This window comes from Rana temporaria, chromosome 12, assembly GCF_905171775.1.
Source record: "Rana temporaria chromosome 12, aRanTem1.1, whole genome shotgun sequence".
Taxonomy (NCBI): Eukaryota; Metazoa; Chordata; class Amphibia; order Anura; family Ranidae; genus Rana; species Rana temporaria.
Window position 1 is genome coordinate 18941716 of NC_053500.1, and position 144179 is coordinate 19085894.

Below are 144179 nucleotides of genomic sequence, written 5' to 3' on the forward strand. Positions count from 1 at the left end.
CGGTAGAGACAATTAGGAGAGAGAGACACTGTAGAGACAATTAGAAGAGAGAGACACGGTAGAGCCAATAAGAAGAGAGAGACACGGTAGAGACAATTAGAAGAGAGAGACACGGTAGAGCCAATTAGGAGAGAGAGACACGGTAGAGCCAATTAGGAGAGAGAGACACAGTAGAGCCAATTAGGAGAGAGAGACACGGTAGAGACAATTAGGAGAGAGAGAGATACGGTAGAGACAATTAGGAGAGAGAGAGACACGGTAGAGACAATTAGGAGAGAGAGAGACACGGTAGAGCCAATTAGGAGAGAGAGACACAGTGGAGCCAATTAGGAGAGAGAGACACGGTAGAGACAATTAGGAGAGAGAGAGACACGGTAGAGCCAATTAGGAGAGAGAGACACGGGAGAACCAATTAGGAGAGAGACACGGTAGAGCCAATTAGGAGAGAGAGACACGGTAGAGCCAATTAGGAGAGAGAGACACGGTAGAGCCAATTAGGAGAGAGAGACACGGTAGAACCAATTAGGAGAGAGAGACACAGTAGAGCAGGGGTGGGCAATTATTTTTTCGATGGGGCCACATGAGAAACTAAAAATATTTTGGAGGGCCGGGCCAAAAGGCTAAACTCAATACTGCATAAAATCAATTGTATTTCTTTATAAAAAGCAGTAAATATCATTGTTGGAAAACTGGTACGAGTACTTGTTATAGACATGGCACAGGAGGGGGACAGAGGCTGGGGACATGGCACAGGAGGGGGACAGAGGCTGGGGAAATGGCACAGGAGGGGGACAGAGGCTGGGGACATGACACAGGAGGGGGACAGAGGCTGGGGACATGACACAGGAGGGGGACAGAGGCTGGGGAAATGGCACAGGAGGGGGACAGAGGCTGGGGACATGACACAGGAGGGGGACAGAGGCTGGGGACATGACACAGGAGGGGGACAGAGGCTGGGGACATGACACAGGAGGGGGACAGAGGCTGGGGACATGACACAGGAGGGGGACAGAGGCTGGGGAAATGGCACAGGAGGGGGACAGAGGCTGGGGACATGACTCAGGAGGGGGACAGAGGCTGGGGCCATGACACAGGAGGGGGACAGACGCTGGGGACATGACACAGGAGGGGGACAGATGCTGGGGACATGACACAGGAGGGGGACCGAGGCTGGGGACATGACACAGGAGGGGGACAGAGGCTGGGGACATGACACAGGAGGGGGACAGAGGCTGGGGACATGACACAGGAGGGGGACAGAGGCTGGGGACAGGCAGCCACTGTTTAATCAATAACAATTGATTAAACAGTGGCTGCATGTGATGGCACAGTGGCTGCGTGTGATGGCACAGTGGTTGCGTTTGATGGGCACAGTGGCGAAAATTGATGGCACAGTGGCTGCGTGTGATGCGCACAGTGGCAACAATTGATGGCACAGTGACTGTGTGTGTTGGCACAGTGGCTGCATGTGATGGCACAGTGGCTGCGTTTGATGGGCACAGTGGCTGCGTGTGATTGGCATAGTGGCTGCGTTTGATGGGCAGAGTGGCTGCGTTTGATGGGCAGAGTGGCTGCGTGTTATTGGCACAGTGGCTGCGTGTGATTGGCACAGTGGCTGCGTTTGATGGGCACAGTGGCTGCATGTGATTGGCACAGTGGCTGCGTGTGATTGGCACAGTGGCTGCGTGTGATTGGCACAGTGGCTGTGTTTGGGAACAGTGGCAACAATTGATTGCACAGTGGCTGCGTGTGATTGGCAGAGTGGCTGCGTTTGAAGGGAACAGTGGCTGCGTGTGATTGGCACAGTGGCTACGTGTGATTGGCACAGTGGCTGCGTGTGATTGGCACAGTGGCGACAATTTATGGTGGCACAGTGGCTGCGTGAGTTGGCACAAGTTGCTGCATGTGTTGGCACAAGTGGCTGCATGTGTTGGCACAAGTGGCTGCGTGTGATGGGCACAGTGACCCCTCCCGGCCCTGCCTACTGTTATCACCGCGGCGGGGAACATTACAGACAGCGTTCGTTTGAACAGCTGTTTTCCCCGCTGCGCATAGACACTCCCCCTTGGACAGATCTGTCCAATCGCGAGCAAGGGGGAGTGTCTATGTGACTCCCCCTTGCTCGCGATTGGACAGATCCGTCCAAGGGGGAGTGTCTATGCCATAGACACTCCCCCTTGGACGGATCTGTCCAATCGCGAGCAAGGGGGAGTGTCTATGTGACTCCCCCTTGCTCGCGATTGGACAGATCCGTCCAAGGGGGAGTGTCTATGCGCGGCGGGGAAAACAGCTGTTCAGACGAACGCTGTCTAATGTTCCCCGCCGCGGTGATTAACGTGGCAGCGGCGGGGGTGGGCCGGATTAAAAGGTCCGCCGGGCCGTATACGGCCCGCGGGCCGTAGTTTGCCCAGGTCTGCAGTAGAGCCACTGCTCTCATGCACATCAAGCTCAAGTAAGTATAAGGGTGGGCTGGGGGTGGCGGGGGATGTTGAGCTGCATCCAGAAGTTTTTTAAACTTAAAGTGTTACCAAACCCACAACAGTAAAATCAGTCTGTATAGGCAGTAAAGCATGCTTGTTATACCCACTGTAGAACCTAAAAGGGTTAATCATTTGCATTGTGTATAAAGGCTGTGTTATCCTGTCTCGCTGATCCTCCTCTTCTTCCACTGTCTCCAAAAAAATATCCTGATATTTACAGAGACATGGGACAGGCTGCACATGCTCAGTTTGATGAGTATTGCTAGAGAGTTTTTATTTTCTTGGGAGGTTGCATGTGATCAGCATAGGGCCAATCAACACTGTCCAGACATGTTGAGACAGAGAATCGCGGAGACTGACAATTCCTCTTACAAGCTTTACTGGGAACTGATAGAAGTCACAAGGCTTCCATACACTGCTGATGAGGAAAGGTATTTATCAGTTTATATTTACTAAAATGATTGCATTTCCATGTTCTGTGTACTGTGGGAGGCCAGATATAGTGAATGCAGATTTCTGTAGCATATTTGGCAAGTACAGAATCACAGTATATATAAAATAATATGCAAAGTGGTTGGAGGGAAGCTTCAGCGTGGCTAAGATGTTTTTATTACAATATAGGTGAGCAGACTGCAGTTCCTTTTTAAGAAAACAAAATATAATTTACACCTAAAAAGTACAGTTAGAAGTTTGTGGGATTTGTAAGGTGCATTCTAGTAAGTGAATCCAGGGAATTAAAAAAAAATGTATACATTTTATTTTAGTAACAATTAAAAAGAGTATCAAATCATCAAAACAATACAATACAGCACAATAGACACACACACACATATATATATATATATACCGTATTTATCGGCGTATACCGCGCACTTTTTTGCCCTGAAAAACAGGGAAAAATCGTGGGTGCGCGATATACGCGATACCCGCTTCCCACGCTTTGTTCGAACCACTGCGCCGACATATACCGAGCGCAGTACACTCGGGTATAGTCGGGCAGGCTCAGCTCCTCTCGCGGTCACGTCATGTGTGTCCTGTACGTCCTTTACGCGAGAGGAGCCGAGCCCACCCGACTATACCCGAGTGTACTCCGCTCGGTATATGCCGGCGTAGTGGTTCGAACACAGCCCGGGAAGTGAAAATCGAGTGGGGATGGCCGCAGAAGGAAGCCGGACCGGTTGAGGCCGCCGATGGACGCGATAGACGACGGGCAAGACACCGACGAGGGGCATCCAAACTGTAAGTATTTTTTTTTTTGCGCAGGAATCTTCCTTCAAGTTCGGGGGTGCTCGCTATATACGCCGGGGCGCGTTATAGCCGATAAATACGGTATATATATATATATATATATATATATATATATATATATATATATATATATATATATAAAAAAATACAGTCCTTATGGGTACAGCAAGATTAGCGTGGTTCCCAACGTGTTTCGTCCTAAAATTCTGGGCTTCCTCGGGGGATGCTGTCCACTTCAAATCAGAGCCTTCTGACTAGAGAAATATGAGAAATGTATATGTTGTCAAAGAGCATTTCACAATTAAGTTTTTTTTGTAAGATCAACAATAATAATACATATGTGCGTGTTGACCTCAAAAATATAATTTACACCTACTTTAGCACTGTAACATGCTGGGTTTTACAGGTTTAGGTTTCCTGCTTGTAATCTGGCTCTTTGTCTGTCTGGATAGATCACCTTGAACCAGGGGTGGACTGACAACTCATGGGGCCCCCGGGCGATAGAAGATTATGGGGCCCCCGGGCTTACAGATGGCCACCACGCCAGGAGGCATTGCATAGGCAGGGCAGCTAAAATCTCAGGATTTTCACATCAAAAGCATGTTGGTTTTGGACATATCAGGGACAGATGTAAAAAAAAACACAGATTTTGACATACTGTCCCTGGTTTTATTGAGCCTGGCAACCCTGATGGGGCCCCCTAGTGGCATGGGGCCCTCGGGCAGTGCCCGAGAGTGCCAATGGTCAGTCCGCCCCTGCCTTGAACCTGCTCAACTGGTGTAAGGAAATGCATTGCAGGATCATTACAACTCATAAAGTTATGGAGTGACGTTCTCAGTCTGTCACCACCATACTGTGTAATGTGGCATCCTTCATTGGCATGGCATCTGTCACATGCTGGCATAGATATACAGTATAATGATAAACTGGAAATATATCATTTCTAACTAGTAAATGATTAAAAAAAAAAAAAAAAGACATGTAGCGCTGACATTCTTGTATATTGATGTGTGTTTGCATACTTTAATACAACGTCTATGGACATTGCTATGTTTTGTTTAGTATTTTGGTTGCCTTGGAGACGAGGAGAGACCCAAATACTGGTAATGCAGAGAGATGTTTGGTTGAGGATTTTGGTTGCCTTGGAGACGAGGGGAGACAGGAGTGTAAAAAAAAAAGCCTTCTGGATGCGGATGCCGAGCTGCTGGGGAGGAAAGGCTGAGCTCAGAGAGCTAGAGGACAGTGGCCGGATTGCAGAGACCGAGAGACACTCATCCGAGCATCGGAGAACCGGATCCATCCAGCGGAGCTGAACAGAGCTGACGGAGAAGCAAGTTGCAGTCACAGGACCCTGAACAAAAGTTACTACCCGGAGCTCCGATCCAGTGGGTGAGCGGGTCACGACCCACAGTTTGCTAAGTTTACACGCAGTTAGACTCATATACAGGCCTCACTGGGATTTATAGTTCCACAGAGGAGCAGAGGAACTGAAACTGAGAAGGCTTGAGGCCTATCTAATTTGACATTTCAAGCGATTTTAAAATAGTTGTTGCAGTTACACCAGGAGCATTTTCACTTTCAATTTGACTCATCAAAACTGTGGATTACAAAATCACTTTAGCTAGCGAAGAAAAGAAGATCCAAGACCAAGTACTTTAAGTGAGATCTCACGCATAGCTAATAAAGTAGGGGGAGCTCCCAGGTATAAAATGTTTATGTATACTGTTTTCAAATAGCTTATGTTTAAATCAATTGTGCTGTCGTCTTACGTTGGGAGGACAGCACAATTACTGTAATCACTTCTTTGCATATTTCACAGTAAAATATATCTCTGGTTAAGTATCCAGTTGTTGTGGCGTACTGTTTTTCTCACTCCAAGTGCAGTCAGTGGATCCTGGGGTTATAATACAGGTACAGTATTTTGTATTGTCTTACATTGTATTGTATTGCATTGCATCACAGCTGTGCCAAGGGGATTGAGCCAAGTTAGTGGGGTTTATTGTTAGAGTGCAGGCCCAAATTAAACCAGCAGCTCCTTCGGGGGTCAGTGCTACAAACATATTTGTAGTTAGCGGCTTCTCTGCATTTCCTTATTCTCCTCTGTTTAGATTGTACGCCGTTGTTCAGATTGTCCGACGGTAGGATCTATGCGCCTGATTCATAGAATCAGGTTACGCATAGATCTCCCTAAGATCCGCCAGGTGTAAGTGACTTACACCGGCGGATCTTAGGCTGCAATCTCACGCTGGCCGCTAGGTGGCGCTTCCGTTTGTATACGCGAGGAATATGCAAATGAGGAGTTACGCCGATTCAGAAACAAAGGACCGCCCAGCGATTTTTTTTTTACGTTGTTTGCGTTCTGCTTTTTCCGGCGTATAGTTACCCCTGCTATATGCGGCGTATCCTATGTTAAGTATGGCCGTTGTTCCCGGGTCGAATTTTGCATTTTTTACGTTGTTTGCGCAAGTCGTTCGCGAATACGGATGGACGTAATTTACGTTCACGTTGAAACCAATGACGTCCTAGCGACGTCATTTAGAACAATGCAAGCTGGGAAATTTTAGCGGACGGCGTATGCGCAGTTCGTTCTGCGTGGGGAGGCGCCTGATTTAAATGTTACACACCCTCTAGCCGCGGAATTTGAATTCCGCCGGGGGATTTACGATACGCCGCCGCAACTTTTGAGGCAACTGCTTTCTAAATAAAGCACTTGGCTCAAACGTGCGCCGGCGTAACGTAAATCAGATAGGTTACGCGGATCTAAAGATCCGATGACCTATCTGAATCTGGCCCCAGATCTCTTCTGACAAGTCTTCAGGAATGTTCTAATACCACCAATAATCAGAGAATTGTATAAAAAAGACAGAAAGCTCATACATAAGCCCTCATAAGCCTAATTCTTTGATCCTTCTGGAGTTCCTAAAAGCAGAAGCACGAGGTTTGATCTGAAAATACATAATAGAATCAGGACGTTCTGAGCAGTTTAAACACTTTTGGCAGCTGGCATTTATATATAAAGGAGTCGTGGAGGAAAAAGGATAACTTATAATTACTCACATGGTAAAATCGGGGGTCAGCGACCTGTAGATCTGGGACAGGTGACTGGTAGGTCTCAGTCTGGGGTGCTGACCCGCCAATCCAGAGCATCAAACAGAGTGCAAAGCAGAGGGACTACTTGTAAGGTTGGAGGTGTAGTAGGGAGCGAGAGTCGTATTAGCCGATGCCTCCTCCTCTGTAGTGCCGGCTCCTGTCCCAACTGCACTCCACCTCTTATCCCGGCTAGTAGTCTCCAGAGTGGTGCCAGCAGCAGGGAAGAGCAGATCTTCAGGTCAGTGTGAAGCAATACACCGGGCATAATAGTGTAGGGCTGCTTTCACACTGATGTGGTGCGGTTTACCTATGCCATGGGTGCGGGTTTGCTGCGCTTAGCCATAGACTTCTATTCTATCCTGCTGTTTTACCTCCCCCTAACTTTACAAGTGAACGGGCAGAAGTGCTGCTCCTCTGAAAAGCGATCTGAGTGTATGTTGATAGGTGTTGAGGACTCTGAATGATTGAAAAAACTTATATAGCACGGCACATGCGAACTGAATCGCCTCTGGGCGCTAGTTGTTCGTGTCTCAAGACATCAGAAGAGCAGAGTTTTGATCTGTCTTCTGAAAATCAGGTGGTTTTCCTCCAACCGAATGCTGGTTGGTAAAGCGTTCCATAGTCTCGGACCCTGAAAAGCAAACCTTCTTTCTCCTTTGGACTTGTATTTGGTTTTTGGAACCCTGACCAGATTTTGGTCGGTGGATCGCAGAACGCGATTCGAATTGTGAGGTTCTATCTTGTCGCAAAGATATTGCGGAGCCTTCCCATGGATGCACTTATGTGTCAGGCAGAGTGCTTTGAATGCAATTCTGTCTTTTACTGGCAGCCAGTGAAGGGTTCTCAACGAAGGTGAGATTGATTCCCATGATTTTTTCCCAGTCACAAGTCTAGCGGCCGTATTCTGTACGACTTGAAGACGAGCGATTTGGTACTTAGGGAGTCCGAGGTAAAGGGCATTTGCATAGTCCAGTCTGGAATTCACGATTGTTCCCACCACGACTGCTACGTCTTCTGGGGATAAATGGAATAAGTCTGCGTAGTAGGCGCAACAGATGGTGCGCCCCGCTGACTACTGACCCTATTTGTGCGTCCATTGTCATGAAGGTGTCGAAGATGACCCCGAGACTTTTGACTTTGGAGCTAGGGGTGATGATTTGGCCCAGAATGGGCGGCGGTGTCCAGGTTGTTGCCAGTTGACTCTTTCGGCTGGCGTGAAACATAAGGAGTTCTGTTTTTGAACTGTTGAGTTTAAGATAACTCTTAGTCATCCAGTTTTCTATCAAAGAGAGACATTTCTCTAAACTGGGATGATGATCCTTTTTGTTGCAGATGCGAAAATACAGTTGCGTGTCGTCTGCATAAGAGTGATAGAGTAGTTCTTGGCTACTGATAATATCAAAAAGAGGGCGAAGATAGATGTTGAAAAGCACCGGTGACAGGGGGGATCCTTGGGGGACTCCACATGACACCGTGCGCTTTTCCGACGTGAAACAACCCAGTTTCACTGTTTGTGATCGGTTTCCAAGAAAAGAGGAAAACCATGGTAAATCACCTTCTGCGACTTCTGCTACCTTGGCTAGTCGCATCAGTAACAGTTTGTGGTCTACCGTGTCAAAGGCTGCGCTTAGGTCCAGCAGAACCAGGAGGCAAGATTCTCCTTCGTCTGCGGCCTCAAGAGCATCGTCCCATATTTTAAGTAATATGAGGACACTGATGTAAAGGGGGACTCTAATTAGCACACTGATATAAGTGAGGACTCTAATTAGCACACTGATGTAAGGGGGGACTCTGATGAGGACACTCTGATGTAAAGGGGGACTCTGATGAGGACACTCTGATGTAAAGGGGGACTCTGATGAGGACACATTATGTTAAGTGGTTTTATTATACTTTTCTTGAAATGTGGATGTGATTGGTGTAATGTGATGGTCAGAGTGAGGCTGCATATGAGGCTGCATACAATGGGCACAGTGAGGCTGCATATGATGGGCACCGCAAGGCTACATGTGATGGGCACAGTGAGGCTGCATATGATGGGCACAGTGAGGCTGCATGTGATGGGCACAGTGAGGCTGCATGTGATGGGCACAGTGAGGCTGCATATGATGGGCACAGCGAGGCTGCATATGATGGGCACCTGATAAATGACTATTTATAGTCCGGCATTATTAAAAGTTTATTTTTTCAGTTTGTTTGCGCCCCCCACTTCCTATGTGTGTGTATAACACCCCCCCTCCCCCCATAGTATAGGATGATTGTTGGGAAGGGGGGGGGGGGTGGTCATGTGATTGGTGTCCCCAGCAATCCTATGTGATGATCAGTAAGTTGCTCCTAGTAGTATGAAGCTCCTCAGTCATCTCATTATAGGAGACGCTGATTGGTTGCCATGACTACCAGGAAGCGCTCTTCCTTTTCATGACGAATGATAGAGATGGATACATTGTATACAATGGGAGGCTGCCAGTGACGTCATCACTTCCATGGACGTGTGTCCTCGGGTGACATGTGACCTTCCTGCTCTCTCGCCCCGCCCTGTTTGGTCTCCCATGTGAAAGGCGGCGGCTTCAACCAACCGCAGCGAAGCTTGCCTGTCGGTACCCTAGCACCAGCCAATGGGGAACGCGGGTGGGCGGAGCATTCGGCGGGCGGGCCGTTCCCCGGTCCGGGGCCTCAGTCAGAGAATGGCCGCGGCGACCTGCGGCTCTCCCGGAGTTCCGGGTCCCGGGGAGCTGAGCCAGCGGAGGAAGAAGGGGACTGACTCCCGGAGGAGGCAGGCGGCGCTCTTCTTCCTCAATAATATCTCCCTGGACGGGAGGCCGATGTGTCCGCCTCAGATATGGGAGAATCCCGAGCCGTCCCCCCGGATAGCGCCCACCAACGGGCCCCGCACCGTCCTACCGGAGACCCCCGCCCTCTCCACCGCCAGGATAGTCCCCTCCCTCAGCCTGACCGCCAGCGGGGCCGGGGGGGAGAGGAGCAGGTGAGACACCCCCCTCCTACCGTACACTGTATATATACCCTCCTCATATACTATATACACCCCCCTCCCATCTACCATATACTCTATATACACACCCCTCCCCCATATACTGTATGTATATTATATATGTACACACCCCCTCCTACCATATACTGTATGTTATATATACACCCCCCTCCCCCATATACTTTATATTATATATACACCCCTCCCCCATATACTGTATATTATATATACACCCCTCCCTCATATACTGTATATTATATATACACCCCCTCCCCCATATACTGTATATATACACCCCCTCCCCCATATACTGTATATTATATATACACCCCTCCCTCATATACTGTATATTATATATACACCCCCTCCCCCATATACTTTATATTATATATACACCCCTCCCCCATATACTGTATATTATATATACACCCCTCCCCCATATACTGTATATTATATATATACACCCCCTCCCCCATATACTTTATATTATATATACACCCCTCCCCCATATACTTTATATTATATATACACCCCTCCCCCATATACTGTATATTATATATACACCCCCCCTCCCCCATATACTGTATATTATATACACCCCCCTCCCATCTACCATATACTCTATATACACCCCTCCCCCATATACTGTATGTATATTATATATGTACACACCCCCTCCTACCATATACTGTATGTTATATATACACCCCCCTCCCCCATATACTTTATATTATATATACACCCCTCCCCCATATACTGTATATTATATATACACCCCTCCCCCATATACTGTATATTATATATACACCCCCTCCCCCATATACTTTATATTATATATACACCCCTCCCCCATATACTGTATATTATATATACACCCCTCCCCCATATACTGTATATTATATATACACCCCTCCCCCATATACTGTATATTATATATACACCCCCTCCCCCATATACTTTATATTATATATACACCCCCCCTCCCCCATATACTTTATATTATATATACACCCCCTCCCCCATATACTGTATATTATATATACACCCCCTCCCCCATATACTGTATATTATATATACACCCCCTCCCCCATATACTTTATATTATATATACACCCCCTCCCCCATATACTTTATATTATATATACACCCCCTCCCCCATATACTGTATATTATATATACACCCCTCCCCCATATACTGTATATTATATATGTATGTATATATGTACACCCCCCCTCCTACCGTATACTGTATATACACCCCCCTCCCCCATATACTTTATATCACCCCCTCCTACCATATAAACCTTCCTCTCCCTTCATATACTGTGTGTGTGTGTATATATATCCCCCTCATAATGAATATTACCCCCCATATATACACTGTATACACCCACCCTCCTACCATATATACTGTATATACCCCCTACCCATATATATATATACACCCCCTCCTACCATATACTGTTTACACCATTTTCCCATATATATATATATATTATATCCCTCTCCCCTCATATACTGTATATTATATACTTATTTTTTGGGGGGGGGTTTATTTATTCATAACAGGAAATGGGTCCACATGAGCCACAGTAACAATACAGTTAGAGCCGGTTCACACTGGGGCGGCACAACTTCAGGGGCGACTCGGCAAGGCATCCTGAAGACGACTTCAGAGACGACTTGCAAAACGACTTCTGTATAGAAGTCAATGCAAGTCGCCCCCGAAGTCATACAAGAACCTTTTTCTAAGTCGGAGCTCCTATTAGAACGGTTCTGGTGAATAGAATGGGACGTGACTTGTCAGACGGCTGAGTTGCCTGATGAGTCGCCCTAGTGTGAACCGGCTCTTAGGTTGACATCCACAGAAACATATATACAGGGGTAAACCTATATACAGGGGTAAACCTATATATACAGGGGTAAACCTATATATATATATATATATACAGGGGTAAACCTATATATATATATACAGGGGTAAACCTATATATACATATATACAGGGGTAAACCTATATATACATATATACAGGGGTAAACCTATATATACATATATACAGGGGTAAACCTATATATACATATATACAGGGGTAAACCTATATATACATATATACAGGGGTAAATATATATATATATATATATATATATATATATATATATATAGGTTTACCCCCGTGTATATAGGTTTACCCCCGTGTGTGTGTATATATATATATATATATATGTGTGTGTGTGTGTGTGTGTGTGTGTGTGTGTGTGTGTGTGTCTGTGTGTGTAAACCTATGCAGAATCCAATCTTATGCTAGTAAGCAGCAACTCTATAACAAACCCTGTATAAACTAGGCATGTGGGTATCGGATGATATACGTATAATCTATATCGCAATCAGGTCTTTGACACAGCCACCTTTCTGTCTTTGCGTGTCCAGCGTATTCCGGTGAAATGCGTCAGATCACTATGGCCCCGGCCTCCCTCCTTTTTTTTAATTTAAAATGGTAGAAGTAAAAGCTGAGAAGGAAAGGAAAAGCAAGACTGCGGGCACTGCCCGAGAGCAGCAGGGGTGAAAAGAAAGGGGGGTGGGGAAATATTATATACTTTACCTCCCTCCCCCCCCATATACTGTATATCCCCTATATATACACACTCGCTCCGCCTATATACGCTGTGCATATACAGCGGGGAATATGAGTATTGAACACGTCACCATTTTCTAGGTCAATATATCTCTAAGGTGCTATTGACATGAAATAATAACCGCATGTCGGTAACAATCCACACATAAAAGAACCAATAAATAAAACAAATGCATTCAGAAATTAACCACTTCAGCCCCGGACCATTTTGTAGCTCAAGGACCAGGCCAGTTTTTGCGATTTGGCACTGCGTCGCTTTAACTGATATTTTTTTTTTTTACTAGTAATGGTCAGCTTTTTTTTTTTTTTTATCGTGACTGCGACATTATGGTGGACACATTGGGCACTTTTGGGAACAATTGTCATTTTTACAGCGACCAGTGCTATAAAAATGCACTGATTACTGTGAAAATGACACTGGCAGTGAAGGGGGTTAACCTGTAGGGGGCGCTGAAGGGGTTAAGTGTTTCCTAGTGAGTGATTCTAACTGTTAGGGGGCGTGGCTTGGCATGTGACATCACTGATCGTCATTCCCTGTGACAGTCTGACTAGGAAGCCTCTCCCCGTTCTTCAGCTCCTGTGACCCGATCATGGCGGCGTGCACACGACCCACGGCTGCGCTCTTAACCACTTGAACACCGTGCCTATTCTGGCACTTCTCTCCTTCATGTGAAAATCACAATTTTTTTGCTAGAAAATTTATCAGAACATTATATATTTTTTTTTTAGCAGACATCCTAGGGAATAAAATGGCAGTCATTGCAATACTTTTTGTCACACCATATTTGCGCAGTGGTCTTACAAGCGCACTTTTTTGGGGAAAAAATCACTTTTTTGAATTAAAAAATAAGACAACAATAATTTTTTCCCAATTTTTTTATATATTGTGAAAGATAATTTTACGCCGAGTAAAATGATACCCAACATGACACGCTTAAAAATTGAGCCCGCTCGTGGCATGGCGTCAAACTTTTACCCTTAAAAATCTCCATAGGCGACGTTTAAAAAATTCTACAGGTTGCATTTTTTAAACTACAGAGTAGATCTAGGGCTAGAATTATTGCTCTCGCTCTAACGATCGCGGCGATACCTCACATGTGTGGTTTGAACACCGTTTACATATGCGGGCGCTACTCGCGTATGCGTTCGCTTCTGCGCGCGAGCTCGTCGGGACGGGGCGTTTTTAAAAAAAATGTTTTTGTTTTCTTATTTATTTTTATTTATTTTTATAATTTTTTACACTGAAATAAAAAAAAAATATATCACTTTTATTCCTATTACAAGGAATGTAAACATCCCTTGTAATAGAAAAAAGCATGACAGGTCTTCTTAAATATGAGATCTGGGGTCAAAAAGACCTCACATCTCATATTTAGGCTTAAATGCAAAAAAAATAAATTAAACTGTCATATTTTTAAATGACAGAAAAAAAAATGTTGCTTTAAGAGGCTGGGCGGGACTGACGTTTTGACGTCACTTCCGCCCAGCGGAGCTATGGGGACGGGCGAAGGAGATTTTTCCTTCAGTCTCGTCCCCAGTCACCAGCCGAACGGTCCCGATCTCCTCCACCGCTACCGACGGCTCCGGTAAGCGGCGGAGGGCGCGGGAGGGGGGGCCCCTCTCCCGCCACCGATAACGGCGATCTCGCGGCGAATCCGCCGCGGAGACCGCCGTTATCGTTTACAGGACCGTTGGCACTAAAGATGCATACCTCGGTTGTGGCAGCAGCTGCTGCCGTTACCGAGATATACATCTTTAAAAACAGGCATGGGGCGGTGGGCAAGTGGTTAAAGACAGCGTACCTGTACGTGCTTATGCCCAGCCGTGCCGCTCTGCCGACGTATATCGTCGTGCGGCGGTCCTTAGGCGGTTAACTTGTGTAATACAATGGAATGACAGGGTAAAAGTCACTGGCATTGAGTCCGATTAAACTTTATACACTGTATCTGTATACACTGTAATACCCCCTACATTCCCTTCATATTATACCACCCTCAGATTGTTCCTTCATGTTATACCCCCTCCCCCCATTGAGATTGTTGCTTCATATTATATCAAACCCCCCACCCTGTAGATTGTTCCTTCAGCTATATATATTGATGTACATTGTTTTGTTTATTTTTTATCTGTTTTTAGTAGATATAAGATGTATCCCCAGATTGTGTAATAGTAGAACACTTTTATTTGCTACAACCAATATAAAAGTGTATGTAAGGATATAAAGGGGGGGGTCATTGATTTCAGACGTGTTGTAACTTCTCTGTGATTGCAGATAGACCCGGCAGGAGTCAGAGAGATTTGCTTAGAAGGGATTCTTCAGAGAGAGATCTCTTTCACCAATCCTTCCTGTTTACCTTCAGCCTATTGGACAGAATTAGGAATTCACCTGAATGGAGTCACTGCATGTAACTGCAGCTGGATGAGCCCCGATCTCCTTACAGGAAGTGCTTAGTATAGAAGCCGTGGTGCCCGTAGGCGGCTGCTTTCCTGCTGGGAGATCTCGTCTCCTATGCCTAGGAGTGCGTGACTTATTTTATTTTTTTGCATTTTAGTTTGAGTATTGGCCTGTACACACGATCAGAAAATCGTATGAAAAATCTGGTCATTAGTACACAGTTCATCTGATATTATCTAATGGGACAAGCACAAACATTTTTCATCTAACATACCAGATCCTACAACTTCTTTTTTTTTTTTTCTGCATCAGAAACACATGGACAATGGATCCTATGGTTTCTAATGGCATAGTTCACACCAGAGCATTCCAGTTCCAGAAAAAAAGTAGAACATGCTGTATTTTTTCTTCACTGAACTGTACTAGAATGCAGTAAAGTGCATTAAATTTACCCCAAATGCACATGCCCCCATTGTATAGTGAGGGAAATTATTATTATTATTATTATTATTATTATTATTATTTATTATTATTATACAGGATTTATATTGCGCCAACAGTTTGCACAGCACTTTAAAACATGAGGGCAGGCAGTACAATTGCAATACAATTCAATACAGGAGGTATAGGAGGGCACTGATCCTTGGAGCTTACAATCTAAGCACTGGAAAGTATCAAAAACGCGCATGCAGAAATGCATCCGGACTGTTTTTCTAAGGTATGGACTGGCCTTTAATCGGCACAGTTGTTGTTCGAAAAACGGAAAATTGTATACTCACCTTTCCGTAATTTTCCTTTCCTGACGCATCTTCATGGCAGCACACACTGGGTTGTGACTCCGCCCCCACAACCTGACAGGATTGGTTAGCTATAAATTCGAAGAGGAGACACCCGGCATCATTCTCCGTAAATATCATCATCATTGAACAATAGGGTGGGCAGTTGTGTGCTGCCATGAAGATGCGTCAGGAAAGGAAAATTGCGGAAAGGTGAGTATACAATTTTCCGTTTTCCTGACGCATTCATGGCAGCACACACTGGGAAATAACTCGCTAGTCGGGCGGGTTCAATGCAAAAGTATTTTATTTCCTATAGAGCCGAAGAATTGGCCCTGAAGACAGATCTGCCAAACTCGGAAGTTGCCAACAGAGCGGCGTCCACTCTGTAGTGGGTGATAAAGGTATGCCTGGAAGACCAGGTTGCTGCTCTGCAGATGGTCTCTGAAGAGACTCCACAATATGCTGCCCAAGAGGTAGCCACTGCCCTAGTTGAATGCGCTGTTCATGCCTTCTGGGATCTCCAGCTGTTGAGTGGAATATGCTTTTTCGATGGCCTTAACTAGCCAAGAGGCGATGGTTCGAGAGGAGGCTGCCTGACCTCGTCTGGCTCCGTGAGGTATAATCAGGAGGGCGTCTGTTGACCGAAGGTGGATAGTGGCTGATAGGTAGTTAGAAATTGCAGACTTAATGTCCAAGGCATGCGGTTCACCATCTTCGTTAGAAAGGCATGGCAAAACGATGTCCTGGCCGTAATGGAAGGCTGAAGTAACCTTGGGAAGGAAGCGATCCGAAGGCCTTAGTACCACCCTGTCGGACAGGAAAACTAAGTATGGTTCCTTTGACATAAGAGCTTGCAGCTCCGACACTCTCCTAGCCGAAGCAATGGCAATGAGGAAGGACAATTTTAGGGTCAGGTCCCACAAGGAGATTGAGTTGAGCGGGAAGAAGGGAGGATTGGACAACGCCTCCAGAACTACTGAAAGATCCCAAGCCGGAAAGGATGGTCTCCTGGGCGGCCTAATTTTAATACATGCCTTCATGAACTGAATTATCAAGGGGTGCAGGGCCCATCTAGTGCCTGTTTTGGCAGACAGAGCGGAGATCTGTACCTTCAGGGTGCTTGAGCTCAGACCTTTGTCAATTCCTATTTGCAGAAATTCTAGGACTTGGTAAGGATCCGGAGAGACGTGATTCCAACCTTTGAGTTGCGCCAAATGGGCGAATCTCTCCCAGACTCTGGTGTAGACAGTGTTCGTGGTGACCTTCCTGGCCTGCATTAAGGTTGCTATAACTGCCTGGGAACATCCTTGTTCTCTAAGCCTAGCCCTCTCAACCTCCAGGCTGTCAAGTGGAGTCTGTCCGGAGCCGGATGGAGGAGCTGACCTTGGTGAAGGAGGTCTGCTGAGACCGGAAGGTGGATAGGAGGTCGGGTATTGAGTTGCAGGAGAGTCGTGAACCACGGCCTCCTCGGCCAGAATGGTATTACCGCGATCACTGTGACTGATGACCTTCGGAGCCGAGATAGAAACCTTGCTATCAAGGGAGTTGGGGGGAAGATGTACCCCAGATTGAAGTCCCATGGATGAAGAAGGCAATCTGTCCCTTCTGCTGTCGGAAAGGGAACTCTGGAAAGAAACTTCACGCATTTGGCATTCGCTGGTGTTGCAGCCAGGTCGATCTCTGGAGTCCCCCATGCCTCCGTCAAAATGGAGAACTCCCGGAGGTTCAGAGACCACTCGTTGTTTGAACGAAGTTCCCTGCTCAGGAAGTCGGCTAGCGTGTTCTGTGCCGCTGGGACGTAAACTGCTCTCAGGTCTAATAGATGAGCCTGTGCCCATTCCATTATGGGGTGAACCTCCTCTAATAGAGTGTGGCTTCGGGTACCGCCCTGTCTCTGGACATAAGCTACCGCCACCTTGTTGTCCATCCGGATTAAAGCGGTCTTCCCTTGTAGCAGAGGCGCGAAGGCTAAGAGTGCCTGGAACGCAGCTCGGAGCTCTAAAATGTTCGAAACTGTGCCCCGGGCAGGGAAGTGCCACGGTCCCTGGGCTGTCTGGTCCCGGTAATGAGCTCCCCAGCCCTTCTCGCTGGCATCTGAGGTCACGATCTCTGGACTCGGAGGAGCTATAGGTCTGGATCTCCTGAGGTTGGCAGGATATGTCCACCACACAAGAGCGTGCTTCACTTGAGTGGAGATTCTGATGCGTTGGTGCATTGAAACTCCGTCCCACTGTCTTAGAAAGGAGTTCTGGAAGGCTCTCATGTTCCACTGGGACCACTGCATCATGGGAATGGTTGAGGACATTGAGCCCAGTACGCTGAGGCAGGTTCTGGCTGACGCGAGTTTGGAGGACAGTAGATTCCGTACCTTCTGAACTAGAGGTTCCACCTTCTCCAGGGGCAGCTGTACCCTGTTCTGTTTGGTGTCCAACTCTGCCCCAAGGAATATCATCACCTGTGAGGGTTGAAGGCTGCTCTTCCGCCAATTGATCAGCCAGCCGAAATTCTGAAGGGTAGCGATCAGGATCTCCCGCTGGAGGAGCAGAGTCTCCTGGCTTGCTGCTAAGAGCAAGATGTCGTCCAGATAGTGATGCACGCGAAGTCCCCTTTCCCTGAGGAGAGCTACGAGAGGTAGGAGGACCTTTGTGAACGTTCTGGGTGCCGAAGAGATGCCGAACGGTAGGCATCGGAATTGGAAGTGCTGTTGGCTGATGGAAAAGCGTAGAAACTTCTGGAACGCCGGATGGATTGGCACATGGAGGTAGGCGTCGGAAAGATCCACCGACAGCATCCAATCCCCTAGATTTACTGCCAGAAGGATAGACTGGAGACTTTCCATTTTGAAAGCTTCTATCTGAATTCTCCTGTTGAGACGTTTGAGGTCCAGAACGGGCCGAAGGTCCCCTGACTTCTTTCGGACCAAAAATAGAGGGGAATAGAATCCCCTGCCCCTTTGGTGCGAAGGAACTTCTATGACTGCCCCCTTTAGAATCAGCTCTGAAATATACTGAACGAGAAGCTTCCTTTTGTCCGGAGAAGATGGAATCTTGGTGGGTTGGAAGACAGTGTGAGGCAATGCCCCCATAAAGTTCCACTTGTGACCCTGGCTGATCGTAGAGAGGGTCCATGGGTCCTTTATGTGCTCTGACCACACTTGTGCAAAAGCCCTGAGCCTGGCGCCCACCTGAGCTGGGTGGGCAGGCAAAGCTTCAAAAGGACTTTGGTTGGTCCCCCGCGGTGACGGGCTTGGTCTTCTGAGCCCTTGTAAAGGGAGGGCGAGTGGATCTCCAATCTCTCCTAAACTCCCTGCCGGGGCGATAGGTTCTGGCCTCCCTGTATCTCTCAGGCAGATTGCGCCTGAAGGTAGGATTCCTCTGAGGCTTGGGTCTCCTATCCGATGGAATAAGCCCTGATTTTCCTCCAGTGACCTTGGAGATCGCCGAGTCCAATTTAGCGCCGAACAGGTTTGCGCCATCGTATGGTATCTTGCACCAATTTGACTTCGATGTTGTGTCAGCGACCCAGGGTTTCAACCATAAGGCTCTGCGGGCCATCACTGAGGCTAACATGGATCTAGCCGAGGAGCGAATCGCATCTACTGAAGCCCCTGCCACAAAGTCGCCAGCCAGTCTGATTTCCTGTAAAGTGGAAATCACCTCCCCCTGATCGGTACCTTCCAGGAGGGCCTTTTCAGCATTGGCTGCCCATGTGGAAATGGCTCTGGCGACAGCTGCCGTGGTAATGGCTGGTCTGCATGCTCCCCCTGCCGTAGAATATGCCTTTTTTAGCTCCAAATCAATTTTGCGGTCAAGGACATCTCGGAACGAGACCGCGTCTTCTATGGGCAGCGTAACATGCCTGGCGAGCCGCATTAGGGATGAATCAACGATGGGGGCGTTGATGAGGGGGGAGACTTTAGACTCCTTCAGCGGGTATAACTTAGCTAGTTTATTGGACAGACCAGGCCGCTTGTCTGGTTTTTCCCACTCGTCTTTGATGAGGTCCTCTAATTCCTCAATGAAGGGGAACAGTTCAGGGTCCCTTCTTAATTCTGGGAAGTATTTCCCCACCTTCGGGGGATCTGCCACTGGTTCTTCCCAGCCAATGGCCTCCTTAACCGAGCGTGCAAAGGGTTCGACCAAGCTGAAATCAAACCCTGATATCATCTCCTGTTCCTCAGGATCGGGAAGGGTTCCTGGTAGCTGGGCATACGGACTAAAGGCCGAAGAGGTTCCCGGAGTGGGGTCATCGCAGGCTAGAGGGGCCACGGCCCAGGCTGCTTCTTGTGCCGGCTCTCTTGGACGGTCAGAAGAGGCTCTAACATCCATCTCCCTTTCCTTCGTTGCTTCATTAAAGCAAGAGTGACAGGCTAGCTTCCCTGGCATGGCAGTAGCACCGCATACCCAGCAGGCGTTTGCTGCAGGACGGGCATGATAATGTTCACGGTGCGATGAGGGAGACCGTCTGCGGTGGGACCGGCTGCGACGGGAACGGCTGTGGCGTGATCGGCTATGCCTTGATCGGTGGTAACGGGAGGATGATCTTGACCGACTCTTGTGAGACCTTCTGCTTGATACATGCCTGGATCTCTCCCTGCGCCGTGGGCTTGCGTCTCTAGGCCTGGTGGGACTGCAAAACAAAGGCAGTGTTCAGTGGCCGGCTCTCTTTTTTCTCTTCAGTACTTACCCGTCAAATGATGGCCTCCATACCTCGTTTGTTGGTAGTGGTCTGCTAGGGCAGTGGGCTCCATGGAGAAGACAGCAGCAGAAATGGGAGCTGGAGAAGCAAAGAAATGGTTAAAAGAGGTGGAAAAAGATAAATGAGATGAGCCTGGCAGAGGAGAAGAGCTGGGTACCTTGCAGGAAAAAATTCCAGGAAAAACGGCAGAGCAGCAGCTGGGAAAAGGAAAAAATAAAAAAATGACATTTTTTAAATTTGGCGCCGCCGTCGCGGCGCTGATGACGTCATCGCGCATGCGCAGTAGCGCCGCGCGTGTCCGGACGCCATTTTGGATGAGGGTGAGGGAGGCTGCCGCATCATCAGAGTGCGGCGCGCATGCGCAGAGCGGACGGGGAGCGCGGTGGTGGAGGGGAAGCATGGGACAACACAGCCCAGCAAGCCTGAGGAGAAAGAAAGAGGTAGGAACTTCCCAAAGTTAACAGGCACAATTAACAGGCACCTACATATGTATACTAACAGGCACAGCAGATTGACATGCCTTTATACATATATATATATGTGCCTAATAGTGGAAAAAAAGGCATACAGAAGGCAGCTAGCCAAATACCTGGAAAAAGAGGGAGACCCACTGCCAGAGTTCTAAGCTCATTTAGAGCTTGTGTGATGCCAGGAATTTTGCCGGGATTTAGCCCCTGAGACCACCAGAGCGGGGATCCCCCCATATAGCTCTATTAGAGACTGTACAGGGGGGACTTCCAAACAGGAGAGGCTGAACCTGCTGGGGCGATAGCGGTAGGAGGCAAGCTGTACGTCCATGTCCTGTCAGGTGAGGATAAAAAAAGAGAATGATGCCGGGTGTCTCCTCTTCGAATTTATAGCTAACCAATCCTGTCAGGTTGTGGGGGCGGAGTCACAACCCAGTGTGTGCTGCCATGAATGCGTCAGGAAATACAAATACACTACAACACATTACGATTTATTTATTTTATTCTGTTGTATGAGAGTTTTTGTAACTTTAGTAAACTCGTCTTCATTTAAATATGAGACTAGCATGCAAAAAAAAAAAAAGTGGGCAATCATTCGTCTGATCTCATTGTGTATACCAGGCATAAGGGAGGCTTATAACTAGGGTTGTCCCAATACCGATACCATGCATTTCCCTGAGTCCTTGTACTCAGGGGGGGGGGGGATGCTCCGATGCTTCACCCAATACCTGGGCAGTCAGGGATGATCGGTGAGGTGGGGGGAGTTGCAAGCATGGATCTCCCTTTTTATAGATTTCGATAAAGCCTGACAGCTTCCCCCCCGGACCAGCTGCTTTAGTGAAATCTATACAGCGGTGATCAGTGCTTGTAAGTCCCCCAAATGTCACACCGATGACTGTTCCTGTATCCTCCAGTACCCCCATCCGTGCTGCTGTCCCCCTCCATGTCCCCCTCTGTGCTGCTGCTGCTGTCCCCCTCTGTGCTGCTGCTGCTGTCCCCCTCTGTGCTGCTGCTGCTGTCCCCCTCTGTGCTGCTGCTGTCCCCCTCTGTGCTGCTGCTGTCCCCCTCTGTGCTGCTGCTGTCCCCCTCTGTGCTGCTGCTGTCCCCCTCTGTGCTGCTGCTGTCCCCCTCTGTGCTGCTTTTTTTAAAAAAAATTGAAATTTAAATAAAAAACATACTGACACCATCCACTCCCCCTCTAAAGAAAAGAAAGCATTGTAAAAAAACATAACAAAAAATAGTAAAACATTTTAATTGTAAAAATAAAAAATACTGACACATGTGCCACTGTCACATGACATAAAAACAAAGGTTTCGGTAATCAGTATCGGCGAGTCCCTGAAAGAAGTATCGGTACTTGTACTCGGTCTTAAAGTGGTATCGGGACAACCCTACTTATAACCCTTGTCCAGTTTTATTTGTCATATCTGCCTAACAGGGACACAGCAATAAAATAAAGGGGGTTCTTACCCTGTGACTCAACCAGTCCAGACTCTGGAGGGATCCTGACAATAATGTTGTGATCCACCCAGATGCCTTGCAGGCAGGCAGCACCGCCTCTCAGAGCATCGCTGGGAGCCTGAGCCAGCCGCTCCAGTGACTGACATACACCACTTAGTCAATATTCCAATCGCACACCTTCCTGGAGAAACGGCCAATAAATGCAAAAATGGGTGCTGAAGCGATCACCAGCTGGGAACTGGAACAACAATCATACGTACATACTCGCCAGCACACCGTGGATCGTACAGAACGTCCAAAAATTTATTGCAGTGAAAACATCACAAGGATTGCAACGTTTCGAAGTCGCACAGGACCTCTTCGTCAGGCAAGTGATACCATGCAGGGGCGGACTGACAACCCATGGGGGCCCCCGGGCAATATAAGATTATGGGGCCCCTCTGGCTTACAGATGGCCACCACGCCAGGAGGTAGTGCAGAGGCAGGGCAGCTAAAATCTTGGGATATTTACATTAAAAGCATGTCAGTTTTGGACATATCAGGGACAGATCTAAAAAACACACAGATTTTTACATACTGTCCCTGGTTTTACTGAGCCTGGCAACCCTGATGGGGCCCCCTAGTGGCATGGGGCCCTCGGGCTCAATGGTCAGTCCACCCCTGATACCACGCCTGACGATGCCACTTGCCTGACGAAGAGGTCCTGTGCGACTTTGAAACGTTGCAATCCTTGTGATGTTTTCACTGCAATACATTTTTGGACGTTCTGGCCGATCCACGGTGTGCTGGCGAATATGTACGTATGACATACACCACTGTCTACTCAGTGAAGAAGGAGACCTGAGCAATCGCCAGTCACATGATTGCTCAATTCTTGGGCTTAGAGCCAGCAGGGCACTGCTTGCAGCATTGATCTTAGGTAATTATGTATGTCTATTTAAATCTGTGTATTGCTGAATATCCATGCTTACTGAATTCATATACAGGCTTTGTTGATTGGTGACTGGACCTACTGCTCCTCTCTGTGGTCTCATACATGCAGTCTCTATCTGAAGCTCTTCTCTGCAGATAAATGGGCTTTTAAGCAACCCTGAATTGCTATTTACATAGCCATGCCTGAAGGACAGTATTATTGTATCGGTGTGCACAGGGCATATTAATCTGTAGAGGTGAACGCAGGATGTTACGGCCACTTAGACCTTGTTTATCTGCGGAGAAGGCAGAGTTGATGGCCGCCGTAAAGCGGAAATAAATCCTGATTCTCCATAACGACCCGCTTACCTTGGAGTGTGATCTCCTCCAGTGATGGGAGCTCTGAGCTCCGTACATCCACTCTGATCCTGGTGCTGCCATCTTATTTTACTCTTTCCAGGTCCAGTGTCTTCTTGCTTTGCCCATTGGACAAGCCCTGATGAAGTAACTTCTGTACATACACCTTGGCACCCGACTTCCTTCCTGGCACCGTGCAAAGTCAGTGTAAAGAAAAAAAAAATGCTAGCCACGATTAGGAGTTTTTCTGGCAGATTATTTCTGCTTTAACCACTTCAATACCAGTTACTTACACCCCCTTCCTGCCCAGGCCAATTTTCAGCTTTTAAATGACAATTGCAAGGTCATGCTACGCTGTACCCAAACATATACATATAATTTATTCCCCACAAATAGAGCTTTATTTTGGTGGTATTTGATCACCTCTGCGGTTTGTATTTTTTGCTAAACAAATAAGAAAATGCCCAAAATGTTGGATTTTTTTTTGGTAAATAAGTAAGTTTTCTCCTCCACTGATGGGCACTGGTAGGTGGCACTGATGGGCATCCCTTGTGGCACTGGCAGGCATTGAGGCTGGGCATTGATTGGCAGCTGCCCCAGCACAGATTGGCATTTCCCTGTTGGTCTAGTGGGGGCATACCTGGTGGTCCAGTGTGGATGGCCATCCCTGGTGGTCCCAGCAGCATCCTGGTGGCCCTGGGCGGGCATCCGAAGGGGGCTTCACTGCTAAACTATCAGCCCAAACCCCCCCCCTGTCAGGAGAGCCACCGATCGGCTCTCCTCTACTTGCATCTGTCAGACACGAGTGAGATAAAGCCAATCAATGGCTCTTCCTGTTTACATCGTGATCAGCCGTGATTGGACACAGCCAGAGGCCAGTGTATCGGTGTGTCAGACTGAGACACCGCACCACCAATCGCCGCGATGTGTGCCCACCACAGGCACGCGGCGGCTGTTATCCTGCTGGACGTCACATAACTGATGCGGGGGAGGAGCCGCGAGCTCCGCCGGACCCCAGAAGACGAGGTTCGGGGCTACACAGTGCAAAACAAACTACACAGTGGATATGTTTGATATTTAAAAAAAGAAAACAAAGGTACACAATCACTTTAAGGGCTCATGTACACTGCAAATTTTTTATATATATATATATATATATATATATATATATATATATATATATATATATATATATATATATATATATAATATGCTTTTACAAGCGTTTGAGTTATTATTTCAGCTTGAAGATTCTTGTACTTTTTTGGGCTCTGTTGAATGTTTTTATTGAGCTTCTTTGAGCATAAGCGTTTTTTTTCACAAACCCTCAGCTAATTTTTCCTTAAATTATTATTTATTTTTATTAATTTTTTGAGCTTTTTCGTGTGTTTTTGCACATTTTTGGGCACTTTTGTCTTTTTTTGCTTGAAAGCTTCTCTCAAAAACTTGAGTTTGGTGGGGTTTTTTTCTACCTGTAAACTCCTGGAAAAAGCCATTGTGTGCTGGACATATTGGCTAACATTGAGGGGAGTTTCTAGGCAAAAAACTCAAAAGCCTGTAGGAGTCGCTTTATTGAGCTGCAGTATGCATGAGGCCTTAAAGCGGCGGAGGTTCAGCCAAAAATCAACTTTCTGTCACTAGATCCAGCATACTGCTGACATCTGCAGTATGCTGGATTCTTTTTTTTTTTTTGTACTTATCGTTTTAGCCGTATTTCTTCTCCGGCTCCGAGCGGGGAATCCTTCGGGGAGTAGGCGTTCCTAAATCAAGCGCAGTTGATTGACGGGCTTGGATAGTGCGTCACGCCATCCGGAAATAGCCGACGTGACTCTCGGCTGCTTACGGCGCTATACGGCGCCTGCGCCTGCCGTGTAGAGCTGACTGCGCAGGTGCCGTAAATTGCCGAGAGTCACGTCGGCTATTTTCGGAAGGTGTGACGCGCTATCCAAGCCCGTCAATCAACTGCGCTTTATTTAGGAACGCCTACTCCCCGAAGGATTCCCCGCTCGGTGCAGGAGAAGAAATACGGCTAAAACGATAAGTACAAAAAATGAAATAAAAATACCAGCATACTGCAGATGTCAGCAGTATGCTGGATCTAATGACAGAAAGTTGATTTTTGGGTAAACCCCAGCTTTAATGTCATGGTTGCGTGCCCTGTCTATCGAACTGTCAGGCCATTAAATGGCTGGTGTCATAGCTGATCACGTGTGCAGCACCATGACAACTGCACATAAAACAAGGATGGGCAAGGAAATAAAGGAAGTGCTGTGGTGCAATAATAAAATGCTTGGAAACCTTCTAAAAAATAAATAGGAAGTGTTCTCCAGTTGTGGGAGAGGGGGGAGGAAAAGGGTATTTTTAATGGGTGAAGGTCTGCTTTAATGCCAACTCCAGCTTTGCTATCACTTTGAAATAGTTTGTTTAGGCAAAGCTGAGCCAGACGGTGGAACCTCGGATTGCGAGTAACGCATTTAATGAGCGTTTCGCAATACAAGCAATTTATTTTTAGTTTTTTTAAATCCTGACTCATTTGCAAGTGTTGCAGGATTCAAGCCTCTGCGTTGTGCAGTACACATTTGGCCTGAGGTTCGCAAGCTATTTAGAAATACTCAGAAACACTCCGTTCCTGAGTGTTTCTGAGCCTTTGCTGGGCTTTCTAAAGGCAGCCAAACAATCGCAGAGTCTCTCCGGCGCCCCCCCCACCTCTGGCCACATGCAGTATTGCATGCTATAGAAGTCAATGCGGAACAAATTATTTATATATATATATATATATATATATATATATATATATATATATATATATATATATATATGCTCTCCCCTGTGATATGACATTTATATGACAAGCTGGCCCTGTGGGTGAATGGGGCTCTGTCGTTGGGGCTCCCCTCCCCCCTCTGTCGTTGGGGCTCCCCTCCCCCCTCTGTCGTTGGGGCTCCCCCCTCTGTCGTTGGGGCTCCCCTCCCCCCTCTGGCGTTGGGGCTCCCCTCCCCTCTCTGGCGTTGGAGCTCCCCCCTCCCCTCTCTGGCGTTGGAGCTCCCCCCTCCCCTCTCTGGCGTTGGAGCTCCCCCCTCCCCTCTCTGGCGTTGGAGCTCCCCCCTCCCCTCTCTGGCGTTGGAGCTCCCCCCTCCCCTCTCTGGCGTTGGAGCTCCCCCTCCCCTCTCTGGCGTTGGAGCTCCCCCTCCCCTCTCTGGCGTTGGAGCTCCCCCTCCCCTCTCTGGCGTTGGAGCTCCCCCCTCCCCTCTCTGGCGTTGGAGCTCCCCCCTCCCCTCTCTGGCGTTGGAGCTCCCCCCTCCCCTCTCTGGCGTTGGAGCTCCCCCTCCCCTCTCTGGCGTTGGAGCTCCCCCCTCCCCTCTCTGGCGTTGGAGCTCCCCCTCCCCTCTCTGGCGTTGGAGCTCCCCCCTCCCCTCTCTGGCGTTGGAGCTCCCCCCTCCCCTCTCTGGCGTTGGAGCTCCCCCCTCCCCTCTCTGGCGTTGGAGCTCCTCCCCTCCCCGGCGTTGGAGCTCCGCTCTCCTCCCCTCCCCGGCGTTGGAGCTCCGCTCTCCTCCCCTCCCCGGCGTTGGAGCTCCGCTCTCCTCCCCTCCCCGGCGTTGGAGCTCCGCTCTCCTCCCCTCCCCGGCGTTGGAGCTCCGCTCTCCTCCCCTCCCCGGCGTTGGAGCTCCGCTCTCCTCCCCTCCCCGGCGTTGGAGCTCCGCTCTCCTCCCCTCCCCGGCGTTGGAGCTCCGCTCTCCTCCCCTCCCCGGCGTTGGAGCTCCGCTCTCCTCCCCTCCCCGGCGTTGGAGCTCCGCTCTCCTCCCCTCCCCGGCGTTGGAGCTCTCCTCCCCTCCCCTCTCTGGCGTTGGAGCTCCGCTCTCCTCCCCTCTCTGGCGTTGGAGCTCCGCTCTCCTCCCCTCCCCTCTCTGGCGTTGGAGCTCCGCTCTCCTCCCCTCCCCTCTCTGGCGTTGGAGCTCCGCTCTCCTCCCCTCCCCGGCATTGGAGCTCCGCTCTCCTCCCCTCCCCGGCGTTGGAGCTCCGCTCTCCTCCCCTCCCCGGCGTTGGAGCTCCGCTCTCCTCCCCTCCCCGGCGTTGGAGCTCCGCTCTCCTCCCCTCTCTGGCGTTGGAGCTCCGCTCCCCTCCCCTCTCTGGCGTTGGAGCTCCGCTCTCCTCCCCTCTCTGGCGTTGGAGCTCCGCTCTCCTCCCCTCTCTGGCGTTGGAGCTCCGCTCTCCTCCCCTCTCTGGCGTTGGAGCTCCGCTCTCCTCCCCTCTCTGGCGTTGGAGCTCCGCTCTCCTCCCCTCTCTGGCGTTGGAGCTCCGCTCTCCTCCCCTCTCTGGCGTTGGAGCTCCGCTCTCCTCCCCTCTCTGGCGTTGGAGCTCCGCTCTCCTCCCCTCCCCTCTCTGGCGTTGAGCTCCCCCCTCCCCTCTCTGGTGTTGAGCTCCGCTCTCCTCCCCTCCCCTCTCTGGCGTTGAGCTCTCCTCTCCTCCCCTCCCAGGCGTTGAGCTCCGCTCTCCTCCCCTCCCCTCTCTGGCGTTGAGCTCCCCTCCCCTCTCCTCGTCATTATGCTCCTGTCATAGTGACTTGAGTAAAGTTTTTCCGGAGTCCCGGAATGACCTGAGCTGTAATAAGTGTTTATAACCGGATAGACGGGACCTGGGGGTTGGGCTCATTGAAGTCAGATATTTGTGTTATGCAGTCAGGGAGTATGACTTTAGTTTATACCAAAAACATTAAGATAAGGCATTCCTGTTTTCATGAGGCACAACCCTGAACTCTGCCAGTCACCTGTGGCCAGGAGAATTGGCTCTATACACAGCCTGGTCCGGGGTCACCCGGCACTGGAAGGGTTACATACCATGTGTATTGGTGAGATAATCTGCCATGTCTATCATGTCCTCTGTATGCTGAGCACACCTTCCCCTTCTTTGTACACATCGCTGTCCTCGTAGTCTCGGTCTTGGCTTTCTTGTCTATGGCAGCTCCATGTAAAGCCAGTGATTTATTTTGGGTGGAATGTAGAGGGGGGGGGGGGGGGGGGTTGCTTTTCCAGCTCATCTTGTACAGAGAGAACTGGAAGAACCTAAATTAAGAGACACGAGGCTTCCATTACTGACATCACCTTCTGAAAATGCTGTTGGTCTGGCTGCTGTGTGACCTTCTTTCTGTGTTGTGAAGGTCGCTGGGCTAGAAGAAGTGTGCAAATCGCAATAATGACCATTCAGCAGCTCGCTGCCAAAGACAGCCAAGCAAACTGGTATTTTCAGAAGGAGATCAGTGCTCTCAGTACAGTACACACTCCCGTGCCTCATTGAGGTGGATTCGATAGACCTGAAACCGGTCTACAGTGGGTATAAATAATCAAATTTTGTTGCTTTGTAGCCTAAAATGAAGACAGACAGATTTTGTTTTACCTGGCTGTACATCCAAGTGAAAGATAGAACACCAACATGTAAGAAAAAAAAAATCCAACTAAGTTGGGGAAAGAATCCCCCTCCTCCTAAAAATGACTTGTAAACTCAATCAGATGTAGCTAATCATCCTCTCAAAGGCACACAAAGCCATTTGACTTTCAACTGATCGGCTGTGGTCATTTTGATTAGCTCAGGATTAAAAGAGCTTTCCTGGAGCATTTCAGTCCCTGACAGTGCAGCAATCAACTATGGGTGCCGATATACATTTTTCAATTTGGATGAAGTGGAGAAAGATTCGAACACCTGTGAGTTTTTATTGCTGTCCGTGTCCCCATTAAGGAGATTCACTGTCTTTATTTGTCCTGTTTACTGCTCTCGCCCTAAAGAAAAGCCCACATTTTGGGTGGTCACCAGAGCAGGAATTGGGGGGTAAACTCTCCCAATGGGTAACAACCGGGGATTTCCTCTCTCTTCCTGTTTTGGCTATAAACAGAAATTGATCAGCAGATTCTCAATGTTGTAGTCCCTGGAATGAATACGGATAGGAAAACTGGGATTGGGACGCCTGTTCTGGTCACAGCTGCCCTTACTTTCTGGAAACGTTCTCTCACTTTGTGTTGTGTTTCTGGCACAGTAATTGAAGTGAAATTTCCCCTAGGGGGCACTATATATATGTATGTATGTGTGTGTGTGTGTGTATATATGTATATATATATATATATATATATATATATATATATATATATATATATATATATATATATATATATATATATACCGTGTTTCCCCATAAATAAGACCTAGCATTAATTTCCAGGAGGGCTGCAATATAAGCCCTACCCCGAAAATAAGCCCTAGTTTTAAAATGCTTTTAAAATCCTATAATTCACTCTATTATAGTAGTATATAATGTACAATGTGTGTGTTTCTGTAATATAATTGCGGGGAAGAGAGCTCCGGCGGGTCACAGAAGCGCAGAGCGGCGCTATAACGAAAGTATTTGGCACAATTATATTACAGAAACACACACATTATATAATACTCTAATAGAGTGGATTATAGGATTTTACAGGCATTTTATCTCAGTTTACACTGGGGATTCCTGTCAGGTAGGGAGAGAAGACAGCACATTACATGGTAAGACCTACCCCGAAAATAAGCCCTACTGTGTCTTTTGTTGCCAAAATTAATATAAGATCCAGGCTTATTTTCAGGTAAACACTGTGTGTGTGTGTATATGTGTGTGTGTGTATATGTGTGTGTATGTATGTGTGTGTATGTATGTGTGTGTGTATATATATATATATGTGTGTGTGTGTGTGTGTGTGTGTGTGTGTGTGTATATATATATATATATATATATATATATATATATATATATATATATATATATATATATATATATATATATATATATATATATATTTTCTTTCCTGGAACTTGTATCTGCTGTATAGTTCAGCTCTGTTGATAAATGAGAAAACTTCTCTTCCAGTTAAACTTCCCCTCATCATTCTGAACATAATAAGAATGTCGCTTGCAATCTCTTGATGAAATAAAGCCATAATGGATTTCTACCCGGCGTACTTCTGTTTGCCAGGAATTGCTAATAAAGGTCGTGCTTTATGAAGCTGGAGTGAATGTGCAATTATACGGAATTTATATGTTGGATACATTTTAGTCATCTGGCTCATTATGTTGCCATCACTCTGGCTGTTGAGTAAACAAGCAAGAGAAACGCTGAATAGACTTCTATTCGCATTATAAAGTGATCTTGTTGGCTTTACTTAAGGCATGATGTCATTTTTGATGAGGAATCACAAGTTTGTGACATCACCAGGGGCACCGCTGGCTAACCTTAGGTATTCGGGAATAGACCGGTGTCTGTGATGACCATTGCCGGAGACACAGATCAGTTTCCACAAACCTAAGTGATTGCCTCTTAAAAGCCCTGATGATACATGTTTACTTACCGTCTGTGGTTTGCTATGTCTACATCTACTCATAACTCATTTTGCTTGTGGGTAAGGAGTGACGGGTGCAGCACCTGTTCAAAATTGGATTTACCTTTTGCAGCTCTATTTATAAGATCTTCCTGATTGGCTCCTCGTTCTGCCAGAGAACCTCCAATTCTCAAGGCCCCCCGGTGACCAACCTGCACCCCAAAGGCCACATGCCTCCCTCTGGTACTTGTGTGCGGCCTTTGGACCTGAGCAGTGAATAGTGGAAGCAGTGATGTCCGTCTCTTGTAACTTACTCGGTGTCCTGCACTGTTTTCGAGCCTCCAACCACACCTGTAGCATGTCCACAGAATCTGACCGTCGCCTGTGCTATGTCCAAAGACAGCCTTCTGTAGTACAGTGGAACCTTGGATTACAAGCGTAATCTATTCCAGGAGAATACTCGTAATCCAAAGTACTCTCATATCAAAGCAAGTTTTTCCATAAAAGTCAATGGAAATGGAAATAATTTGTTCCGCATTGACTTCTATGGCATCCAATACCGCTTGCGGCCAGAGGTGGTGGGGGTGCCGGAGAGCCTCGGAAACGGCCTAAAAGGCCCCAGGACAGCTCGGCTGTCACCGGCAAGGCTCGGGAATGGAGTATCCCCGTGTCTTTCCAAGCATTACCAAACGACGCTGTTCAGCTCCGGCGTCCCCCACCTCAGGCCAAACGCGGTACTGCACACTGCTTTGGCCTGAATCCTGCTAGTTTTGCAAGACAACACTCAAGCCGAGTTAGGATTTTTTTTAAATACAGCGCTCGTATTGCGAAGCGCTCGTTAACCGCTTTACTCGTAATCCAAGGTTCCATTGTATTACCTTGTGTGGCTCTTTGGTGATGTCAAGTGTCCAGCTGAGGCCCTCTATACCACTTAAGTTGAGGCCGGGTTCACACTCGTACAACACGACAGTCGTAACAACTGTGGATCCAACTGCGACTTAAAGTGGAGCTCCACCCTAAAGTGGAACTCACGCTGATCGGAACCCTCCCCCCTCTGGTGACACATTTGACATCTTTCAGGGGGAGGGGGGTGCAGATACCTGTCTAAAGACAGGTATTTGCACCCACTTCCGGCCACACAGTCTCGAGCAGACTGCGGGCATGACGTCACCTCTCGTCCCCCTCGTCGCTCTGCTGCGGACGGCGCTGGACTCCAGGACAGGTAAGTGTCCTAATGTTAAAAGTCAGCAGCTGCAGTATTTGTCTAGTATGGATTTTAAGGGGAACTCTCACGCCCCCCCCCCCCCCCCCCCAAGATCCATACCAGACCCTTATCCGAGCATGCAGCTTACGGTTTAGTTCCGATTGCTGAGCCATATGAATGTGCAAGCGAAGCCTTTCCAACTCGCTGTATGTTCCCTTGAAATGGACGTTCTGGAGTGACTCTGTAATGTAGATGTAAACTTAATCGCTATCATTTTTTTATACGTTTTTTTTAACATGTTGATGTTATTTCAAAAGTATTTTTGTTATTAAATGTACAGCTTTCTATATATAGTTCCTGGCGATCCTGCCATGAAGGTCATTGTTCAGGCACTTCCTGTTATGGCGTGACAGCACTCTGTGTCGCTTTCTCCCATTTGTTTTGCTGTGTTGTCACCCCCATCACGTGTTTGAGATAAAAACTACAAGCGCCTGACTTAGATGTGCGGTTGGGGAAGTTAAATATGCGCTGTTGAGCCACATTATTGTGCCCCCCCCCCCACACCTTTTTAAAGTAGAACTCCAGGGAAGCATTTTTTATTGTCCTTGCAGTGGGTCTGTGCCTCCTGCTCATTTTGTCTAGGGGTGAACATAGAGCTTATATATATTCACCCGATCCTCCAGAAAACGTCTCCCCCCCCCACATCCAGCGGTGGACTGTTCCTGCTGTCCTCACGTCCAGAGCCAGTTTATGGGTGCAATGACGTCAGGAACAGTCCACCACACAAGACCGCTGGACCGTGGAGGGAGTGGCAGGGACCCGTCTTGCGCTAAAAGATCAGCGAATTGAAGGCACCACTACATGGGGAATTCCCGAGCCCCCCCCCCCAACCCAGACTTCTGCTGTAAGCTGCAATAGGCAGTGGAAAAATGTGCTTTGGTTGCTATGCTTCACTTTGCACCCGCAGCAAAATCCACCCGACATGTAGCAATTGGTGGGCAGCACATTCAGGCAACTGCATGCAGTACACACCGTTGCAGCACATTTGGCAAAAAAGGGGTTTAAGGGGTTTAAATTGGGCAGCGAGGAGGCATCACCTCCTCACCACGTGCCAATCTCTTCTGAAGCGCAGTCTGAATGTGGATAGTTCTTAAGAGAAAAGGTAGATTTTAGACGCACATCTAAATCTAGGCTAACACACACACTGCATGTTCATGGTCTACCATTGTCACCATCAGCCTTAGGCCTCGTACACACGATAGGTTAAACAGAGGACAACCGTCTGATGGACCGTTTTCATCGGTCAAAACCGATCGTGTGTGGGCCCTATAGGTTATTTAACCATCGGTTAAAAAAAAGCCAACTTGCTTTAAATTTAACCTATGGATTGGTAACCGATAGGTCAAAACCGATCGTTAGTAGGCACAACCATCGGTTAAAAATCCACGCATGCTCAGAATCAAGTCGACGCATGCTCGGAAGCATTGAACTTAGTTTTTTTTCAGCACGTCGTTGTGTTTCACGTCACCGCGTTCTGACACAATCGTTTTTTTAACCGATGGTGTGTAGGCGCGACGGACCATCAGTCAGCTTCATCGGTTAACCGATGAAAACGGTCCATCGGTCCATTCTCATCGGATGGACTGATCGTGTGTACGAGGCTTCAGAATTACCACACAACCATCACTGTGCATGTAGATAGGAAGGCTGGAGGAGACCAGCAAAGGATAAAATATGAAGAAAATGTGTTTTATTTACCAGGAAAGACAACCTTTTTAATGCAGTTCTTTCATATATGAAACGTCAATCCTCTCTGATCCTTTCCATGTACATTTTAAGGGGAAGAAAATAGACTGTATATTGTAGACAAGCTCCGGCAGGCTCTGATCTAGTAGTGAGAAATGTAGAATGTTGTTGGTCGATCTGCAGTGTCATCCCAATGATTGCTCCCTCTTGCAGGCGACGTCATCCGTCTCAGCGCTGCTCCCTAGAGGGCCTAGATGATATGGCAGAATTTACACCGGTGTCAAGGTATTAGTCTGGACAGAGGACCGCTCTCCACTAACCACACTAACCTTTTATCTATATTCTCTCCAGAGGATACTAACCTATTACTGTCTCTGCTGGTCACCTTCTTGTCAGATCTCACGCTGCCTTTCTTTTTAAGCCTTGGATTTGTGTTCTCTTCACTTACATCTTCTCTTTCTATAGCTTTTTCTTGGGGTAAAACAGCTATGATGGAAAATGTAAGTTCAATTTTATAGCTGCAAGAGATGCATAATGCCTTCACAGCAATTTCATTGAAATGCATGCTTAAAGCGGAACACTGTGTTTGCTAACATATTTTACTTTTAATTGGCTACTTATTTCTAAGCGCTTTGATGAAGTTTTGCTTTTAACTAAGGCAAAAGTTTATTTTTATTTTGGATGGCGTAAAAGAGGGTTATGACCCCTCCGTTTTTTTATTTTATTTGTATCTGTGTCCTAAGAGGGAGATTTCCCTTCACTTCCTGCCCTGTAGCTAAAACAGGAAGTGAGCGAAAATCCCTCCAAGGTGAGGGACTCCCTGGTTGTCTTTAGACCTAGTGTCATCATTGGAAGAATCCCCCTCTATTCTTCTGGTGACAATCCAAAGTTTGGGGATTTTGTTTCATTAAAGTTATAATTAAATTCTCCTGCATGGTGCATGACCGGGATTTATGATCCGCGCATCCATTGGCCTGTTTTCTTGTAGAAAGATCACTCATGGCAACCAGCAGGATTTAAAAATGTTGGTGGAGCCAGAAGGACACACAATAGAATCACTAGAAGTTATGGGTAAGGTTTGGTAAGTTGAATCACCCAATGGCTTATTTTATTTGTCAGCAAGGTGTCTCCTCCACCCACCGTAGTGTGGAGCCCATATGGAACATGAAAGAAGTGGCTGGGGTCTGGCAGGGATTTGCCCAAAATGAAGATTTGGGCTTAAAAGTGAGTCTGTAAAGTGAATCTGTCAGACTAAACCTTGGTACCGGGCATGGCTGCAATGAAAGCAGTGTTATTCTATTATGCATTGAAGTCTCAGCAGGACAATCCACCTTCTCCTTTACTTGGTCCTCCTCACTGCTGTTTTCCCACCTTCCCTGGACACTTTCTTCTTCTTTATTTTGGAAGGTGTTCTCATATTTTGTGTTTTCTCTACAGGCCCAAACATATTCCAGAATCTCCACGAAACTTGAGGAAAATACATTTCATTAAAAGCATGCGGCAGTACGACACCCGGAGCAGCAGGTATGAATTTTGCGTCTAGACTCTGTCCTCCTAAGATAGGAGGGTAGTACATGGTACATCACTGGTCTTCTACCACAAGGATAATAGGAGGGTAGTACATGGTACATCACTGGTCTTCTACTACAAGGATAATAGGAGGGTAGTACATGGTACATCACTGGTCTTCTACCACAAGAATAATAGGAGGGTAGTACATGGTACATCACTGGTCTTCTACGACAAGAATAATAGGAGGGGTAGTACATGGTACATCACTGGTCTTCTACTACAAGAATAATAGGAGGGGTAGTACATGGTACATCACTGGTCTTCTACTACAAGAATAATAGGAGGGTAGTACACGGTACATCACTGGTCTTCTACGACAAGAATAATAGGAGGGTAGTACACGGTACATCACTGGTCTTCTACGACAAGAATAATAGGAGGGGTAGTACATGGTACATCACTGGTCTTCTACGACAAGAATAATAGGAGGGGTAGTACATGGTACATCACTGGTCTTCTACCACAAGAATAATAGGAGGGGTAGTACATGGTACATCACTGGTCTTCTACGACAAGGATAATAGGAGGGTAGTACATCACTGGTCTTCTACTACAAGAATAATAGGAGGGTAGTACATCACTGGTCTTCTACGACAAGGATAATAGGAGGGTAGTACATCACTGGTCTTCTAATACAAGAATAATAGGAGGGGTAGTACATGGTACATCACTGGTCTTCTACTACAAGAATAATAGGAGGTTAGTACATCACTGGTCTTCTACGACAAGGATAATAGGAGGGTAGTACATCACTGGTCTTCTAATACAAGAATAATAGGAGGGTAGTACATGGTACATCACTGGTCTTCTACTACAAGAATAATAGGAGGGGTAGTACATGGTACATCACTGGTCTTCTACCACAAGAATAATAGGAGGGTAGTACATGGTACATCACTGGTCTTCTACTACAAGAATAATAGGAGGGGTAGTACATGGTACGTCACTGGTCTTCTACTACAAGAATAATAGGAGGGGTAGTACATGGTACATCACTGGTCTTCTACCACAAGAATAATAGGAGGGTAGTACATGGTACATCACTGGTCTTCTACTACAAGAATAATAGGAGGGGTAGTACATGGTACATCACTGGTCTTCTACTACAAGAATAATAGGAGGGTAGTACACGGTACATCACTGGTCTTCTACTACAAGGATAATAGGAGGGTAGTACATGGTACATCACTGGTCTTCTACTACAAGGATAATAGGAGGGTAGTACATGTATAAACTATGGCCTTGTGAGCTGCTATGGTACACTACAAACAGTGCACAGTGATAATTCCAACCAGAAATGTACCGAAATTGCTAATGGATAATGGAAGCAGCTTGCACTCTACCCACTCTCATATACTGTATGTGCGTTATTATCCAAAGGTAACTAATATAGTGCTGCACTTCCTAGATCTCAACCAATATCACAATCATATGTGCATAATCAACATATAAGTAATCAACAAATTAATGTCCTTAAAAGTCTTTATTAGGTACACCTTGCTAGTACCGGGTTGGACCCCCTTTTGCCTTCATTCTTCGTGGCATAGATTTACCAAGGTGTTGGAAACATTCCTCAGAGATTTTGCTCCATAGTGACATGATGGCATCACGTAGTTGCTGCAGATTTGTTGGCTGCACATCCATGATGCGAATCGCCCATTTCACCACATCCCAAAGGTGCTGTATTGGATTGAGATTCGGTGACTGTGGAGGCCATTGGAGTACAGTGAAGTCTCGTCATGTTCAAAATAAACAGTGGTGAGATGATTGGAGCTTTGTGACATGGTGCCTTATCCTGCTGGAAGGAGTCACCAGAAGGTCGGGACACTGTAGTCATAAAGGGATGGACATGATCACCAACAATACTCAGGTAGGCCGTGAAGTTTAAACGGTGCTCAATTGGTACTAAGGGGCCCACCATGTGCCAAAAAATATCCCCCTCGCCATTGCACCACCACCACCACCAGCCTGAACCGTTGATGCAAGACAGGTTGGATCTATGCTTTCACGTTTACACCAAATTCTGACCCTACCATCTGAATGTCACAACTAAAATCGAGACTCATCAGACCAGGCAATGTTTTTCCAATCTTCTATTGTCCAGTTTTGGTGATTCTGTGCGAATTGTAGCCTCAGTTCTTGGCTCCTTGCCTTGTCTGAGGGAGCCTGTGCTGACTGTTCTCTCGGCAGGTTGAAGGATGGGGCCCTAAAAGCAAAATGTAAGTATTGCTGAAGCACTGGAACCATGAAGACAGGTAGGTTAGCATATATGATGTACACAAAAGCCAGAAAGTCTTCCTGGTGAAGAATGACCATGACAGATATTTGGTAGATTCCATGCAGAATTTCTGGACTTTAATACAGACAAATACGTTTTGATATCTGGAATGTCGAACGCCCCATTTGGGCTTTGAATAGTGAACAGATTGGAGTATACCCCTGGAACAAATTTGGCCACAGGAACTGGGGCAGTGACACTTTGACCCAGAAGATCTGAGGAACCTCAGTGGAGATCTGTTGCGCCCATGTCCGAGCAACCAATTGCGTGCTTGCCCCTCCCACAGGCCCTGGCATTCAAAGGAGTGGGAAGAGAGGTTTTGAGGAGAAACTTCATCTGGTCCCAGTTCTCAGCCTTCCAGCTTCCACCTGTCCTGTAGCTGACTGCTGCAATGAGAAGGAATGGATCCTGATGTAAGCTGGGATCTTCACAATACTCCCCTTCCACTACCCCAACTATTCTCTTAAACCCCTTCACTGTCCATACCCCACGCTGCTTATCTCTTCTAACTTTGGGGACCCTTTTGAAAGGGAATGGGCTCTAGGGGCCATGACGTAAGGGGGTTTTAAGGACCCTGATGTAAGTTTGCTCTAGGGACCTATGATGTAAGAAGGATGAATTCGGGGATCCTAATGAAGGGAGGATGCTGATTTAAGGGGGAACTCTGGGGTCTATGATTTGAGGGGGACTTTTGGGACCCTAATAAAAGTGGGGTCTCTGATGTAAGCGGGAACTCTAGGGATCCTGGCGTAAGGGGTAAATTCTGATGTATAGGGGTTCAGGCCCGAGGAGCCCAGGCCTAAAAGCTGTGGAAGGTGCCCCAATTTTCTGATGGCTGCTCTGTTGCCCACACACTGCAGGATTAAATGATGATAGTTGGAGATGAAGCCTTCTCTTGCAAGCTTCAGCCAATCCGTGAAGTAGAGGTATCCAGCCAATGAGGTGCTGCGAAAGCCATGCTGTGCGCAACATCACTTTTTCTCTCAGCTCAGCCTCCACACAGAGCTAACTTTGGAAAGAGGGTGAAAATGCATCTTGCATTTGCAGCCTTTTATAGAATTTTTTTTTGGGAGGAGGGGTATAAGTATAGTTGGTCTTGCCTAGGGTGCAAAATAGTCTAGCACCCCCCTTGACTTTAGGCGCTAGTCAAAACGCCACAATGACATCATTTTGCATGTGCAATGCGCTCTGCATTCAGGGCGTGCTGAGTGCGTCATGAATGCAAAGAGTGCCCTGCTACGATGATGACATCATTGCAGGCCGCCCATTCAAACAGCTGGAGAGCTTGAACCACGCAAGGAAGAACGAAGGAGGCGGCGCCGGCAGGGCAGCACCTGGAGGGTTTCATTTTAAAGGTAAGTCTGTCAAAATATGCTGTTATGCAGTGCATACTAGCACATTGGGGCAGATAAAAATAAAAAGGTTTACTACCACTATAGTCAAATGCATACAAGGCTAAATGAGTGCTTAGAGGAGAAAACAGCTTATTGGAATGCTTCTCCATAAAATAAAATATTGTTGGAAAAGCTGGTGCAGAGAGAAAGCCTTTGCGGCCTTAGTAGCTGTAAATTAAAGTAAGACTGGAAACGGCACTGATGGAAGCAACTGGTTGATCTAGTTTCAGAATGGTGTGTAGTGCATTAGTTAGAATTGGAATGGTCTCGCTTGGGAATAATGGCAGTGGAGTACAACTCCTCAGGGGTGACTCCATCAGTCTAGGACTGGAGCAACTCCAAATCGGGTAGAGCCTCTGCAGCCGATGGCTCAGAAGCAGTTGAGACCACAGGAGCATGCTTGCGGCCTCTGTGAGCGGAGATGACAGATAAATCCGTGATTTGGGTCACAAAGTCTTGCATGACATTGAAATCATCCGCTGCAAGGGGATTGGGTCCAGCTACACCCAACAGAGACAAAGAGAATCTGAGGATGGGACAGACTTTAAGAGCAGAAGAAGATGACATGATTGCATGCCGCAGAGGTCCGCAGTGTCAGTAGGTGTGGCAGCCTCTTAGTAGAGGGTGAGCTGGGGCATCTGGTTCAATGGGACTGTCCCCCCATGTCTAGAGTCATATACATGTTGCGGTAACAATGTATAGGCCAGTGATGGCGAACCTTGGCACCCCAGATGTTTTGGAACTATATTTCCCATAATGCTCCTGCACTCTGCAGTGTAGGTGAGCATCATGGGAAATGTAGTTCCAAAACATCTGGGGTGCCAAGGTTCGCCATCACTGGTATAGGCTCATGGAGAGAAGCAAGGCCTTGCGTACTCAAGAAATCGGGACAGTTGTTTGCAGGTGAGGAACAGGTGGCTGAAGGTGGCCAAAGTGACTGTGGGCAGCAGCAGGAAGGAATCAAAAGTATCACGTGGCTCTTTATGGGCAGCAGCTAGGAGATGCTTCCTTGATGCTGTAGGGTGGGAAAGAGCGTGCCGTGCAACACTCCCCGCGGTGGATGACGTCAGTCCCAGCCAGCTTACTCATGGAGTGAGTTTTCAGGGAAAGGGAAACTTTTGAGGCAATGATGGCAGCTTTTGATCTGGAAAGCGCTCCACAGCTACAGTGAGGGGGGAAAAGTATTTGATCCTCTGCTGATTTTGTATGTTTGCCCACTGACAAAGAAATTAAATGATCAGTCTCATTTTAACGGTAGGTTTATTTTCACAATGAGAGACAAAATAACAAAAATATCCAGAAAAACGCATTAAAAAAAAGTTATAAATTGATTTGCATTTTAATGAGTGAAATAAGTATTTGATCCCCTATTAATCGGCAAGATTTCTTGTCTTCTATACAGGTAATGAGCTGAGATTAGGAACATTCTCTTAAAGGGAGTGCTCCTAATCTCAGCTTGTTACCTGTATAAAAGACACCTATCCCCATAATCAATCCATCCGATTCCAATCTCTCCACCATGGCCAAGACCAAAGAGCTGTCCAAGGATGTCAGGGACAAGATTGTAGACCTACACAAGGCTGGAATAGGTTAAAAGACCATCGCTGAGGAGCTTGGTGAGAGGGTGACAACATTTGGTGCGATTATTCACAAATGGAAGAAACACAAAATAACTGTCAGTCTCCCTCGGTCTGGGGCCCCATGAAAGATCTCACCTCGTGGAGTTTCAATGATCATGGGAACAGTGAGGAATCAGCCCAGAACTACACGGGAGAATCTTGTCAATGATCTCAAGGCAGCTGGGACCATAGTCACCAAGAAAACAATTGGTAACACACTATACGCCGTGAAGGACTGAAATCCTGCAGCACCCGCAAGGTCCCCCTGCTCAGGAAAGCACATGTACAGGACTATCTGAAGTTTGCTAATGAACATCTGAATGATTCAGAGGAGAACTGGGTGAAGTGTTGTGGTCAGATGAGACAAATGCTTTTGGGGGTGTTTTTCTGCTAAGAGGACAACTTCACTTCATTAAAGGGACGATGGAGGGAGCCATGTCAAATTTTGGGTGAGAACATCCTTCCCTCAGCCAGAGCATTGACGATGGGTCGTGGATGGGTATTCCAGCATGACAATAACCCAAAACAAAGGAGTGGCTCAAGAAGCACATTAAGGTTGTGGAGTGGCCTAGCCAGTCTCCAGACCTTAATCCTATAGAAAATATGTGGAGGGAGCTGAATGTCAGCCTCAAAACCTTAAAGCGGAGTTCCACCCATTTAAAAGTCAGCATCTACAAAAAGTGTAGCTGCTGACTTTTAATAATCAGCCTGTCCCATGGTCCAGCGATGTGGGCCTACGAAGCCTCGCTCCTCTCCGCGGTGCCGGCCCAATAACTGGACGCCCAGGCAATCTTCCTAGTCCGTGACGTGTCCCAGAAGATTGCAGGGAGGGAGTAGGAGAGGCGATCTTCCTTCCTTTGCGGCGACAGGGGAGGAATTGGAAGCTGGGTACCTCCTAAAAACAGAGTACCCACTTGCCCCCCCCCCCCCCCCCCAAAATGACATGCCAAACATGGCATGTCAGGGAGTCGCCAGCACTTTAAGTGGAAGTTACATTTTTGGGTGGAACTCTGCGTTAATGACTTGGACAAAATCCCTCCTGAGATGTGTGCAAACCTGGTGGCCACCTACAAGAAACGTCTGACCTCTGTGATTGCCCACAAGGGTTTTGCCACAGAGTACCAAGTCATGTTTTGCAAAGCGGTCAAACAATTATTTCATCCATTAAACTTTATTAGGAATGTGTTTTTCTGTATTTTTTTGTTTGTCATTCTGTCTCACTGTTAAAATAAACCTACCATTTTAAAATTATAGACTGATCATTTCTTTGGGCAAACGTACAAAATCGGCAGAGGTTCAAATACTTTTTCCCCCTCACTGTAACTCTTATGAGGACTGAGTGTGGAAATTGCTACACGCGAAACCCAGCGCCTGACGCAGTCCTCCAAAAGCTAAACTCAGGATGAATGTGCTGCATTTGAGCGAAGTAGAGAAAAGCCTTAATTGAAGAAAAAAAAAGGTGCTAGCGAAAAATGAGTTCATCTCTAACAGAAGATCTGTATATATATAAAAAAAAAAGTGTCCACCTTCCTAGGCTTACAGATTGTTTCCAGTATGTAGGCTGCAATCTAACCTGAGAGTTAAAGAGGTAGTAAAGGTTTGTTTTTTATTTTCTAAATAGGTTTCTTTAATCTAGTGCATTGTTGGTTCACTTACCTTTTCCTTCCATTTCCCTTCTAAATGTTTTTTTTTCTTTGTCTGAATTTCTCACTTCCTGTTCCTCCTCAGTAAGCTTGCCCCCATCATCCGAGCCGTTCTGGCTGGGGGTTAGTTAGCCAGAACAGCTTACTGAGGAGTAACGGGAAGTAACGGAAAGTGAGAAATTAAGACAAAGAAAAACATTTATACCTAGATTCAGGTACATGGGCCGCCGTAAGTTAGCTAGGCAAGTACATGATTCACAATGTACTTGCCTGCTAAGTTACGGCGGCGTAGCCTAAAGCGGCGGGCGTAAGGGTGCCTAATTCAAAAAAAATTTGCGCCGGGCGCCTACATTTCCCAGTGTGCCTATTGATTTTGACGTTGACGCAAACAATGTAAAAAATTCGAATTTCGACGCGGGAACGGCGGCCATACTTGACATTACTATTCCAATAGGGCAGGGATATGCAATTAGCGGACCTCCAGCTGTTGCCAAACTACAAGTCCCATGAGGCATAGCGAGACTCTGACAGCATCAAGCATGACACCCAGAGGCAGAGGCATGATGGGACTTGTAGTTTGGCAACAGCTGGAGGTCCGCTAATTGCATATCCCTGCAATAGGGCCTAGCTCTAACTTTACGCGGCCTATCTCTTACGTAAATGGCGTAAAAGTACTGCGTCGGCCTGGCGTACGTTCGTGAATCGGAGTATCTACTAATTTACATATTCTACGCCAACCGCAATGGAAGTGCCACCTAGCGGCCATCCAAAATATTGCAACCTAAGATAGGACGGCGCAAGCCGTCTTATCTTAGATATGTTTAAGCGTATCTCTGTTTGAGCATACACTTAAACATAAGTTGGCGTAGATTCTGAATTAGGTCGGCTTATCTACTGATAAGCCGGCCTAACTCTTACTGAATCTACCTATTAGAAGGAAAAGGTAAGTGAACCAACAATGCACTAGATTAAAGGAACCTATTTAGAAAATAAAAAATGAACCTTTACAGCCCCTTTAAAGACTTCCTCTGCCCCTCAATGTAGGGGGGGGGGGGGAGAAAAAACGCCATTGCTGAGTTGTATTTTTCCCATCATTGTTGGCTTCCAGTGAAGACCATTAGATAGATCCAAGACAGATGAACAGCAGAGTAACCAGTCGGTTGTTTATATCTTCTAACCTACACCAACTAACTGGAATGTGTCTATCTTGTCTTCTCTTCTCCTGTTGTGTGTTTGTGTTTTGAACAGACATTATCCAGAGACTAAGTTTATTTATTTTTGTTTCCCCCCCCCCAGGATAGTTATGATGTGTGCAAAGCGATCCTTTTGTGCTGCCTTCTCTATTCTTCCATATGGAGAGAGCCTGCGGGTCAGGTGAGTCTTCTGTCAGTTCTGGATCTCATTAGCTGATAACCCCTGTCAGATTTGTTTTGTCCCATTGCTAAGATTTCACTTTTTTACTTCCTGTCCCATAGCCAAACAGGAAGTGAGAGGAAATCCTTGGAAATTAAGGGAATTCCCTGGGGTCCACCAGAATTGGTGTCCCCATTGGAAGGTTTCCTCTTTATTGCTTTTTCTGGGGACAACCCAAAATTGGGGATTTTTATTTTATGTTCACTTTCAATAATGGTAAACGGGACAAAAGGAGAGGGAGAATCTTCTTAACAGGAGCAAAGACCGCAATAAAAACCGATAGGGGTTCCAATCCCTCTCCACTTCAATGCTGGGCTTTTTTCACCCCCTTCCTGCACTGATTACTGTGTAAATGTCACTGGTAGGGAAGGGGTTAACACTAGGGAGCGATCAAGGTGTTAAATGTGTTCCCTAGATGTGTTTCTAACTGTATGGGGAGGAGACTTATCGCTCTGCCACCATCCCGGACCCTCTGAAGAACTGCATTAAAGTTATTAAAGTGGTTGTAAACCCACTGTTACAACTTACCTGTAGGTGCAAGAAATATCTCCTTAACTTACAAGGCTAAGGAGATATTTTCACAAAAATGGGCACTGCTGTCTATGGCGCATGCGCGCCATACACAACGACGCAGGCGCACTGAGCGGTGCCGTTTTTGTGAATGGCATTAAAGGGGTTAATTCCGTGTTTTTGCGCATGCGCGGGGATCTGCCGGTTCCCGCGCGCATACGTGACGGACTGGACCAAGGCGGCGGACTTCGTTCTTAGATAAGTGACACATAATGAGCTAGTATGCTGTGCATGGCGGTGGACGGGACCGAGGCGGCCCTGGGGGGCTTCGTTCTCAGGTAAGTGACATAATGAGCTAGTATGCTGTGCATGGCGATGGACGGGACCGAGGCGGCCCTGGGGGGCTTCGTTCTCAGGTAAGTGACATAATGAGCTAGTATGCTGTGATACTAGCTCATTATGCCTTTCTCTTGCAGGTGTATTTGTAAAAAAATATATATTATTACTGAGGGTTTACTTCCTCTTTAATTAGCTCTTCCCCTGTGCCAGGTTAGCTGTGTCCTGGGCATGAACCGGCTCCATGGAGCAGAATGCTGCTTAACATTCACTTTACAACCTTGACATTTTGGTGAGGATTGTGAACTGACCAATAATGAAGCCGCAGTCATTGTGTATTATGCAGAGCGCATCATTTGTGGAAGAGCAGGAAGGGAAGGAACGTTTGTGGCAGGGAGACGGCATTGTCCACTATAACAGAGTCATTGTCCATTAGGAACATAAGACGTGTTTTATCATCACGTGAAAGAGACAGACGGGATTAGTTTGGTGTTTCTGTGAATTTGGGTTGATGTATAAAAGGCTGGCTAGGTGAAGGATTTCTGCAGTTCTGGTCAGGATGAGAACGTCTTCTTTTGATCTGGTGAAGTTCATGTGTGGTGAAAGGGCCGCTCTGAAGCTTGTATTGGGCTGCCCCCCCAGGGTGTGACTTCTAACCTGAGACTTGGACTTATTTTACACAGTGAGCTACGAGTGGAGGGGACAAAGCAGCGGCACCCGTCCGGGGGAGCCTCGTCTTATACAGACCCCACATTTGGGATGGAAGGTGTGGAGCTCGTGGCTGAGGGAGAGGTAAGAGATGAAATTTGCCTTGTTCTCAGTGAGTGTGGAATGAAGAAAATATTCACTCCTAATTATTGTAATCCCAAAATTTAGAGCAAGAAGCTTACATGAAGCTATTAGATTAGTCTGCAGTATGGCAAAGGACCTTCTTCTTATCCTCCATGTGGACGATTTATAGACAGACCTCATATGACAGGGATATGCAATTAGCGGACCTCCAGCTGTTGCAGAACTACAATTCCCATGAGGCATAGCAAGACTCTGACAGCCACAAGCATGACACCTAGAGGCAGAGGCAGCATGGTGGGACTTGTAGTTTTGTAACAGCTGGAGGTCCGCTAATTGCATATCCCTGTCATATGTATTCAGACCTGAGCAATCAATGGCCAAACTGATTTTAGAAGTCTTGTAGCCCATGCACCTTAGAGAAAAGGAAAACATATGGCGGACACCTCATTTTCTGGAGATGTTCTGTTTGTCACTGATTGGCTCGGTAAGGGCCCATTTATACTTGCTTCGGCTTCAACAAAGGCTTTGTTTAAGCTCTCTTAATGATAGTCAAAGCTCCTGTCACTAAATAAAATGGTTGGCTTATAGTCCTGTTTACACCTGCTTTTGCTTCGGCTTCAAAAATTATACTCCATGGTGCTTTCAAAGCATCTTCAAAGCCTCCATAGAAGTCTATTGGCAAAGCTCGCTTGAAGCCCTGCCGAAGCCTCGGCCTCTCCTCCTTCACAGAGACTCGCATTTCCTGGGGACGCCCATGCGCGCGCTCACGAGTCCCGCTGCTGCGCCCATTGACACAGACAGCAGGACTTGGCCCGCCCCTCCCGTGCCACTGGATTTGATTGAAAGCAGCAGGAGCCAATAAAATTGAAGCACCAAGCAAAAGCAGGTGTAAACAGGACTAAGCTAACCAGCTTACTGGTTTTCAGAGAGCGTTACCAAAGCCTGTCCGAAGCCGTGTTTTGAAGCAAGTGTAAACTAGCCCTAAAGGATATCTTTCCTGCCAGTAGCTGAATTTTTTTTTTTTTATGCTGCAGTGCACTCGTAATCACTGAAGATAACAAACTGCTACAAGCTGACAACACCAGCCGTGTAGAGAGCGGCATGTCTTCAGACCTGGCGTTCCTTTAGATGTAAAAAACAAAGGATTGCCGTGCTAATAACTTGTTAACAATATAATAACTAAATAATGACGATTGGTCCATAACGTGTTGAAATCGGGTCTCTTGGGGTGATAGATGACAGAAGTACCCAAAGTGCACCTTCCACCGTGGAAATAAAAGATGTGCCCTCACCGGAGAGCTAGACTCCACGTTATAGGAGCCTAGTAAGACATAGATTCACACATCATTGAAGATCCATCCATTGGAAACAAACAAAAATGACATTGAAGTCAGCATTTCCTGTAAGAGGACCAACGCTTAAAGCGGATGTGCCATGGGAAAATAATATTAAAAGCCAGCAGCTACAAATACTGCAGCTGCTGACTTTTAATATTAGGACACCTACCTGTCCTGGAGTCCAGCGCTGATCGCAGCAGAGCACGAGCGATCGCTCGTCTCTCTGCTGCTCCCCCCGCCATCCACGCTGAGGGAACCAGGAAGTGAAGCGCTGCGGCTTCACTGCCCGGTTCCCTACGGCGCATGCGCAAGTCGCGCCGCACCCGTCGATTGGCTCCCGCTGTGTGCTGGGAGCCGAGTGTTCCCAGCATACAACGGGAGGGCGACGGGATGTGACGCAATGCCCGTCTTTTGCCCGTGAATGCCGGGCCGGAAGTGGGTGCAAATACCTGTCTTTAGACAGGTATCTGCACCCCCCTCCCCCCTGAAAGGTGTCAAATGTGACACCGGAGGGGGGAGGGTTCCGATCAGCGGGACTCCACTTTAGGGTGGAGAACCGCTTTAAGCCTTGATCTTGTTGCACATTCGTCCAACTCGTACAGAGATCTCATGGTTTACCATTTTGCACATTTTATACAAGGAGTTGGTAAAGCATTCCAATCTGACACAAGCGATCAAGCTACAAGCACCATAAATTGCAAATGCAAACAAGATCACAACAGTAATGAGTTGTGCACTGATTCCTCACAGCTGCCTTCCAAAACCTCATGTAATGGGGCGGAGACTAAGGCCTACTACACACCATGAGAAAATCTGATGGAAAAATACAGATTTAGTAGCGATCGTCTGATAATCTGATCCTTGGTACCCAGTTTTCAAGAGCCGATCACAACAGTTCATGCAAAAATTACCAAAGGGACAGGTTTTAATCATTACAGTATTCGTTTGTAAAAAAAAAAATCGAGCGATCTAGATTGAGCATACTCCGAAATGAAAGACTACATGACATGATCGCAGGAAGTTGTATTCTGTTGTAGGAGAATTTGTGTAACTCTAGTAGCCTATATGTTTATATTCATATTTTCGATCATTTATTCAATATTCTCATTGTGTGTACTAGGCATTGGCTAAACTCCAGATTGTAGAAATGTGTGATCTCCAGTTCATTGTGTCACACATAGGCGTGCACACAGGGTGTGCCGGATGTGCCTGGGCACACCCTAATCACTCCATGTGCATTATTCAGGAGCAGCACCAGGTGGGTGGTTGGGGGTGCCAGTGTAAATGCCCCCATTATATTAAAGTCTAGGTTCAACTTTAGGAACACTTTACACCTGTATTTGGGGTGTATTGTAACATGCTCCCAATCAACTGTCTCCCACCACCAGAGCCCCCTTCCTGTGACAGCAGGTGACATTCATGTGTGTTTTGACTTTGGGGTGCACACCCTAATGCAATAGGCTGCGCACACCTATGGTGTCACATGATATGTCATTGAATCAAACCGATATGGGAAGATGATCCTTTGTTCTCACTGCTCCTCTGTAGTCCCAGACAGGCAGAATGTAAACAGAGCAGTGTGTCTATAAGGAGAGGTAAAGTGATTTGTAAAGGTTTTGTTTAAAAAAAAAAAAATCACAAACATGTTATACTTACCTGCTCTGTGCAAGGGTGTCCCGTCTGTGCTCCTGGCTCCTCCTCTTCATTGGGTGCCCTCACGGAGACTCGCACTTCCTGGGGGCACCCTCACGAGTCCCGCTGCTGCGTCCATTGACACAGACAGCAGGACTCGGCCCCGCCCCTCCCTTGCCACTGGATTTGATTGACCGCAGCTATCAATCTATCCAATGAGGATGGAGACAGCGGCTCATGCTTGTTGCTGGAACGATCAAGTTCAGGTAAGAAAAAGGGGGAGCTCTTGGGGCAGCCGCAGCACTTTAATGCATAAAGGTGAAAACCATTGAGACTTTATAACTCCTATAATGAGTTTGGAGTATGAATCCAGTTACCGGAGTGTCGGCTGTATCTTATAATGGGAAGATGTCAACATGAGTTTTTATGGTTGTAGCAGTGTACTATGCTTGTCTCTCTTGTTTTTCCAGGTTGTGTCGTATGCAAAGTACTTATACCCAACAAATGCCCTTGTTAGCCAAAAAGATGAGAGTCAGGGCAAGCCGGGACTCCAAGAGGCTTCCAAACGAAACGTCTCCAACAACCGCTTCATACCCGTATCCTCAGGAGCCGATTTAGGTACCGATTGTCCAGACTGCAGCCCTTACTTTGCCTCTGCTCAGTTATTTACCATTATATTCCATAGCCATGTAAATGTTAGTAATGTTATGGCGCAAGGCTGGCTGATGGCCAGAGGGAGTGATCTAGAGTCCTATATCTGATGGCTGTTCCCCCTTTTTATGAAGACCACCTTTTCTGTAATCCTTTATATTGGTGCTGATGGCAGTCTGTCCCAGCATCCCATAATATTGTTTAACCCCTTGCTTACTGGGCACATATACCCCCTCCCTGCCCAGGCGAAATTTCAGCTTCCGGCACTGCGTCGCTTTAACAGACAAGTGCGACGTGGCTCCCAAACAAAATTGACATCCCTTTTTTTTTTTTTTTTTTTTTTCACAAGTAGAGCTTTCTTTTGGTGGTATTTGATCACCTCCTGCGGTTTTTATTTTTTGTGCTATAAACAAAAAAAGAGCGACAATTTTGAAAAAAAAACACTATCTTTTTACTTTTTGCTACAATAAATATCCCAATTTTTTTTTTTTCTCAGTTTAGGCCGATACGTATACTACATATTTTTGGTGAAAAAAAAAAAAATTTGCAATAAGCGTATAGTGACTGGTTTGCGCAAAAGTTATAGTGCCTACAAAATTGGGGACATAATTATTATAATTTTTTTTTTTACTAGTAATGGCGGCAATCTTTTTTTGGGACTGCGACATTATGGCGGACACATCGGACACATTTTTGGGACCATTCACATTTATACAGCGATTAGTGCTATAAATATGCACTGATTACTGTATAAATGTGACTGGCAGGGAAGGGGGTTAACACTAGGGGGCGAGGAAGGGGTTAAATGTGTACCCTCGGAGGGATTCTTACTGTGGGGGGAGGGGACTGACTGGAGGAGGTGACCGATCTGTCTCCCTATGTACAAGGGACACAGCATCGGTCTCCTCTCCGTGACAGGACGTGGATCTCTGTGTTTACACACACAGATCCATGGTCCTAACTCAGTTACTGGGCAATCGCGGGTGCCCGTCGGCCATCGGGCACGCGCATTGTGTTCCCAGTAACGCTGCGGGAGCGCGCGCACGCCCCCTAGTGGCTCTAAAAGACAAGGACGTCATATGATGTCCTGTCAGAACAATGGAGCTATCGTGCCGCCGTCAATTGACGGTGGGCGGTAGTTAAGTGGTTAAAGTATATCTAAAGCCAAAATGTTGTATTTGTAGATGGGTTGGCAACCATGTCCAGTTGGTTTTGCTATCTTGGGGCTTATTGGAAGACTCACCATTTCTATTTGTCCTGGTGACCATCGCCAATTAAGCCGGCCATACATGGATTGAAATTTGGCCAGTTCAGCAGGGACCAGATAAACTTTGACCCATGTATGGGCACCCTGGTTGTGCACAGGTCAATCTATTGATCACATTGGGTACAACGATCGTCTCTGTTTTTTCCTGAACGATTTGTGCCACCAGCTATTGCCGGCAACACACACCACTGTTCTGCCAGCAGGGAAGGGTCCACAATAGACTTCTGGAGGGATTCCTCCATCAACTTCTGGATTGATGAGGGAATTAAGTAATTTTCTCTTCCTCTATCTATGGCGGAGGGAAAGAAAATGGCTTAATCTATGGCCTGCCTTAGAATATGATGGGAAATACAGAATTTTACAGTTGCCATCAGAACAGGAACAGACGAGGTGGGGGCAATTGTTCTGTGACAACTAAGAGGAGGGATGCCCTCTACTGGTTGCATCTAAAGGACAGGAAGTTGGGTGAAATCTCCCCAGTGGAACTCCAATGACAAAAAACACGACTAGTTTTATCTTTCCCATACAAAGCAAACAGAAAATGGCTTTAAGGTGTTACTAAACCCACAACAGTAAAATTTGTTCTGTATATCCAGTAAAGCATGCTTGTTATACTCACTGTGGAACCTAAGGGGTTAATCCTCTGTATTGTGAAAAAAGACTGATCCTGTTTTCTCTGATCCTCCCTTTCTTCCACAGTCCCCAATCAACCTCCTGATAGTACAGAGCCTTGGAGGCATTCTGCACAGGCTCAGTTTGGTGTGTATTGCTAGAAAGTTTTTTTTTATTTTCTTAAGAGGGGTGCATGTGATCAGCACAGGGCCAATCAGCACTGTCCAGACAGTGAGTCAGGGGTCTTGCAGCTGCATAGAGGAGAATGAAAACTCCTCCTACAAGCTTTAACCAGACACTGACAGAAGTCACAAGACTGCTTTAACTTCTGATGAGAGGGGGTATTTAGCAGTTTATATTTACTATAATGATTGCATTTCCATGTTGTGTGTACTGTGGGGGACCAGATATAGTGAATGTAGGCTCATTGGTAACATATTTACCCCTTAGAGCTGGCACTTGCTGGCCCTTTAAGGGGTTTTGAATAGCAGGGGTGGGGGCAGGTCATGTGATCACTGTCATTGTCGGTCACATGATCAGAAAGCTCCTGATCACGAGCAGCAAACGGGAGCTTTCTGTAAGCTGCCGGTAATTGTGCCAGGAGAATGCAGGGCACACACTCCCGGGCACAGCTCTATTGCACACAAATATTTGGCTGCTCGGTGCCAAAGCCCGTCTCTGAGAGGCCACATATTTACATTCTCTCTGCGTGTAGAGGTTAAAGCGGTGTTGCGCCCAAAAAAAAAGACTGCAGCTGCTGGCCGGGAACCCTACTGTGCATGAGCGAGGCCCCGCTCCTCTAATGTTGGCCCGGCGGCCGTGGGAGGAGGGAGCCCCGCGGCGACGTCACAGCTCCGTGGCAGGGACTCCTGGAAGTGGGAAAGGATACCTGTCAAAGAGGTATACTGTCCCCCCGAAAGGTGCCAATTGTGGCATCGGAGGGGGGAGGAATAAGATGAGCGGGAGTTCCACTTTTGGACGAACTCCGCTTTAAGTACACGGAGTGGGGGTGCCAGTCACATCAGGACAGGGAATTGTAGGTCTGGAATTGTTGAGTCTTGTAGTCATTTTGTGTGGGACACCCAACATATGGGAATCTGTTATCGGGAAGTGATGTCTGGGAGGAGATGTGTCTACATACTATGTCTGTTTATCTATAAAATGTCTCTTGCTTAGAATGTAAACGGCAAAAATAAGTGTAGAATGTGTGCAGACTTGTCTTTGCTGGATTGTTGTTGTGAATACAAAGCTTTTGTCTATGTGCCGGCAATCAGGATGGTGGGAGAGCCCAGAGAGGGTGGCCTCGGAATATTGCTGACATGCCTCGTATGATAAATGTTTGTTCATTTAGGTTCAGAAGCAGACAGCTTTGAATATAATCCTGACCTGTTGGATGATCCTCAGTGGCCCTGCGGAAAACACAAGCGGGTTCTCATCTTTGCTTCTTATATGGTAATTTATTCTTTTGCTTTAATAATTGGCTCAATAATTCCCCAAGATTATGACGACTCCGATATCCTTGTATTGAACGTCATCCACACTTCTTCTTCTTTCCTATTCCAGACAACGGTCATAGAATATGTGAAGCCCTCTGATTTGAAGAAAGACATGAATGAGATGTTCAAGGAGAAGTTCCCCAATGTGAAGCTTACTCTGAGCAAGATCAGGAGGTGAGGAGAACAGGGCTGTGCTGGAGGAAGACGTCTCATTTCTAAAGTGGAACTAAACTGTATCTGATCACCACAAACCCAAAACACCCCCCCCCCCCCCCCCCCCAATTCATCCATGTCTCCATACTTTTATTTTGTTGAGAAATCACTTTAACCACTTAAGACCCGGACCAAAATGCAGGTAAAAGACCAGGCCCCTTTTTGCGATTCGGCACTGCGTCGCTTTAGCTGACAATTGCGCAGTCGTGCGACGTGGCTCCCAAACAAAATTGGCGTCCTTTTTTTCCCACAAATAGAGCTTTCTTTTGGTGGTATTTAATCACCTCTGCGGTTTTTATTTTTTGCGCTATAAACAAAAATAGAGCGACAATTTTGAAAAAAATTCTATATTTTTTGCTTTAATAAATGTCCCCCAAAAATATATAAAAACATATTTTTTCCCCTCAGTTTAGGCCGATACATATTCTTCTACCTATTTTTGGTAAAAAAAATCGCAATAAGCAATCACACAGCTCTCCCCGTTCTTAAGCTCCGGGGACCGATCGCAGGACTCCAGCAGCGATCGGGTCCGCGAGTCCCGCAGCTTCGACGCGCCCGCGACCCACGGCTGGGTACTAGTACAGGAAGTACCTGTACATGCTTGTGCCCAGCTGTGCTTTTCTGCTGACGTATATGTGCAGGAGGCGGTCCTTAAATGGTTAAATAACACCCCCTAGCATTTTGAGCCGTAGCCATCTTGAGTAAGGGCAGATGATTCATGTAGCATTGACTTCTAGGAATCTATCTGCCCTTAGCTCAGGCATGCAGGCGGGAGGGTGTGCTTACCTGGGAAAGTTTCTACTCCCAGATGAAAGGGAAAACAATGCCATAAAGACGCCTGGGATGTACAGAAATGTTTTGGGCTAGGCTAGAAATCAGGAAGCAGCTGAAGAAATGTGTGGGGGAAAAAAAAAGTTAATCGTTAAAACAAGTAAATCTGATATACCTGCCTATCTATTCACTAATACTAGCAGCATAAGGATTACAAATGGTTACTGTTGATTGTGAGAGTTTTTAGTTCAGTTTTAACCCTTTAATTACAAAGCAAAATTGCAGTGCATCTGGAAAGTATTCACAGCGCTTCACTTTTTCCACATTGTGTTGTTACAGCCTTATTCCAAAATACATAAATTTTGTTATTTTCCTCAAAATTCTACAAACAATTCCCCATAATGTCAACGTGAAAGAAGATTGCGTCGCAAATTTATACAAATGTATTTACAGCCTTTATCATGAGACTCAAAACTGAGCTCAGGTGCCTCCCGTTTCCACTGATCACCCTTGAGATGTTTCTACAACTTGATTGGAGTCCACCTGTGGATTGGACATCATATGGAAAGTCACACACCTGTCTATATATAAGGTCCCACAGTTATCAGTGCATGTCAGAGCACAAACCAAGCCATGAAGTCCAAGGAATTGTCTGTAGACCTCGGAGGCAGGATTGTATGGAGACACAGATCTGGGGAAGGGTACAAAAAAATGTCTTCAGCATTGAAGGTCTCAATGAGCACAGTGCCCTCCATCATTCATAAATGGAAGAAGTTTGTAACCACCAGGACTCTTCCTAGAGCGGATCGCCCGGTCAAACCGAGCGATCGGGGGAGAAGGGCCTTAGTCAGGGAGGTGACCAAGAACCTGATGGTCACTCTGAGGCCCCGTACACACGACCGAGTTTCTCGGCAGAATTCAGCCAGAAACTCGGTCGGAGCTGAATTCTGCCGAGAAACCCGGCCGTGTGTACACTTTCGGCCGAGGAAGCCGACGAGGACCTCGGCGAGGAAATAGAGAACATGTTCTCTATTTCCTCGTTGTTCAATGGGAAATTTCGGCTCGCCGAGGTCCTCGGCGGCTTCACAAGGAACTCGACGGACAAAACGATGTGTTTTGCCCGTCGAGTTCCTCGGACGTGTGTACGGGGCCTGACAGAACTCCAGTGTTTCATTGTGGATAGAGAAGAACCTTCCAGAAGAACAAATATCTCTGCAGCACTCCACCAATCAGGCCTGTATGGGGGAGTGGCCAGACAGAAGCCACTCCTCAGTAAAAGGCCCATGACGGCCCACCTGGAGTTTGCTAAAAGGCACCTGAAGGACTCTCAGACCATGAGAAACAAAATTCTCTGGTCTGATGAAGCAAAGATTGAACTCTTTGGCCTGAATGGCAAACAACATGTCTGGAGGAAACCAGGCACCGCTCATCACCTGACCAATACCATCCCTACAGTGAAGCATGGTGGTGGCAGCATCATGCTGTGGGGATGTTTTTCAGCGGCAGGAACTCAGAGACTGGTCAGGATCGAGGGAAAGATGAATGCAGCAATTTACAGAGACATCCTTGATGAAAATCTGCTCCAGAACGCTCTGGACCTCAGACTGGGGTGAAGGTTAGTCTTCCAACAGGACAACGACCCTAAGGACACAGCCAAGATAACAAAGGAGTGGCTATAGGACAACGCTGTGAATGTCCTTGAGTGGCCCAGACAGAGCCCAGACTTGAAGCCAAATGAACATCTCTGGAGAGATCTGATAATGGCTGAGCACCGACCCTCCCCATCCAACCTGATGGAGCTTAGGAGGTCCTGCAAACAAGAATGGGAGAAAAATAGGTGTGCCAAACTTGTAGCATCATACTCAGAAAGACTTGAGGATGTAATTGGTGACAAAGGGGCTTCACCAAAGTATTGAGCAAAGGCTGTGAATACTTACATTATGTACATGGGATTTATTTTTTTTATAAATTTGCAAAGATTTCAAACAAACTTCACGTTGTCATTATGGGGTATTGTTTGTAGACTTTTGAGGAAAATAATGAATTGAATCCATTTTGGCATAAGGCTGTAACATAAAATGTGGTAATAATGAAGAGTTGTGAATACTTTCCGGATGCTCTGTACCTGCTGTTCCCTTACAGACTACACACAACTACCCTAGCATTTTGGCTGTCTGGCCTTGTGACAGGTTATCTTTAACCCCTTTGTTGCTCTTTAACTGGCTCTTGTCAGGAGGTGGAGCAGAGTTCCCAATCATGTGATTGGCTGTCACACAATTGGGAGCCTATTCCATCAGAGACCAGGAGCTGTGTGTAACCGCACAGCCACTATGCTTGGCGCATGCGGTGAGAACGCTCTCAGCGCAGAAACCTTGGCTGCCATAGACGTGTCTGTGTGGGTCCACTATCCTGCCTCTTCACGTGGTTGGCAAGATTTAAGATGTTTTTGGGCACCGTTTTATAATATTGCACAGTCAGTTCCACTATTCTAGATGTCTCACTTGATGTTTTTGTGCTTTCAGCTTAAAGCGTGAAATGAGGAATGTGGCACAGGAGTCTAGCATGGAGCCGGTGACAGTCGCCATGTCTTATGTCTACTTTGAGAAGCTGGTCCTACAGGGAAAGGTGAACAAGCAGAACCGCAAGCTGTGTGCTGGGGCCTGCGTCCTCCTGGCCGCCAAAATCAGCAGTGACTTCAAGAAGCCAGAGCTGAAACACCTGTTAGATGTAAGTCTGGGGCGATCTCGCCTTCATGAGGACGCAATACGTTCTTTTACACTTGTGTCCATTTATAATTTAAAGCTAAACTCCCAAGAAAACCGATAAATGCACACATACAATACGGGATCTGTTTTACCTGCCCATGTAGGGTTACCTGATTGTTTAGGTCTAAAAGAGACAGAAGGATTTGCTGGATCCTCCATGCTGCTAGACTGGTCCTGGCGGGGACTTCTCATCCATGCTCCAGAGGTCCAAGATCCTGACGTCAAGACCAATGCAGGGTCCTGATGACAGAGGGACAGTCCACTACCAGAGCATGGGGGAGTTTTGTCTGCCGGCGGAGCGTAGAGAATGATTTTATTCTCTCCTAGTATACAGAAGCAGTTACCCCCTTGCATTGTGGATACGGCCTCACTGCAAGGGAGAATTTTCAAATTTCCAGAGTTGGGCTTGTTCACCCCCATGTCTGTTAAGCTGCATTTTTCTTCACACCACCACACCTATATGGTATGAACAGGATGCATAGAAAACTATGGTTTTCTATGTGCCCCATTCACACCAAACGAGTGTGGTGGCGTGCAGAATAGTGCAGCTCAGCGGACATGATGTGAACAAGTTCTTACAGGTCTTGTCCTTCCCCCGACGTGTGAAAGCAGAAGCTGCGGACTGATAAGCTAATGTCTCTGTTACTCTGCTTTCTCCTTCAGTCTGTTTCTTGTTGGCACACTAGTACTGCAGAACAGCTGAGTGGCTCCTTGTGCTGTTTCTCCTCTCCCAATCTGAGCTCTGTTGTAAGGGGGCAGATCCACAGAGCGAGTACGCCGGCGTATCTACTGATACGCTGGCGTACTTTCAAATTATCCGCGTCGTATCTTTAGTTTGAATCCTCAAACCAAGATACGACGGCATCTGGGTAAGATCCGACAGGTGTACGCCTTTGGATCTAAGATGCAATTCTTCGGCGTCCGCTGGGTGGCGTTCACGTCGTTTTCCGCGTCGGGTATGCAAATTAGCTATTTCCGACGATCCACGAACATACGAGCAGCTGGCGCATTTTTTTACGACGTCTCTAGTCGGCTTTTTCCGCCGGATAGTTAAAGCTGGTATTTCATCGCGTATAGTTAGATCTGCCATGTTAAGTATGGCCGTCGTTCCCGCGTTTATTTTGAACTTTTTTTTTTTTTGCGTAAGTCGTCTGTGAATCAGGATGGACGTAATTCACATCTAAGTTAAAAAAAATGACGTCCTTGCAACGTCATTTAGCGCAATGCACGGCGGGAAATTTAGGGACGGCGCATGCGCAGTTCATTCGGCGAGGGGACACGCTTCATTTAAATGAATCACGCCCCCCTAATCGCCGATTTGAATTCCGCCGCCAGAGATGCACTACGCCGCCGTAACTTATGGCGCGAATTCTTCCAGGATTCGATTTAAAGCCAGGTAAGGTACGGCGGCGTAGCGTATCTCTGATACGCTGCGCGGGTGCAGATCTCTGTGGATCTGCCCCAAGGTATTTAGACTGCTTGCCATTAAAAAAAAAAAAAACACGTTTAAGGTTTGGTTAATACAGAGCTGCATTAATGTCTGTCTGGAGTTCATGTTGATAAAATACTGACTGTATTCTGTGATGACCACACAGCAGAGACATTCACCATTAGAGGCTCCTTTTGACCCCTTTCACACTGGGGTGTTTTTCAGGTGCTTTAGCGTTAAAAAAAAGTGCCTTAAAAAAGCCTCATCTGCAATCCCAATGTGACAATCCGAGTGCTTTCACACTGAGGCGCTGCGCTGGCAGGGCATCAAAAAAAGTCCTACAAGCAGCTTCTTTGCAGCGCTTTAGGAGCGTTGAATACACGGCTTTTAAAGCCCCCTTCCCATTGAGGCACCTTTTTTAAACGCCAAAGTGCCTGAAACGCCCCAGTGTGAAAGGGGTCTTAGCGGAGCTTTACCAGCGTTTTCTTGGGCGCTGGCAGTGTGAAAGGGCTCTGAAAGCACTCGACTTTCACATTGGGGTTGAAGATCAGGCTTCTTTTAGGCGCTTTTTTTAACGCCAAAGCGCCTCAAAAATGCCCCTGTGTGAAAGAGGTCTTACTGATTTCACCTCCAGATCTCTCCCCCGGTCATAATGCTCCATTGTGTGTGTAATCCAACTTGTAACTGGCTGACAGTCCTGCCAAGTAACTTTTACATGTAATCCTTGACACTGGGAGACCAATATGGCACTCGCATGATCTGCTTACATGTATTCCTATTACATTGTGATGTTTGTTGGTTTCTTTACATGAGTTGTAAAATACATTTTGTTTTTAAGTAATTTTCTGGATATTTTTTTCACCTATGCACTGTAAATGCTCCTTTTTTATTCCTGTGTTTCATTACAGAAGCTTGAAGAGCGCTTCCGAGCCAACAGACGGGACGTGGTAGCATTTGAGCTGACAGTACTGGTGGCCATGGAGCTGGCGCTGTACCTCCCGGAGGCCCTGGTATTACCTCACTTTCGTCGTCTGACCAAGCAGCAGTAGAGGGTACCCTGCAGAGACTATATCCAATCCGGCAGCTTTGTGCTGGGCTGGGAACGCACCGCTCTCGTTCGCTATGTAAGGAGGACCGTGACGAGTCCAGTGTCTGATCACCAGCGGAGGAGTGGAGTTGGAAATGGTTTTTACCTTTTTATATTTATTACAAGGCAGCCAGCACAACTGTAGTTGGGAGTTGTGGAGTACTGAAATAGTTCCTATTTTATTATCATATTTTTCTGATATTTGCGTAAATTGCACATTGTCAAAGCGTGTTCTTCCCCGAGGCTCTCTTTTTAATGCCGATTATTTTTTTTCCTGATGGTAAAGGATTTCCCTATGGGAAGATGTCAAATGTGTAGTCTGGAAGGGCAAATCTGCATGACCCATTTTTTTTCTATGAGCAGTTTCATAATTTACTAGTATGCATATTTTAGAACAGAACCCAATATTAAATGGGGAACGTTCCAGTGCACTGGAATAGGTTTTAGGCTGAGTAGATAGGAGATGAAACTTCATACAGTCCTATATGAACAGGGAAGGGTGTCCCTCCTGACTCATTCCATTGATAAACCTAGGTGATTATCATCAATGTAGATCGTATGATAACCCCATGGACAAGGAACTAGAGTGCCATGTTTTGGCTGGAAGCTGTGAATATAAATGCCATATTTCATATTTACCTGGCAAAAAAAAAATGTGTGTGTGTGTGTGTGTGTATATATATATATATATATATATATATATATATATATATATATATATATATAGCCAGATTCAGGTACAAATACGTTACGCTGCGGCGGCGGCGTAACGTATCCCATTTACGTTACACCGCCGCAGGTTTACAGCCTAAGTGCCTGATTCACAATGCTCTTACCTGTAAACTTGCGGCGGTGTAGCGTAAATCCACTCGGCGCAAGCCCGCCTAATTCAAATGGGGTGGGCACCATTTAAATTAGGCACGTTCCTGCGCCGAACGTACTGCGCATGCTTTGTCCGTCAAATTACCCGATGTGCATTGCGCTAAATGACGTCGCAAGGACGTCATTGGTTTCGACGTTAACGTAAATGGCGTCCAGCGCCATTCACGGACGACTTACGCAAACGACGTGAATTTTTACATTTCGGAGCGGGAACGACGGCCATACTTAACATTGGCTAGGCCACCTAGAGGGCAGCCTTTGTTTTACGCGGCGTATCTTGACGGAAACTACGTAAATTTAGAGCGACTGGTAAAGCGTACGTTCGTGAATTGCCGTAACTAGTCATTTGCATATTCTACGCCGACCGCAATGGAATCGCCACCTAGCGGCCGGCCTAGAATTGCATCCTAAGATCCGACGGTGTAAGTCAATTACACCTGTCGGATCTTAGGGCTATCTATGCGTAACCTGATTCTATGAATCAGCCGCATAGTTAGGACGGGCGGATCACAGAGATACGACGGCGTATCTCTTTTGTGAATCTGGCCCCTAATCTCTAATATATAGAAAAAAAATTATTTTATATATAATTATTATTTAGAAAAAAAAAAATTCTTCTAAAGTCTATACAAAAATTGGATTTGTACATGTACCAAGCACTGCTCCACCTATATTTGTGCTCACGGTGCCCCCAATAATATTAGGCCGTATTTAAAAGAGAATGGGGAGGATTTTTTATGGAAAAAAAGAATTGTACTCCCCTAGGTGGATGCAGCATTGTTCCAATACTGCAACTGTCAAGCACCACTCAGCTCTCTGTCTTCAGAAGGATGGTGACTGTTAGTCGCCGTCTCTCTGCCCCTCCGGTGCTCACTGGATTGTTGGGCTGTGGAGGGGGAGGGAGTGTCTGGCTCAGGCTCTCAGCAGCCCACTGAGGCTGATCCAGCGGTCGGTCCAAGCATCTGGGTGACATAACTGTCAGAAAAACAATTTATCTGGCCCGCTATGTCTCCTGATGGTCCACTCCACCCCCCTTTTTAAAATTTGCTCACCCATTCATGCTCTTGGTAGTAGGGGTCCACCTTTAGTAGGCTCCCGCTTGACTCGCCTCTCAGCATGGGGAATGGCTGCTCTGAAATTCCGGTTTGGGATGGACAGACCTTTTTTAGAATGTTTATGCCGTCTTGCCCTCCAGAATGATCTCTGAGTAGATCTTGCCATCGTTTTTGGGAAATCCTTCTCTACGTTTTGTTTTTTCGGTGCCTTGGATCCCCTGAAAAACATAAGGCCAAGAAAATGTTAACTGGCCTGGGCGTCTTGGCTTCCCTTTCTAGAAGACAATCCAATTGTAGGATTTTTCTTGCACATGTAATGGGGAATTCCTTTTATCCTAAAACTGTGAGAAAATCTGTCCACTTGTGAAATGATTGAACCAACCTGTATCCACCTGACTGAATATTGGGTGGGCTTGCCCTTTCAGTACAGTAAGTGAAAAGTCCTAATCTGTGGACTGTCTGCTCTCATGGTCAGGCAGCCAAGTAAACAATGTAGAAATCCTAGTTAGTTGTAGGTCAGAGGTGTCCAAATCCAGGCCTTGAGGGGTCACAATAAGTACAGGACTTTCCTAAAAATGTGTGACTCTGTACCATAACTTACTATATGCTTGTTCTAGGAATATCTGCAGAGCCTCACCCTCAGGGACCGGAGTTGGACATCCCTGTCATAGACCTAGCATGGAGCGCAAGGTTTCTTTTTGTAATCTTGCTGTGTGATATGTGGATTTCGTTCTTTGTTTTCTTTGTACTTTTTGAGATTTTTAGTTCTTTATAAAGTGCACATATGTGTATGACTTCCAGGTAGCCTCATTCCAAAATATAATACACTTTATAGTAATATGCATAGTTATTTAAAGAAACGTGCCTAAACTGAGCCTGGTCTGGTATCGGGATTATTTTATTTATTGTGTGTTTTTTGTTACTAAGATATTTCAGGCACAACTATTGCCCTTATAGAGCACAAGCAGCCATTGTGTCCTCAAGTCCATAGAGCGATGTGTGTGTTCACGGGGGGGCGAGTGACATCACGGGGGGGCGAGTGACATCACGGGGGGGCGAGTGACATCACGGGGGGGCGAGTGACATCACGGGGGGGCGAGTGACATCACGGGGGGGCGAGTGACATCACAGGGGGCGAGTGACATCACTGAAGTGCTTTGCTATATTGCATGATCAGAATTCACAGCTCTGCTAGTGGATGTCTGTAAACCCTTTTGAATGTTCCAGTTTCTTCAGGCCACATGGGGTGGACTCCTTCACCAGGAATCTGTCTTCTCATTGGGGAATCTGTCTGCTGATCCCCGTTAAGCAGGTGGATGACAGGGCTGCATGTCTATTTACACCCGACTGCTAACCCCCTTCTTTCAGCCGCTAGCGCCCCAAGAAGGGGTTGAATCGCCTGTGCTTTTCAGGCGCTTCGGAAGCGATGCCTATTTATTGCAATGGGCAGGGTTGTTTTGGGAGCGGTATACACAGCACTCCCAAACCGCCTCAAAGATGCTGTTTGCAGGACTTTTTCTAACGTCCCACAAGTGCACCTCCGAAACATTTGGGTGGCATGGGAGGCAGTTTTCAGGCGCTTTTTATATCGCTAAAACGCCTGAAAACTGCTTCAGTGTTAAAGGAGGAGAAGCGTTGCACTCTTGTGCACAGTCACCACTTCTGTGCTCCAGTCAGTAATGGGTGTAAGCGTTGCTGATCGCAGTACAATCATTGTAACTGAACTGTGACGATTGGAGTGGATTTACAGCATTCTGCTGCATGTGTGACTGGTTTTGTCACATCTGGAGAGGACCTCCTGCTCATGGCCTGTACTGGGATCTAAAATAGGGACCATTAGGCCAGATGTTTGTATTCTCGGTGCTGTCACTCGCTCCCATTGACGGGACTGACTGACGTCCTCTTGTGCTCTTCAGGCAGTGGTTTTGCCTAATGCCCAACTCTAGCCAAAAGTTGTTGCCCCCCCCCCAAGTTTTAGAGTGAGGTGATGGAGGGGAGGGGAGGGGAAGGTTTGTTATGCATTCTGTGACCCCCCCCCCTCCCCAAAGAGATTAACCAGCACTTCCTGTCTGGACAGGAAGTGATAGGAAATTTTGTCCAATGAGGACCCAGTCTGCAACAGCAGAAGGGAGGGTGGTTAGCACTATGGCCGGGTTGAAAAAAGACACAAGTCCATCCAGTTCAACAATAAATTATTATAAGTTATTATTACCTTGTCCTCTGTCCTGGTGACAACCGCTTTCCTAATTTCTTTTTCTGCTGTCACAGGGATGTGAAATGAGGTGAAAGTGAAAAAAAAAACCAATGTTATGGCTGGAGTTTTGTTTTTTAACTCTTAATATTTTAATTTTTTTCTTTAATTTTAAAGTGGCGACTTGCCATCTGCAGACACACAATGGCAGCTTTCACTCGCACACTTGCTTTACTACCTAATCTAAGCGCAATAGTCTGAGACGTCCTTGATGGGTGGTCATTGACCAGTCTGTAGAGCTTCCTGTGCCGTTTTCCCAGTGGCAATGGCAGATTAGGAGCTTACATTTATTTATTTGTAGGCTGTCCGGGTGTAAGCAATCGGCACACATATCTTCCAGCTTCTCTCTTTATTTATTAGCCAGTAAGAAGAAGTCAGTGGTTTGCAATCCGGTGTGTGTCCCGAATACTCGGTATGTGGCTCCATTCTGCTCAGTACTGCCGCTAATAACCAAACTGCAGCGTCTACCGTTACAACGCCGGTGCCGTTTGTGGTAGGCCGCAGGCGTTTTAAGATTTTCCGATTGTGTCATTCACCACTGTGACTGTCCATGAGAGCAATCTGGTGTTTTTGTTGCGCGTCTAAAGAAAAAAAAAGTTTTAAAGATGATCTCTATGTTAGAGAATTATAACTGAGGCACATTTGTTGTGCTGCTTGTGAGGAGGTGTAGTGTGAATGTCCTATCACGGCCTCACTAGCCGGTCCTGATGTATAAAGTTCCTTCAGGTTGTGCTGTGTGAGGTGTAAAGTCAGACAGCTTCTTGCCAACGCAGGGTGGATCTGCCAACGGTGCATATCACAGGCCAAATATAAATACAGCTTGTGCTTTTGTCCAAGCCAAAGGTCTGGGTGAGGTGAGTATAATGGGGTGCATTACCCATGTGTCTGTGTGCCCCCCCCCCCCGATACACAAATCACCTTCAGGATTAAAGTTTAGGAGAGAGCACATAAAATCATGGGCGTGGAAAGTTCCTGAAATCTCCATCCAACGACCTCCGGATAGAGAACATGGAGGCACGGGGTGACTTGATTACTTCCTTCATCCTTTATTGTGCTCTTGAAGCACTTACCGGATTTATCTGGCTATAACGCGCCCCGGCGTATAGCGCGCACCCCCGAACTTGAAGGAAAATTCCTGGAAAAAAAAAAAATACTTAGTTTGGATGCCCCTCGTCGGTGTCTTGTCCATCGGCGGCCTCGTCCGGTCCGGCGTCCTTCTGCGGCCATCGTGGTGTCCTCCCCGCGCTGTGTTTGAACCACTGCGCTGGCATATACCGAGCGCAGTACACTCGGGTATAGTCGGGCAGGCTCGGCTCCTTTCGCGTAAAGGACGCATAGGACGTGACCGCGAGAGGAGCCGAGCCTGCCGGACTATACCCGAGTGTACTGCGCTTGGTATATGCCGGCACAGTGGTTCAAACACAGCGCGGGTATCGGCATATATCGCGCACCCACAATTTTGCCCTGATTTTCAGGGCAAAAAAGTGCGCGGTATACGCCGATAAATACTGTGATTTGCATCACTGTGATGAGCAGATTCTGTCATTTTGAAGGGAACCTGTCATGCTAACTGTAGTAAAGTCGCTACTACAAGCTGGTCAAGTCTTTAGATCAGGGGTCTCCAAACTCTTAAAATAAAGGGCCAGTTTACTGTCCTCCAAACTTTAGGGGGGCCGGACTGTGGTCAGTGTAGGCAGAAGATGCCCTGGCATGGGCGTGAGAAAACGGTTCAATCCGTGGGAGTAAAAAAATTACATTATTGGTGTCAGTGGGCAAATTGGCTCCCCATCTCTAGTGTTGGGGGAGGAATAGTGCCATCATTTGTGTCGGTGGGAGGGGAAGGGGAATAGTACCTCATGGGCGCCAGTGGGAGGAATAGTGCCCCATCGTTGGTCTCAGTAGGGGGAATAGTACCTCATCGTTGGCATCAATGGGAGGAATAGTGCCCCATCGTTGGTTTCAGTAGGGGGAATAGTACCTCATCGTTGGCATCAATGGGAGGAATAGTACCTCATTGTCTTAGGAGTGTGAATCTTCTAAAATACTTACCAGCGGCAGCACTCTGATTCTCCTGACTGGTTTCCCTTCAGTTTCAAGTCGTCCTCCGAAGCTTCGTAAGACAGAAGTAACTTTGCACAACGAGCCTGTGAATACTGCCATCTTGTGGCAGAAAGAGTGAACTGCATGTTTTACATGCAAACATATACTCACTGTCCTGTTTGGAAAGTAAATGTTTTGTAATTGGAGAATAAAATGTTAGATTTTGTTAAGTGTGGAAGGTTTTCCATATTGTTTTTTTGTTATACAGTGGTATTGTTGTAAAGTTACTGCTTTGTTAGAGGTTTCTTTTATGTGGGATTAACTTGTAATAAGGGGGTGAGTTAGACTGAGGCTCCTCATCTTGAAATGGCAGCATACAATTTCTACCCCTAATGTAATATTTGGCCTAAGGTAGTGACCCTGTCATTCTTGTAGCGGGGATGGTACAGCCAGTAGGTGTTATTGATGCCTAGAACCCCCTTTTAATCTGCACAGTGGAATTGCTCTTTGAAAGATTATTCTGCTTGCAGTGTTAGGCAGATCATCTTCCTCAAGTTCTTCTGAAAGGAGAAATTCACCTTTGGAATATCTTGCATGTTTCGCCTGTTTTTAGGGTGGAACATTGTTCCAGCATCTGCAGCCTCTCCCTCCGATCCCTGCGACAGTGGGCGGGGGATCTTTCTTCCCACACTCGCTATCACAGTTTTGAAAACCGTGTGGCCGTGCTGGGCTCCGCCCCCCATGGCCTTGTCATTTATTCACTTTGAATGAATGCCTACAAGTGCCATTGTGGCTGATGGCTCATAGTATTCCTTAAAAGAGAAGTATGGTATTTATTTTTATTTTATATTCCTACTTACCTTGGATGGAGCGTCTGACTGATGCTGCAGCTGTCCCTCGTCTGCACTGAAAACCAAGCCACCAGACACTGCCAATGGCTCGGTTCTCCCAGATCCCCGAGAGGAAAGCCGCTGACTATCAGTCAGTCAGCGTCTTTCCTCTTTGCTTCTCCACACTCATTGGAGCGTTGAGCGGTGGAGGGGCGGGGAGAGACTGTCTCAGTGGCTTGCTGAGACTGCCATCAATCAGGGCAGCTGGCGGATCCCGACTTGGAAGTTGTGATGACGTGCTGCCCCGACTGATGAAAACGGGTCACAGGAGTGCAAAATGAATTGCACTCCTGTGACCCAGAGGAGAAGCCCAGCCTAAAAAGCTCCGGCTGGACTTCTTTTATTGAACTACAAGGGTGCTTTCTGCTCTCAGGAAACTGCCTGCCCATACAAGGTACAGACCAACAGATATTCCAAGAGTCTGCAGGAGCCTGAGTTTGCACCTATGATCCGCTGTTCGTGGGTGCAATGCTCCTTTTTTTTTTTTTAAGTATTTTTACCTGCAAAAATTTGCATTTATTTATTTATTTTTTCAAAAGGTGAACTTCTCCTTGAATAATTTCTTGCAGTGTTTCCATCCAGCAAGACTCCCCATTCCTTGTCTGTCTGGCTTCTTTGTTGCTGCATTGTTCTCTGATCTTGAGGAGAGAAATGGGATCGGCTGCAGTCACTGTGATACGTTTCTGTCATTTGTACTGAAATCAGAACCAGATTCCTCTTTATAAACTGAAAACCAGACGCGGTGCACCTAGATCTAATGAACAATGCAGGGCGCTCTTCTTTGAGGCCTGCCGCCTGTGATCTTCCAATAATGATCTGTGCCACCCTTCTGTCACCTCACAGCCATTGTGGAGTTCTGATCCGCCACTTCATTTCTAGAGAACCAATGATGTCATTCGTTCTTGGCAGATCGATGGGTTACTTCTGAATGACGCTTCACAACGCCAAATGGTTTCCTCCATTGTGCTTTGGTGACGGGTGAGCTTGCATCATCCAATGACATCATTTGTATGCAGGACAGACCAGCTGTTTTATTTTGGAGATGCATTTTACTGTAGAATTTGAAGCTGTTATTTTAATATTCATGTAGACAATGTAAAGTATTTCTGTGTAAGCTAAGAAAATACAATTCTATTTTGATATTCAGGTTTTGTGTGTCTTTGCCAGATTGCATCTAATTTTATATATCTAAAACGTTCTGTTCGATATAGATAGCCGCGGCCAAGAGAGTATTGAGCTGAACCAATATCCAGCCTATGGGAGCGAATGATGTCATTGGTTCGGTCACAAAATGGCCGCTGCTATGCTATATATTACTGATGATCCATTTTAATGCCAATGAAAATTTGCTATTTTTTGTTTTTGATTTGTACTGTGCATATATTGTACATGTTTTACAGTAAAGGAATACAAAAAAAAAAGCACCTTGTTTGTGAATCTCATTCGTGTTCCTGTGAATAATAATGCCTTTGTGATAATGCTGATGTGAATAAAGTTTTTTTTTTTTTATTTAATACAGATTTAAAAAACAAACCTTTTTAGCATGAGAGTTTTCCTTTACAAATACATTGTTACCGTTTTAGTACTTTGTTCTATGACCCTATAGGTGATGACACTTTGAAGATGGTAACACAATTTTGTCACTTATGCTGGCCATACACTAGACCAGTGATGGAGAACCTTGGCGCCCCAGAGGTTTTGGAACTACGTTTCCCATGATGCAGTGTAGTCGAGCATCATGGGAAATGTAGTTTCAAAACATCTGGGATGCCGAGGTTCACCATCACTGCCCTATACGAAAAATCAGCCAAACCCATTTTCGAAAAACGAACATTCGGCCATGAGCGCAAACAATAGTCATCATGTAATGAATGATAAATCTATTTTATTTATATTTTTTTACATATACCTAGTGCAGACAGTTCGGATGGAAAACACATTAACCTTTCAATTTATCGTTCGTTTGGCAGAAAATTTTCAAACTTATCCTTAGGGCTCTTTCACACAGGACAGCTCAGTAATGATCCGCCCCGTGAACCTCTGCTTTCTCAGCGCGGATCGCTCCACTGATCCCCGCTGAGCCGGCAATTGACAGGGCGGTCCCCGCACACTGTGCAGGGACTGCCCTGTCAGATCTCCGCTCTTCCCTATGGGGGGATCGGATGAACACAGACCATCGTAGCAGAAGACGTAGCAGTCGTGGTGGGAACAATCGTGAATTCCAGACTGGACTATGCAAATGCCCTTTACCTCGGACTCCCAAAGTACCAAATCTCCCGTCTGCAAGTCATTCAGAATACGGCCGCCAGACTTGTGACTGGGAAAAAACATGGGAATCAATCTCGCCTTCGCTGAGAACCCTTCACTGGCTGCCAGTAAAAGACAGAATTGCATTCAAAGCACTCTGCCTGACACATAAGTGCATCCATGGGAAGGCTCCGCAATATCTTTGCGACAAGATAGAACTGCACAATTCTAATCGCGTTCTGCGATCCACCGACCAAAATCTGGTCAAGGTGCCAAAAACCAAATACAAGTCCAAAGGAGAAAGAAGGTTTGCTTTTCAGGGTCCTAGACTATGGAACGCTTTACCAACCAGCATTCGGTTGGAGGAAAACCACCTGACTTTCAGAAGACAGATCAAAACTCTGCTCTTTTGATGTCATGAGACACGAACAACTAGCGCCCAGAAGCGATTCAGTTCGCATGTGCCGCGCTATATAAGTTTTTCATTCATTCATTCATTCATCTGTCCGTGTTCACCTGATCCAATCCGCAGACTGATGGGAAATATAGGGTCTTCCTCTGTCTGCAGAATCGGAGGATTGTGGACACTGATGAGATGTTCATCCCCTGACACCCGCAGTCATGTGACAGCAGGCTTAAAGGGTCACTAAAGGAAAAACTTTTTTTAGCTGAAATGACTGTTTACAGGGCATAGAGACATAATAGTTAACTGATTCCTTTTAAAAATGATTAAAAATTGATAAAAAAACAATCATATAATGTGCCTGCAGTGTAGTTTCGTTTTTGCTGTTGTTTTCTGGTTCTCTGATGTACAGAGAGCCACTAGAGGGCAGTCAGCCAATAGAGAGCAGTGATACTTTGTCTAAAACTCCTCAGCACCAATCCAGTTTCGTTTTACACACAATAATCAAATTGGTGACCACCGTGAGAAATCTCCCAGCACTGTGGTTATCAGGAAACAGGCAACCAGCAAGTGTCCAGAACAGAGAGGATTTACAGCAACATGAAAGCAAAAACGAACAATGAGGACATGAAACCAGGACTGCAGTAAGGTAAAGGAAGCTATTTAGCTAAAAAAAAAAATTCCTTTAGTGACTCTTTAAGATCCGTTGCCACTATTTGAAAACACTGCGGCTGTGTGGGACTCCGCCCACACGACCATGTCCTACATTTCCTGTAAATGAATGCCTACAAGTACCATAATCTATTGTGGATGACGGCTTGTAGTTTTCAATGAGCTGCAAGGGTGCTGGTGAGCATCTCCATAGTCCGTTGCTCTCAGGTTGCTGTGTGCTCCTACCAGGTATGGTCTGCAGAAGTTGGACATTGAACCCCCGATCTGCGGATCGCAAGTGCAATGCTCTGTAGGCGCCTTAGAAAAAAAATAACCACTTTTTTTTTTTTAACCTGCAAAAATTTTTTAGGTGAACCTATCCTTTAAATATACCATTGTAAGTGTTTTGTGGACTAGAGAACACCTCTTCCTGCATTTATGAAGATGAGGGCTTTGAGTTAGTGCATTGTTGGTTCACTTACCTTTTCCTTCAATTTCCCTTCTAAATGTTTTTTTTCTTTGTCTGAATTTCTCACTTCCTGTTCCTCCTCAGTAAGGTGTTCTAGAGCAGTGGTCATCAACCTTGTCCTGCAGGGCCCACTAACAGGCCAGGTTTGCAAGATAACTGAAATACATCACAGGTGATATCATTTGCTCCTCAGTGATTGCAGTATTCTAGTCTGCATCTCCCCAAGGTAATACATAAAATCTGGCCTGTTAGTGGGCCCTGCAGGACAAGGTTGATGACCACTGTTCTAGATGACTTTCCGCGGCTCGGATGATGGTGGAAAGCTTACTGAGGAGGAACAGGAAGTGAGAAATTCAAACAAAGAAAAAAAAAAACATTTAGAAGGGAAATGGACGGAAAAGGTAAGTGAACCAACAATGCACTAGCTTAAAGGAACAGATTTAGAAAATAAAAAACAAACCTTTACAGCCCCTTTAAGAATACTAATGATTTCGGGTGCACTTACATGGATGTGCCAGTCTGAGAGGGAACACACAGCCAGGAGGTGCATGAGGTTCTGATGGCACAATGTCTTCAACACATTAACCTTTTTCCTCAGAGTTGCTTCTCAGGTTCTCTGCAACAGTCAAAACAACACATTTAGAAGAGACCCACCTTCACTTTTCCTCTGGAACCCCCCAAATCTAGTGGAAGAACCTGTCTTTATGGCCGCTCCCTCCTCCCCATTCCACCGGCCTTTGTAGACCTATTCTAAATGGTAGCTCAGACAGCGGCCTTTCCCAGTGGTCAGGGCCAGGATCTGAAAGTGGTCAGTCCATTCCAAACAAATGTTTCACTAATAAATGTGGATGGATTACACAGGCCACTGGTTGGGGAACTTCACAGACCGCCAGCCTGGAGATGTTTGCAGCTCCTCTTGTTTCTTCCAAGCATTATTAATATGAGGGGCATATCTTGCCAGTGTTGGTAAGGGACATGAAAACCACGGAGGATACAAGCTGTTGGCATCAACTGCAAATTTTATACTGGGGTCTATTATCTCTATAGCAGGGGTGTCAAACTGGCGGCCCTCCAGATGTTTTGAAACTACAAGTCCCATCATGCCTCTGCCTGTGGGAGTCATGCTTGTAACTGTTAGCCTTGCAATGCCTCATGGGACTTGTAGTTTTGCAACAGCTGGAGGGCCACCAGTTTGACACCCCTGCTCTATAGGATCATGAGCTGAGATTTTCAGCTCTGCTTACAGAAAGAGGTAGGTTAATGGTTGCCGCCAACTACTTTCTGTTGAATTTTTCATTTATTACAAAAGAAAGAAGTAGATAGACTGAGGCCCCCTCCTAATAGATCACTTGTGCAACAAAGGTGGCAGGCAGCACCCTCTAGAGCAGTGGTCATCAACCTTGTCCTGCAGGGCCCACTAACAGGCCAGGTTTGCAAGATAACTGAAATACATCACAGCTGATATCATTTGCTCCTCAGTGATTGCAGCATTCTAGTCTGCATCTCCCCAAGGTAATACATAAAACCTGGCCTGTTAGTGGGTCCTGAGGACAGGGTTGATGACCCCTGCTCTAGACCAGTGGTTCTCAACTCCTGTCCTCAGGACCCACTAACAGGCCGAATATAAGCTGTGGGGGAAAAAGGGTCCTGTGCGAGTTTGATCCCTGTGTGAGGCCCGGTTCACACTGCTGCGAATTCTATTGCGAATTTGAGCCGTTGTGATTTCTCAAATCATTAAAATAACATTGTTTTCCATTAGTGCAGCTTACATCAGTGCGGTGCGAATCTAAGCTGCGGGGAAAAAAGGGTCCTGTGCGAGTTTGACCCGTGTGCGATGCAAATTCAGCTTTCTAGACTGGCATTCCCTGAAATTGCATTCGCAGCAGTGTGAATCTAGCCTGTGAAAATGTGGAACAGACTCCCTCCAGAGGTGGTTCTGGCCAGCTCAGTAGATTGCTTTAAGAAAGGCCTGGATACTTTCCTAGATGTACATAATATAAATTAGTACTAACATTTATAGGTAAAGTTGATCCGGGGAAAAATCCGATTACCTCCCTGGGGGATCAGGAAGGAATTTTTCCCCAAAGACGCACAGGATCCTTTTTGAATGCGGACCGCAGCCCCCCAGATCTGTGTGAACGGGCTCCATTGAGAGTCAGTCACACTCGCCTGTCATGGGAAATGCATGCAGGCAAACCCACATTCAATTTGCATATGTGGAAACCCAGCCTAATACAAAAAAAAAAAATGCACAATTTTGTTTACCTGCAATAAGGTGGGCATTTATAATTTTTTTTGTACAAAGGTGAACTTATCCTTTAACGGCTTCCAGACCGCCGCATGTAGATATACGTCGGCAGAATGGCACATACAGGCACATTGGCGTACCTGTACGTCCCTGCCTTTCCGCGGGTCGGGGGTCCGATTGGGACCCCCCCCCCCGGTACTTGCGGCGGTCGGGTTCCCTTGGGGAGCGATCCAGGACGACGGCGCGGTTATTCGTTTATAGCCGCCCCCTCGCGATCGCTCCCCGGAGCTGAAGAACGGGGAGAGCCGTATGTAAACACAGCTTCCCCGTGCTTCACTGTGGCGGCGCATCGATCGAGTGATCCCTTTTATAGGGGACTCGATCGATGACGTCAGTCCTACAGCCACACCCCCCTACAGTTGTAAACACACACTAGGTGAACCCTAACTCTTACAGCGCCCCCTGTGGTTAACTCCCAAACTGCAACTGTAATTTTCACAATAAACAATGCAATTTAAATGCATTTTTTGCTGTGAAAATGACAATGGTCCCAAAAATGTGTCAAACTTGTCCGAAGTGTCCGCCATAATGTCGCAGTCACGTAAAAAATCGCTGATCGCCGCCATTAGTAGTAAAAAAAAAAAAAAAATTTATAAAAATGCAATAAAACTATCCCCTATTTTGTAAACGCTATAAATTTTGCGCAAACCAATCGATAAACGCTTATTGCAATTTTTTTTTTTTACCAAAAATAGGTAAACGAGTACGTATCGGCCTAAACTGAGGGAAAAAAAATGTTTAGATATGTTTTTGGGGGATATTTATTACAGCAAAAAGTAAAAAATATTGAATTTTTTTCAAAATTGTCGCTCTATTTTTGTTTATAGCGCAAAAAATAAAAACCGCAGAGGTGATCAAATACCACCAAAAGAAAGCTCTATTTGTGGGGAAAAAAGGACGCCAATTTTGTTTGGGAGCCACGTCGCACGACTGCGCAATTGTCTGTTAAAGCAACGCAGTGCCGAATTGTAAAAACCCCTTGGGTCATTTAGGTGCATATTGGTCCGGTCCTTAAGTGGTTAATTGTGTTTGTTTTTTACTACTAAAGGTATTTATTTATTTTCCAGATATTTCCATTCATAGGCTGCTTACACACCGCTGTGCTGAGATGCCGTATTTCCCGCAATCTCTGGACTTTTCTTTACCTCTGGGAAGATTTGTGAAGTCATCTCGGCTGTCTCCACCATCAAAGAAACGCTTCAAATACATTCCGTTTGTTCTTTTTTTTTAGTGAACAGTCCTGGTTGGGAATAATGACAGGAAAACACAAATGTTTTAATAAAAATGCAAAGAAACAGTTTTCACTTGTGTGTGTTTTTTATATATATATGCACTGTTCAGGAAAAAATTACACAATCCATCCACAGGATTGCCATATCCCAGTGATGGTGAACCTTGGCACCAACGATGAGCTCCAGCGTGTTCGCATCGTACACGTGCAGAGCCCGCCAGGAAGTGTGCGCGGCGCCGCGCTAATCACAGCCAGGGAGACATTGTCCCGATGCTCGGCTGCAGAGATCGAGAAATGTCTCCCTGGCAGGAACATGCGTACAGCCATGTCAAGATGTAAGATCAGAATTCTGGAGGTCAGACAGGGTAGCAAAAAAACCTTGTCACAGCCACCTTTTTTTTTTTTTACCATCCCCTGGTCGCCAGTGTGACAGAACATTCTTAAGCCTCGTACACACTATCGAATTTCCATCGGGCAAATTCGTGGAATTTTGTGCGAAGGGCGTTGGCCGTGAACTTGTTCTGCATACAGACGGCAGAACTTTTTCAGCCAAAATACACAAATCTATGTGGTTTTTCAGCTCTTTAGCGCCACCCTTTGGTTAACTTCATGTGTGTTTGTACTTTGGATTTTATTCCGACGGACCTGTGTACACACGATCGGATAATCCGACAACACACATTTGTTGTCGGACAGTTTTAAAGCATGCTACCCCACATTTGTTGTCGGAAAATCCGACAACAATTTTCCGATGGAGCGTACAAATGGTCGGATTTTCTGACAAAACCCTTCCATTACACAATTGTTGTCGGAAAATCCGATCGTGTGTACAGGCCTTAAGTTGTTGGTTTTTCAGTGATATCAACGATCATGGAATGAAAGAGGGCGGGGGGGTCCACAAAGTACTGTGATGCCCACAAGTTACAGGCCTGATGCCGCATACACACGATAATTTTTTGGCATGAAAAAAACATTGTTTTTCAAAAACACCATTTAAAATGATCGTGTGTGGGCTTCACATCATTTTTTCAGGTTCTGAAAAACGAAAAAAAAAAAAAAAAAAAGAATTCGAACATGCTGCATTTGTTAACGTTGTTTTAAACAATGTAATTTTTCGGGTTGTAAAAAATTATCGTGTGTGGGCTAAAACAACGTAAAAAACCCGCGCATGCCCAGAAGCGAGTTATGAGACGGGAGCGCTCGTTCTGGTAAAACTACCGTTCATAATGGAGTAAGCACATTCATCACACTGTAACAGACTAAAAAGCGCGAATCGTCTTTTACTAACACGGAATCAGCTAAAAGCAGCCCCAAGGCGAATGGAACTTCCCCTTTATAGTGTCGTCGTACGTGTTGTACGTCACCGCGCTTTGCTAGATCATTTTTTAAAAACTATGGTGTGTGGGCAACGTCGTTTTAATGATGAAGTTGGGAAAACTTTTTTTTTTTTTTCATGCTGAAAAATTATCGTGTGTACGCGTACAGACGGTCGTTTTATGCGATGTAAAAAAACGACGTTTTCTGTGAAGTAAAAGACGACGTTTTTGAAACTTCAATTTTCAAAAACGATGTTGCCTACACACCATCGTTTTTCTCACAATGCTCTAGCAAAGCGAGGTTACGTTCACCACGTTTTTCCATTGAAGCTCGCTTCATAACTAGCTTCTGGGCATGCGTGGGTGTAAAAACGTCGTTTGAAATGTCGTTTTTTGCTACACACGGTCAATTTCTGTGAAGTGAAAAACGACACATAAAATTGAAGCATGCTTCAATTTTTTTTGGTAGTTTTTCAGAAGACATAAAACAACGTTTTCTCCCACACACGGTCAATTAAATTGACGTTTTTAAAAACGTCGTTTTTTAACATCGCATAAAACGACCGTCTGTACGCGGCATGAGCCCTGTTGCAAAGATGACTGTGCAAAAAATTTAAAATAATAATATTAATGACAACTAATGCTAAAAAAGTGATACACTGGGCCTGAAATATTTAGGCATTTGGGGAAAAAAATGGAAAAGAGTTAGAAATAATATGGTACTGGTTGCAATTCTAAGGATTCTCCTTATGCACGAAGCTGAATGTCAATACTGACCACCAACACTTGCGTCAGATCGCCAAAGAGAAATTTACTACTCAACCCTCCCTTCCTATAGGTTGTATTATATAGTAATTATCTGATGGGCTGGTAGTGAGACTAGAACCTGGAACTCCACAACCACATTTCTTACCTTTCCTGGTTACTAACCCCCTGCACCAGCTCTCAGGCTGTGGAAGTTTGGTCATCGTTATCATCATCATCACTCAACTTCCCATTTGCTAATAGTTTTGTCCCACAACCCTATTCATTTAAACTAAATAAGGAACAAAAATTCTCTTTTCTCCAACCTTTATAAGACCATTATTGTTGCTGGGAACACGGTTATTGGATCAGCTGTTGCTAATTCTTCATTAGTTGGCCAATGCTCTATGTGACGTACAAGGACACAGGCATTATTAATATTGATACAAGTTAGTGATTATTTTTCCAAATCTTGATTTAACAACTCTAAGTCCCAGTAAGAGCTGTAAACCAGAGCTGTGGTCTGGCTTAGAGGTTTAGCAGCCAGCCAGCTAATGACCCAGCAGTAATTCTGATGTTGCAGGTTTGATTCCTGGCTCATCTAGTTGCAACTAATTTACTAACTCTTAATTTCCCATGTAATGTTTAAAGGACCGGCTTCTACAAGCCACAGCTTCTCTAGTGTAGAGGTTTAGCAGCCAGCCCATGGGCCAGTAATGATTTTGGAGTCACCGGTTCGAATCTGGACTCTTCTGTTTGATTCTTAGAAGTTGTTCTGAAATAGGAGAACAAACACATGAAATGTTGAGCAGAGGCGAGTAGCTCAGAGGATAAGGGTATTGACCAGGGCACCGTAAACCCAAGTTCAAATCCATGAACATGCCTGTAGACCCCCCAAGGGCCAAGCAATGAAGGCATAGCAGATCCTCAGGGCCAAAGCACTGTAGACACCTGAGAGAAAAGTGCTGAAGACTCTGAGTGAAAGTCTGGAGGCCATGGACAACCCACCAGTCTGCTCCAGTCCCAGGGCCCCACAGCCCTGTAACATGTGTGGGCATCACATTAGGTTGTGGACACCCCGCCTCTTCGGTCCACGGTCTGTGACATCACTGCAACATATATAATAAGAATGGGCTGTCTTACTGGGGTAGCCCATTCAAAAAGTGGGACTTAGGTTTTTATTTGCCTCACCCAAGGTACTGTGCAGTATCTGGGCCCCTTGATGATGGGACAGGATAGTGGGTCAGAAACATTTCCCACTGCCCCATCCCACCATCAGGGGGCCTAGGCACTGCACAGTACCTGGGACACACAACACCTTCCCTCAGAGGGCTTCGAACCCAGGTCTCCAACAGACCAGCCAGTGCTCTAACCTTCTGAGCCACCAGCCATGCTCAAGCTATTAAGTGTTCAGTGTTCTATTTCAGATGTAAGCAGAAACACACAACATAAAAAAAAAAAAATAAGTTAAAAGCAATATACAGTATGACAGCACAACACTACCCATTAAGTCAGCTGATTCTGTTTTCTAAATGGCAAGCCGAATTTATGATTGGATTCATGAATGAAGTTAGAAGACCCACACCAATATCTCTAAACTCAGCCAGGTAGAACTCATGTAAGCTTTAACATGTTTTGAAGCTTTTTAATAGGTGGATTCATAAAGAGTTACGCCGGCGTATCAGTAGATACGCCGACCTTACTCGGAATCTGCGCCGTCCTAAGTTTAAGTGTATTCTCAAACTGAGATACACTTAAACCTAGCTAAGATACGACGGCTTGCGCCGTCGTATCTTAGGATGCAATATTTAGGCTGGCCGCTAGGTGGCGCTTCCGTTGAGTTCGGCGTAGAATATGTAAATGCATAGATACGCCTATTCACGAACGTACGTGCGCCCATCGCAGTAAAGATACGCCGTTTCCCTTAAGAGATACGCCGCCTAAAGATAAACATGCCCCCTAGGTGGCGTAGCCAATGTTAAGTATGGCTGTCTTTCCCGCGTCGAAATTAGAAAATTTTACGTCGTTTGCGCAAGTCCTCCGTGAATAGGGCTGGACATAATTTACGTCCACGTCAAAACCAATACGTCCTTGCGGCGTACTTTGCCGCAATGCACACTGGGATATGTACACGGACGGCGCATGCGCCGTTCGTAAAAAACGTCAATCACGTCAGGTCACCCCCCATTAACATAAAACACGCCCCCTCAGCCTAATTTGAATTAGGCGCGCTTACGCCGGCCCCATTTATGCTACGCCGCCGTAACTTAACAGGCAAGTACGTTGTGAATACAGTACTTACCTAGCTAACTTACGGCGGCGTAGTGTAAATACGATACGCTACGCCGCCGCAAAGATGCAGCAATGTACTGCTAAGCGGAAGTCCGTAATCTGCCTCTTCATCTTTTGCGGTGGCTCTTCTTCCTCCGTCCTAGTCGCGGTGTCTTCTGGTGAATGTGGCGCGCTGCCTTCTGGGAACTGTGTGTATCCCAGAGAGCAAGCCGGCCCATTCACAAAGAGCTGCGCGGATGCGCATTAGGAAACAGGCAGTGAAGCTGCACGGCTTCACTGCCTGGTTCCCTTACTGAGGATGGCGGCACCGGGAGCTGCCTGGATCGAGGGATCGGCCTCGGGAGGGGGGGGGGGGCTCTTACATCGCAGGTGAGTAGGACAGGTAAGTATCCTTATTAAAAGTCAGCAGCTACAGTGTTTGTAGCTGCTGATTTTTAAATAAAATAAAAAAAATTGTGGGTGGAATCCCGCTTTCACCAACTGGAAAGGGACAAGCCAACCAATGGATCAGATCTCAAGTCTCCTCTTTGACCACCAGAGGGTGCCAGTCTCCGGCCTATCACTGTCACACTAGGATACCTGCATCTCTTACCCCTAAAAAGTTATAATAGAACTACTAATCAAAGGATCGGAGCTCAGGTCTCCAGTACGTCAGTAGGAGCTTCAAACACTTGAAGATTTACCCCCCCCCCTACATGACCAGGCCATTTTATGCGAAACGCCACTGCGTTACTTTAACTGACAATTGTGCGGTCGTACGACACTGTAAAAAAAAAAAAAATCCCTTTTTCAACACAATTAGAGCTTTCTTTTGATGGTATTCGATCACAAAAAAAACAATATTTTTTACTTTCTACCATAAAACATATCCAATGAAAAAAAAAATATCTAATTTCGTCAAATTTAGGTCAATATGGATTCTGCTACATATTTTTGGTAGAAGAAATCCCAATAAGTGTACATCGATTGGTTTGCACAAAAGTTATATAGCCGGATTCAGGTAGAGCGGCGTATATTTGAGTGGGCGTAGCGCATCTCATATGCGCTACGCCGACGTAACATAGAGAGGCAAGAACAGTATTCACAAAGCACTTGCTCCGTAAGTTACGTCGGCGTAGCGTAAATTGGCCGGCGTAAGCCCACCTAATTCAAAGTAGGTTGAAGGAGGGCGCGATACATGTAAATTAACCATGACCCCATGCAAATAAATGGCCGAACGAACGGCGCATGCTCAGAATCACGTCGCATATACTCCTTAAGAAACGACGGCTCAATGCCTTTGACGTGAACGTAACCTACGCACAGCCCCATTCCCGCACGACTTACGTAAACGACGTAAAATACGACGGCTGTTCCGACGTCCATACCCTAACATGACTTACACCTGCTATTTGGTGGTTTATCTTTATGCCGGACGTACGCCTTGCGTAAACGGCGTAGATTACTGCGACGGGCGTAAGTACGTTCATGAATCGGCGTATCTAGGTCATTTACATATTCGACGCGTAAATCAATGGAAGCGCCCCTTGCGGCCAGCGTAAATATGCGCCCAAGATACGACGGCGTAGGAGACTTACGTCGGTCGCATGAAGCCAAAATTCAGGCGTATCTGTTTTGCTGAATAAGGCGCATAGATACGACGGCGCATCCGTGGACTTACGCGGCGCGTATCATTAGATACGTCGGCGTAAGTCTTTCTGAATCCGGGCCATAGTGTCTAAAAACGATGTGATATTTCTATTTATTTTGATTTTGATAGTAATGGTGGTGATTAATATAATCTTAGTGTATTTGGGCCTACTAACACCACTCAGCGCTAAACAACTAATGAAGTTAAACATAAATGCAAAAAACACACATGATAAAAATAGGATTTTTTTTACTACCGTAAAATCCTTTTCTCTGTCGTCCATGGACGGACACAGCTCCTTAAATCTTGACAAGTGGGTTATGTTCCTGTTCACCTCTTCTATGAACAGGACCATAACCCACTTGTCAAGATTTAAGGAGCTGTGTCCGTCCATGGACGATAAGAGAAATGTATATATCGCAATACATATGTAAAGACAGCAAGCAAATAAACTGTGGATATCGGCCCCCACGGGGTTGGCCCCATCTTCATTAGCCTCTGTTGGTCCTTTGTAGGGTGGTACATTTTGGGTTCCGATTGCAAGTATGGATTCAGAAGGATATATGTTTTTTCTTGTGTTTGTTGTCATTTGTAGATGTTTATAATGCTTGTTATGTTGTATAGATGATGGGGCAGATTCACAAAGAGATACGACGGTGTATCTACAGATACACCATCGTATCTCTGACTTACACTGGTCCTATCTATGCGTCTGATTCATAGAATCAGATACGCATAGATAGGACTAAGATCTGACAGTGTTACACTGTCGGATCTTTTTTTCCATTTAAAAATGGCGCCGAGGGCGTTCCCGCTGATTTACAATAAATAATATGTAAATCAGCGAGATACGCAAATTCACGAACGTACGCGGACCCGACGCAGTCTTCTTACGTTTCCGTAGCGGCTTTCCCGGCGTATACTTACCCCTTCTTTTATCAGGCGCAGCCAATGTTAAGTATAGCCGGCGTTCCCGCGTTGAATTTAAATTTTTTAACGTCGTTTGCGTAAGTCGTTCTCGAATACGGACGGACGTCGTTTACGTAAGCGTCGAAACCACTGACGTCCTAGCGACGTCAGTGGGAGCAATGCACGCCGGGAAATTTCGCGGACAGCGCATGCGCATTTAAATCGGCGCGGGAACGCGCCTGATTTAAATAGTACACTCCCCTAGCCGCGGAATTTGAATTCCGCCGGGGGATTTAGGATCCGCCGTTGCAAGTTTGGAGGTAAGTGGTTTGTGAATTAGCCACTTGCCTCCTAAACTTGCGGGAGCGGATCTTAATTCACGTAGATCGAGCGGATCTATAGATCCGCTGAGCTACGTGAATCTGGCCCGATATGTGTAAAAAAAAAAAAAGAATATTTAAAAATTTGGGAATTTGCTTTGGCTTGGTCTTATGTGATGCTTTGGACATGTTGGAATTGTTGTATTATTTTAATACTGATATATTTGCTATATTCTCCAATATGAATGTAATTTGGTCTGCAATGATGAAAACTTTCAATAAAGAAATATAAAAGGAGAAAAAAACATGCCTTGGAATAATCAAAAAGATGTCATCCAGTTGGTAAGGGTCGCTAGAGCTGCAAGTCACTTCATGGGACAATCAATCACGTAAAAAAAGGATCGAGGAGGAAGAAGCCTCCATCTCTTACACAGACTGCTGGACAGAATGGAGAAACCTCAGATGGCAAAGGGACTGGATCCTCCTCGCTCACTCCTGCAAGTCTGCTGCGGTTTCTTTCCGTCTCCTCCGGTGACCGCTGTTCCAGCAGGGGCTCCGCCTCTTCATACGCACTCAGGGGAAGAGAGAAAGTGGAAAGATATACAGTGCATTCACACACAGCACAAGGCGGTGTTCACACTATGAGACGTGGTGGCGATTAGCGACTTATAGCAGGACTGCAATAACTGCGCAGAGGCGCATTGCGGGCGGTATTAACCCTTTATCGGCCGCTAGCGGGGGTTAATACCGCACTGCTAGCGGCCGAATCCCGCGGCAAATCCGACGGTATTGCGCCGCTATTTTTAGCGGCGCTATACCGCCCCAGTGTGAAAGGGGCCTAAGGCTCATGGCAGAGTGTGGGGAGTCTGGGTCCAGTCCCACCAGAGGGGTCCCCTGTCTAAGGGGTTCTGCCCCTCAGGGCAGGTTGCTGGAGACACTGCTGAAGGTCATTAAGGTCCCAGTTGCAGCCTAAAAAGGGGGAGGGGAGCTACTTTTACAAAGTCCGGGATTTTTTTCCCCAATGGTCTGGAGAAGTTCTGGTCTGTCCCCCTCAGATCTACAGTGACTGCACTCGTAGTGCAAAGTGGATTTGCCTTTCGTAAATAACCCCCATTGTGTGGTATGGGTAGCAGCACTGACTTTTCTGTTTATATTTTGCACTACCCTCCCTTCCAAATGCAGAGAATGCACGAAAATGTAGACTTTACAACCACTTTAATGTATTGGTGTAGGTCAGGGATCCTCAAACCAAGGCCCTCCAGCTGTTGTAGAACTACACATCCCATGAGGCATTGTAAAGCTCTGACATTCACAGGCATGACTAGGCATGATGGGAATTGTAGTTCCTGAACAGCTGGAGGGTCATAGTTTGAAGACCCTTGATGTAGGTAATCGGTTTCCCAGGCAGGCGGCTTCTACACCCCAGAGGATCTCTACAGTTGCCTTGGCTTGTAGTGTAATGTAGCAAAAATTGTAATAAAAGCACCACATAGGGGTCTAGAGAAGACTTTATTCCAGTATGGATCAGAGGGACGATCAAAAGAGTAACCATAGCGCGGTGATATGCAATTAGCGGACCTCCAGCTGTTGCAAAACTACACATCCCATCATGCCTCTGCCTTTGGGTGTCATGCTTGTGGCTGTCAGAGTCTTGCTATGCCTCATGGGATTTGTAGTTCTGCAACAGCTAGAGGTCCGCTAATTGCATATGCCCGCCATAGCGTGTTATGGTCCCAAAATCCCCCCCCCCTTTTATCAGGGATTGAAAACAAAAAGCAATAGAAATCTCCATATTCATACAATAAAATATCCCCTCATCAGGGTCATAGTTACAACCAAAAATCCAATGGCATTGAATTAATAAAAAATTGATTTGGATAAGACAAAATAAAAAAATATATAAAAGAAACCTCCAAACAAGTGTGAAAATCTGACTAATCAAAAAAAAAATAACATTTTAAATGAATCAGTTATGTTATAGAACAGTAATAACACTACTAATACTGAGAGCTGGGCCTACACCTCGATTCAATTTTTTTTTTTAATGGGTCCTGAGGAGCTGCGGGCGTTAGTTTTTAGGCGAGGCCGCGGCTTCGGCCTAGTTTGCAGCGTCCGGCCTCGCCTAAAAACTCCTGCCCGCAGCTCCTGAGTGCCGGCGCGGTGTCAGCACCAGTCCTGGTGAAAAGAAATAAAAAATATATATAAAAAAAAAAAATCAAAAGAAAATCGATTCTAGATTCAAATCGATTTTTTCCCCCCTCACTACTACTACAACATTCTGATTAAAATAGGGACAGAACTAGCAGTAGGGAAAGGTTCCCATCAGTGCTGCAAATCTGTGCCCATCAGTACGTGCCACATATCAGTGCCCATAAGTGACAGCTATCAGTGCTGCAAACAGGGTCGGCGCTAGCGCAAGGCAACATGGGCACTTGCCTTACGGCGCCAGGGAACAGGGAGGAAAATTGACAGTGTCACTGTCTCTCTCGTCTCTGTGAGTCCCAGGATTACACACAGCAGGCATCTCCCGCTGTGCGTATCGGAGCTTAGTGTGAAAACTTTGGCCGCGCTGTGTGAGAAAAGTCCCGCCCTCCTCCTAGATCAGCTCAAGTGATAGACGCATTGTTCTGCCTATCACACAAGCTGATCTAGGAGGAGGGCGGGACTTTTCTCACACAGCGCAGCCAAAGTTTTCACACTAAGCTCCGATACGCACAGCGGGAGATGCCTGCTGTGTGTGAAGTGTAGAGGAGGAGGAGGGAGGGAGGGGGAGCGCTGCAGCCACACTGGGAATATGTGTGATAAATTCTCTCTCATGTCACGCTGCCCCGGCGGCCCCTCCTCTCTTCTCGTCCATCCCCATTAGCTTGTGACGACATCATCTGGGATGGACAAGAGGAGAGGAGGGGCTGCCGGGGCAGCGTGACATGAGAGAGAACTTATCACAGAGGGTTCCTGCCTACTGGCTGCCAGGTAAACGCTGTGCCCCAATATGCCCCGATGTGCTCCAATATGCCCCGTGCCCTGATGTTCCATGTGTGCTGATGTCCCGTGCCCCAGTCTGCTGTGCCTCAATGTCGTATGCCCTGATGTGCTGTGCCCTTTACCCTGATGTGGCCTGGTGTGCTGTACCCTGATGTTCACTGTGCCTTGATGTGCAGTGCCCTGATGTGCTGTGCCCTGTGCGTGCGTGTGCGCCGGGGGGGGGCTTCATCAAAATGCACCTTTGCACCGGCCCTGGCTGCAAATCAGTGCCCATCAGTCTTCATAATTATAAAGAGGATATCGTTAGTCTGTATTGTGCTTTGAAAACTGTGGGCCAGATTCTCGTAGAATTGCGTATCTTTGCGGCGGCGTAACGTATCCGATTTACATTACGCCTCCGCAACTTAGATGGGCAAGTGCTGTATTCTCAAAGCACTTGCTCCGTAAGTTGCGGCGGCGTAGCGTAAATCGGCCTGCGTAAGCCCGCCTAATTCAAAATTTGGAACAGGGGGGCGTGTTTTATGTAAATGTTGTGTGACCCGACGCGATTGACGTTTTTCACGAATGGCGCATGCGCCGTCCGTGGAAATCTCCCAGTGTGCATTGCTCCAAATACGCCGCAAGGACGTATTGGTTTTGACATAAATGTAAATTACGTCCAGCCCCATTCACGGATGAGTTACGCAAATGACGTAAAATTTTCAAATTTCGTTGCGGTAACGACGGCCATACTTAACATTGGTACGCCGCACTTATGCCACCATATAGCAGGGGTAACTATACGCCAGGAAAAGCCTAACGTAAACGGCGTTACTGTACTGCGTTGGCTGGGCGTACGTTCGTGAATTTGCGTATCTAGCTAATTTGCATACTCAACACGGAATTCGACGGAAGCGCCACCTATCGGCCAGCGTAAATAAGCAGTTACGATACGACGGTGTAACACAGTCGGATCTACGGGAAATCTATGCATAACTGATTCTAAGAATCAGGGGCATAGATACGACGGCGCAACTCAGAGATACGACGGCGTATCTGGAGATACGCCGTCGTATCTCCTCTGAGAATCTGGTCCTGTGACGTGACATAAAGAATAAAAAAAAAAAGAAGTATCTGTGATCGGAATCAGCGAGTACATGAAAAACAAGAAGTATCGGTACTTGCATCAGTACATTGGTATCAGTACAACTCTATGTAATACTTTAGAACTTTTAACCACTTGCTTACTGGGCACATATACCCCCCTCCTGCCCAGGTGAAATTTCAGCTTTCGGCACTGCATCGCTTTAACGAACAATTGCGCGGTCGTGCGACGTGGCTCCCAAACAAAATTGACGTCCTTTTTTCCCCACAAGTAGAGCTTTCTTTTGGTGGTATTTGATCGCCTGTGCGGTTTTTATTTTTTGCGCTATAAACGAAAAAGTGAGACAATTTTGAAAAAAATACAATATTTTTTACTTCTTGCTATAATAAATATCCCAATTTAAAAAAAAAATAACATTTTTTTTTCTCAGTTTAGGCCGATACGTATTCTTCTACATATTTTTGGTAAAAAAAAAAAAAAAAATCGCAATAAGCGACTGGTTTGCGCAAAAGTTATAGCGCTTACAAAATAGGGGACAGAATTATTTTTTTTTAATTATTTTTTTTACTAGAAATGGCGGCGATCTGCGATTTTTAATGGACTGCGACGTTATGGCGGACACATCGGACACATTTTTGGCGCCATTCACATTTATACTGCGATCAGTGCTATAAATATGCACTAATTACAGTATAAATGTGACTGGCATTGAAGGGGTTAACACTAGGGGGTGAGGAAGGGGTTAAATGTATCCCTGCTTAGTGTTCTAACTGTAGGTGGAGGGGGGGTGACTGGGGGGGTGACCGATCTGTGTCTCTATGTACAAGAGACACAGATCCGTCTCCTCTCCAGAGACAGCACCGCTGTCTCTGTGTAAAACGGCAATGAGAGATGATCTCATATGTTTACATATGAGATCCTCTCTCATTGGCCGCACAGATCGCCTCGCGAACGGCCACTCTGATTGGCCGTTCGCGGCGATCTGTAATTGGCTGTGTCCGAGGGACACGGCCAACACAGATTTTCCCCGCAGCGCGCTCTGGAGCGCGCGCGGGGAACGCCCAAAGGGGCGGCCGTCAATTGACGGCAGTTTGGCAATTGGGATCCGCACTGTAGCCGTCAATTGACGGCAGGCGGATCCCAAGTGGTTAAATCTTTATACAAATTAGGAAAGAGATCTTTTATTTTTAGTGAATCTTGATAGAGATATCTTGGAAGGATAATAGTGGTGAGTGTTGGGATACAATGAGGGATCATCATCACCACATCTCTAGAAGTGTGTCCTATGTATCAATATCATTTCCAGATTCCAGAAATGTAGACTTATCAGAACCAATGATTCCAACCTCCAGTCCTCCGGGTGTGCAGACCCCCCCCCCAGCCTATGAAAGTGTCAGATATTCTGATATCCTCATCACAAGCGGGTCCCGTGTGAGGTCGCTGTCTCGGCTCTGTGTTCAGCCAATGATGTGAAAGGGAGAAAATCCCTGACTACAGATGAGAGGGCTAAGCTGGGCGGCCATTAGAAATGATCCGGCATTGGCAGCCCTCACCTATCCACAGACAGCCTCTGCTGACCCAATGGGAAGTACTGCCTGTACCCCTATTGATGGTCCTGACAACTGGTGATCTGTAGTATTTGCAGACTGGGCCAGAGAGTGGCCTGGACTATTGGTAGAATGGAGGATGACTTGTCATATTCTCCAACTATACTGCAGAATGTTAGAATGGAATATTCTGTATATGATGGTTCATATACTACTGCGCTGATACATTAAACTTTAAATATATATATAACACACCAGTATTTCAACAACAAATGTAAGAAACAAAAAATATTTGGAATTATTCCTTAATAACACCGGGCTGGATTCAGGTACAATTGCGCTTTTTTTTTACGGGGGCGCAGGGCAACGTTTTTGCCTTGCGCCCCCGCAAATTTACTGCGCTGCCCTTGATTCACGGAGCAGTAGCTCCGTAAATTGCGTGGGCGCGCGGGCAAAATGCCCGGCGTAAGCGCGCGCAATTTAAATGATCCCGTAGGGGGCGGGAATCATTTAAATTGATCATAGAGCGCATGCTCCATCGGGAAACTTTCCCGACGTGCAATGCAGCAAATGATGTCGCAAGGACGTCATTTGCTTTAAAGTGAACGTGAATGGCGTCCAGCGCCATTCACGAATCACTTACGCAAACTACGTAAAATTTGAAATTTCGCGACGCGGGAACGACGGGTATACGTAACATTGGCTGCCAGCCTTACGCGAAAAACGCCGTACGGAAACGACGTAAACTGCGTACGTAGGGCGCGCGTAACATTTTGAATCGCCGTTAGTATGCAATTTGCATACTATACACTGAGCACAACGGGAACGCCACCTAGCGGCCATCGCAAGAATGCAGCCTAAGTAATGCGGGCATAAGAGCCTTATGCCGCGCATATCTTAGGCTGCAGTCGGGGTAACAAGCTCTCTGAATCAGGAGCACTCGTTACGCCGGGGCAAGTAAGCAATTGCGCTGTGTAACCTATGGTTTTTCGCATAAGGCTGCCCCTTCTAATAGCAGGGGCAGCCAATGGTAAAGTATACCCGTCGTTCCCGCGTCGCGAAATTTCAAATTTACGTTGTTTGCGTAAGTGATTCGTGAATGGCGCTGGACGCCACTCACGTTTACTTTGAAGCAAATGACGTCCTTGCGACGTCATTTGCCGCAATGCACGTCGGGAAAGTTTCCCGACGGAGCATGCGCTCTACGCTCGGCGCGGGAGCGTGCCTAAATTTAAACGATTCCCGCCCCCTACGGGATCATTTAAATTGCGCGCGCTGACGCCGGGCATTTTGCCGGCGCGTCCGCGCAATTTACGGAGCTTCAGCTCCGTGAATCAAGGGCAGCGCAGTAAATTTGCGGGGGCGCAGGGCAAAAACGTTGCCCTGCGCCTCTGTAAAAAAAGCGCAATTGTACCTGAATCTAGCCCATTGTTAATAGATTGGGCGTTACCTCCGACCAGTGCAGCTGCTTAGTGCCGATCCTCAGAGCTTCCTGTGGTGTCTTGGCCTTGGAGGGGACCAATCTGAGCCCTGGATTCCGGACACTCCTCCTTTTTCTTATTCTATCACCTTACTGGCTGAGCCCTTTTATTATTATGGCCGTCCTTCTACAACCAATCATCTGTAAGAGAAACAAGATGGAAGACAAAGAAATAACATAAACGTGTGCCAATCACACCCACATCCGATCCTCCAGCAAACTCCCCCCAATAAGTTATGTTGTCCTCACAACTCAGTTGCCCCCATCACAGTGCCCCCCATAAATTAGTTTCCTAATCACAGTGCCCCCCATAAATTAGTTTCCTAATCACAGTGCCCCCCATAAATTAGTTCCCCCATCACAGTGCCCCCCATAAATTAGTTTCCTAATCACAGTGCCCCCCATAAATTAGTTTCCTAATCACAGTGCCCCCCATAAATTAGTTTCCTCCATCACAGTGCCCCCCATAAATTAGTTCCCCCATCACAGTGCCCCCCATAAATTAGTTTCCTTATCACAGTGCCCCCCATAAATTAGTTTCCTTATCACAGTGCCCCCCATAAATTAGTTCCCCCATCACAGTGCCCCCCATAAATTAGTTTCCTTATCACAGTGCCCCCCATAAATGAGTTGCCTCCATCACAGTGCCCCCTATAAATGAGTTGCCCCATCACAGTGCCCCCCATAAATTAGTTTCCTAATCACAGTGCCCCCCCATAAATTAGTTGCCTCCATCACAGTGCCCAACATAAATTAGTTGCCTCCATCACAGTGCCCCCCCCCCCCATAAATTAGTTGCCTCATCACAGTGCCCCCCATAAATTAGTTGCCCCATCACAGTGCACCCCATAAATTAGTTGCCCCATCACAGTGATTCCCATAAATTAGTTGCCCCATCACGGTGCCCCCCATAAATTAGTTGCCCCATCACAGTGCCCCCCATAAATTAGTTGCCTCATCACAGTGCACCCCATAAATTAGTTGCCCCATCACAGTGATTCCCATAAATTAGTTGCTCCATCACAGTGCCCCCCATAAATAAGTTGCCCCATCACAGTGCCCCCCATAAATAAGTTGCCCCATCACAGTGCCCCCCATAAATTAGTTGCCTCCATCACAGTGCCCCCCATAAATTAGTTTCCTCCATCACAGTGCCCCCCATAAATAAGTTGCCCCATCACAGTGCCCCCCATAAATGAGTTGCCTCCATCACAGTGCCCCCCATAAATTAGTTTCCTCCATCACAGTGCCCCCCATAAATAAGTTGCCCCATCACAGTGCCCCCCATAAATGAGTTGCCTCCATCACAGTGCCCCCTATAAATTAGTTGCCCCATCACAGTGCCCCCCATAAATTAGTTGCCCCATCACAGTGCCCCCCATAAATTAGTTGCCCCATCACAGTGCCCCCCATAAATTAGTTGGCTCCATCACAGTGCCCCCCATAAATTAGTTGCCCCATCACAGTGACCCCCCCATAAATTAGTTGCTCCATCACAGTGCCCCCCATAAATAAGTTGCCCCATCACAGTGCCCCCCATAAATAAGTTGCCCCATCACAGTGCCCCCCATAAATAAGTTGCCCCATCACAGTGCCCCCCATAAATTAGTTGCCTCCATCACAGTGCCCCCCATAAATTAGTTGCTCCATCACAGTGCCCCCCATAAATAAGTTGCCCCATCACAGTGCCCCCCATAAATAAGTTGCCCCATCACAGTGCCCCCCATAAATTAGTTGCCTCCATCACAGTGCCCCCCATAAATTAGTTTCCTCCATCACAGTGCCCCCTATAAATTAGTTGCCCCATCACAGTGCCCCCCATAAATTAGTTGCCCCATCACAGTGCCCCCCATAAATTAGTTGCCTCCATCACAGTTCCCCCTATAAATTAGTTGCCCCATCACAGTTCCCCCCATAAATTAGTTGTCCCCATCACAGTGCCCCCTATAAATTAGTTGCCCCATCACAGTGACCCCCCATAAATTAGTTGCCCCATCACAGTGCCCCCCATAAATTAGTTGCCCCATCACAGTGCCCCCCATAAATTAGTTGCCCCATCACAGTGCCCCCCATAAATTAGTTGCCCCATCACAGTGCCCCCCATAAATTAGTTGCCCCATCACAGTGTCCCCCATAAATTAGTTGCCCCATTACTGTGATGCGGCCGATATTTTAGGCCTATTTTTTTTTGGGCAGATGACACTGGTTGGCACTTGCAGGCACAGGGTGGCACCGGTAGGTTTCACACCGAGTAGATAAAGTGTAACTGAATGCAGAGAGAGAGAAGCTGTCAGAATTCAGTGTTGATGTTGGAGGTGGGCGGGGCCCGGCAGCTATCAAACACCAGACAATAATTGGGCTGTTTAAGAAATGGGGCGGGGCCACATACACGTAACAGCTCCGCCCAGATTCCATCCCATTGGCTTGTGTTTGATAGCTGCTGGGTCCCGCCCACCCCCAACATCAACGCTGAGTTCTGACAGCTCCTCTCTCTCTGCATTCAGCTACAAGTTTCAGTTTCACACTCAGCAGCTCTGCCAATGGGGTGTGAGGAGGAACCCTTGTGGGGTGAAGGGGGCGGGGCCATTAAATCTTAAAAAAGGCCAAATATCAGACATTATATCGGGCGACAGCTATTAGTTACCCCATCAGAGTGTCAGGTGACCTGAGGAAGGAGAGGTGTCTGTGGGGAGTCCTGTGACCGGAGGAAGGAGAGGTGTCTGTGGGGAGTCTTGTGACCCGAGGAAGGAGAGGTGTCTGTGGGGAGTCCTGTGACCTGAGGAAGGAGAGGTGTCTGTGGGGAGTCCTGTGACCCGAGGAAGGAGAGGTGTCTGTGGGGAGTCCTGTGACCCGAGGAAGGAGAGGTGTCTGTGGGGAGTCCTGTGACCTGAGGAAGGAGAGGTGTCTGTGGGGAGTCCTGTGACCTGAGGAAGGAGAGGTGTCTGTGGGGAGTCCTGTGACCTGAGGAAGGAGAGGTGTCTGTGGGGAGTCCTGTGACCTGAGGAGGGAGAGGTGTCTGTGGGGAGTCCTGTGACCTGAGGAAGGAGAGGTGTCTGTGGGGAGTCCTGTGACCTGAGGAGGGAGAGGTGTCTTTGGGGAGTCCTGTGACCCGAGGAAGGAGAGGTGTCTGTGGGGAGTCCTGTGACCCGGAGGAAGGAGAGGTGTCTGTGGGGAGTCCTGTGACCTGAGGAGGGAGAGGTGTCTGTGGGGAGTCCTGTGACCTGAGGAAGGAGAGGTGTCTGTGGGGAGTCCTGTGACTGGAGGAAGGAGAGGTGTCTGTGGAGAGTCCTGTGACTGGAGGAAGGAGAGGTGTCTGTGGAGAGTCCTGTGACCTGAGGAAGGAGAGGTGTCTGTGGGGAGTCCTGTGACCCGAGGAAGGAGAGGTGTCTGTGGGGAGTCCTGTGACTGGAGGAAGGAGAGGTGTCTGTGGGGAGTCCTGTGACCTGAGGAAGGAGAGGTGTCTGTGGGGAGTCCTGTGACCCGAGGAAGGAGAGGTGTCTGTGGGGAGTCCTGTGACCCGAGGAAGGAGAGGTGTCTGTGGGGAGTCCTGTGACCCGAGGAAGGAGAGGTGTCTGTGGGGAGTCCTGTGACCCGAGGAAGGAGAGGTGTCTGTGGGGAGTCCTGTGACCCGAGGAAGGAGAGGTGTCTGTGGGGAGTCCTGTGACCCGAGGAAGGAGAGGTGTCTGTGGGGAGTCATGTGACCTGAGGAAGGAGAGGTGTCTGTGGGGAGTCCTGTGACCCGAGGAAGGAGAGGGGAGTCCTGTGACCCGAGGAAGGAGAGGTGTCTGTGGGGAGTCCTGTGACCAGAGGAAGGAGAGGTGTCTGTGGGGAGTCCTGTGACCGGAGGAAGGAGAGGTGTCTGTGGGGAGTCCTGTGACCTGAGGGAGGAGAGGTGTCTGTGGGGAGTCCTGTGACCTGAGGAAGGAGAGGTGTCTGTGGGGAGTCCTGTGACCTGAGGGAGGAGAGGTGTCTGTGGGGAGTCCTGTGACCTGAGGAAGGAGAGGGGAGTCCTGTGACCGGAGGAAGGAGAGGTGTCAGTGGGGAGTCCTGTGACCTGAGGAAGGAGAGGTGTCTGTGGGGAGTCCTGAGGAAGGAGAGGTGTCTGTGGGGAGTCCTGTGACCTGAGGAGGGAGAGGTGTCTGTGGGGAGTCCTGTGACCTGAGGAGGGAGAGGGGAGTCCTGTGACCTGAGGAAGGAGAGGTGTCTGTGGGGAGTCCTGTGACCTGAGGAAGGAGAGGTGTCTGTGGGGAGTCCTGTGACCGGAGGAAGGAGAGGTGTCTGTGGGGAGTCCTGTGACCTGAGGAAGGAGAGGTGTCTGAGGGGAGTCCTGTGACCTGAGGAAGGAGAGGTGTCTGTGGGGAGTCCTGTGACCTGAGGAGGGAGAGGTGTCTGTGGGGAGTCCTGTGACCTGAGGAAGGAGAGGGGAGTCCTGTGACCGGAGGAAGGAGAGGTGTCTGTGGGGAGTCCTGTGACCTGAGGAAGGAGAGGTGTCTGTGGGGAGTCCTGTGACCGGAGGAAGGAGAGGTGTCTGTGGGGAGTCCTGTGACCTGAGGAAGGAGAGGGGAGTCCTGTGACCGGAGGAAGGAGAGGTGTCTGTGGGGAGTCCTGTGACCCGAGGAGGGAGAGGTGTCTGTGGGGAGTCCTGTGACCTGAGGAAGGAGAGGTGTCTGTGGGGAGTCCTGTGACCTGAGGGGGGAGAGGGGAGTCCTGTGACCGGAGGAAGGAGAGGTGTCTGTGGGGAGTCCTGTGACCTGAGGAAGGAGAGGTGTCTGTGGGGAGTCCTGTGACCTGAGGAAGGAGAGGGGAGTCCTGTGACCCGAGGAAGGAGAGGGGAGTCCTGTGACCTGAGGAAGGAGAGGGGAGTCCTGTGACCCGAGGAAGGAGAGGAGAGTCCTGTGACCTGAGGGGGGAGAGGGGAGTCCTGTGACCTGAGGAAGGAGAGGTGTCTGTGGGGAGTCCTGTGACCTGAGGAAGGAGAGGTGTCTGTGGGGAGTCCTGTGACCTGAGGAAGGAGAGGTGTCTGTGGGGAGTCCTGTGACCGGAGGAAGGAGAGGTGTCTGTGGGGAGTCCTGTGACCTGAGGAAGGAGAGGTGTCTGTGGGGAGTCCTGTGACCGGAGGAAGGAGAGGTGTCTGTGGGGAGTCCTGTGACCTGAGGAAGGAGAGGTGTCTGTGGGGAGTCCTGTGACCTGAGGAAGGAGAGGGGAGTCCTGTGACCCGAGGAAGGAGAGGGGAGTCCTGTGACCTGAGGAAGGAGAGGGGAGTCCTGTGACCTGAGGAAGGAGAGGTGTCTGTGGGGAGTCCTGTGACCTGAGGAAGGAGAGGGGAGTCCTGTGACCCGAGGAAGGAGAGGGGAGTCCTGTGACCTGAGGAAGGAGAGGGGAGTCCTGTGACCCGAGGAAGGAGAGGAGAGTCCTGTGACCTGAGGGGGGAGAGGGGAGTCCTGTGACCTGAGGAAGGAGAGGTGTCTGTGGGGAGTCCTGTGACCTGAGGAAGGAGAGGTGTCTGTGGGGAGTCCTGTGACCTGAGGAAGGAGAGGGGAGTCCTGTGACCCGAGGAAGGAGAGGGGAGTCCTGTGACCTGAGGAAGGAGAGGGGAGTCCTGTGACCTGAGGAAGGAGAGGGGAGTCCTGTGACCCGAGGAAGGAGAGGGGAGTCCTGTGACCCGAGGAAGGAGAGGGGAGTCCTGTGACCTGAGGAAGGAGAGGGGAGTCCTGTGACCCGAGGAAGGAGAGGGGAGTCCTGTGACCTGAGGAAGGAGAGGGGAGTCCTGTGACCTGAGGAAGGAGAGGGGAGTCCTGTGACCCGAGGAAGGAGAGGAGAGTCCTGTGACCTGAGGGGGGAGAGGGGAGTCCTGTGACCTGAGGAAGGAGAGGTGTCTGTGGGGAGTCCTGTGACCTGAGGAAGGAGAGGTGTCTGTGGGGAGTCCTGTGACCTGAGGAAGGAGAGGGGAGTCCTGTGACCCGAGGAAGGAGAGGGGAGTCCTGTGACCTGAGGAAGGAGAGGGGAGTCCTGTGACCCGAGGAAGGAGAGGGGAGTCCTGTGACCTGAGGAAGGAGAGGGGAGTCCTGTGACCCGAGGAAGGAGAGGGGAGTCCTGTGACCTGAGGGGGGAGAGGTGTCTGTGGGGAGTCCTGTGACCGGAGGAAGGAGAGGTGTCTCTCACACAGAGAAGTCTTCAGTCACGTGCTCCTCTCGCGGGTCTGTACTGGGAGTCACGTGGCTCGGTGAGGGAATTCTGGGACAGAACATGATTGGACGGTTCTGATTGGACCGCACTTTTCCTGAACTAAAAGAACCGCCCACGTAGCTATCCTTACCAATTACGGACAACTGTGATTTATTAGCCCCGCCCTCACTCCTGAGTCCCTTTCTGAATGGCGCCCTTTTTCCTTGTAGCCGTCGGCCCCCTAGCGGTCAGGAGTGAAAGCGCTCCCGGAGGCCTATTACCATAGAGAGACGTTCTAGACATGACCCGGAAATGTTCCTGGGCCGATGTAATAAAGTTCTTCCGGGGGAGGAGCTTCCTTCTCTTTCGTGTCGGCCATTACAACGAGTGTGAGGTGAGGTCGGTCTCTGTGGGGCTGAGCGGCTCCTGGAAGGGCTGTAGGGGGTCAGGGTCCGGCTCTGCGATCTCTTTATGTTTTGGGGGAGTCCCCGGACCGGCCTATGAGGTCTTCTCCTCGGGTTATCATCTTCACACTTCTGTGTGGTCGCCGGACATGTGCTGGAGGGAGCAGCCGAGGGCGGCCTGGGACAGACACCGCTTATGTGTCAGAGCACAGGGGGGGCACCCATAGCAACCAGCTTCTGAATGGGGGGTCAGTGTGGTCCCCCATAGCAACAAGCTTCAGAATGGGGGGGGTCAGTGTGGTCCCCCATAGCAACAAGCTTCAGAATGGGGGGGAGGCAGTGTGGTCCCCCATAGAAACCAGCTTCAGAATGGGGGGGAGGCAGTGTGGTCCCCCATAGAAACCAGCTTCAGAATGGGGGGGGCAGTGTGGTCCCCCATAGAAACCAGCTTCAGAATGGGGGGGGCAGTGTGGTCCCCCATAGAAACCAGCTTCAGAATGGGGGGGGCAGTGTGGTCCCCCATAGAAACCAGCTTCAGAATGGGGGGGAGGCAGTGTGGTCCCCCATAGAAACCAGCTTCAGAATTGGTGGGGGTCTGTGTGGTCCCCCATAGTAACCAGCTTCAGAATGGGGGGGGGCAGTGTGGTCCCCCATAGAAACCAGCTTCAGAATGGGGGGGCAGTGTGGTCCTCATAGCAACCAGCTTCAGAATGGGGGGGGCAGTGTGGTCCCCCATAGCAACCAGCTTCAGAATGGGGGGGGCAGTGTGGTCCCCCATAGAAACCAGCTTCAGAATTGGTGGGGGTCTGTGTGGTCCCCCATAGTAACCAGCTTCAGAATGGGGGGGGGCAGTGTGGTCCCCCATAGAAACCAGCTTCAGAATGGGGGGGCAGTGTGGTCCTCATAGCAACCAGCTTCAGAATGGGGGGGGGCAGTGTGGTCCCCCATAGAAACCAGCTTTAGAATGGGGGGGTCAGTGTGGTCCCCCATAGAAACCAGCTTCAGAATGGGGGGGGCAGTGTGGTCCCCCATAGAAACCAGCTTCAGAATGGGGGGGTCAGTGTGGTCCCCCATAGAAACCAGCTTCAGAATGGGGGGGCAGTGTGGTCCTCATAGCAACCAGCTTCAGAATGGGGGGGGCAGTGTGGTCCCCCATAGAAACCAGCTTCAGAATTGGTGGGGGTCTGTGTGGTCCCCCATAGTAACCAGCTTCAGAATGGGGGGGGGGCAGTGTGGTCCCCCATAGAAACCAGCTTCAGAATGGGGGGCAGTGTGGTCCTCATAGCAACCAGCTTCAGAATGGGGGGGGCAGTGTGGTCCCCCATAGAAACCAGCTTTAGAATGGGGGGGTCAGTGTGGTCCCCCATAGAAACCAGCTTCAGAATGGGGGGGGCAGTGTAGTCCCCCATAGAAACCAGCTTCAGAATGGGGGGGTCAGTGTGGTCCCCCATAGAAACCAGCTTCAGAATGGGGGGGGGTCAGTGTGGTCCCCCATAGAAACCAGCTTTAGAATGGGGGGTCAGTGTGGTCCCCCATAGAAACCAGCTTCAGAATGGGGGGGCAGTGTGGTCCCCCATAGAAACCAGCTTCAGAATGGGGGGGGCAGTGTGGCCCCCCATAGCAACCAGCTTCAGAATGGGGGGGGCAGTGTGGCCCCCCATAGCAACCAGCTTCAGAATGGGGGGGCAGTGTGGTCCCCCATAGAAACCATCTTCAGAATTGGGGGGTCTGTGTGGTCCCCATAACCAGCTTCAGAATGGGGGGGTCAGTGTGGTCCCCCATAGAAACCAGCTTCAGAATGGGGGGGGGCAGTGTGGCCCCCATAGCAACCAGCTTCAGAATGGGGGGGGCAGTGTGGTCCCCCATAGAAACCAGTTTTAGAATGGGGGGTCTGTGTGGTCCCCCATAGAAACCATCTTCAGAATTGGGGGGTCAGTGTGGTCCCCATAACCAGCTTCAGAATGGGGGGGTCAGTGTGGTCCCCATAACCAGCTTCAGAATGGGGGGGTCAGTATGGTCCCATAGCAACCAGTTTTAGAATCGTGTTCAGTGTGGTCCCCCATAGCAACCAGCTTCAGAATGGGGTTCAGTGTGGTCCCCCATAGCAACCAGCCTGATGGGGTCTTCCAATGGATGGGCCTCACCATCCATCCTATTAATCTTGTCTCCATCCCTACATCAGGACAGGTTCTCTTCTCTGCTCCCCCACAGTCCACACCCAGGCAGAGTCTCTAGTGTTTGGCTGGATAGGTGAGGGGGTTGGGCCCTTTGTCAGACTTTTACTATTGCTGTCTGTCCTCCCATTGGAGAGATTCTCCTCCTCTGTACTAGTGACCCCCCCCCAGCCTCGATCTGCTGTGTTCTCAGACATTCTCAAATGGTGATAGCGCTAAGAGGGACGTTCTGCTTGTTTTCACAGATTTTTCCATGACTTCCTGTTGTGTCACCGGGACAGGAAGTGAACAGAAGACTCCCTCCCTGGTGGCACAGCAAGGAATGAAATGACGGGGTTGAAGCTTTGCTGACACTACTTGCCAACCAGCCCATGCAGGGGGTTATACACACGTCATCGCCATGTAATCCCAAATCACATTACATCCACGCCCTGACCGTCAATTCCTTCCTATGTGTCTTCACTATCATCCTCTGGGCTCTCATTGGTGGGTCCGGGACCAACATGGAGGTGACCTTAGTGTAGAGGGGCAGGGAGAGCTACAAACTTCTGTTCACTGATCTCCCTTTCCAAGAACCCGGGAAGTGATGCGCTGAAGAATGTCTCTTGCATTGCAGACGATAATAGAGCACAATCTGCTTCAGTAGAGGGGGGGGGGCATCGGGGGTCTAAAGGACATTCAATGCCTTAAAGAGAACCTGTCATTAAACAGCCTCACATAGGATGGTTAAAATGTTACGAAATACACATAAAACCCCCACAAATTGAACACGGCATACAATGTACAGCCCCCCTCGCGCACACACCCTGGCAACACTCAATCCCCTGTGGTGCATATCTGTTTCCCAGGCTTCATTCCCCAACCAGCGAACCCAAGACCAGCATGGTGGGTTCTGTTTGGCATGGGGGGGGAGGGGGATAAGTAAACCTCCATTTGCTGATCTCCCATTCTTAGAACCTGGGTGTGTCTATTTGCCGGGAGATATTGTGGATCAATATTACTGTCCCATTTTAAGAAATCCATGCCATGTTTTCTGTTGCCCTGTGCCTCTAATGGACGCAGAGTGACTTAGACATAGGGGGTGCATGGGGAGCTGACACAAGGGTTTCCCAACCTCTCCAAGGGATCCTGGGTTCCATGGTGTGACGGTATTAGAATGATATCCCTGTCAACGTTCCCTTCTTCCCATAACGAAAGTCACCCCAATTACCGCACACATGGGGCCCTCCCGTCAGTTAATGATTTACTCAGTGCACCCTCATCTATATTTTACACAAAATACCTCCCTTGATCTCCTGGACGTAGAGTCAATAGTTATACTTCTAGATCCTGCTGTCGTGCCTCAGCCAGTATGGAAAATATTTTGGGTCTAAGGTCCCCGAACCAATGAACCAAGGGGGGAGAAATGGGTCAATTAGGACTATCGCGGTACAGGTACATAAATGAAAAATGAGGGTAAATATTTAAAACACAAAATAAACTTTATTCAAGACATAGTCACACAATTAAAATAATAAGCTATGACAACACCATACTGAAGGTCCCCCGGTAAGGAGAAAAACACGATGGGTTGAGGGTTATGGCAGTCTCAACTAGTTTTGCGGAATATTCCGCTTCCTCATGAGAAAATCTAAAAATTATTAAACAATTATTGAATAAAATATACAACATCATTCAAATGGAGAAATATCGGGCTGAGCTGCTCACCTAGACAGGTCCGCCAAGATGAAAACCGCGGGCGTAACCCTACAGGGTCCCGTGCGGTAGCCAGGGGATACACAAGGAAGTAGTGTCCTGCTAGCCTAATATGTATGGTATAAAATGATATAAGTATATATGTTAACAGCTACTCAGATGGCCTGAAGCAAAGAGGGGAATGTGTGAACACGCGTGGAAAAAAAATATGGTGAATAAAAGTGAAGTTGTGAGGGAGGAGGAAAGAAAGAGAAGGGAAATAGGGACTGGGAGCCAGTATGGTTGATGGAGTGCAATCTGCACTGCGTTCGTTTCATTGGACGACAGGCCAGACATTGGAGGTCTTTTAGCCCCCCGGTGTCATTAAAGAAAACTTTTCACTAAAAGCCTCGTATAGGGCAGTGGTAGGCAACCTCGGCCCTCCAGCTGTGGTGAAACTACAAATCCCAGCATGCCTCTGCCTCTTGGAGTCATGCCTGTGATTGTTGGGGTCTTGCAATGCCTCATGTGACTTGTAGTTTCAAAACAGCTGGAGGGCTGAGGTTGTCTACCCCTGATAGGGTTTTTTTTTTGTCACTTATGTAATGAAAAAGTTTAGTAGCATTTGGTTACACCCATCCCGACATGTGGCTCTAAATGCAAGAGTTGGGGGTGCCAATGCACAAAAAGTGAGCCCTGATACACATCGCCGCACACTCCACAGTGACATCAATAATTCTACGCCCATTATTCACTCTAAACTGATGCAGTGTGTTTGGGCTTTTAAAGCCTCGCCCATGGAAAAGTATAATTTTCCAATTTTAAGGCTTGACATGTTAATTCTCTTCCTGGTGCAGCCTCATTTTTTTTTTTTTTTGCCCAGAAATTGGGTGGTAGGTTTATGTGCCCCAAATTTTAAGCGGATGTGCCACTAAAAAAAATAAAAGCCAGCAGCTACAAATACTGCAGCTGCTGACTTTTATTATTAGGACACTTACCTGTCCTGGAGTCCAGCGCCGTCCGCAGCAGAGGACGAGCGATCGCACGTCACTCTGCTGCTCCCCCCGCCATCCTCAGTGAGGGAACCAGGAAGTGAAGCGCTCCGCCTTCACTACCCGGTTCCCTACGGCGCATGCACGAATTGCGCTGCGCCGCTGATTGGCTCCCGCTGTGCTCTGGGAGCCGAGTGTTCCAAGAGCACAATGGGGGGAGGACGGGAGGTGACGTCATGCCTGCAGTAAACCCGAAACTGTGTGGCCGGAAGTGGGTGCAAATACCTGTCTTTAGACAGGTATCTGCACCCCCCTCCCCCCTGAAAGGTGTCAAATGTGACACCAGAGGGGGGGGGGGGGTTCCGATCAGCGGGAGTTCCACTTTAGGGTGGAGCTCCACTTTTAACGTATTTTACTGAAACGTTATCGTTCCATAAATCGTTACACAAATATTGGAAAAAAAATTGGGTCCACCGTGATTTTCTCTGGGGGGTTTCCTTACGGAAAATGTTTTACATTTTTGGAGGTCTTAGTCCTCTGTAGGCCTAATTGTCTTTTTTTCCATAATAAATTGTATTCAATGAAAAAACAAAATTGTCCACAAGGCCTCATTTTTTAATCATGTGAGAGTAAAAAGTCTTAATTTTCTTGACAGGTCCTCGTGACTCTATCCAAGGTGCAAAATGCAGAACGACGCCGGTGAATTTGTGGACTTGTACGTCCCCCGTAAATGGTACGAGTATTTTCATTTATTTCAGCTTTGTGATGACGTCGCTGTACTCCCATATTTTAGCTTAATCCAAAAGCAGACAAGAATGCATTAAGGAACGCAAGTTTTTTTTTTTTTTTTCTTCTGTGGATAGTACCTTTATCAGCAGTTGTCACTCGGCTTCCTGTCTCTCCTTTGCGGGTATTCTGCGGGCAGTGCGTCATATCCTTTACCCGCAATGCCTCCTGGGAGCTTTTCTGCAGAGGTTTCCTCTGAGTTATCGCGGGATTTCCTAAAGCACGACGCTGCTGGCTCGTCACATCAGGCTCCCCATCACAGATTGATCCGGAAGTGACGTTCCGTCCGTCGCCGCCATCTTGCTACTCCCCACACTCATGCACAGTAATGATAGAGTGAGATGGGTCAAGCGGTGTAGCAAGATGACGACAACGGGACGTCACTTCCAGAGCAATCTGTGATAGGAGAGCCGAATGTGGCGCCCGTTTAGATGAAAACCCGGAAGTCGACGTCACTGCTGAACAAGGAAATGAGTGCTTGTGGGGTTCACAGTGCCCACAAGCAAAATGGAAACGGCGCTAAAAAGGTTCTAATTCCAGACGAAATCTGATAGTGGACGACTTTAAACAGCAGAAGCATGAGTCCTCTGTTTATACGCCATAAATAATTTAATGCCCCCCCAAAAAAAATGGCTGCGGGAGATCCGCTTTAAATACTTTATTCGTATGTTTGTCCATCCTTTTATAAATGTTCTCATAAGCCTCCACTTAAAGCGGAACTTCAGTCATTTTTTCCTCTTTCCATCTATTAAATCTTCTGCCCTTGTTGTTTTTACTTTGGATAGTAAAACATATTTTTTCTGCCAGTAAATCCCTTATACAGCCCACTTCCTGTTTCTTGTCTGGTAACAAGCCTAGGCTTATGACATTGTGCACAGCTCTCTCTCCTGAGCTTTACAGAAAGGGAGGAGGGGGTGAGTCAGAAGGGGGCCAACAAGAGCTGCAAAGCTTGAGGTGTGCCTCTGTAAATCCAGGAAGTGAACGGGCAGCCGCTTCAGCTGGGGTGTGCACCTCTCCCGCTAAAAGGGATCTCTTAGCGAATCTGCATAGGAGACCACTTTTATCACAAAGAGGATCGCCCACCGTTTCCGAAAATTCCAGGTTTATGGCAGCTATCTACTGCCATGACCCGGCATTCTATGTCAAAGTACTGATGTAGAACGACTGCAGTAAGTGATTAAAGACCTGTACATTCAGAATACATCCAGCTGCCGTTAAAATGCTTTGATGTAGAATCTGGATTTAACAGATTTCTCTGAATAGATACAAGGAACACATGCTTTGCCCAACCCCAAAATGCAGAACTGGGTGTTTGTGTAAAGACTAATACTTTTATTGTAGAGTAGGGGATAGACCCTCTGGATGTTTTTTTTATTGCAGTCTGTATCTCCATTGGGTTTCACCTTTTATTTGTCTGGGTATCCATGGTCACTGACAATGGAAGGCACTTTTTTTTAGTGCTTCTGCTTTGTCACCCTCCTTTGGCATGTTTTTTTGGGGGTGGGGTGACTTTGCATCTTGCCTGGGCTCCCGTCCCACTGGCTGAAGACCTGAACAAAGCTGGAATCAGCTAACTTTGGACTTTAAAATGTATTTGATTTGAGATGTTTAAATTTCCTTTTGGGTGAGAAAAGACTACAATTGAAACGATCTCCGGAATGACATGTTCTCCTTGGCATATTCTAAAGAACAATTTTGTTTTTGGAGTGCAAAGGGATAGAGTACCTCTGTAGTGGAATTCTGTTCCAGACCTTTTCTTTTTATTTTTCTCCTTAGTTCTGCCAGCAACAGAATCATTTATGCCAAGGACCACGCTTCTGTCCAGATGAATGTCGCAGAGGTAAGCGGCTCCATGTCATCTCATTGACTTTCTTAGAATTGTGTGACTTTGTAGAGAGGGAAGCTCATTCTGATACTGGTCTGTGGGGGCAAGGAATGCCAAATTCAGGTTGTAGGGTACCGCCGCCTTGATTTTTTTTTTTTTTTTTTTTAGTAATGGGTTTGATGTGCTCAGTTTAGGGTCTGAATTTCCCCATTCTGGGAAAACTTACCACAATTTTTCTAGCAGGTGCAGAGGACGTTGAGAACAAAACTACAGCTTCCTCGTAAGTTTAACTACTTGGCACCTACAGTATAGCCGAAAGACGGGAGTTCCATGGACGTACCCCTGAGCAAGTGCTCTCTCCGGGTCACCCTCTGATCAGCCTGAGGCTTGGCTGATCAGAGTAAGGGGTCGATCCCAGCCCCTTACCACGTGATCAGCTAATGATCGCTAATCTGTATTGTATTTTTCCCCCTCCGCTGTCAGCGTAAGGGGGGAAAAAAGCCGATCAGTGGCTTCTGTCAGAGGGACATCGGTCCTTCACACAGAACCGCGACTGCATTTTCTATGCCCATCACCAGTGCCTACAGTACCGCCAATCAGTGCTGCCTTATCAGTGTCTATCTGTGCAGCCTCATCAGCCCACATCAGTGAAGGGGAAAAATTACCCGTTTTCAATATTTTATAACAAACTGAGTTTTTTCAAAATTTTTGGTCCTTTTTTCGTTTTAGTAAACAATAAAAAGCCCAGCAGTGATTAAACATGGTTTAGTGTGACTGTGGTTTAGGAATGCAAAACCTGCTAGAAGCAGGTCAGGAGGTCAAATACAACGATCAATGATCTGAGAAGTATTTTAAACTCCTCTGCACAACCCCAAAGCCCGATGTCCCGGGTACTATGGAGCGCTCTGGTCAGTTGGTTGGCACACCCTGCTGTCCTCTAGTCTGCCATAGATAGCTGCTCCATTTCTTGACAATAGAAGTGGTAGTGTGGAGGTGATTCAGTTACAGCAGTGAAATGCCGGCCTTTGTAGTAAAGCCCTTTAAGGTTCCTATTGAAAACCATTGTTAATCCTCTAGTCGTCATAGCTGAAAATGTAGGAAACTTATTCTGGTCAGCTTTCAGTGAGAGATGGGAATGTGAAATATTTTCCTTCATATCCTTAGTGGAGCAGAATGTACCAAAGCTTATCTGTTTCTCTGGATGGAGTCCACACTTCTGGAACTGTAATCCTGTTATCTTCAATCATACTTGGCCTGTCTCAAGTCCTTTCTGTTTATCACAAGTTATCAAATAGCATTTTGGTATAACACTTAATGTGTCAAGATATTTATGTGAAAATGATCAGCATGATGTAATAGAAGAGGTGTGTGAAAGTAGAAGAACCCTTTTTGTCTCTAGTACTGTAGCATTACAGCTTCTGCTTTTCTTGATAATTAAGCTTCAACTGCTGTACATCCAGAAAGAATTCACAGCGCTTCACTTCTTCCATTATATTACAGCCTTATTCCAAAATGTATTACATGTATTATTTTCTTCAAATTCTGTAAACAATACCCCATAGTGACAATGTGAAAGAAGTTTGTTTGAAATCTTTGCCTATTTAAAATAAAAAAATAACATGTAACCTTTGCTCAATACTTTGTTGAAGCACCTTTGGCACCCATTACAACCTAAAGTCTGAGTATGATGCTACAAGCCTGACATGCCTATTTTGGGCAGTTTCTCCCATTCTTTGCATAACCTCTCAAGCTCCATCAGGTTGGATGGGGAGGGTCGGTGCTCAGCCATTTTCAGATCTCTCCTGAGATGTTCCATCGGGTTCAAGTCTGGGCTCTGGCTGGGCCACTCAAGGACATTCAGAGTTGTCTCATAAGGCCACTCCTTTGTTGGCTGTGTGCTTAGGGTCGTTGTCCTGTTGGAAGTTGAACTTTCGCTCCAGTCTGAGGCCCAGAGCGCTCTGGGGCAGGTTTTCAATCAAGGATGTCTCTGTACATTGCTGCATTTATCTTTCCCTCGATCCTGTCTAGTCTCCTAGTTCCTGCCTCTGAAAAACATCCCCACAGTATGATGCTACCACCACCATGCTTCACTGTAGGTATGGAAATTGAAGTGGTAAACGCAAAATTGAAACAATAAAACTGTAGAACAGTGAATTACAATCTAATGAGTGCAAACCATAAAAATGATTTACATAACACCAAAACACTGAACTGTGAAATATTTTGGACTTTATTTTGTTCACTTTATTTAAGAATTATTTCACACTTTTCACAGTTCAGTGTTTTGGTGTTATGTAAATCATTTTTATGGTTTGCACTCATTAGATTGTAATTCACTGTTCTACAGTTTTATTGTTTCAATTTTGCGTTTACCACTTCAATTTCCATACCTTTTTGTTGGCACATACTAGATTCGAGCTGCAATTGGATTTATACACCAGTCATTTCACTGTTGGCTTGCGCTTTAGTTCATTTTTCACTTTATCACTGTATGTACGGTTTTGTTTAGGTGATGAGCGGTGCCTGATTTCCTCCAGGCATGACGTTTGTCATTCAGGCCAAAGAGTTCAATCTTTGTTTCATCAGACTAGAGAATTTTGTTTCTCATGGTCTGAGTCCTTCAGGTGCCTTTTGGCAAACTTCAGACTGGCTGTCATGTGCCTTTTACTGAAGAGTGGCTTCCGTCTGGCCACTCTACCATACAGGCCTGATTGTTGGCATGCTGCAGAGATATTTGTTTTTCTGGAAGGTTCTCTCTCCAGAGAAAAGCTGAAGCTCTGTCGGTGACCATCGGGTTCTTGGTCGCCTCCCTGGCTAAGGCCCTTCCCCGATTTTCTCAGTTTGGCCGGGCGGCCCACTCTAGGAAGAGTCCTGGTGATTCCAACCCATTTACGGATGATGGACTTCATGGCTTGGTTTGTGCTCTGACATGCACTGATAACTGCGGGACCTTATATATAGACAGGTGTGTGCCTTTCCAAATCATGTCCAATCAACTAAATGTACCACAGGTGGACTCCAATCAAGTTGTAGAAACATCTCAAGGATGATCAGTGGAAACGGGATGCTCCTGAGCTCCATTTTGGTTGTCATGGCAAAGGCTGTGAATATTTATATACATGGAATTTTATTTATTTGCATACATTTTAAACAAACTTCTTTCACATTGTCATTATGGGGTATTTGTAGAATTTTGAGGAAAATTAATTGAATCCATTTTGGAATAAGGTTGTAGCATAACAAAATGTGGAAAAAGTGAAGCGCTGTGAATACTTCTTTGGATGCCCTGTATGGGCAAAATCAGTCTTGAGTTGACGTGATTGATAGTTTTCTGTGTAGCTGGTATCACACACACCACCTACTAGAGTAAGACAGGACTGCAAACAAAGGTGGTGACTGGACAGCGTGATCAGCGTCTTTCTCTTCTAGGTCGATAAGGTGACAGGCAGAGTAAATGGCCAGTGCAAGACCTACGCTATCTGCGGCACCATTCGTAGGATGGTAAGTGAGAAAGTACTAATGGGTGGTCGTCTATAAAATTCATGTTAAAGTGCTACTCCAGGTAAAACTTTAGGGCAGAACAGGAAGGGGTTAGAACCCCTCAGGTGTGACTCCATTGGAAAGGTTTACTCTTGCTTTCTGTTTGGTCGGGAAATAAGGAAAATCTCCATGTACGATCTTGCCACTAGTTTAAAATATTGAAGTTTCAGAAAGGGGGTTAATACATTTTCGGAATATGCGTCCCCATCAGCTTAACCTAATGGTACAAGTTAGACTTGTATATAAGGTAGTCATGAGAATATGATTGTACGAAAGTGGTGGTAAAGGCTGAATGTTTTTTACCTTCATGCTTAGTGTGCAGCTCCCCCTTAATACTTACCCAATCCCGATCCAGCGATTGTGCACAAGACCCGGGTCTCTCCCTCCTCCGGGCCAATGAAACTTAGGTGCTCAGGCTCTATTGAAGCAAGGGGTATATAGATCTTTGAGCAGGGATCCTCAAACTACGGCCCTCCAGCTGTTGCAGAACTACACATCCCATGAGGCATTGCAAAACTCTGACATTCACAGACATGACTAGGCATGATGGGAATTGTAGTTCCTAAACAACTGGAGGGCCGTAGTTTGAAGACCCTTGTTTTCACTGCATCCCCCACTGGTACTGGCTCGGGATGGAGCTTGTTCCAGGTCCTAGCCCTGGCTTGTACAGAAGGAACAGATCCATGTAGTCCCTCAAATCTGTATGAAAGTGGCAACCTCAGCTTGGACTCCAGGCAGGCCATGCCCCCAACATTTTGCTCTGCCCCTTGGAGCTTAGTCATGGGGATCATGATCTCTCCCACCTTATTGGCTGAGATACAGGCACCATTGGCTCCCACTGCTGCCAGTCTTATAGACCCCAGATCTCTCAATAAAGTGTACTTGTCACTGCCTATCACTGTCACAAGGGATGTTGCGCTCCTGACAGCAATAAAAGTGGTGACATTTTTTTTTCTCTCAAAAGGACAGAGTAAAAAAAGGAAAAAATATTAAGTGCCCCATCCCTCAGTGCTTGAGCGCAGAAGCAAACGCATACATAAGTCGCGACTGCAAATGTAAACCAGACATGTGAGACATTGGTGCAATTGTTAGAGAGCAATAATTCTAGCACAAAACCTCCTCTGTAACTAAACTGGTGAACTGTAGAAATTTTTAAAGCATCGCTTAGGCCCTTTTCACACTGGTGCAGGACGTGCGATGGCGGTATAGCGGCGCTATACTGTCGGGATTGCCGCGGAATTTGGGCGCTAGCTGCTGAAAAAGGGCTAATATAGCTGGTAATGCGCCACTGCAGGGGGCGCATTGCCTGCGGTATTACCGTGGTGTCCCATACGCTCCTCTCACTGTATCAAAGATGCTGCTTGCAGGAGATTTTTTTCTCTTCCGGCAGCGCATCGCCTTAGTGTGAAAGCCAGAGGGCTTTCACATTGAGAATGCTGCGGCGGGAGTTTTTCAGGTGTTATTTAGGCGCTATTTTTAGTGCCAAGCCGCCTGAAAAACTCTGGTGTGAAAGGGGCATTAGATTTTTAAGTATCGTAGTTTGCCGCCATTCCACAAGTGTGCGCAATATTAAAGCGTGACATGTTGGTTATATCTACTCGGTGTAACATCTTTCACAAAATTGAAGGGGTTGTAAAGGTAATTTTTTTCCCCTAAATAGCTTCCTTTACCTTAGTGCAGTCCTCCTTCACTTACCTCATCCTTCCATTTTGCTTTTAAATGTCCTTATTTCTTCTGAGAAATCCTCACTTCCTGTTCTTCTGTCTGTAACTCCACACAGTAATGCAAGGCTTTCTCCCTATTGTGGAGAAAGCCTCTTGAGGGGGGAGGGGGCAAGCAGGAGGGTCAGGACACTCTCTACTTTACAGATAAAGGAGCTGTGTGTTAGTGGGCGTCCTGACACTCCTGCTCGCCCCCTCAAGAGGCTTTCTCCACACCAGGGAAAAAGCCTCCCATTACTGTGTAGTTACAGACAGAACAGGAAGTGAGGATTTCTCAGAAAAATAAGGACATTAAAAGCAAAATGGAAGGATGAGGTAAGTGAAGGAGGACTGCACTAAGGTAAAGGAAGCTATTTAGGGAATAAAAGTTATTATTTTTTTTCCTTAATTCAAGTGTGTATTTTTCCCCAAAAAAGTTTTGAAAGACCACTGCACAAATACAGTGTGACATAAAATATTGCAGTGACTGCCATTTTATTCTCTAGGGCAGGGATATGCAATTAGCAGACCTCCAGATGTTGCAGAACTACAATTCCCATGAGGCATAGCAAGACTCTGACAGCCACAAGCATGACACCCAAAGGCAGAGGCATGATGGGAATTGTAGTTTTGCAACATCTGGAGGTCCGCTAATTGCATATCCCTGCTCTAGGGGTCTCTGCTAAAAAAATATACACACATTTGGGGGTTCTAAGTAATTTTCTAGCAAAAATCGTTTTTTTAACTTGTAAGCAACAAATGCCAGGCTTAGGCAGAAAGGGGTTAGTTGGGTAATCCACCTAAATTTGAGTCTTATTGCCTAAAGTCTGCCTGGATTTCAGAACTTTGTAGTATTTTTTTTTTTTTTTCATGCAAAATATTCTCTTTAAATCAATTTTTATTATTTTTTACAGGGTGAATCCAACGATGCCATTCTCAGGTTGGCAAAAGCTGATGGTATTGTTTCAAAGTAAGTTTGGGTTAATGTTTCAAAGAAGCTTATTTCTAATTTCTCTAATCCCAGGTGCAAGTTCATAGGTGGTGAATAAGGGGTTACATGGTCTGGTTGAAAAAAGTCCATCTAGGCCAGGGATATGCAATTGGCGGATATCCAGCTGTTGCAAAACTACAAGTCCTATCATGCCTCTGCCTCTGGGTGTCATGCTTGTGGCTGTCAGAGTCTTGCTATGCCTCATGGGATTTGTAGTTCTGCAACAGCTGGAGGTCCACTAATTGCATATCCCTGATCTAGTTGAAGGGGGTGATTGGCAGATGATGTAACAAGGGTTGCTTGCAGTTATTGCCCTGTCTGTCTTGGCATAAAACTTGGGAACTGCCAAGAACAGTTTGCAGAGAACTGATAGAAAATACAATTTTATTCCTTTGAGTGTATGAAACATATGCTTTGCTCCACTGTTGGTTTATTTAACTGGCACTTCAGGTGTGGGGGGCATGATTCTCATGTCATGAGGGCAGGGACAGTAGTTGCACCCTTGTTGGCTCCAGACCATAGTTTGGAGCCTACAGTCCTTTATCAGTTGGTAAATTCAGAGTTTGGAAAACTAAAGGGGGGGGGGAGGGATATTCTACACCAGTCTGCATTTGTTATAGTGGAACTGTTTTTTTCTGCTTCATGTATATCACGAATTGATTTTTTTTTTCTCTTCTAGGAACTTTTAAAAGAAGAAACCTTTGAAATGAACCTTTGTAAAGAAAAATAAAGTCTTGAGAAAAAGAAATAAAAAAAGTGTGGCTTTGTTTGTGTTTTTTTGGAGCTGTTAATGGTCTTTATGTGCCCAATCCAGTCAAATGGGAAGCTCGGGGGGACCAAGACTGCCAATTAAATGCACCCTGTAAAAAGTTTTCTGGGCCATGAGTGGTGGCCAGTGTTTTAGGCTTCATGTACACGGGATGTTTTTTTTTACAACCTCTCCTGAACGATTTAGCGTGACAGATGGTAACCCACGTTTATAAAGTGTCAGTTTTGCCACGTTTGTGTTTTTAGAAGCGTTTCAAATTCCGAAAAACGCCTATAAACTAAATGTGGGTTACTGCGTTTAGAAGAATTTGGTGCCTCTAAACTTGGCGTCTGAACTCATTTTTTTTGCTTTCCAAAAAAAAAACACTAAACGCAACTGAGTAAAAACAACTGAACGACCCTGTGTACATGTACACATAAGATAACATTGAGTGAGTTCAGGGGCATTTGGACTGCCTCTGAATGTCCATTTAGCAGCAGCAGTGTACAATGGGCCCTTAAAGCGGAGTTCCACCCAAAAGTGGAACTTCCGCTTAATCCACTCCTCGCCCCCTTACATGCCAGTCATTTTTTTGTGGGGGCTTCAGGAGGAGTGGGACCTCCGCCTAAGGGCTGCTAAGGCGATACGTCATATTGCCTTTTGGCAGCCCCTCCCTGTAGGTGATCACCTGGGACATGTGACAAGTCCCAGGCGATCGCCTGTCCAATTGGATGGTGCAGCGCCGCATGCGCAGTGGGTGCCCGGCCGTGAAGCCGAAAGCTGTCACTGCCGGGTGCCCACACAGAATGGAGACGCCGCAGAAGGGGGGGGCGGAGCCCCGGCCAGCGCGTCGCTGGAACGTGGAGCAGGTGAGTATGTTTATTAAAAGCCAGCAGCTACACTTTTTGTAGCTGCTGACTTTTAATAAACATTAAAAATGACGAGCACCCCTTTAAGGTTATCATGTGTGTATTGTGGTCCTCAACCTCAGTCCTCAAGTACCCCTAATGAGTTATACTTTCAGGTTTTCCTTTATTTTGCATAGCTGTTTTAAATCAGTAACGTGGTATTGATGAGCTCTATCTTCTCTTTGGGAAGCTCCCAAAACGTGGCCCGTTGGGGGTACCTGAGGATTGAGAACCACTGTTGTAGTCTACTTGAGAGCAAAATGTGGATCAGAATTGTGTAAGGGTTTTAGTTAGGCCAGCCATACTTGTATTCTTTGAATCTTGGCCAGTTCAGCAGTTAAAATAATGTGGTTGTGTAAGTGTACAACATGCTCTTATAACTGGGCATGTAGCCGTGTTCAGAATTAAGCAATCGCATTCAAACTCATGTTAAATAGGAGTCAGTACACACCTCCCATCATTTAAAGTGCCTCTGATTAACCCCAAATAAAGTTCAGCTGTTGTAGTAGGTCTTTCCTGACATTTTCTTAGTCACATCCTACAGCAAAAGCCATGGTCCGCAGATGGCTTCCATAGCATCCGAGGGACCTCATTGGTAAAAGGTATCAGGAGGTACACATTTTTTTTCCCAAGGTGTTGAATATACCATGGAAGACAGTCATCAAGTAAAGAAAATATGGCACAACAGTGACATTGCCAAGAACTGAATAAATGGTGGTATTTGCGCTGCAAAGAGGAGTGATGGAAAGCAAACAATATTGTATGTGTATAAAAAGTGTCCGTCTATACCAGGGGTCTCCAAACTTTTCAAACAAAGGGCCACTTTATTGTCCTGACTTTAGGAGGGCCCGGATTGTGGCCGGTGGGGGCAGAAAATGTCCCGGGACCAACACCGGTGAGAATAAATATGGCCTCAGGGTTGGTGGTCAGTAGGAGGAGGATTAGGGCCCCTATCAGCAGGAGAAATAGTATCCCATCATTGATATCCGTAGAAGAAATAGCACCCCCTTGTTGGTGTCAGTGGGAGGAATAGTGCCTCATATCAGTTGGAGGAATAATGCCCCAAGGGCCACATAAAGGCTAGCAAAGGGCCACATCTGGCCCTCGGGCCGCAGTTTGGAGACCCCTGGTCTATACCAATAACCACAACGTGATGAATACTACGTAAAGGGAATGTTGGATGATCCTGTAGAAAAGTGTGTGTCGCATTACAAATAGAGAAGTGATAAATGCAGTAAACTAAATGTTGCATTTATTGTTATAGATCAGGGGTCTCCAAACTGTGGCCTGAGGGCCAGATGTGGCCCTTTGCTAGTCCTTATCCAGCCCTTGGGGCTCAATTCCTCCCAGTGATATGAGGAACGTTCACCACTGACACCAACAATGGGGCACTATATCTTCCACCGATCCTAATGATGGGATACTATTGCTCCTACTAATGGGGGAATACACCTCCTCCTATTGGCTACCAACCCTATGGCCATATTTATTCTCACTGATGCTGGGCCTGTGACATGTTTTGCCTCTGCTGGCTCTCCTAAAGTCTGAAGGACAATAAAGTGGCCCTTTGTTTGAAAAGTTTGGAGACCCCTGTATATATATATATATAGATGGACACTTTTTTTTAAAATATATATACAATATTGTTTACTTTTCATCACTCTTTTACCTTTTCTTTGCAGCGCAAATACCTTTTTTCCTGTTTAGGGTCAGGTTTTCAGGTGTTTGCAGCAGTGCCCCCCTAGGTTTTAGTCTCAGACAGCGCAGGAATTATTCACTCACACATTACCAAGAGCTGGATGTCCCTCCAAAATTGATGAAAAGACGGAAAGAAAAACTGGTCAGGGAGGCTGCCAAGAGGCTTACAGTAACATTAAAGGGGTGGTTCCCCTAAAAATAAACTTTTAACATTGCATTTCCCACATTGACAATTAGAATTGGCTGGTTTTATTAAAAAAAAACGTCTAAGTACCGTTTGCTGTAGGCGTTCTCACCGCCACTTCCGGGTACGATGGTGGGGATGGGCGTTCCTAATTGATGGACAGGCATCAGACCGACGCATACATCGCGTCACGAGATGCCGCACGTCGGTGCGGCTCTATACGGCGCATGCGCACCGTCCGGCTTCTTTCGGCATCTCGTGACGCGATGTATACGTCGGTCGGATGCCTGTCCCATCAATTAGGAACGCCCAGCCCCACCATCGTACCCAGAAGTGGCGGTGAGAACGCCTACAGCAAACGGTACTTACGGACGTTTTTTTTAATAAAACCAGCCAATTCTAATTGTCAATGTGGGAAATGCAATGTTAAAAGTTTATTTTTAGGGGAACCACCCCTTTAAAGGATCTGGAGGAAGTTCCGAGTATGTGTTACATGTGGCAACAATCTCCCGTATTCTTCATATGTCTGGGTTATGGGGTAGGGTGGCAAGACGGAAGCCTTTTTCTTACGAAGAAAAACATCCAGTTCCGGCTAAATTTTGCAAAAATGCACCGGAAGTCTCCCAAAAGCATGTGGGAAAATGTGTTATGGTCTGATGAAACCAAGGTTGAACTTTTTGCCCATAATTTCGGAAAGATATGTTTGCAGCATCATGCTTGGGGGCTGTTTTTCTTCAGCTCGAACAGGAGCCTTAATCAAGGTAGAGATACCCCCAGAGTGTATGTACCCGGTATGTGATAAAGTCAGTGTGTTGCTCTACACCAGGGATATGCAATTAGCGGACCTCCAGCTGTTGCAGAACTACAAGTCCCATGAGGCATAGCAAGACTCTGACACCCATAAGCAAGACACCCAGAGGCGAGGCATGATGGGACTTGTAGTTTTGCAACAGCTGGGGGTCTGCTAATTGCATATCCCTGCTCTACACTTTCATTGACTGACTCTGTCAGGAATGGCCCATCTAGATTGACTCCGTCAGGAACGACCCATCTAGAGTGACTCCGTCAGGAACGGCCCATCTAGAGTGACTCCGTCAGGAACGACCGATCTAAGGTGGGTCCGTCAGGAACGACCCATCTAGAGTGACTCCGTCAGGAACGGCCCATCTAGAGTGACTCCGTCAGGAACGACCGATCTAAGGTGGCTCCGTCAGGAACGACCCATCTAGAGTGACTCCGTCAGGAACGACCGATCTAAGGTGGCTCCGTCAGGAACGACCCATCTAGAGTGACTCCGTCAGGAACGGCCCATCTAGAGTGACTCCGTCAGGAACGACCGATCTAAGGTGGCTCCGTCAGGAACGACCCATCTAGAGTGACTCCGTCAGGAACGACCGATCTAAGGTGGCTCCGTCAGGAACGACCCATCTAGAGTGACTCCGTCAGGAACGGCCCATCTAGAGTGACTCCGTCAGGAACGACCGATCTAAGGTGGCTCCGTCAGGAACGACCCATCTAGAGTGACTCCGTCAGGAACGACCGATCTAAGGTGGCTCCGTCAGGAACGACCCATCTAGAGTGACTCCGTCAGGAACGACCGATCTAAGGTGGCTCCGTCAGGAACGACCCATCTAGAGTGACTCCGTCAGGAACGACCGATCTAAGGTGGCTCCGTCAGGAACGACCCACCTAGAGTGACTCCGTCAGGAACGACCCATCTAGAGTGACTCCGTCAGGAACGGCCCATCTAGATTGACTCCGTCAGGAACGACCCATCTAGAGTGACTCCGTCAGGAACGGCCTATCTAGAGTGACTCCGTCAGGAAGGGCCCATCTAGATTGACTCCGTCAGCATTGGTCCATCTAGATCAGAGGGTCAGAAACCTTTTTCCTCTTCCGGATTCAGGCCGCATTCATTTGCTAATAAATGAAGATTATACTAACAGTAATGACAACAGTACAGGTTCACTCCCTCAAAGGCTCTGGCATCGCTGGAGGGGTCTGGACCCCTTTACATAGCTCCGCACCTCTGGACCCCTTTACATTACACAGCCCCCTGCACCTCTGGCCCCCTTTACATTACACAGCCCCCTGCACCTCTGGACCCCTTTACATTACACAGCACCCTGCACCTCTGGTTCCTTTTACATTACACAGCCCTCTGGATGCCTTTACATTACACAGCCCCCTGCACCTCTGGGCCTCTTTACATTACACAGCCCCCCTGGACCTCTTTACATTACACAGCACTGCACCTCTGGTTCCTTTTACATTACACAGCCCCCTGCACCTCTGGGCCTCTACGTTACACAGCCCCCCTGGACCTCTTTACATTACACAGCCCCCTGCACCTCTGGACCTCTACATTACACAGCCCTGCACCTCTGGTTCCTTTTACATTACACAGCCCTCTGGACCCCTTTACATTACACAGCCCCCTGGACCTCTTTACATAACACAGCCCTGCACCCCTGGTTCCTTTTACATTACACATCCCTCTGGACCCCTTTACATTACACAGCCCTCTGGGCCTCTTTACATTACAGAGCCCCCTGGACCTCTTTACATTACACAGCCCTCTGGGCCTCTTTACATTACACAGCCCCCCTGGACCTCTTTACATTACACATACTTGCACCTCTGGTTCCTTTTACATTACACAACCCTCTGGACCCCTTTACATTACACTGCACCCCTGTACATTACACAGCCCTGCACCTCTGGTTCCTTTTACATTACACAGCCCTCTGGACCCCTTTATGTTACACAGCTCTCTGGACCCTTTTACATTACACAACCCTGCACCTCTGGCTCCTTTTACATTTCACAGCCCTCTGGACCCCTTTATATTACACAGCCCCCCGCACCTCTGGGCCCCTTTACATTACACAGCCCGCCGCACCTCTGGGCCCCTTTACATTACATAGCCCCCTGGACCCCTTTACATTACACAGCCCCCCTGCACATCTCATAGCCCCCCCCCTACACCCTGCATATTGCACAGCCACCCCCCGCAGCTCTGCCCTTTCCTAACTTGCCCCATGCAGAGGGGGAGACAGAGCGGAGCAGGACGCTGCCCACTGACATCTTCAGCTGGGTGGTTTCTGGCTACCGAACTTCAGCCATTTTCCTTTGGCCGGGCAAAGATGATGTAACTCCCATGCCTCTCAGCGTATGCAAAATTGTACACTGAGCGGTAGTGTATGGGCGGAAGCCAGGTAAGGATCTTTAATTATATAAAATTCTTCCTGTTTGCCATTATTTTCTTCTGTTAAAGTTACACTTTAAATCTCGTCAATAACTCCTTCACTGCCAGACCAGCTTCCTCGGCCAAGGCCTAATTTTATTGGCGCTCCAACCCTCATTCAAAGAGCGTCATTCCCACCTTGAAGCTGCAAATCCAAACCCTTTTTGGCCGTCTGTTTAACATTGGAAGCTGCTATTATACACCTTAATGACAACTTTAAACATAATAAAATCAGCTAGCCCAATTAATCATACTAAAATTATATATATATATATATATAAAAAAATTATATTTACAAAATCAAAATACCACTGACCAGGTCTGAAGCTCAAACTCAGGTCGCTCACATCGTAGACAAATGTGCTAGCCCTGTACCATCTATGACACAGTGAAAGGCTTCACCCTTAACTAAGGGCTCATTTACATTTGTGTCACCCTCTAAAGAGCGATCTATCTTGGATTGCTTTTCATAGGGTGTTTGAAAGGGAGGTGTTATATCAGCGCCTGTTTTAAACCTGTACAACCTGCACCACGCTTTCGCAGTGTGGCCTCATTCGCTGCCCGCCGAATACGACTTTGGGTATTATTTTTTGTTGCGGCATGTGTGCAAGCTAGCATTTGCAGCTTAAGGTGAGGGGGGGGGGGGTTGTGACCCGCGAACCTCCTATTTTTTTTTACTGACCCCCTGATTGCAAGTGTAGTAGATGTAAAAGGTCTCAGAATAACTTTCACATTCAACCCCTGTGTCTACCTGCTCCGCTTTGAAGCCCAACGGGGCAGAGGGACTCCCTATAAGGGAGTGAGAGGATCTAGCCCGCTCAACCAGCCCCGTTAGTCCTTCGCCTCTCTTTTTAGAGACCGCGTGGTCAAAGTGCGTGCATGTTAACCCAATTTCGAGTGCGTGTAAGTGTGGTGGTTTTTGTGGGAGGGGGGTGGGCGTACCAAGCGCAGGCTTACCTCGCATAGCACACCCACCGGGAGCCGGGCTGAGACCACCAAACTCAATTCACATGTAGCCGAGACCATGTCAGCGCACTGCCAATCGCGTTAAGCCACCGCAGCTCCTTTTGAGGGTTTTCACTAAATTTATAGCATGTGTGCAAAAAAAAAAAACGCTCTCCTGGCAGCAAAAAAAGTGCTAAAGCGTTGTGATCCACATGACCCCTAGAGGGCACTCACTGATCATACCCTGGGCTCAAACTCAGATCTCACACACCATGGCCTGGATTCACGTAGAATCGCGTATCTTTGTGCGGGCGTAACGTATCCTATTTACGTTACGCCTCTTTTACAGGCAAGTGCCGTATTCTCAAACGAAAGTTGCGGCGGCGTAGCGTAAATATGCCAACGTAAGCCCGCCTAATTCAAATGTGGTAGATGTGGGCGTGTGTTATGTTTATTTTATGTGACTCCACGTTAATGACGCTTTTTACGAACGGCGCATGCGCCGTCCGTGAAAGTATCCCAGTGCGCATGCTCCAAATTAACCCGCAAGAAGCCAATGCTTTAGACGTGAACGTAAATGACGCCTAGCCCTATTCGCAAAAGAACTTACGCAAACAACGTATAATTTTTCAAAATTCGACGCGGGAACAACGTCCATACTTAACATTGGTACGCCACATCTACGCCTCATATAGCAGGGGTAACTTTACGCCGGGAAAAGCCTAACGGAAACGGCGTATCTGTACTGCGTCGGCCGGGGCGTACGTTCGTGAATTCGCGTATCTAGCTGATTTACATATTTCTAGGCGTAAATCAGCGTACACGCCCCTAGCGGCCAGCGTAAATATGCAGTTAAGGTCCGACGGACGTAAGAAACTTATGCCGGTCGGATCTAATACAAATCTACGCGTAACTGATTCTAAGAATCAGGCGCATAGATACGACGGCATATCTGGAGATACGCCATCATATCTCCTTTGAGAATCTGGGCCCATATATGCAGCTGTTACCCCTTTCAGGTATATAGTCTAATTGAGTCACATCAATGAAAGCAGCTGCTGGTCTTCGGTATCGTAGATGGTACAGAGGTAGTACTGTTGTCTATGGTGTGGAGGACCTAAGTTTGAGCCTAGTGTCTGGTTTGTGATTACTCTCTGGGGGTCACATTGTATAAATGTAACCCTTTGCTGCCAGCGCTGTTTTTGCATGTGTTAAAAATGTAAATTTTGGGCTTGAAGATTGGTTAAAATGCCCAAGTAGTATATTTTTTCCTTAAAGCAAAGACCCTGGTGAATAAAATGGTGGTAGTTGCAACATTTTTTTTTTTAAATGTCACATTAAATCATTTATAAAAGATACTGGTTGGCAAGTGGTTAGAATACAACAGATCAAATACAAAAATAAATTAAATTAGATTAAAAAAAAAAGAATACAACAGATCAGATCCCTGGCTCGAACTCAGGTCCTCCTGTACCATGGACAGAGCTGTTACCCCTATTCCATCTATGATACCATAGAGTTGCTCTAACGAATTTATTACTATATAATTAAAAGGCATCAGCATAAAATAAATAATACATTCAAACTTCCGTGCCTGAACAGCGTTTCCACTCGTTTAGTCTGTGTAACTCATCTGTGTCCATGGTGCGGAGGACCTGAGTCTGAGGCTGCGGTCTGATTGGTAAGCGCTCTCTAGATCTCATATTATTTTCCTTGCATGTCCCCCCTCGGATCTACAGCGACTGCACTTCCAATTGCACTTGTACTTTGCACTTGTAGTGCAAAGTGGATTTGCCTTTCGTAAATAACCCCCAATGGTTTATCAAATACCCCCTGGGAATTCCGAGCTGTTTAAAGGGGATGCAAGGGTAGGCAGGAAGGGGTTAAAATGTCACAAAAAAAAAAAAATTCAACCCAATGGGTCGCAGTTCGTTTCAACCTGCTGTGAGTTGTACTAGAATAAAATGCAGACATGCAACCTTTTATTTATTTATTTTTTTACGCAGCGCATGCCACCTCACAGGGTTTACAGTCATTTTCAGTTTAAAAAAAAAAAATGTTAGTACACACAAACACAATATGTTATCCACATTTTTGGGGGTAAATATAAAAGAGGTTACATCAAGTAAATAGATACCAAACATGTTAAGCATTAAAATTGTGAGCACACATGAAACCCTTATCAGTGCTGGCCCAAGACATTGTGCTGCCTGGTACCAAGAATGAAATGCTGCCCCCCCCCCAGAAAAAAAATCACGCCCACCAAAAGGCCCCCACATTCATTATTTTATATCATGATAACTAAAGGGGACCCGTCATGGCTCTATACATGTATATAGGAGTATAAAGAGGACCTGTCATTGCTCTATACATGTATAGGAGTATAAAGAGGACCTGTCATTGCTCTATAGATGTATAGGAGTATAAAGAGGACCTGTCATGGCTCTATACATGTATAGGAGTATAAAGAGGACCTGTCATTGCTCTATAGATGTATATGAGTATAAAGAGGACCTGTCATGGCTCTATATATGTATAGGAGTATAAAGAGGACCTGTCATGGCTCTAAAGATGTATAGGAGTATATAGAGGACCTGTCATTACTCTTTACATGTAAAGGAATATCAAGAGGACCTGTCATGGCTCTATAAATGTATATAGGACTATAAAGAGTGCTTGACATGGCTCTATACATGTATAAAGGAGTATAACGAGGGCCTGTCATGGCTCTATAGATGTATAAAGAGAACCTGTCATGGCTCTATACATGTATAAAAAAGTATAAAGAGGACCTGTCATGGCTCTATACATGTATAAAGGAGTATAACGAGGGCCTGTCATGGCTCTATAGATGTATAAAGAGGACCTGTCATGGCTCTATACATAGTATATAGAGGACCTGTCGAGACCCTTTACATGTAAAGTAATATAAAGAGGACCTGCCATGGTTCTATAAATGTATGTAGGAGTATAAAGATGACCTGTCATGGCTCTATACATGTATAAAGGAGTATCACGAGGGCCTGTCATGGCTCTATAGATGTATATAGAGGACCTGTCATGGCTCTATACATGTATATAGAGGACCTGTCGAGACCCTTTACATGTAAAGGAATATAAAGAGGACCTGTCATTGCTCTATACATGTATAAAGGAGTATAACGAGGGCCTGTCATGGCTCTATAGATGCATATAGACGTATAAAAGGACCTGCCATGGCTCTATACATGTATCCAGGAGTATAAAGGGACCTGTGAATTGCCGGCGGCCACAATGTCTTTTGTGCAAACTAATCAATGTACGCTAATTGTGTTTTTTTGGTACCAAAAATATGTAGAAGAATACATATTGGCCTAAACTGAAGAAAATCATATATTTTTCAAAATTTTGGGGATATTTATTATAGCAAAAATTTAAAATATATATATATTTATAGCACAAAAAAATAAAAACTGCAGAGGTGATCAAATATCACCAAAAGAAAGCTCTATTTGTGGGAAAAAAAGGACATTAATTTTATTTGGGCTGGTGGGCAGCAGTATGCTGCCCCCCTAAAAGTGCTGCCTGGTACCCATGGTACCACCCGGTCCCATCATAGGGCCGGCCCTGAACCCTTTGGTTATACCTTAGTTAAACTCCAGCTTTACAAAAGAAAAAAAGCACACCAGACTTCCCATGCAAGCAGTGCCTTAGCTGGGATTCGAACCAAAAACCCCCAGGGTTATAAGGTAGGCATGTTACCCACTATGCTACCCAAGAGCATGGTTGGATATCTGGCATATCTGGCACAACAACATAAAAATGTGCTAATGTTCACAAACAATTACAGATTTTTTTTTCTGCTTATCCCTCATCTCCAAGGGTCTTCTGCCCGGTCCCCTATAGAGGTGGTTAACAAAGACTGGTGCATGCCTTACTTATGTAAACTTATGAGCACAACTGTACATGTCCTCCATGTGCTTGGCGGCCTTTATCACGGGTCTTTCCAAATACAACCTGTTAGAAAAGCTTTAAGCCGCGTGTCAGCGATATGCGCATCTTGTCTGCAGTCCGTAGTAAATAAACCTTATCCTGGCGCTAATCAGGCTCGCCATGATGGCGTGTTGTCTGGCGGTATCTCTATGCTGGTTCTATCTGAAGGAGGACAGGGTGTTTATGACACTGCTTAGGAGGCCAGCATTATCTGAAAGACAAAGAGGGTGATGTCCCTGGCCTGAGAAGAAGAGTGTTCCCTTTTTCTTAAAGTAGATATAAACATGACATTTCGCTTGCTAAAGTATTGTGTATAATAAAAAAAATGGCTATTTTCTAAAAAAAAAATTTATCCCACTTAACTTTCATCTTTTTTCATCCTTTGTTGCATCTTATTGCTGCTGGACTCCTTCAGCCTCTTTGCAGCCACTTCGGGCCATATTCTTGAAGAAAGTAGGCGGGCGGCGCGTAAGCCATTTACACTCCGCCGCCCCAACCTACAGGAGCAAGTGCTGTATTCCAAAACACTTGCTCCGTAGTTTGTGGCGGCGGAGTGTAATTGGCCCGGCGTATCCCCGCGTAAATCCAAGGGGGCGGCTTCTATTTAAATTAAGCGCGCCCCCGATTCTAACGAACTGCGCATGCGCCGGGCTTAAAATAGCCCAGTGCGCATGCTCCAGTTCTCGGCGGAAAACGTCAATGACGCCGACGTGTGCGTCATTGACGTAAAGTCGTATTCAAGAACGACTTACGAAAACGACGTACCCGACGGGAAAAGACGACGCGGACCCGACGCCATACTTAACATGGCCTACGTGGGACTGTCGTAAGGTTACCCCTCATATAGCAGGGGTAACCTTACGCCTACGCAAACGACGTAAGCGACGGTTACGCGACGCAAATTTGTTCGGGAATCGGCGTATCAGGCTCATTTGCATAAACAAATGAGACCTGAACGTAAAAGCCACCTAGCGGCCGGCGGAGTAATTACATTTAAGATCCGACAGTGTAAGTGACTTACACATGTCGGATCTTCAGCGTATCTATGCGAAAATGATTCTAAGAATCACTCACATAGATACGCAGGTCAAAAAAGAGAGATACGATGGAGTATCCTGAGATACTCCATCGTAACTTTATTCAGAATATGGCCCTTCCCATCTACATTTACTCCAGCAACGACTACATGACATTTCTCATTGCGGGTTTTTGGATGGTAACAACAGTGGACTCTTCTTGCATAATATGTGTTGAAACCGCGCACTTCTAAGGACAATGCTGAAGCATAATTGGCAAACTGAGACCTTTTAGATGGAGGAGTTAAAGCATTTTTCTTAAAACACTTGGCAAGCACCACTTTTGATATCTGGGGGCATTAGTTCTGGTCACCTGGAGGACCCCAAAAGATTCCTTTAGTTTGCAGGGATTTCTTCTCACTTCCTGTTCTGTCCCAAGTGTGACTCTTTTTCTGTATAGGGCAGGAAGTAAGGGTAAATCTCCCCAATAAAATGACCAAAAGAAAACTGACAGGGGTTTCAACCGTCCCTTACTCAGGCCCGTCGCTACAAGGCAGGCAAACCAAGCAATTGCTTGGGGCCCCGAGCTTGCCTGGGGCCCCAAGCAGGACTTTTGCTGTGCTAAGCTTCCTATATGCTGCAGCCGCCTGAGCGCTCTATAGAGAGCCTGCAGCACTGCTGCCTCGAGTCTTCATTTCCCCTTCTCTGTAGCGTGGCCAAGCTCCTTTTCCTTCCTCCTGTCAGTCCAGACTCCGGCCGGACTGACAGGAAGTGTACACTGAGTGCTCACTTCCTTTCAGCCCGGCCTGGAACAGGAAACTGAATCTCCTGCCGCGTGGTACGGACCCGGTAGGGAGGGGAGGGCCGGGGGGGGGGGGTGGGAGTAAAAAGAACATAGGGAGGGAGGGGGGGTCGGGGGAGTAAAAAGAACATAGGGAGGGGAGGGGGGAGTAAAAAAAACATTGGAAGGGGGGCTTTGCGTGCGGGGGGAGGGGGAGTTGGGGGGCCTCCATGTCCATTTTGCTTGGGGCCAAATTCCTTCAAACGGCCCTGCCCTTACTCTATCCAAAATGAAAAAAATAATTGCTTATAAAGTAAAACCTTGGATTACAAGCATAATTTGTTCCAGAAACATGCTTGTAATCCAAAGCACTTGTATATCAAAGCGAATTTCCCCATAAGAAATAATGGAAACTCAGATGATTCGTTCCACAACCATTTAGTCCTAGGTCTTTCAGTTTATAGTCCATATAAATAGATTATAGCAATGTAACCATAAAATGTCCATCCACAAATGGAAGCCTCCACAAGGGGATTAGAAGCAAAATCCAGCAGAAGCTACAGAGTATAAAAGAGAAGAGAGGCGCCTCTAAGTGTAGCAATATGTTGCTAAATGTTGTATCTGTAAATGTAACGACATTGCTACACTAAGAGGCGCCTCTCTTCTCTTTTTTACTCCGTTGTGACATGACGCTACTTGTATATCAAGTAAAAATGTATTTAAAAATGTGCTTGTCTTGCAAAACGCTCTCAAACCAAGTTACTCTCAAACCAAGGTTTTACTGTATATCTATTTTAACTGCTTGCCAACCGCCTCACTTAGGAGTACAGCAGCAAAGTGACATCTCTGCACTGGATCACGTATCTGAGATGTAATTCAGCACTTCCAGGTAGGGGGCGCACACCCGCCGCTCTGGCTGTGCTGTGATTCGTATTTTTGCCACCCAAATGCATTATTTTACGTTTTTCTCATTTGCCATGTAGTTGCCCACCCCATTCATTTGTTCAGATCTTCTTGCAAGGTTTCCACATCCTGCGGAGAAGTTATTTCCCTGCTTAGCTTTGTATCGCCCGCAAATACAGAGATTGAGCTGCTTACCCCATCCTCCAGGTCTTTTATGAACATATTAAATAGGATTGGCCCCGGCACAGAACCCTGGGGGACCCCACTACCCACTCCTGACCATTCCGAGTATTCCCCATTTAGGTTTAAAGAAAGAGTCTCACAGATCGGTATCTTCTGCTATTAGGCTGCCATTAGGGCACTAGGGACAGGTGTACTTTACCCTATTTTTTGTGGCCAGAAGATGGTGCCACAGCATTGTGCAAAGGACTAACAAAGTTGTAATGCCTTGTACACACGATCAGAAATTCCGATGGAAAAAGTCAGACGGAATTTTTTCATACGATATTCCGACCGTGTCTGTGCCCCATCAGACATTTTTTTCCGTCAGAATTTAGAAATTCCATTCGTCTGTAGGGAACTCCGACGGAGAAAATAAACACGCATGCTCAGAATCAAGTCGACGCATGCTCGGAAGCATTGAACTTCATTTTTCTCGGCTCGCCGTAGTGTTGTACGTCACCGCGTTCTTGACAGTCGGAATTTGGTGTGACAGTGTGTATGCAAGACAGCTTGAACGGAATTCCGTCGGAAAAACCTGTCGGAGTTTATCCCGACGGAAAATCCGATCGTGTGTACAAGGCATATCAGTGTTTGATACTCTCTCACAGGAACACCATCAGATTCAGCACATAATGGGCCCAATAAACTATAATGGTGTGACATTAACAACTTGCCGACCAGCCGCCGTCGTTTTACGACGGCAGGTCGGCTCCCCTGCGCGAGAGCACGGGCGCGATCGCTGCCCGGCACACGCGATCGCTCGTTACAGAGCGGGGACCGGGAGCTGTGTGTGTAAACACACAGGGCCAAATCCTCAAAAGAGATACGACGGAGTAACTGCTGTTACTCCATCGTATCCCTGGTCCTAACTATGGAACTGATCCACAGACTCAGTTTCCCATAGTTAGGACGAAGATCCGACATGTGTAATTGAATTACACTGTCGGATCTTAGGATGCAGTACCGCATCCGCCGCTGGGGGCATTTTGCGTCGAAATGCCGCCTCGGGAATGCAAATTAGGACTTACGGAGATCCACAAAGCTTTTCAGCTTTGTTTTTTCTCCGTAAGTTTTATTTTGCTAACGCAAAATTAGGGCTGCTTTTACAAGGTGTAAACTGTTTACGCCTTGTAAAAACAGACCTTTCTTGCTAGCGACGCGATTTTTTTTAAATTTTAAATAATTTTTTTGGCGCCGTATCTTTTTTTTTACCCGACGCAACTTTATTGTCCCGTCGCAATCCACAAAGCCCGACGTAACGTAATTTCGCGCTATGCACGTCGGGAAAATGACGTCACGAGCATGCGCAGTACGGCCGGTGCGGGAGCGCGCCTCATTTAAATGGGAATCGCCCCCTGGAGAAGAGGAACGCCTTGCGCCGGCCGGATTTAAGTTACACCGCTCAAAATTTCTAGGTAAGTGCTTTGTGGATCGGGCACTTAGTTAGAGATTTTGCGGCGGTGTAACTTAAATGGAAAAAGTTACGCTGCGCCGGGTTTTTGAGGATTAGGCCCACAGCTCCCGGTCCTGTCAGAGGGAGAAATGCTGATCTTCTGTTCATACAATGTATGAACAGAAGATCAGTCATTTCCCCTAGTGAGGCCACCCCCCCTACAGTTAGAACACACCCAGGGAACATACTTAAAGTGGAGGTTCACCCTAAAAATGAATTTTTAACATTAGAGCCAGCCTAGTAAGGGCATATACTTACGGCAGGTTTTTTTTTTTTTCCTCCGTACTTACCTTTATATTCTGATTTGGTCCAGGGCTTACGCGTTCTGATGACTCCGGGACTGGGCGTTCCTATCCCAGCCTCAGGGTTCCGATGACTGCGGGACTGGGCGTTCCTATCCTTCCGTTCGATGATTGACGGCTTGTGAAACAGGTGACCTGTCGCACAACGCGCGTCACCAGATTTCCGGAAATAGCCGAACTGCGAGTCGGCACTATACGGCGCCTGCGCCCGCCGTGTAGAGCTGACTGCGCAGGCGCGGTATTGTGCCGACTCGCAGCTCGGCTATTTCCCGACATCTGGTGACGCGCGTTGTGCGACAGGTCACCTGTTTCACAAGCCGTCAATTATCGAACGGAGGGATAGGAACGCCCAGTCCCGGAGTCATCAGAACGCGGAAGCCCAGAATATAAAGGTAAGTACGAAGAAAAAAAAAAAACGCCGAAAGTAAATGCCCTTACTATGCTGGCTCTGCTAGATGTAATATTAAACATTTTTTTTTGGGTGAACCCCCGCTTTAACCCCTGCCTCGCCCCCTAGTGTTAACCCCTTCACTGCCAGTGGCATTTTTATAGTAATCCAATGCATTTTTAAAGGGCACTGATCGCTATAAAAATGCCAATGGTCACAAAAAATGGGTCAAAAGTGTCCGAAGTGTCCGCCATAATGTCGCAGTACCGAAAAAAAATCGCTGATCGCCGCCATTACTAGTAAAAAAAAATATTAATAAAAATACCCCCTATTTTGTAAACGCTATAACGTTTGCGCAAAGCAATCAATAAACGCTTATTGCAATTTTTTTTTAACGAAAAATATGTAGAAGAATACGTATCGGCCTAAACTGAGGAGATTTTTTTTTTTTTATATATATATTTTTGGGGGATATTTATTTTAGCAAAAAGTAAAAAATATTATTTTTTTTTCAAAATTGTCGCTTTATTTTTGTTTATAGCGCAAAAACTAAAAACCGCAGAGGTGATCAAATAACACCAAAAGAAAGCTCTATTTGTGGGGAAAAAAGGACGCCAATTTTATTTGGGAGCCACGTCGCACGACAGCGCAATTGTCAGTTAAAGCGACGCAGTGCCGAATCGCAAAAAGTGCTCTGGCCTTTGACCAGCAATATAGTCCGGGGGGTAAGTGGTTAACATTGTCATTCTCTTCACCCCTGAAATGCATTTTATTTTTAGTGTTGGTAGGTTCATATCATTGTATCGGGTTTTCAGCACCATCTGTAGCAATCACTGAAGGTCAAGTACCACGAGGAGCGCGGCTTCTATTTGGACCTTACTACAATAACACTTGTCAAGTCGCCATCCTCTTGCTCTTTGCGCTTCAGAAATATTTCCTCCCCACATCATTCGGAGGCTGATAAGTTTGGTATTTCCCTAACGTTTCAGCATTTGTTTTGGCGAGATATCAGAACAGAATTTTCGGACAGATAAAGTGGACCGGGAACACCTAGGCCAACCCCTTTTTTCTCTCCGCGTTGGAGCGACGATGAAGAGAAGAAGTGTGTAGTGATGTTCTGGAATGGAAAGATTCTGCGGTTTTTGTTCCGTAGCCGCTGGCAGTCCTTTAAATATTTACATGCCTTTGAGAGAACGTGTGTCATTGCGTTCCTGTGTCATTTCATGTCTGGGATCTTTATCTGTCCGCATTAAAACTGTACATCCCCTCCCCCCCCCAGGCCGTCCCGAGGTCAGATTCCTCTGGACCCCAGTAAAAAAAAAAAAAGTTTTCTTTTACCCTAAACGGTATGGACAACATTGAATCTTGTCGCATTATCATTCTTAGAAATACTTGTAAAGTAAATTGAAAAATTCCTTCACAATCATTTTTGTATCTAAAAAGGCCTCGTATCAGTGGGCCGGATTCAGATACATTGGTGTATCTTTCCGGGTGGCGTAACGTATCTCAGATACGTTACGCCGCTGTAAATTAGGGCGCAAGTTCAGTATTCAGAAAGAACTTGCGCCCTTAGTTACGGCGGCGTAACGTATGTGTGTCGTCGGTGTAAGCCCGCCTAATTCAAATGTGGATGATGTGGGCGTGTTTTATTTAAATTACATGTGACCCCGTGTATTTGACGTTTTTTACGCCGTTCGTGAAAAAATCCCAGTGCGCATGCTCGAAATTACGCCGCAAATCGTCATTGCTATAGACGTGAACGTAACTTACATACATCCCTATTCGCGAACGACTTACGCAAACGACGTAAAATTTTCAAAACTCGACGCGAGAACGACGTCCATACTTAACATAGTATACGCCTCATATAGCAGGGGTAACTTTACGCCGGAAAAAGCCTAACGTAAACGACGTAAAAAAAAAATGCGCCGGGCATATGTACGTTTCTGAGTTGGCGTATTTATCTAATTAGCATATTCCTTGAGTAAATATACGGAAGCGCCACCTAGCGGCCAGCGTAAATATGCAGCCTTAGATACGACGGTGTAAGACACTTACGCCGGTCAGATCTTAGGGAAATCTATGCGTAACTGATTCTATAAATCAGTCGCATAGATACGACGCCCCACACACGCCGTCGTATCTCCTTTCTGAATCTGGCCCATTGACTTTTATGGTACTTTCATCATTTATGGAACATCATAAAAAAAAAAAAATGTTTATTTTATTTATGAATGCGTTTATTACCAGTGTCCGTGTATGTCTGCACTCTTTATAGATCCAGGAAAATCAGTGGGTGTGGGAACTGTTGAGAGGAGTCACAGGGTTCTCTGTAGCTTAGGGCCAGATTCTCAGAGACTTACATCGACGTATCAGTAGCTACGCCGTCGTCAGTGGCGTCACTAGGGTTGGTGTCACCCGGTGCGGTAAAACATGGTGTCACCCCCCCTCTGTCTAGGCTGCCCAGCACCAAGCACGGGGCGCACCCCAAACCAGCCCCTGTAAATGATAGTATAGGGCAGTATAGTGGCAGGTTAGGGTAGTATAGAGTGGTATAGTGGCAGGTTGGTGTAGTGGGGTGGTATAGGACAGGTTAAGGTGGTATAGGGCATGTTGGGGTGATATAGGGTAGTTTGGGGTGGTATAGGGCAAGTTAGGGTTGCATAGGGCAGGTTGGGGTGGTATAGGGCAAGTTAGGGTGGTACAGGGCAGGTTGGGGTGGTATAGTGCAAGTTAGGGTGGCATAGGGCAAGTTGGGATGGCATGGGAAAGGGTGGAGTGGTACAGGGCAAGTTAGGGTGGCATTGGGCAGGTTGGGGTGGTATAGGGCAAGTTATGGTGGCATAGGGCAGATTGGGGTGGCACAGGGCAAGTTGGGGTGGCATGGGGAAGTTTAGGGTGGTACAGGGCAGGCTGTGGTGGCACAGCACAGTCTGGGTGGTACAGGGCAGGCTGGGATGGTACAGGCCAGGCTGGGTGATACAGGGCAGGCTGAGGTGGTACAGGGCAGGTTGGGTGATACAGGGCAGGCTGGGGTGGCACAGAGCAGGCTGGGGTGGTACAGGGCAGGCTGGGATTGCACAGGGCAGGCTGGGATTGCACAGGGCAGGCTGGGCATGTCAGCTAAAAAAAAAAAAAAAAAAAATGGGATGGTGTCACCCCTCTAGCGGGTGTCACCCGGTGCGGACCGCACCCCCCGCACCCCCTAGCAACGCCTCTGGCCGTCGTAAGTCCGAATCTGAGCCGTTGTAAATTTAAGCATATTCTGGAAACCAGATACGCTTAAATTAGGCTAAGATACGAGCGGCGTAAGTCTCCTACGCCGTGGTATCTTAGGATGCATATTTACACTGGCCGCTAGATGGCGCTTCCGTTCTATTCGTCGTAGAATTTGCAAATGACTAGATACGCCGATTCACGAACGTACGTGCGCCCGTCGCAATTAGTTACGCCGTTTACGTTAGAGATACGCCGGCGTAAAGATAAAGCTGGTCTCTAGGCGGCGCATCCCATGCAAAGTATGGACGTCAGAACAAGCGTATCTTTTTACGTCGTTTGCGTAAGTCGTATGCGAATAGGGCTGTGCGTAAATTACGTTCACGTCACAGGCATTGAGCCGACGTATCTTTGGGCGTAAATACGACGTGATACTGAGCATGCGCGCGCATGCGCCGTTCGTTTTTTATTTCTTTTTTTTCTTTTTATTAAAGGGTCCAGAGGTCCCCAGGGCTCCGGGCCCCCTTGGGTTGGTGCTCATTTTGCCTAGTGGGTAGGTCAGGGACAGAGCCCCGCTGGTTAGGGACAGATTGATTATCGTAGGGACAGGTTTCTGTGGGGGAAGGACCATCGCTGTTTCTCAGGCTGTAGCCTCCCTGATCAGGGGCCTCATTGCCAGTCTGCCTTCCAGCCACCTCCTGTCAGATGCTGCCAAGTGTCTACAACGTGCGTGGCTGTGTCAACAGAGTTTATTGTTCACAGTTAATACACTTTACCACATCAACTAGTGTGCAGGGGCGGACTGACCATTCGGGCACTCGGGCGCTGCCCGAGGGCCCCATGCCAATAGGGGGCCCCATCAGGGTTGCCAGCCTCAGTAAAAATTTCCGGCAACAAATGTTTTATAGTATGCTCCCAAATTTTCCGACAACAAATGTGTTATTATCACAACTGTATGGGCCAGATCCACAAAAACGTAAAAATTCCCATTTAAGTTACACTGCCTTAAAATTTCTACCTAAGTGCCCGATCCACAAAGCACTTACCTAGAAATTTTCGGCTGTGTAACTTAAATTCCGCCGGCGCAAGGCGTTCCTCTTCAAATGGGGGCGATTCCCATTTAAATTAGGCGCGCTCCCGCGCCGGCCGTACTGCGCATGCTCGTGACGTCATTTTCCCGACGTGCATAGCGTGAAATTACGTTACGCCGAGCTTTGTGGATCGCGTCGGGTCAATAAAGTTGCGTCGGGAAAAAAAAAAGATACGGCGGGAATTTTTTTTTTTAAAACAAAAAAAATAACGCGTCGCTGGACAGAAGGGTCTACTTTTACAAGGTGTAAACAGTTTAGGCCTTGTAAAAGCAGCCCTAATTTTACACATGCAACTTAATACTTACGGGGAAAAAAACAAAGCGTAAAAGCTTTGTGGATCTCCGTAAGTGCTAATTTGCATACCCGAGGCGGCATTTCGACGCGAAATGCCCCCAGCGGCGGATGCGGTACTGCATCCTAAGATCCGGCAGTGTAAGTCCCTTACACATGTCGGATCTTCTGCCTATCTCTTGGAAACTGATTCTGTGGATCAGTTCCAAAGATAGAAACAGGGATACGCAGGCGTATTAGTAGATACGCCGGCGTATCCCTTTTGAGGATCTGGCCCATAATTCTTAAACTGGCCGTACAAGGATCACATTTTGGCCAATTCCTGCTGAATGGGCTAAAAATTCTTATCTGGGTGGCCCTATCAGCACCACCTGCCATGGCAAAAGTCGATTTTTCAGTCTACCTTTGTGCCAGGCGGAAAATTATCAGCCAAACAGCACCCGCTGCATCCAGGGAAATGCAGGGTATTCTGTCAGCCACAGGTGGCAGCTGTCAGAATACAATACCGGTAGTCAGTGCTGCACATCCTAACGTATATGGTCGGCTTTAATATGTTATTTATCATTACAAACTACGGACAGGTTTTGTTGGCGCCACAGTTTTTCTTCAAACGTTTGAATAGAGCGGCGCGCCTTCTTTGTTCTCTACACACCTTAATCCCATTCATAATAAGCACTGGTCTGCTGGGAAGCTCTGCGATCCATTCATGGGAATATCATGTTCCTATGTGTGCCAGGCTGCCCTTACATGGCTCCGTTACACCAAGCTGCCAAATTCTCAGTCTACTCTCTAGACTCTGTCACCTTGTCTCTATGTTCAGCTTGCGCTGCCACCACCCCTAGACATGCAAAGTAGTATTTTATAACCCCTCCGCACTCTTCACACCTCTGCCTCCCGTCATGTGGACAGACTTTTACCATTGTTCACTGTATTGTAAGCTCAAGTCATCTTGTGCAGATTGTAAAGCGTATTTTGTTAGCCATAGGTGGGCTAATCCCTCGGGCCAACACAACAAAGCTACAGTGGTTACTGACATCATCTTTGCATGTACAGTGGGGGAAATAATTATTTGATCCCCTGCAGATTTTGTACGTTTGCCCACCTACAAAGAAATTATGGGCCAGATTCACGTGGAATCGCGGCGGAGTAACGTATCGTATATACGTTACACCGCCTCAAGTTTTCATCGCAAGTGCCTGATTCACAAAGCACTTGCAATGAAAACCTACGCTGGCGGCCTCCGGCGTAAGCCCGCGTAAGCCCGCGTAATTCAAAGGGGCGTGTGCCATTTAAATTAGGCGCGCTCCGGCGCCGGACCTACTGCGCATGCTCCGTTTCGAAATTCCCGCCATGCTTTGCGCGAAGTGACGTCATTTTTTCGAACGGCGACGTGCGTAGCGTACTTCCGTATTCACGGACGTCTTACGCAAACGGCGTGAATTTTTAAATTTCAACGCGGGAACGACGGCCATACTTTATACAGCACATACGTGTGCTGTGTAAAGTTAGAACACCCAAAACGACGACTAAATGTGCGACGGGAAACTAGACTAGCAGCGACATAGCGAACGTGAAAAACCGTCGTGGATCGCCGTAACTCCTAATTTGCATACCCGACGCTGGTTTACGACGCAAACTCCCCCCAGCGGCGGCCGCGGTACTGCATCCTAAGATCCGACAGTGTAATTCAATTACACCTGTCGGATCTTAGGGCTATCTATGCGTAACTGATTCTATGAATCAGTCACATAGATACTCTAATGCCCCATACACACGAGAGGATTTATCCGCGGATACGGTCCAGCGGACCGTATCCGCGGATAAATCCTCTCGAGGATTTGCGCGGATTTCCATGCGATGGAGTGTACTCACCATCGAATCGAAATCCGCGCCGAAATCCTCTGGCGATGACGTGTCGCGCCGTCGCCGCGATGATGACGTGCGCGACGCAGTCATATAAGGAATTCCACGCATGCGTCGAATCATTACGACGCATGCGGGGGATCCCTTTGGACGGATTGATCTGGTGAGTCTGTACAGACCAGCGGATCAATCCGTTGGGATGGATTCCAGCGGATAGATTTGAAGACATGTCTTCAAATATTTATCTGCTGGAAATCCATCGCATGGGAGAAAAATCCGCGGAAACAGATCCGCTGGATTGTATACACCATAGAATCTATCTGCTGAAACCGATCCGCTGAGATTTTTCATCTCAGCGGATGGATTCTATCGTGTGTATGGAGCCTGAGAGATACGACGGTGTATCTGAGATACTCCGTCGTATCTCCGCTGTGAATCTCGCCCTTGGGCCCCATACACACGAGAGGATTTATCCGCGAATACGGTCCAGCGGACCGTTTCCGCGGATAAATCCTCTCGAGGATTTCAGAGGATTTCCATGCGATGGAGTGTACTCACCATCGCATTGAAATCCGCGCCGAAATCCTCTGGCGATGACGTGTCGCGCCGTCGCCGCGATTATGACGCGGCGACGTGCGCGACGCTGTCATATAAGGAATTCCACGCATGCGTCGAATCATTACGACGCATGCGGGGGATCCCTTCGGACGGATGGATGCGGTGAGTCTATACAGACCAGCGGATCCATCCGTTGGGATGGATTCCAGCAGATAGATTTGTTTAGCATGTCAGCAAATATTCGATCTGCTGGAATCCATCCCAGGGGAGAAATATCCGCGGAAACAGATCCGCTGGAGTGTACAGACCATAGGATCTATCCGCTGAAACCCATTCACTGGGATTTTTCAGCGGATGGATTCTATCGTGTGTATGGGGCCTAAGGGTCTATATTAGTTATCAAAGGTGTATCTTAAATGATAGAGACAGAGAGCCATATTCAGGTAGATCAGCGGATCTTTAGATCCGTGTGATCTATCTGATTTAAGATACGCTGCCGCAAGTTTGAGAGGCAAGTGGGTAATTCACAAACCACTTACCTCCAAACTTGTGGCGGCGTATCGCAAATACCCCGGCAGAATTCAAATTCGGCGGCTAGGGGGAGTGTACTATTTAAATCAGGCGCGTTCCCGCGCCGATTTAAATGAGCATGCGCCGTCCGCGGAATTTCCCGGCGTGCATTGCTCCCACTGACGTCACTAGGACGTCAGTGGTTTCGACGTGAGCGTAACTTGCGACGCGCGGGTTTCTGAATCGGCGTACGCAAACAACGTAAAAAAAATCAAAATCGAAGCGGGAACGATGGCTATACTTAACATTGGCTGCGCCTCATAGAAGCAGGGGTAAGTATACGCCGGGAAAACCGCTACGGAAATGTCGTAAGAAACTGCGTCGGGTCCGCGTACGTTCGTGAATTTGCGTATCTCGCTGATTTACATATTTCTCTGTGTAAATCAGCGAGAACGCCCCCCCGCGCCATTTTTAAATTGCAGGTAAGATCCGACGGTGTAACACAGTTACACCTGTCGGATCTTAGGCATATCTATGCGTAACTGATTCTATGAATCAGGCGCATAGATACGACCAGCCTAACTCTGAGATTTCTGCCATTAGATCCAGCATACTGCTGACATCTGCAGTATGCTGTTTTTTTTTGTTTGTACTTATCGTTTCCTATGTTATCCGGCTCCGAGCAGAGATTCCTTCCGGGTATAGGCGTTCCTAAGCCAAGCGGAGTTGATTGACGGGCTGCTAAAGCGCGTCACGCCTTCCGAAAATACCCGAAGTGACGCTCGAGTGTTTACGGCGCCTGCGCAGTCAGCTCTACACAGCAGGCGCAGGCGCCGTAAACATTCGAGTGTCACTTCGGGTATTTTCGGAAGGCGTGACGTGCTTTAGCAGCCCGTCAATCAAATCCGCTTGGCTTAGGAACGCCTATTCCCCACAGGAATACCCGCTCGGAGCCGGATAACAACGCTGATAAAACGATACGTCCAAAAAAAAAAAAAAAACAGCATACTGCAGATGTCAGCAGTATGCTGGATCTAATGGCAGAAAGTTGATTTTTGGGTGAACCCCCCCCCCCCCAAAAAAAAATGTAAGCACCAGCCGCCACTGCTTTCCAATGTACAAATATGACAGAATCAGGTGTCCATGGAGGAATGACCAACTTTAATAACTGTTAGTGATTGCCTTGTGCTCAGCTTGTTGTCCTGGCAGTGAAAGAGTGGGTGGCGTTACTGCACAGCTGGATGACTCTCCAGGTATCCGAAAAACGTCCCATTCACAGACACAAGAGCCAACGTGCCCAAAGCCTTTCATTCACTTCACGTCTGACTGCCATTTGTCTCTCCTGTAATTACACAATGCTGTGTCTGTTCACAGAGTCATCCATCCCACTCACTGGGGACTCCACAAAGGTGAAGAAGAACTCCGCTCTAAACAAAAGCTTTTCTACAGTCCAGGCAGAGCTGTTTACACGTCTAATTATAACCTCTAACAAATTCTCATGGTCTCTGGAGCTGGGAAGGCTACTCACTTACAAGTTGGCTGATCCCCTAAACCAGACACCCAGTTGTTGTCTGGCTCTGTCCTCCTGTAAAATCGTTGGGAGCCAAGCTGTGTGGGTGGCCAACCCTTAACCAATGCTGTACCCTGGCCTAGGCCAACAAGGCCCAGGCCTAGGGCAGCACGGAAAGAGTCCCCGCCGGCTTCAAGCTAATAGGGTGTGCAGTACCGCATTTGGCCAGAGGTGCGGGGGCACCGAGGACACTCGAAACGGTTCAGAAATATCCGTTTGCGGATGAAACGGTTCAGAAATATCCGTTTGCGGATGAAAACGGGACATATATGGGTCCCTATGTGATTACGGGTGTCAGCAGATGAACATCCGCTGACACCCGTAATTTGTCCGCCTCCGCAAAGATCCGCATTTGCAGACGGAAGAAATCCTATTTTTCTTCCGTCTGCCGGATCGGATGAACACGGACATATGGTCCGTGTTCGTCCGATCCCCCATAGGGAAGAGCGGAAGAAAAACACAGGGCGGTCCCTGCACAGTGTGCGGGGACCGCCCTGTCAGCTGCCAGCTCAGCGGGGATTTTATGGAGGATCCCCGCTGAGCTTTGCGGACACACGGAGCGGATCATTACTGATCTGCTCCGTGTGAAAGGGCCCTAAGGGAGGGTTATAGCCCCGGTCAGTTTATTTTTTACCATCCCTGACCCATTGCAAAGATTTCCCTTCACTTCCTGCCTCATAACCAAACAGGAAGTGAGAGGAAATCTATGCAAATTAAGGGAATCTTTTGCTCCCCCCAGGCCCTAAGGACTAGTGTCCCCACTCGAAAATTTCAGGGTGGGACTTAAACAGAAAGGGGTGTTGCCTTGACATAAAGGGGTGGGTCATATTTAAATTAGGGGGTGCATGAGTTTAGTCAGGCCTAGGGCAGCACAAAACCTAAATACACCACTGCCCTTAACATTGATTCCTGGGTGCAAAGCTTTTTTTTGTTCTATATTCAGACTTCCACAACTATGACATGGTGAAAAAATGTTAAAGGGTAACTCCACTTTCGTGGGGAGAAAAATAGCAAATAAAGAAAAAAATAATATAGCGCCTATAATTGTGACACAAATCATATTGTAATTAAATGTTATTAAAAATTACCTTTCCTTTTCAATCTGCAGCCGCTGTAATTTTCTGAGAACGCAATATGGCTACCTGGAGTTGTTCCGTGTGTACTGACCACTCCCCAGAAACATCATTTCCTGCTTGTGTGATTGGCTCACCAATTTTCCCAGAAGTCTGCCTAAGATACAAGTCACATTTCAGGCATCCCCTGCAACAAAAATATAGGGCCAGATTCACGAATATTTACGGCGGCCTAACGTATCCCCTTTTCACAAAGCACTTGCCTGTAAACTTGCGGCGGCGTAGCGTAAAGCCGCCCGGCGCAAGCCCGCCTAATTCAAATGGGGCGTGTACCATTTAAATTAGGCGCGTTCCCGCGCCGAACGTTCTGCGCATGCTCCTTTAGAAAATTTCCCACCGTGCTTTGCGCGAAATTACGGCGCCCCGACGTGTTTTTTGAACAGCGACGTGCGTAACGTACTTTCGTATTCCCGGACGTCTTACGCCCAAAATTTTTTTGAAATTCGACGCGGGAACGACGACCATACTTTAACATGGCTGGTCTAAATCTAAGCCATGAAATAGCAGGCTTAAGATTGCGACGGGAAAAACCGACTAGCGTCGACGTAAGAGAATGCGAGGAACGCGCGTACCTTCGTGGATCGCCGTTAACAGCTTATTTGCATACCCGACGCTGGAAAACGACGCAAACTCCACCCAGCGGCCGCGGGAAAATTACACCTACGATCCGAAGGCGTACGAAGCCGTACGCCTGTCGGATCTATTCCAAATCAAGATACGATGCGGCAAATTTGAAAATACGCCGGCGTATCAGTAGATACACCGGCGTATTTCTGCTGTGAATCTGGCCCCTAATTTTTGGAGAGATATGCCGTGTACACACGACCGTTATTCATGTCATGAAAAAAAACAAAGTTTTTCTCGACGTGAATCCTCTCAAGCCTGCCTTGCCTACACACGATCGTGAAAAAAAATGCTAGAGAAAAGCGTGGTGACGTACAACACGTACAACGGCACTATAAAGGGGAAGTTCCATTCGAATGGCGCCACCCTTTGGTCTGCTTATGCTAATTTCCCCGTCTCATAACTTGCTTCTGAGCATGCGCATTTTTTCCCCCCTCGTTAAAGCCTACACACGACCGTTTTTCACGATGTGAAAAACGCAGAGAAAAAATAGAGCAGGATCTAAATTTTTAACGCCCATTTTTCTCGTGGAGAAAAATGCTCTGGGGCCTACACACGACCGTTTTTCACAACCAATTAAAACAATTGCATTTTTCTCAGCCTTCCTCTGCTCAAAAAAGAAAGAATGGTGGGATTATTTCCAGATCCAATTGACATTAACTCACAATCCCATGGTTAGAAACAGTAAAAAACAAGAAACGGTTTGGGAGAGAAAACCCTCTTCCAAAATGGGATTTTTGAGTGAGAAGTGTCAATTGTTGTAAAAAGGCTAGTACACCAAACACAGAAGGTTTTACAAAATTATCAAAAGTTTTAATATGTATAATTCATAAAAACAATTATAAACATGAATTGGACCACAGTAGTTACAAAAGCGGGATAAATGATAGTATGCAGGTAGCCAACAAGTTTCGCACAGTGGTGCTTCGTCAGGGCCTTGCAATTTTTCTTTTGGATTAAGTGGTCTGTGTGTGACATAAGAATACGCCATTAATACACATCAAATTAATACAGTATAGTACATTACATATTTTTGTCAGAAAGAACATAATATCTGTGTGCTCACCAATTAATTAGAGCCTTCCTCTGCTCCTCTAATGCCCTGTACACACGAGCGGAAAAAACTTGGGTGGTTTTTCCGACGGAATTCCGCTCAAGCCTGCCTTGCATACACACGGCCACACAACACACAAAAGTTCGATGAACTTTTGACTGTCAAGAACGCGGTGACGTAAAAGACTAATCGTCGAGCCGTGAAAATGAAGTTCTATGCTTCTGAGCATGCGTCGATTTGTTTCCGAGCATGCGTCTGGATTTTTACACACGATAGGAAATTCCGGGCGGATTTTTTCTCGACGGGAAAATAGAGAACCTGTTCTCTATCTTTTTCTGGAAGTTTTTCTGTTGGAAAAAGTCCGATGGAGCATACACACGGTCGGGATTCCCGACCAAAAGCTCTCATCGGACTTTTTCAGACGGGAAAACCGGCCGTGTGTACGGGGAATAAATCTGTTTCCCCCTCCACTGAGATCCAGGGAATTATTTTTAGTATTAGATAGTCCTTAGACTGCATTCTCCCTATGATGAAACAGGAAGGAACCTTGCCTTGGACAGAGCTATAAATTCTTCAAGAGATTGGCTTTGTTTGAAAGGCATGTTGTGTCTAATATGTCCGTATGAACTTCTGGTGTGAGAGACTCAAGCCTGCCACTTCCCGTTATATTCTGCTCATTCCTGAGGTCACATTAATCACCTCACTGCCTAAAAAGAAGCCGTCACCCTTCTAGGCAAACATTTCTTGGCTCTTCTGTTTCTGATGATGGAATGCAGAATTCAGCATTAGTGGAAGCCTCCAGGGTGCGCTGTCCTTCATTCGCAGAATGGTAGCGGATGCTTTCATTCATGCAATTTATAAATATGAACGATGTATTTTCCACATTAACTGATGGGCAGATTTGTAGTATCTCATGTCAGCACTTCAGGAGGACTTGAGAGGGAACCATGAATGGTGTCAGTCATGTGAAGGATCATTACTGACCAAGATTGCCTTTTTCCTGGGAAGGTCCTGGTGTTTTCGGCATACCTGAGAATGCTCATGGTCTAACCATGAGCCTCAGGACTATTAGGTATTTCTCAGGATTATCAGTGTTCAGAATCTTGGGGTTAGCTCCTCTGACCTCTATTTTAAGTGTCAATTATTATAGGGGGCTCTCAGATTCCGATAAGCCAGGGTTGTCGGGAAGAGGCCCTTGTCCCCATCAACATGGTAACAAGGTGCTTTGGGGTGGGGGGGCCACAGGGCGCCCCCCTGCCTCAAAGCACCCCCCCATGTTGAGGGCATGCCGTCTAGTACGGTTCAGGGGGGGGGCGCTCCCCTGTCCCCACCCCCTTTCCTGACCAACCGGTCTGTGTGCTCGGATACGGGTCTGGTATGGATTTGGGGGGAACCCCACGCCGTTTTTTCGGCGTAGGGTGTTCCCCTTGAAATCCATACCAGACCTAAGGGCCTGGTATGCTCCTGGAGGGGAACCCATGCCGTTTTTTTATTTAAAATTTGGCGTGGAGTTCCCCTGTGGGAGGGAGGAGCTTGCCTTAGACTGGGGCAACTTCCTGTAAAGTTGCCTCACTGTGAATGAGGATCCGACTTGGAGGCGACTTCCATTGAAATCAATGGGTACAGGTCGCCTAGAAGTCGGATTGCAGTAGTACAGGAACCTTTTCTGAAGTCGGAGCGACTTCAGGATTGTACATTAAGACGGCTCCATTCACTTCCATTCATTTTCTCGACCGCGCGACTTGGGGCATCTTGAAGTCGGATCCCAGGTCGCCCCATTGTGAACCGGCTCTAAGGCTTTGTGTGTTCTCCAGTGTTTCCTGGGTGCTTACAGATGTAATACAGTTCTGTACACAGGATAAGTAGGTGACGTGCTGCTGAAGGAATTTTTACAGTTCAGGGAAAATCTACAGTGTTGGCAATTTACTCTACAGATAATTAATGACAATTACAGACTTGTTTTCAGGTGAGAAGATACAGACGCCTTCAAGGAGATTAGGGATCACGGGAGGGCCTAGAGTTCTCTGCCAGTTTCCTGAAGTTAGGTGCCAGAATAGACTCCTCGTCGTGTGCTGGGACTGTGCAGCCTGGTGCCTATAGCAAGAGAAAGGCAGGCTCTGCTTGTAGTAATAGTAGTAGATGTGTTGGCATTTCTACAAATGAAGCAAAAAAAAAAAGCAAACAGCTCATCAATTTATAAGTATCAAGGAGCTTGCACATGGAGGAGGAACAGAATATGAGAGCACAAGTCAAGGTTACCACAGAAGCGGACAGTGGCGGTGCGTCCATAAAGGGCACGGGCGCCGCCCCCTCTCTAGGGTGACCACTTTTTCAAACTGCCATTCAGGGACTCCCCTCTCCTTCACAAAAATGTGTAAATTTTAAAGGCTTATATGCAAGTAATTGGCCGTAATTGGCCATAATAGGTATGGGGGTCCGGGTACTGCCTTGGGGGGGGGCATGTATCAATGCATATATATATTTTTTTTTCAGGAACAGTGATTCTATTAAGTGAAACAATAAAAATGAACATATCCTCTAAATATTGTGGCTGGGGGGTCCCCTTAGTCTGCCTATAAAGTGGTGCATGTGTACCACGTATAGAACCTGCTGCAGAAAAAAATTACATTTCTAAAAGAGTCAAATCACATTTAAATTGACTCACGGTTGCTATTAAAAAAAAAAGCACAAAAAAACATAGTGCCCCCTCCCCCTAGTCCATACCAGATGCCTCGGGCTCTGCCCCCACCCAAAAGCACCTTGTCCCCATCCTACCCTAGCTGGTGGTTGTGGTGGCATGCAGGCAGGGGGATTATCAGAATCTGGAAGCCCCCAAAGGGTCTGGAATGTACTAGGGGAGGGGGACCCCACGCCGTTTTTTTTTTCTATTGGCAGCTTTTTTTGATTCAGCTGTCAGCGGGGAAGCCCATTGACAGCTGATGACTCATCAGTTGTTAAGGATGCCGGCTTCCCAGCCCCGCTCCTTAACAATCAGCTTTTACTGCGCCCTAGTTGGGCGCAGTGCATAGCAGGGCATTTGGCGGGTTGAACACCCTGGGCTGGGAAACAGACAGTTTCCATTGTCGGCTCATTGGGTGGCTTCCCGGGACACTGTATTGTCCCAGAATGAAGGTGCCCGGGACCCGGGACAGAACTGCAAAATGTGGGACTGTCCCGGGCAATCCGGGACATGTGGTCACCCTACCCCTCTCTCCTGCCACTTCTCTCTTACCACCATAGATAGATTCATGCATTGTGTTTTTTTTTTAAGCACCTGATTAGAGCCGTAGATTCTAATAGGCGTCCAAAATGGTGAACAGCGGGCGCCATGATCGGCGTTTGCTGTTCACTCAGCTATGTGTTAGGAAAGCGAATAAATCACTTTCCTAACACTGACCCGCCTCTCAGCCAGTCAGGTTCTCGGGTCTGTTACCTGTCACCTGAATGGCTGAAACAACAGGCGTTGTGATTGAGAGGACGTGAGAAGACATCGAGGAGCGTGAATGTGGAGGACGCCACTGTGACCCGCTGCAAGACAGGTAAGTCCCGGGCGATGCACACTGGCAGCATTTGATGGGGCACAGTAGTGGCAATTGATTGGCCCACTGGCAGCAATTGATGGGGCACAGCTGTGGCAATTGATGGAGAACAGTAGCTGTGTTTGTCTGATGGCACAGTGGCGGCCATTTATGGGTACAGTGGCTGCATTTGAGGGCATAGTGGCTGCGCTTGATGGGCACAGTGGCTGCATTTGATGGCACAGTGGCTGCAATTGATGGGCACAGTGGCTGAGTTTGATGGGCACAGTGGTTGCGTTTGATGGGTACAGTGGCTGCGTTTGATGGGCACAGTGGCTGTGTTTGATGGGTACAGTGGCTGCGTTTGATGGGCACATTGGCTACGTTTGATGGTACAGTGGCTGCGTTTGATGGCACAGTGGCTGCGTTTGATTGGCACATTGGCTGCATTTGATGGGCACAGTGGCTGAGTTTGATCACACAGTGGCTGCTCTTGATAGGCACAGTGGCTGCGCTTGATAGGCATGGTAGCTGTGTTTGATGGGCACAGTGGCTGCAATTGATGTGTTTTTTTTTTTCAGTTTGTTTGCGCCCCCCCCCCAAAAAAAATTTGAGTACTAGCCGCCACTGGAAGCGGACCTCCTAGGCTGAGAAGAAGGCATCTGATCAAGAAAAGTGCACTTATTAGGGCTCCATGCATATGGATGCATTTGTCCGCTCAGCATAAAGATACTGTTGGGAGAATTTACTAAGGCTGGGTTCACACCCTCGCCGCATGCGGCTCCCAAGAACGCGGTGACGTCATTGCGTACGACGAGAATGCGCTAGTCACATTCGATGCCGTCGCTGCCATCTTGCTGCACCCTACCTATGCCTAGGAACCTACCGCGCATGCGTCAAAGTCATTTTGAGCATGCGCGGGTTTCCGCGGCGACAGGTAAGTTATACACACTCTCGGCAAATTCTCGATTTTTCTTGTCGAGATTTTAGGCAGTTTTCTTGAGCAGAAACCTGAAAGCCTTACAGTTTAATTTGTTTAACAACATGGGCATGGCAGTTTTGGCACATTTATTTTGTTTGGAAATGACACAATATTAGGTAAAATTCCTCTTTGCATATTGCAGAAGTTTGTTCTGTGGCGGGTTCTCCTCTCTTGTTCCGTGGCGGGTTCTCCTCTCTTGTTCTGTGGCGGGTTCTCCTCTCTTGTTCTCTGTGATCGGTACAGGTGAGTGTTGGTGATCCCTGGCCCCTGCAGAATGTCTCCTTTATTGTAAAACACCACGCCCCGGGGCCCGCATTCCAACCTTCTGATGTCAGATTGAGAGTGGATGGATAGTGAGAGCGGCACATGGTCTCACCTACACACCGCCTGGGGGCCAAACATTTCCCTGAGTCCCAAAGGATTAGGCCATAGCAAAGGTAGAGGAGGCAGAGCTGAAGCTGTCCATAGATATTCAATACCAGGCACTGATCGCTGTACAAATGACAATGGTCCCAAAATAGCATCAAAAGTGTCCGATGTGTCCGCCGTAATGTTGCAGTCACGATAACAATCGAAGATCGCCGCCATTACTAATAAAAAAATATATATTAATAAAAATGCCATAAATCTATCCCCTATTTTGTAGACGCTATAACTTTTGTGCAAACCAATACGCTTATTGCGATTTATTTATTTTTAACCAAAAACATGTAGAAGAATACATATCCGCCTAAACTGAGTAAGAAATTTGAGTACAGTGTCGCACGGCCGTGCAATTGTCAGTTAAAGCGACGCAGTGCTGTATCACAAAAAATGCTCTGGTCATCAACCGCTTAAGGACCGCTGCACGCCTATTTACGTCGACAGAATGGCATGGCTGGGCAAATGGCTATATGTATATGTCCCCTTTAATTTTCCGGCAGTGTGGTCACACGTATCGGCCTATACAGAAAGACATTTGTTTTTTTAATATATTTTTTGGGAATATTTATTATAGCAAAAAGTTGATCAAATACGACCAAAAGAAAGCTCTATTTGTGAGAAAAAAAGGACGTCAATTTTGTTTGGGAGCCACGTCGCACGACCGCGCAATTGTCAGTTAAAGCGACGCAGTGCCAAATTGCAAAAAATGGCCCGGTCATTGGGCAGCCAAATCCTCCGGGGCTGAAGTGGTTAAAAAAATCATGGTGATTGCAGATTGAAACGGAAAGGACATTTAACCACTTCCGGACCGCTGCATGTACATATACGTCGGCATAATGGCACGGACAGGCACATTGGCGTACCTGTACGTCTCTTCCTAGACGTGGGTCGGGGGTCCGAACGGGACCCCCCCCGTACATGCGGCGGTTCCCGTGGCTTCAGGAGCGATCTGGGACGAGGGCGTGGCTATTCGTTTCTAGCCGCCCCCTCGCGATCGCTCCCCGGAGCTGAAGAACGGGGAGAGCCGTATGTAAACACGGCTTCCCCGTGTTTCACTGTGGCTGCTGCATCGATCGAGTGATCCCTTTTATAGGGAGACTCGATCGATGACGTCAGACCTACAGCCACACCCCCCTACAGTTGTAAACACACACTAGGTGAACCCTAACTCCTACAGCGCCCCCTGTGGTTAACTCCCAAACTGCAACTGTCATTTTCACAGTAAACAATGCAATTTAAATGCATTTTTTGCTGTGAAAATGACAATGGTCCCAAAAATGTGTCAAAATTGTCCGAAGTGTCCGCCATAATGTCGCAGTCACGAAAAAAATCGCTGATCGCCGGCATTAGTAGTAAAAAAAAAAATAATAATAAAACTGTCCCCTATTTTGTAAACGCTATAAATTTTGCGCAAACCAATCGATAAACGCTTATTGCGATTTTTTTTACCAAAAATAGGTAGAAGAATACGTATCGGCCTAAACTGAGGAAAAAAAATATTTTATATATGTTTTTTGGGGATATTTATTATAGCAAAAAGTAAAAAATATTGCATTTTTTTCAAAATTGTCGCTCTATTTTTGTTTATAGCGCAAAAAATAAAAACCGCAGAGGTGATCAAATACCACCAAAAGAAAGCTCTATTTGTGGGGAAAAAAGGACGCCAATTTTGTTTGGGAGCCACGTCGCACGACCGCGCAATTGTCTGTTAAAGCGACGCAGTGCCGAATTGTAAAAACCCCTTGGGTCATTTAGCAGCATATTGGTCCGGTCCTTAAGTGGTTAAAGTATCATTAAACTGCAAATATATACAATATAAAAAAAATAAAATTGAGTTCTCCTATAAATAACAGGAATGGATTGACTATATATAGAGTTCAGACTGTTAACACAGATATAATTATCAGGAAATACAAAAGGGTGTGTATTAAAATGATAATTATATGCCTGTAAAAAGCTGTCAGTGGCCTATTGACATACTTAACCTGCCTGGCGGTCTTCCCGAGTCTGACACGGGGTTAGATTTTCCTGCTGCGAGCGGAAACCCCGTGTCAGACTCGGGCTTGCCTCGCTAGATCCACAGGCACAAGTTACTTACCTTGTCCCTGGATCCAGCGATGCCACCGCGCTGTGTGAGCGAGTGGGTCCTCGCTCGATTCACACAGTGCCTCCGTGTGACGCCGATCTCCGTTCCCTGCGACGTTACGACGCACGGGGACGGAGAACGGCGCCAAATTCAAAAAAGTAAACAAACACCTTACATACAGTATACTGTAATCTTATAGATTACAGTACTGTATGTAAAAAAAACACACCCCCCTTGTCCCTAGTGGTCTGTCCTGTGTCATGCATGTCATTTTATATAATAAAAACGTTTCTTTCTCCCTGCAAACTGTAGATTGTCCATAGCAACCAAAAGTGTCCCTTTATGTCAAAAATAGTTTTAGATCAGCTAAAAAACAGCGATAATAAATTATAATCACTTGCAGAATTGTGCGATAGCGATTTGTGGGGAAATTCGTCATAAAAAAAATAAAATAATGACAGCAACAATTCTGCAACTGAGCAAATTTCAGTGATTTTGATTTGATTACATTATTGAATAATTTTTATTATAATTATATTATTATTTGTTATAATTATTTATAATTATTTATTATATTATAATTTATAATTTTGTTTTTAAAAAAATGTCATACCCGGGATGCCTATTAGAAGCTTGTTTGGTCAGATTTAAGTGAGTTATTTCTAAAAATTACAGACCTACAATATAAAACGCCAAATTTCCTTGCAAATAATGGTACCGCTTTCAGCATGTTTTTTCTGACAGAATCATACCGCCAGGGAGGTTAATGGGTCACGTACAGACGGGGGGGACGGGGGGGACGTGTACAGACAGATTTTCAGACAGCTCCGTACTTTTGAACTGGGATATCTATGGCCGTGTTTCTCAACTCCAGTCCTCAAGGCACCCCAACAGGT

At 46.9% G+C, this 144179-nt stretch overlaps 2 protein-coding genes across 5 annotated transcripts; both read left to right on the forward strand.

Moving 5' to 3' along the window:
• The first annotated feature begins 9440 nt into the window (after positions 1 to 9440).
• On the forward strand, positions 9441 to 73108 carry CABLES2 (Cdk5 and Abl enzyme substrate 2). 4 transcript variants are annotated; one of them, XM_040331023.1, is made up of 12 exons: positions 9441 to 9801; positions 34009 to 34080; positions 35233 to 35319; positions 43598 to 43675; positions 45244 to 45352; positions 48792 to 48939; positions 50939 to 50998; positions 52203 to 52303; positions 52415 to 52521; positions 55854 to 56058; positions 58434 to 58710; positions 72876 to 73108. In XM_040331023.1, the coding sequence occupies exons 1-11, from the start codon at positions 9503 to 9505 to the stop codon at positions 58572 to 58574; spliced, it is 1407 nt and encodes a 468-aa protein (XP_040186957.1). In that variant the 5' UTR covers positions 9441 to 9502; the 3' UTR covers positions 58575 to 58710; positions 72876 to 73108. The 4 variants fall into 4 exon arrangements, with proteins under 4 accessions (XP_040186957.1, XP_040186956.1, XP_040186958.1 ...); XM_040331022.1 differs by lacking the exon at positions 72876 to 73108 and adding an exon at positions 66300 to 67153; XM_040331024.1 differs by lacking the exons at positions 50939 to 50998; positions 72876 to 73108 and adding an exon at positions 66300 to 67153.
• Positions 73109 to 93799: 20691 nt separating this feature from the next.
• RPS21 (ribosomal protein S21) lies at positions 93800 to 108353 on the forward strand. Its single transcript, XM_040329998.1, has 6 exons — positions 93800 to 93905; positions 99411 to 99488; positions 101318 to 101381; positions 104796 to 104867; positions 107521 to 107576; positions 108277 to 108353. Exons 2-6 carry the CDS (start codon positions 99439 to 99441, stop codon positions 108284 to 108286), a joined length of 252 nt encoding a protein of 83 aa, XP_040185932.1. The 5' UTR covers positions 93800 to 93905; positions 99411 to 99438; the 3' UTR covers positions 108287 to 108353.
• The last annotated feature ends 35826 nt before the right edge of the window (positions 108354 to 144179 follow it).

Excerpts from the sequence above, each read along its gene's own strand:
- RPS21 (XM_040329998.1), top strand. The coding sequence starts at position 99,439 with ATGCAGAACGACGCCGGTGAATTTGTGGACTTGTACGTCCCCCGTAAA. Across the intron at positions 99,489-101,317 it reads TTGTACGTCCCCCGTAAATG|TTCTGCCAGCAACAGAATCA; the intron begins GTACGAGTATTT and ends TTTTCTCCTTAG. Across the intron at positions 101,382-104,795 it reads TCCAGATGAATGTCGCAGAG|GTCGATAAGGTGACAGGCAG; the intron begins GTAAGCGGCTCC and ends TTTCTCTTCTAG.
- CABLES2 (XM_040331023.1), top strand. The coding sequence starts at position 9,503 with ATGGCCGCGGCGACCTGCGGCTCTCCCGGAGTTCCGGGTCCCGGGGAG. Across the intron at positions 50,999-52,202 it reads TTCTGCACAGGCTCAGTTTG|GTTCAGAAGCAGACAGCTTT; the intron begins GTGTGTATTGCT and ends TTGTTCATTTAG. Across the intron at positions 56,059-58,433 it reads AGCTGAAACACCTGTTAGAT|AAGCTTGAAGAGCGCTTCCG; the intron begins GTAAGTCTGGGG and ends GTTTCATTACAG.